General features: G+C 38.3%; 1 protein-coding gene and 1 non-coding gene across 3 annotated transcripts; one reads left to right on the top strand and one right to left on the bottom strand.

Moving 5' to 3' along the window:
• Nucleotides 1–15,844: 15,844 nt before the first annotated feature.
• Nucleotides 15,845–88,411, top strand: SLC9A4 (solute carrier family 9 member A4). 2 transcript variants are annotated; one of them, XM_066267893.1, is made up of 12 exons: nt 15,845–16,546; nt 21,334–21,797; nt 41,012–41,271; nt 42,879–43,096; nt 45,848–46,050; nt 46,987–47,073; nt 58,658–58,728; nt 60,086–60,247; nt 69,878–69,986; nt 74,846–74,977; nt 76,039–76,126; nt 83,497–88,411. In XM_066267893.1, exons 1-12 carry the CDS (start codon nt 16,261–16,263, stop codon nt 83,847–83,849), a joined length of 2,433 nt encoding a protein of 810 aa, XP_066123990.1. In that variant the 5' UTR covers nt 15,845–16,260; the 3' UTR covers nt 83,850–88,411. The 2 variants fall into 2 exon arrangements, with proteins under 2 accessions (XP_066123990.1, XP_066123991.1); XM_066267894.1 differs by having other exon boundaries at nt 16,361–16,458.
• On the bottom strand, nt 25,992–26,195 carry LOC136332565 (small nucleolar RNA U3). The gene has a single exon (XR_010730776.1). It is a non-coding gene; the product is annotated as a small nucleolar RNA U3 (small nucleolar RNA).
• Nucleotides 88,412–123,890: the final 35,479 nt, after the last annotated feature.

Here is a 123,890-nt window from a genome sequence, read left to right as displayed (position 1 = left end):
CCTGTGTGAAATGTTCTGGAATTATTTTTTTTACAGAGGTACCCACATCATAAAAACCACTATGGCTTTGGCACCAAGTAGCATCCTTGTTGGAAATTCTAGTGATAAAGTTAAAGATGAGTTAAAGGGTACAAATTATTCCTGCAGGAAGCTCCTTGTGGGAAAGCTTATTATAGGGTCTTAGTGGGAAAGAACTCACACTGTCATTATGACTTTTTGTTATGGGGATGGCCCAAATCCCTATATTTTCTACCATAAACTCTTCAGGCTTTAAGACTCACATACCTGTTTTGGTTAGTCTATCTAGGTCTATTTTATTCTAAAATAAATATTGCTGTAACTAATCTATCCAGTGGTACAGGAACTTATCCAGCTTAACAGAAACTCAAACTGAGCCTCCAGTGTGTATACACACACATGCAAAAGAACTAGCTTGGTCTAACATTTACAGAATACATTCTTTCCAGGTTAAGAGACACACTAAAGATGACAAATCAGCATTCAGGGTAAAGGTTTATTTACATTTTTACATGTATATCAATCAAAATAAAGTTAATGAAGTAAAATTTCTATATATAGAAAGATAATGATAATTAAACAATAAAACTCAGTAGATGCAATGAGAAAAGAGTCTCATATTCTCATAAGCCCTTCTAGATAGTGTGGTGCTACATTCTGGTTCCTGGTTTATACCTGTTGTTCAAGTATAATTTTTATATTCCCAGTGAATTTCTCACTCTGACAAAGTTTAGATGATGGTCACCTTATTTCTAATAAAATAGACCTAGAGTAGAGTACTCCTTACTGGCCCTGGATGATATCTTACAGAAAGTAGGTCTCATAGCTTTCCTGCTTTCTTCTGGGTTTTAATAACTCCATTCCTATCTGTATTATTTTCAGGACATGATTAATGTAAGGTAAAATAAGCCTACACCAACTCATCTACCCCATTCATTATAGCTATAAAACGTGGAAAAATGCAAGAAAATCAGTTTGAGCATTTTGGAAAGTAAATAAAAATAGCAAGATTGGAGAAGCCAAGAATTTAAAGTTCCATTGTTGTAATTTTCTCCAATATCCTCTGACTGAGACCTAGTACAGTCTGAAATCCAGAAGTGGGCATTAATGATAACAGAAAGAGTTCCAGTATAAGTCCTCTAATTCTGCCTTGAAGACTGGGGAACAGTTTCTTAATACTCCCATCCATATTTTCCTCTCTGTGTTCTTTCACTTTATAATGTCTATGCAATTTTGTGATGGTAGCAGTTGTACCAGCAAAAACAGCAGTAATAACGGTCCCCAAGAGCCTCCATCTGTGAGGAAGGAGAACGTCTATTGTGATAAAAAGAACTGTGGTCCCAAGAGAGTGTGGCAGATCTCTATTGATTTCTTCCTGTCCATCCTGTTTTGCCCAAAAGACTTTGGGCGAGGGGTTTGCAACATAATTTGATGACAAAATAACCTAGACATGTTTTCTTTGAATATATGTACCCTGATTTATTAATGTCATCCCATTACCATTAATAAAAATTTATTAAAAAAAAAAAAGAGAAAAACGCCAATTAACAAAATTTGATCAGAATTTTCTTAATACCAAAACTGAAATATAAGGAAAAAAACTACAAACCAACATTTTTTTAAACTGACAAAAGAACTATTTAAGAAAACATTAGCAAATTAAATCCAGTAATATATCAATATAATAATAAACCATAACCAAGTGGAGTTTATTCTAGGTATGCAAAACTTGCTAAATATTCAAAACAATTTTCCATGTAATCTTTTATATTAACAGTCTAAAAAAAATAACATTATCATATCATCTGAATCTAAAAGATCACTTGAAAAAAATCAACATTTATTCATCTTCCGTATTCAGCAAATCAGGAATAAAAGGACACTTACCATGACAAAGGGTTCTAAAAAACAGAAACCTCCAGCTATAATCATATTGATGGGAAAAGACTGTTTACTTTTCACATAAGACTGGGAACAAAGCAAGGATGTTTACTCTACAATACTATTCAAGCTTACACTAAAATTCTTCACCAGTGCATTAAGGCAAGAAAAATAAAGTACCTGCAATATGGATAAGAAAAAATAAAACAGTCCTTATTCCTGACACATGATTTTCTATGTAGAAAATTCAAAAAGGTTATAAAGCAATTCCTAACACTAGTAACTAACTGTAGCAAGATCTCAGGATATGAAATTAAAAGGCAAAAACAAATATATTTCTATCCCTAACAATAAACAATTGAAAACCATTTTCAATCTTAAAAAAAAGAAGTACTTAGGTATAAATCATCAGAACATGCAAATGTTCTATGTGCTAAAAACTACAAAATATTTATAAAAGAAATCAAAGAACAGGTCTTACCTGTGATGGTGTAGTGCCGTGGTAGTCAACCTGGTCCCTACCGCCCACTAGTGGGCATTCCAGCTCTTATGGTGGGTGGTAGCGGAGCAACCAAAGTAAAAATAAAAAGATTTAACTATAGTAAGTTGTTTTATAAAGATTTATTCTGCCAAACTTAGCAAAAATATGACATAAAGTACTTGGTAAGTAATTATTATTATATGCTTTAACTTGCTGTAACTCTGCTTTATAAATTGTATAAAGTAAAGTTACTTTCCTACTTTATAAATCACCATTACTATGGAACTGGTGAGCGGTTAGACTATTTTACTACTAACAGAGTTACAAAAGTGGGCGGTAGGTATAAAAAGGTTGACTACCCCTGGTGTAGTGGATAAAATGTCGACCTGGAAGGTCGCTGGTTTGGAGCCCTGGGCATGCCTGGTCAAGGCACATATGAGAGTTGATGCTTTCTGCTCCTCTCCCCCCTTCTTTCTCTCTCTGTCTCTCCTTCCTCTCTCTAAAATGAATTAAAAAAAAAATCAAAGAGCAATTACATTAATGGAGAAGCATAGCATGTTCATTGACACAAAAGTTTAACATTGTCTCAAATCAACAAGTCTTCAAAAATTGATTTAGAAGTTTAATGCAATTCCAGTCAGTATCTCAAATGTAGAAGCAGGATTTTTTTTTTTTTTTTGTAGAGATAGGCAAACTGATTCTAAAATTTATATGAAAAGACAAATGACTTATAAATACTATAGCAATTTGAAAAAAAATAACATTGGAGGAGTTTACTCAATTTTCTGAATTAATAAAAGGTTACAAGAATCAAAGCTGTGACATGGTCAAAATGATAGATCAATAGAATAGAGTCAAGAGTGAAAAAATATATCCACACAAATATAGCCTTTTGATTCTTGGTAAGTTTCAAAGATAGTCAATAAAGAAAAGAGAAAGTTTTAAACAAATGGTGTTGGATTAATTGGACATACATAGGCAAGAAAATGAACTTTAGGCCTCTACAAACATTAACTCAAAATGGACTATAGACCTAAATGTAAAGCCTAAAACTATAAAAACTTTAAGAAGAAAACATGACCTGATATTAGGCAAAGAGTTCTTAGATATGACATCAAAAGTATGATCTATAAGAAAAAGATTGATAAATGGGACTTAAACAAAATTAAAAACTTTGTTTTAAGAGATACTATTAAAAGATTAAGAAAATAAACTTTAAAATGTAGAAAATATTTGAAAATCACATATACAACAAAGGAGTTGTATCTAAAAATATAAAGACCTTTCTAAATTCAGTAATACAAAGCAAACTGTTCAATTAATAAAATAGCAAAACACTTGAATAGACAATTCAACAATTAGAATATACATCAATAAACACATGACAAATGTGGAAAATCATTATCTATAGAAAAATAAATTAAAGCTACAAAATAAGTGTCTAAAAACAAAAAAAAAAAGAAAGAAAACAAGAACAATAAAAAGAAATCTGACAATTTTAAATGCCAGTGATGATATGGAGCAACTGAAATCCTCATGCACTTCTGGTGGGAATAGAAAATGATACAGCTGCCTGACCAGATGGTGGCGCAGTGGATTGAGCATTGGACTGGGACGCAGAGGACCCAGGTCAGAAACCCCGAGGTCACCAGTTTGAGCTCGGGCTCATCCAGCTTGAACACAAGCTCACCAGCTTGAGCACAGGGTCGCTAGCTTGATCGTGGGATCATAGACCCGATCCCATGGTCGCTGGCTTGAGCCCAAAAGTCACTGGCTTGAGCAAGGGATCATTCTCTCTGCTGTAGCCCTCTGGTCAAGGTATGTGCTCATATGAGAAGGCAATCAATGAAGAACTAAGGTGCTGCAAGGAAGAATTGATGCTTCTTATCTCTCTACCTTCCTGCCTGTCTGTCCTTATTTGTCCCTCTCTCTGTCTCTATCATAAAAAAATAAAATAAAATAAATGGTACAGCCATCTGCAAAATAGCTTCATTTCTTATAGAGTGAAATATTCACTTACTATATATCCCAGAAATCTCATTCTTCAATACCTACCCCAGAGAAATGAAAACTTATGTACTCACACACACCTTGTATGTGCATGTTTATAGCACCTCTGTTTATAATCAATACCTTGAAATAACTCAGTTACCTTTAACTAGTATATAGAAGTTTGGATCAGAAACTACACAGTAATTGTAAAGAGAAAAAAATTATTTTATTTTTTAAATTTTATTTAGAAAATTAAATTTAAGGAGTGACATTGATCAATAAGAATACATAAGCTTCATGTAGAAATAATTTTTTGGCTATAAGAGAGTGACCATAAATATGTAAACAGGACTTCAAAGAGTATCTTCAGGCTAAAATAGAGTGGGATGAGAAACCTGGAAGGGTTCCATTCCCCAGTCTTGGTTTCAGATGTTGTTGGAGAAGGTGTGTTGCTGCCCACTGGATGGCAAATTTCTCCCTGTCTACACAGGACAGAACCAGCCTACAGCTGCTGGACAGCAGCAAACAAACCTCCAGAACAGAACAATCCATGGCTGGCAGACAGATCTGAAGGCTGGATTAGGGAATGGTTGTGGGTAGGGATCTGGAGCACATGGTGTCTACATTATGAGAGTTTTAGGAAACGAAGCTTTGGCGTGCAGGTGAGCTGCAGCTGATGTGGGGACACATGGCGGCGTGTGGAGTGCCACTGTAGGCAGAAAGTTTGCAGTGCAGTGTCCATGCGAAGAGTCTGGGAAGGTGATCACCTGGCTCAGACCAGGACTGCAAGGTCACTGAAAGACTGCTACCTCTGGTTGCCCAGCGTGGGCAGGGTACCAAAAGATGTCTCCACACATTTATGTTGTTACTGCTCGATGGTGCAGCAGGATCAAGAAAAAAATACAAAACGTAGGAGCTGGAACCAGAGAGAACAATGCCCCTTCAGTTCCCTCTGCTGATGAAGCTTAACATTACATTCACTGTAAAGAAAAAACGCTTCATAAATGCAGTCCATTATTTGGAGCAGTTACTGAATAGTGAGTTCTGGGCTAACTGGTCATAAAATGAATGTCACAAGCCAAATCAATCAATAAATAGCTATACATGCAAAAATTAAACACTTCTCAATATTTAAAAAAGAAAACACTACTGAGATACCAAGTTGGATAAATTAAAACATTATGCTGAGTAAAAAAAAAAACTCAAAGGGTTACATTTTCCCCACATATATGTCATTATTTAAAAAGGCAAAACTGGCAGAGGGAGATGTGTGGTTTCGTTGGGTAGGAGAAGGCAGACAGCGCCTGAGCTCTTGAATTTCACCTCTGTCCCTGCTTTTTTGTGTCCTATAATTTCTTTTTTTTTTTTCTAAAAGAAAACATCTTGACCCTGATTAAAATCCCTCTTACCTGAGTAGTTCTAATAATGATTTTGGCTTAGAATATTGTGCACAAATTAATTTTCTCACCATAAGACATGACCCAAAAGATTAAAGACATGAACATAAGATCTGAAACCATAAACTCTTAGAAGAAACCACAGGTGGTAAGCTCCTTGATATTAGTTTTAACAGTGATGTTTTGAACTGACACCAAAATAAAATAAAAATAAGTAAGTAGAACTAAATCACATTACAAGGTTTCCTCACAGCAAAGGAAACCATCAACAAAATAAAAATGCAACATATGAAATGAAAGAAAACAATTGTAAATTACATATCTGATAAGGAGTTAATATCCAAAAGAACTTGTGTAACTCAATACCAAATTAATAAAACAAAGCAATAAAAAAATAAACAGAGAACTTGAATAGACATTTCTCCAGAGAAGAAGACAGATGGCCAATAGGTACATGAAATGATGCTGCTCAACATCACTAATCATCAGGGGATTGCAAATCAAAACCATAATGAAATATCACCTCACACCTGTCAGAATGACTATTATAAAAAAAATCAATAAAAATTGTGTTGGTGATGTGGAGAAAAAGGAACCCATGTGTACTGTTGATGGGAATGTAAATTAGTGCAGTGACTATGGAAAGTAGTGTAAAGTTTCCACAAAACTTTAAAAATAAGATTACTATATAATCCAGAAATTCTATTTCTGGCTATATATCTGAAAGAAACAAAAACACCAACTTGAGAAGATGTATGCACCCATGTCCACTGCAACACTATTTATAGTAGTTCATACATGCAAACTACCTACGTCATGATATAAATAGAGATAATATAGATATAGATATAGAAGAGATAGAGATAAAGATAATGAAATATTATACAGTCATACGGAAGAAGAAAATCTTGCCATTAGTCACAATACAGATGGACCTTGAGAACATTATGCTAAGTGAAATAAGTCAAACCAAAAAATTTAAATACCATATGATCTTACTTGTATGTGGAACCTAAAAAAAAAGCCAAACAACAACAAAGGAAAAACACAGACTTATAGGCACAGAGGAACAGATTGATGGTTGCTAAAGATAGGAGGTGGAAAGTGGGAAAAATAGGTTAAAGTGTTCAAAAGGTATATTGACAGTTATAAAATAAATAAGTCCTAGGGATGTGATGTACAGCATAATGACTATAATTGATAATACTCTATTGTACACTTGAAAGTTTCTAAGAGAGCAAGTCTTAGAAATTCTCATCACAAGAAAAAAACATGTAATTGAGTATGGTGATGGATGTTAATTAGAATTATTGTAATCATTGAGGAATATACACAAATATTGAATCATGTTTTACACTTGAAAATATTGTTATACATCACATATATAAATAAAGCAAAAATAAATTTAAAGAATATTATCTCACCCAAATTGCTTTAATTATCAAAAGTCTACCTCAGTATAAGAGATTATCTTATATGTCTGAGATGAAAATTTGATAAATACCCCAGAAACTCTAGCTTACGAAATTTCTGGCTTCAGAAATTTCTGGAACCACAAGTATTGTGCTATCTTGGCTTTCCATATCCATTGTTCACCAATTGTCTCTTCTCTTTTGTTTTTCCCTTGAGAAATCTTCCCTCATCTCTCTCTCATGGAGAAGAAGAAGAAATCAACTTCTCTGAAGCAGGAGGAAGCATTGTCTCCTGGGCTGTGGAATTTCAGGCCAGCAGTTCTCAGGTAGCTGGGGACAACATGACATCCAGTTCTTGCTGAGAAGGTGAAAATTTATCTGGGCCCACCTTTTCTAAAGAATGGGAAAATACTAGAGTGGAGATTTGTAAATGACCTCTCTCCTTCCAAGGCACTCTAACAGATGGGTTAGCTACAAGAATGTCTCCCAACCACTGCTTCAACTGCCACCAGGCTGGTGAGCTATGAGTGGTTTCTTCAGTTCTGCGCTAGGCAAAGCATTAATCAATGCTTGATCAATATCAGTATTTTGATATAGAAAGGCCTTTGGAGAATTTTTCCAGTGCTTCTTCAAAAATCTTTGTTTGGTAAAAGCTGAGAGTCTTGACAGTTATATCACTATGGAGTAAAAACGTTGTCTTGTAACAAAACAACAGGTCTCAGAAGTCCAGAGCTACCTGAGAAAGCCTTTTAGATAAGGGATATTTATGAATAGACACATCAGTGTTAATGGGGTATCTAAGAAAACTGAGGCTCTGCCAGTTGAGGTGGCAAAGAGAACAAATTCTATTATGGGTACCAGTTAGCTTTATCACAGGAATTTGGGAACCAGGCAGTGGCAAAACTCTTTCTGAAGGTTTTTGCTATGGAATGAATAATGTGCCCTCAAAATTCATATGTTGAAGCTTTAACCACCAATGTGACTGTATTAAGAAACATGGTCTTTAGCAGGTGATTAAGGTTAAGTGAAGTTAGAAGGGTGGACCCTGATCTAATAGGATTAGTGACCTTATAAGAAGAAATACTGGAGATTTCATTCTCATGTATGCCTTCAAAGAAGAAAGATCATATGAAGACACAGCAGAAGGCAGCCATTTGGAAGTCAGATAGAGAGCTCTCACCATAAACTTAATTAGTCAGCACCTTGATTTTAGAATGTTCAGCCTCCAGAACTGTAGGAAAATACAGTGTGTCCGTAAAGTCATGGTGCACTTTTGACCAGTCACAGGAAAGCAACAAAAGATGATAGAAATGTGAAATCTGCACCAAAGAAAAGGAAAACCCTCCCAGTTTCTGTAGGATAATGTGGCAGCATGTGCACATGCACAAATGATGACATAACACCGTGTATACAGCGGAGCAGCCTATGGCCATGCCAGGCAAGATGTGGACGGTACAGAGGAAAGTTCAGTGTGTTCTGTGGCTTGCTAAATTCGAATCCGTGACCAAAGTGCAACGTGAATATCAGCATGTTTATAACAAAGCACCACCACATAGGAATAACTACTGGGTGGGATAAGCAGTTGAAGGAAACCGGCAGTTTGGTGGAGAAACCCCGTTCTGGTAGGCCATCAGTCAGTGACAAGTCTGTAGAGGCTATACGGGATAGCTACCTAAGGAGCCCTAAAAAGTCCGTGCATGAGCCCACATTGAACTGCACTGAATAGGTATGAAACTGGGAGAGTTTTCCTTTAATTTGGTGCAGATTTCACTTTCTATCGTCTTTTGTTGCTTTCCTGTGACCAGTCAAAAGTGCACCATGACTTTACGGACACACTGCATATTTCTGTTGTTGAAGTGACCTGGTATTTTGTTATGGTGACCCAAGTTGTTTAACACAGTTGACAGACTCATTTAGGTACTTGACATTGGAGAGGATATGAATCAGGCAGAAGCCATGAAAAGAGTGAAGATTTACATGGATTAAGTCACAGAAAATAGGAATTGGTTTATGGGCATGCATGAAGTGGGTTCCTTGAAAATAAATTATGAGAAAAAGATTACACTTGTGCTGTCTCCACACCCTCCATGTTCTTGAAGCCAAATTAATGGGACAGGTTGAAAATTTCCTCGGGCCCATGATATCTCCCCACTGCTCACTAGCCAATTACCTGTCACTTATATCTCACCAAACTGCTTAAATACTAGGAGCAATTCTCCTTTTCTAACAAAAGCAGCCTTTCCCAGGGCAACACAAATTATCCACTCACTGTTGTGAGAATCAGTGTTACTCAAGATCCAATGTCAAAGTCATTCTAAAGGAACAAGAACTTTGTTGATGAAAGAAAAACAAGGAGTAATTTCAGAGAGAGGAGATGGATAACAAGCCTACAAGACATTCCTAAAACAAGTTATGTTGGTGGATAGGGGACAAGAGTGTCAGTTCCTGGGAGGAAAAAGAGAGAATATAAAACTTTTCACTAGCGCATCACATTAATCTGGGCTCAATCAACCTTGTGACTCCATTTTCCTACTGTGGTGACTGGTGATAATGTGGGTAAATAGATTAAGATTATATATTTTATTTTAATCACATAATTATTTAACTTCAATAACCCAATTCATTAATTTAGGATGTGGTATCAACAAGAATTTGCTTAAGTATTATAGTGTTTACAAAAGGATTCTACCTATATGAAGTTTATAATCTCTTTGAAATAAAATGAACCAAACACTCCTCTAGTGTCTATTATGTACTAAGCATTTTCCTTTCTGTTGTGCCATTTAATCTTCTGTCTTTTAGATAGACATCATCCTCATCATTGTCATAATCATCATCTTGATAGATAAGGCAGCAGAGGAGTGGAGATGTTTAAGACATGCCCTGGATCACACAACTAGCAAGGTTTTCTCTTCTACAGAACCCCTGTTTCCTAATGGAAGCTATCACACTAGACTTGTAAGACCATGACATTAATCATGCTCTACTGTAAAGATGTGTCCCATTACAAAGCCACATTTATATCCACCACACCAACATGGTATCTATCTTATCCTCCTTGTATTAAGGAATGTACTAAAGTTTATTACACCTTTCAGTAGCTCCCTCTGTTTCTGAGAAGTAGAAGACTTTGGGGAGCAAGAACAGAGTTCAGCTTTTTTGTCCTGAAGAACAGGGTCAAAGCTCTTGACTTCACTCCAGCTTGGGATGCAGGCTTTCAATTTAGGGGTATGAAGTGCCAGAACTCAAGCCAAGGCCATCCAGCTTAATTGCTAGCTATGGGCTTGGAAAGCAAATCGTATTTCTGGACAGCACTGTCCAATTCTCTAACACAGCTTTTTTTCTTCTTCTTTCTAAAAATAGAATAGAAATTTGAGTCTCCACAAAGTAACAAGAGTTCAGGGACAAGCAACAGATACTTGGGTCCCTGAAGTGCTGTGCAAACAATTTCTGATAAAGTCAATTATTGCCACACACTGGGAAGGAAAAAAGAGATGCTGATTATTTTGTTTGAAACTATTCTGAGAGAGAGGTGACTTTCTAATTCACCATGTGCAGGCATGGAAGTCCTGACACCCTGGGCAATGGGAGAATCCCTGCTAGGTGTACTACTCACAGTCTAATAAGGGTGTGAACCAGATATAGTACACTGAAATTTTAATGGGCCCAGTGGAGAGAAGACATCATTCTTTCTCACCACTGGACTCTATGAGTTGGTGGGTTTCCAAGAACAGATGACAAGCACAAAGATTTTGGGAATCTGGAACCAAAAAGGGTCAGAGTAGACCAGGTTTCTACTGCTAATATAATTTTCTAGATATGTAATTAGACCAAAAGCTTCTGGTAATTCAGTAGGTTGTTACTTAGCTAAAATTCCAGAGTAATATCTTTCATTTTCTGCTTTGCAAGTGAAAGTTGGTTTTTATTCTTCCTTTCACATTGCAAATTTCTTTTTCTATGTACATCCATCAACAGGTAACTGTATAGCTTTTTGTGGTGCCCTGATGTCTCACCAATTGATATTTTCCAAGGAATTAATTAAGTTCACCAGTAGCTATAATTGGGATCTTATTTACAATGTAAGCACATCAGGAAGAATTTGTTTCAATTAGACTCTAATGATCTAACTAAAAGCTTCCTTCTTATCAATTGCCCTGACCCTACATAAATGTTGGTATCTCTATGGTTCTAGTCAGGAACCTGCACAATTCAAATTGTGTTCATAAAGCATCATATTCTCTTCCTGGGACAACATTTTTTTTCTTTATTTTATGTCAAGAACATATAACAGCAAATTCTTCATGTTTGTTGAATGAATGAAAAAAGGCCCTCCTCATCATCATTCTATCTTCTGCCTTTTTTTCTTAAAAAAATTCTCACTCAATACTTCTTGTGTGCCAGAAAACTTTTCTAAGCAATCTATGAATATAAAGATGTTTAATATTCAAAACACTTTGTTTATTATTTTCTGTACATTATAGGTAAAGAAACCAAGGCACAGAAAGATTAAGTACATTTCTCAATGTCACACAGCCAGTAGAGCTGGGTTTGAATACAGGTTTTCTGGCTCTAGAACCTCTGCTCTTTATCACCTTATGTTATTATCTCACTGAAAAGCTTTCTCAAGATACAGCTTTTCTGGCAGGACTTACTACTCTGTCTTCCTACATTTAGACCCTTCAAAGGAAATGGGTTTGCTATGGAACTTTTGAAGGAAGAAATCAGATTGTGAAACAACTGAGGCTAGTGGGGAAAACTTTTTATATCAACATCTACCAATCCAAGGCAGTCTATTTGTGTCAGACATTGTGCTGGACACTGCAGACTCGAAGGTGAGCATGACAGCCCTGCTTTTATGAGCTCACCACCTGACAGGTCAACATCAATCCATGGAGAAACTCTCTCCCAAGTTGGAAAAAGTGAGATGCCTCTCTCCTAAGTTTCAAAGAACCAGAAGGTCTTACTCAGATGAAGGACAATAATAGGGGGTAGAACTGGGCTGTTTCAGTATAAAAATAAAATTTAAAAAAAGCTGAATTTACAGTTATGAAGATTTGAAAAGAAAGAGTAAAGTTTCTCCCAGAAACTGTAAGTGGTTTTGAATAAGTGGAACTGTAGATATAGTAAAGGGTTAGAACCTGCAGACCACTTGGATCGTGTTGAAAAATGGATCAATCAGAGAGGCATTCTGGTGTACATAAACCAAAACTAGTTTATGTGCACCACTTGCCCTAACCCCAGAATTTACTTGGCTTCATCTGCATGGGCTTTGACCACTTAATCTGGCTGTCATAACCTTTATTGTTCCCACATCAGATTGGTCTTCTGGGCAGATGTCCTTGAGCCAGTTTATGAGCAAGTGTTGCTGAACACTAGCTTCTCACCCAGTAGATGGACAGTAGTCTTAAGGAGCTCGAATGCTCAGGACTTCTCCGTGTGTTCTGAGGTCAATTTTCACAGCCAGCTACACATTATTTCATACAAAGCCTGCATCACATGCTCTAGTTCTGGCCTCATAGGCTCTAGTCATAGTAGAGGGCTTCCAAATTAAAGCTTATTATTTTCCTCAGTTCTCTACCTCTGGCTTTAAAAACATTATTCCATGGTGAATTGTAGTGTCTTTACTGTCTTCTGCTCCCACATTATCAATGGCTTCTGCTGACTCAAGCCCTCCACTGTATTAGCATGACTGGACCCATAAAGGCTGTGGTTCTTCTTTCTGACTCCAGGTCAATATGAAGACCTGCAAGTGCAAGGTGTGAGACCCAGCTTCCCACAGGTGTCCTGTTAGTGTATCTAGTAGTGTAAGGGAGTTATCGCCCAGTGAGGCAGATTTGAGTCAATAAGAGACAGGTGGTAGGAAGCATGCTCCAGATAAATTCCTTCCTTTTTTTCTTATCTCTCATGAACTTTCTTTTTTGTTTATTTTTCTATTGATTTTAGTGAGAGAGTCAGAGAAAGAGAGAAAGAAAGACAGGTACATCAATCTGTTTCTGTATGTGCCCTGACCGGGGATAGAACCGGCACCCTCTGTGCTTTGGACTATGCTCTTAACCAACCGAGCTATCCAGCCAGGGCTCTCATAAACTTTCTAAAGCATAGTGCTTCTGTGTGGCTTTCTGGAAGATATCTCATGTGACCAAACAACCAGTTGTACTTTCTTGTGATGCTATTGCTGAGTCATAACAAATTAGCCCCCTGTCCTGCCTCACTTCTTAGTTTTTTTAAATAGTTTTTTTGAAATATAATACTCTTCAATTCACACATTTAAACACTACACAATTCACTCATTTAAAGTGTACAATTCAATGGTTTTTAGGATGCTCATAGAATCACACAACCATAACCATGAATTTAGAAGATTTCATCAAACCAAAGAAAACCTCGTGAGTGTAAATAGCCACTATCTACCCCTCCCACCACATTTCTCTCCCCTCAGGCCTGGCCACTACTTTAGTTTTTCCTACAGATCTGCTACTCTGGATATGTCTTATAATTAGAGTTTTATGATAGGTGCTCTTTTGCAACTAGCTTCTTTCACTGAGCACACATCCCCATTATTTGTTCAAGTTCATCCACATTGTGACATACCAGAACTTCCATTCATGGATGGCTATTTCACATTTTGTCTGTTCAACAGGTAATGGAGATTTCAGTTGCGTTCATTTTTCGGCTATTATGAATGATGGTACTAAAACGATTTATGTACAAGTTTCTGAGTAAATATATGTTTTCATTTCTCTTGGAGATATATGTATACATATGAATATATACATACACAAACACACACACATATGAATATATATACACACACACACACATGCATACACCCAGGAGTGGAATTGTTGAGTAATGTGTTATTCTTTGTTGAATATTTTTAGTAATAGCTGAACTATACTATTTTAGATTCACTAGCATTTTAAGTCCGACTACATTCTTGCCATTACTGATAAGATCGGTTATTACCTGTCTTTTTGTCTGTTTCGTTTGCTACTTTAGCATTCTAGAGAGTGTAAAGTGATATCTCATTGTGGTTTTGATTTGCATCTCCTTAATGTTGAGCTTTTTTTATGTGCTTTGTGACCATTTACATTTTTCTAGAGAAATGTCTTTTTAGATTTTTTGCCCATTTTTAATTGAGATGTTTATCTTTTGAATATTGAGTTGTAAGAGGTTTTTTCTTTTTAAGATTTTATTTATTGATTTTACAGAGAAAAAAAAAGAGGTAGGAATGAGAAGTATCAATTCATAGTTGCTTCACTTTAGTTACTAGGTGCCTTGATGGGCCAAGACCAAGATTTCAAACCAGCAACTTCTGCATTCCACATCAACGCTCTATCTACTGTGCCACCATAGGCCTACAAGAGGTCTTTATATAGGCAAGATATAAATCCTTTGTCAGAGATCTGATTTACAAATTTTTTCTTATTCTGTGGGGTTTTTTCTAACTTCCTTAATAGTATAGTTTGGAGCAAAAATGTTTTTTTTTTTAATAAAGTTCAGTTTATCTATTTTTCTTTTTACTGGATGTGGTTTTGGTGTATATGAGAGAAGGCTTTGCCTAATCCATTTGTGAGTTTTTAATTCTCCTGTCTAAGAAGTTGCATTTAGATGCTAGCCCTTTTTAACCTTTCCTGCCTCAATTTTTCAACGATCTTTGTTGAGTTTGTTGAGAGGGAATTATCTACATTTACTAATATCAACTAAGAAAAAAATTGCAAATCATCTTGCAGTTTGATATGAAGAGGTGTTGAGATAATAAAAATAAATAATAATTCTCATATTCTATTGAGCATTATTGTCATTGCAACAGAGTTCTTATTTCTCGTATAGACTAAGCAGTGTGAATAAAAGAATAAAAATGAACATTTATTAAGTACCAGATAGTTTACCTGCTTAACTACATTTATATTCCTAGTCACTAGATGAAGTAGTTATTATTATCTTCCCCTTTTTCATATGAAGACACTTTCAAAGGTAAGGAATTGGCCAAAGTCATCTGGCTAGATGCAGAACTAGCAGTAGTTCATAGACTCCATCTCAACATCCTTTCATAAATTGTTATACTGCTTTTTTCAAACAAATAGAACCTAATAACAAAATTCTTTAAAACTGAAAAATTTGGATGTACTATGAAGTTTTCCAAAACTGAGTTTTTACATGTATTCATAAAACTTGTTCTGCTCTTTTTTTTAAATACTGTGTAAAGTTTACAAAGCACTGTAAACTTCTTTCTTTGTTGGGATTATTGCTCATGGGGTCCAGTATTATACCTTTTCCTTTTTTTCCTCCTCCTTTCTTTTATAGAGACTATATGACACAATATGCCAGGACATTCCTGGTTCACACCTGTGGTTTGACATGTATTGATAGCTGCTCTTACCTCTCAGAAGTGTTCTGGTTTAGATGTTGGTTACATGATGATAAATAGTTTATCATTTGGCATGTTCGAACACTCCAAGGTGTCCTATCGTGGCTTCCCACTAGGTGTCAGCAGTGTAACCCCCAGAGAACATTCAGGGAAAGTCAAATCAGAAAAAATAATTAAGTGCGGTTCAAGAGCTACCTGCAAGTTTGGCCATTCAAAACAAGTGAGAGAATAGGGGGAGGAGAGAAAAAGCAAGTACTAGACAGGTAACTCCTCACTGGAATCTGGTAGAGATGGGAGGATTTCTTTCCTGGTTAGAAGAACTCTAATAATAGCTAAAATGAGCACCATCGTGTCCTTTTTAATTTTCACTCACAAGACCAAACAAGTGTGCAGTGATGTGAGGAGGCAGCTTTGAATGAAGAGATTTTTTTTTCTTTTATAAAGGCTTTTCAAATCACGATCAGAGGAAGGTCACATAGGTGGCTCCCTATGCTTTAGCAAATCTATTGAATGATGGCATTTGAGCCAGAAGCTGAATTGCCCGATCATGAATCTTGTAAAGGCTATTTGAAAACACCTGCATTCAGAACTCAATGACAAACTTGGACTCTTCTTGGAACAACCCACGGACTATACATATATTACTGTTGACGAGGTGGGTGCCACTGTTCTCCAGAAACCCTCGTCACTTCAGAGGTGTGTCACACAATGACACACAGGATAGAGGAAGCCCACAGCATTGGTTTTCAGATGTCTGTGCCTCTTTGTCCTTGGAATTGGTTACTGTTGTTAGTGGTCTTCAAGTGTTCTGAAGCAACTTCTGATTTGAACAAATCCACAAATTCCGTTGCCATGCATGAGCCTGATGTTCGGTTTGCTGCTGCCAGCTTGGAGCTAGATGAGAAGGTAACTGTTTTTGCATTGGATTATGACTACGTGCAAATTCCTTATGAGGTCACCCTCTGGATACTACTAGCATCCCTTGCAAAAATAGGTAAGTTCTGAAACACCAGGTAATGCACATTGTTTTCCACATGAGATATTGTTATGTGAAAATGCCTTGTAGATAAGGAACTAAGTGAATTGTAACTGTTACTGCTATTACATCAAAAAAAGGTTTGCCCTCTTGATTCAAGGGAAAGTCATACAGATTGTGTTTTTCAATTTTTTTAAATTTTTATTCATTTTAGAGGAGAAATAGAGAGAGGGGGGGAGAGAGAAGGGGGGAGGAGTAGAAAGCATCAACTCCCATATATGTCTTGACCAGTCAAACCCAGGGTTTTGAACTGGCAACCTCAGCATTCTGGGTTGATGCTTGATCCACTGTGCCACCACAGGTCAGGCAGTCATATAGCTTTTCTTACAGAGTCATTTAATGCTTCAGAATCATGCTTTTAAAATTAAAAGTATATCTTTGAGTTTTAGGGTGATTTGATTTCTTTTCATTTTAAAGTTACAACCATGTGACATTCTTTGGCATGCAAAAATCTCAAGGTCCTATGCTTGAAAAAGGACTATAAAGTAAAGCATGTAGACCTCAGCATGATGGCCACTGGACATTTCAGAATCACATAGTAATTCTTCCGTAAAATATCCTTCTTTCATTCTTGGCCACATAGCTAGGAGCTTCATCAATGGCCCCCATTGTTAATTCTTTAAAAGTGGCATGTGCTTCTTGCAAACTGGCAGAAAGCAAAGAACAAGACAATCACAGGCGATGCTTAAGCCCCTTAGTGATGGGAGATGAGGGCATATGAAATTATATCTGTCAGTATTGATGTACAACTGAGACAAATGAAGCCAGTGGGGTACCTATGCTTTGCAAAATAAAGTGAATTCAAATTAATGATTTAAATTCTAATCAAAGTTTTTTTTGTGTCAAAACCAGCATGATGGTTTATTCTCTAACCATTTAATTTCTATCTCCACCCCAATGTCTCCTTAAAACCAGTTTATTCAAAAGTTGAAAATTAATAAAATTATTATGCATAACATATCCTTTGCTTCATTTATGAAATTTGTTATTTGAATAGATAAATTTCTTGATTAAAATCTGTGGCCTTGACCAGATAGATCAAAGTTGCCGGTTCAATCTCTGGTCAGGGCACATACAGGAACAGGTAATTATTTCTGTCTTTCTCTTTTTCTTTCTCTGTTTTCCTCTCTCTCTAAAATCAATTAATAAAAAATTTTTTTAGCCTGACCAGGTAGTGGTACAGTGGATAGAACATTGGACTGGAATGCTGAGGACCCAGTTTCAAAACCCTGAGTCCTCTGACTTGAGTGCAGGGTCATGCAGCTTGAGCGTGGGGTCACCAACTTGAGCATGGGATCATAGACATGACCCCATGGTCGCTAACTTGAGTCTAAAGGTCACTGACTTGAAGCCCAAAGTCACTGGCTTGAGTCCAAGGTTGCCAGCTTGAGCAAGGGGTCACTGGCTCAGCTGGAGGCCCCTGTCAAAGCACATATGAGAAAGTAATCAATGAACAACTAAGATGCCATAATAAAAAATTAATGCTTCTCATCTCTCTCTTTTTCAGGTTGTCTGTCCCTCCCTCCCTCTTTTTCTCTCTTGTTAAAAAAAAAACAAATACAGATATTCTTTAGAGATATCCTATGTGCCCAGACACACTATGTCTAGAAGTTTAGAGTATTGTAGTGGTTTATATGTTCTTGACTTTCATGCTGATATAATTCAACATACTTTAGAAAAAGAAAATGACTTAAGTAGGTTATCAAATGGATTATGCATATTCAAGTACAATTTCATATTTGCTGGTCTTTAGAAATGCAGATTATTTTTACATTGTACATGAAAAAAGGTCATGTTTATTAAAGCTATATCAGGTGTCAAGTGCTGGGCTTGTAGTTTTATAGATGGTGGCTTATTCATTTGGGGCAAAAAAAAGACATCAAATTTTAAGATAAAAATCTATCTAGATTTTATTATAAAACAAATCAAAATATAATTAATAATCATTATTACTTATTTTTTTATTTAGTCATCCTATCAAGCCACAGTTATCGAGCATTCATGCAATATGTGGAAATGACAATAAATCCCGCCTCCAGGGGACTTAGTTTAAAAGGGAAGACAGGTGAATCTAGCACTGCCCGGTAGGCACACTGACAGAAGTATCACAACTCTCCCAGATCCTTTTCAAAACATTCAACTACGCATGTTGTAAAAGAATGTTATAGACCAAAAATAATATAGTCACCTCAGCCATTGTTGTCTATCTTTTCTTTCAGTTCCACTTCCTGTAATTTTATTCTAAAAAATGTGTTCTTGAATCATTGGGCAGAATGGAATGGAAGGGCTGTCTCTGAGGTATAGGTAGGACTTTTTTATTTGTGGCCCTTTAAGTTTCAGGCACTAGAACTAAAAAAAAATTTCAAAGTGACTAACTCTAGTGTCCATCATGAAAGAGGAGAGCTGTGAACTATGCAGTGCAGGCAGCATTGCCCTTGGCAGTGCCTCACTGACAGTCACTGGAGCCTCTTCCTGCTGTTGCGGTGTCGGTAGGACTTGGCTTAAGGCAGGTGGGTGCCTGTGGATCCTTTTTAGGAAACCTGATTCTGGGAAGGAAGACCGAAGTTGGGAGACATAGGGTCTGATAAAATTACACTATGGGTTCTTCCACCTCTTTTACATTTTAAAAAGTTCAATGTGGTTAAAACAGGCACTACACGATGAAGAAGAAGGGGCAGGAGGAGGGAAAAGAAGGAGAAAGGTCTTACTCAGAAATAAAGAGATCAGGTCTCTAGAAGGAGGCTTCATCCTGGTCTTGAAGCCAGTGGTCTAAGTGTAAGGTCTGAGATAATGTCTCTCAATACTAATAAAATGTTCTTGTATTAACCTGTCTGCTATAGTAAATGGAGAAGTTCAAAGCTGTGCTCTGGGAAAACCACATGCTCTTTGGATGGCTGAACCTAAAAAATTCCTTAGGAAACATTCAGTGGCTTCCCATGGTCTATGGGAGAAAACATATACTCCTTAACCTTGCATTACAGGCCTACATTACTTGGCTCAAAATCATCTCTTCTAACTCTTCTCCCAATACTCTTCTCAATTCAAATTTTTCTCCAGCTAGGGAAATCTCCTCAATGAATGTGAACATCTTGCTAGGCCATTCCTGTCTCCTTTTTTTTCCTCCTGTTCTCCTCACCTAAAATATCCTCCATTCTGTTGTCTAACTATGTATGTCCTAATTATTCTGCAACAACCTGTTCAACTTCTGCTTTTCATGTAAAATCTTCTCTGATGAACATTTAAGCTGTTCAGTCATTCTTTTATACACTTGTAAATTCTTTCAGCTAATAGAGCTGTTGTTACATTGTAGACTTCTTGCTAAATGCTTTCAGAGATACAAAGATATCTATCATTCTGCCTAAATTTGAGAAGTTTAGAGTTGAGTAGGGGAGATAAGTCATGCAGAAAAAATGAAAAATGGTAGAAAGAGATCATTGTTGTCAGACAACTACAGATAAAATGTTATAATAATTCAGAGAAAGGCATGTTATTACTTTTCAAAGAGACCAGGGAAAGCTTAACTTCAAAGATTTTACAAGACCAAAATAGTTTGAACAAAAGGACAATCCAGGCAGCCCCAATAGTATATAAAGATAAGAAAGGGGAGCCAGCAGGGTGAAAAGGCTGTAATGTAGGATCTGTAAAGGTAGAGTCAGGGCAGGGGGTATTGACTTGAGAAAGCCTGTGTTGCCTGTTGTGTTCTGATCATTTATCATTATTTGATGGTATATTCAATATGCATTTCATTGTATACTTATACATTTTATTGTTTTTTACTTCTTATTTGTTAATGTCTTGTTTTAAAATTTCATCAGTAATTGGAATTGTAGAAAACATGTTTGGTTCTCCACCTCACAGTACTTCCCAGTGAGATGGTTAAGAGGAATATTTAACAAATACCCTCAGTTTAAAATCCATGAGGTGCGTTGTGTACCTTGACATTTGTAGATGAGAAATGAGACCATCAGATACATATGGTGTAGAAAAGTCATCTGGCAGCAGGGTGTGGCGTGAACTAGGAGTTGAGGGTGAGGTAGACTATCAGGAGGACAATGCAGTAATTAGGAGAAGAAATGGGGAGGCTTTGAGTAAACGTGGTAGCTTAGAATTGGGGAGTAGGGGATGGACTTTAGGGGCAGCCAGTGAGAGACATTATTGATGCAATAGGGACCTGACTGCGTAAAGGAGCAAAGGTAATAGAGGGGTGCACAAGAATGCAGCTGCATCTCCCTCTTAAGTGACTGACTAGATGGAAATGTTGATCAAATAAGGAAAATAAAATAAAGGGCTTTTAATTATTGTGTATTTGGTGGAGAAGGAAGTGAGGTAAAGTAAGTTGAAACAGGTTGAGGTTTAGGTGATAGTAGTATATGTGCATGAGCTTGAAAGGTGGTTTTTGCATAAGTACAGACAGTCCCACCCTCTTCTCTTCTCCCAAGGACCTAAGGTTCTGTAAAATGGGGAAAGCAATAAGGAGGAAGGGAGTCGGGACTGCTGGCTGGTGACACTAATTCTGTAACCTGAACAGGGCTGACATGTTAAGTACGTGGTTTTGTGGAAAGCCCCTCAACACTTCTAGTTCTTGCTACATGTGGGGTGCTGAGACGCAGAGAGGACAATGAGCTTGACCAAGTTTCCATCTGCTTGACTTCAAGAGAACTCTTGAACACCCACCTACTGGTATCTTCGTGGCCAGAACCGTATTATTAGCAAACATCTAAACGTGGTTCTCTGCTCTTCCCTAGGTTTCCATCTTGACCACAGACTGCCAGGCCTCATGCCAGAAAGCTGCCTCCTCATCATTGTTGGGACTCTGGTGGGTGCCATTATTTTTGGCACTGACCACAAATCACCTCCAATCATGGACTCGAGCATCTACTTCTTGTATCTCCTTCCACCCATCGTCCTAGAAGGTGGTTACTTCATGCCCACCCGGCCCTTCTTTGAGAATATTGGCTCCATCCTGTGGTGGGCAGGCCTGGGGGCCCTGATCAATGCCTTTGGCATTGGTCTCTCCCTCTACTTCATTTGCCAGGTCAGGGCCTTTGGCCTCAGTGACATCAGTTTGCTTCAGAACCTGCTGTTTGGCAGCCTGATCTCGGCTGTGGACCCGGTGGCAGTGCTGGCTGTGTTTGAGGAGGCGCAAGTGAATGAACCACTGTACATGATGATCTTTGGAGAGGCCCTGCTCAATGATGGCATCAGTGTGGTGAGATGTCAATGACATGTCCCCAGGGGGCTGAGGGGGCTGTTGGGGCTGAGGACAGGAGTCTGTTTTCAGGGCTGATGGAGAAGGCTGGTGGGACTGAGCCACAGCAGGATGGAGACTGGTTTCAGTCAATGCGCTGTGGCTCAAGTTTAGGTGACTTTCCTTAAGATAATTGCTCACTAACACTGCTTGTCGATCAATACACAACTCGTTTTTTTTTAAAAGAGTGAAAAAGAGAGACAATAAATCATTCTGTAGTTAAATTTAGGTTTTCACTTCACAAACAGGAACTGTTGGTAAAGGCTTTTCGGGGCTTGCACACTGGACAAGCAGTAGCGGACGTGTTTATTTCCTCTTGTTCACAGGACCGCACCCTCCTTCCTTTGTATGCTTATATTTTTTAACATGAAGATGATGGTTAATAAAAGATAGGGTTAGTGGAGCGAGATTTGTGTTAACTTATGCATTAGTCTTGATTGCATGACTCATACGGAAAATGTAAAATAGAAATTTTTGCTTAGGAGTCTTTCTAAAGAGAAGCTAAGAAGGACTTGAAGGCTAAATCACAGAGCATTACAGCCCAGAAGATGTCTGCGGCTGGGGGTGTTAGAATATTCTGGACTTACCATAACATTGCTCAGTTTCATTAGATTACTACAAACTTTCACCAGTTTTTAGTCTGAGATTTTTTATATATACTTCAATATACTTTTCTTATTTTAAAATTTATATCACATAGCATAAGCAAAACTAGAATGCATTTTCAGTGTAAAGGACTGAAACCATACAAAATTATACAACAAAAGCCTCCATCGGCCCCTCTTCTCTCCCTTTCTGAAAGAGACCAGCTAATATATATCTAGATGTATATTATCATACATAAGTGAGTGAGATTATATTATAGGTATTGCCTAGAAGTAGCAGGTGTTGAATTTTTTAAGTCTTTTTTAACTGTTGCATAGTTTTTCATAGTTTAACTAATATATTATATTTAACCATTGCCCAATAAATATTCAGGCTGTTGCCAACTTTTAGTTTTTAAAAACAATGTCACAAATGAATTTTTCTGTTTCTGCAAGATCTAAGAAATAAAATTTCTGGAGTAAAAAGTGGATAAATTTAAAAATTTGAAAGATACTGATATTTGAATCAACACTTCTTCATCCAGTTGACAGGGAAGGGATCCGCACTCTGGGTTAGACAGGAACATTGTGATATTGGACAGATGAGATCAATGACAGTTTATCAGTCAAAACCCAGATGAGGTGGACACTACACACCATGCGGGGTCACCTGCAGGCACAGTCAGGACCAGAGTGAACAATGAGGGGTGTGAAAGTTAGGCTGTGCAGTGTTGAGGGGATGGGTGCCTCCTGTTTCCCATGAAATGGGAAAATTGGTTTGTTTGAATAAGTCCACAGCTGGCAGAAGACTGAAACTCACTACTAAGGGAAAAGCAGGAACTGTGCCTGGTTCCCTCCACAAAAGAATTATTGGCTAGGAGACCTTATCCATGGGGTTAGATTGGGGACGGGACTTGAAGCTAGCCCACTCAGGACCCTCCTCATTTTATCAAATGTCAAGGTAATGTTGTTGGACCTTATGTTTAGTTCTTACACCACAACTGCAAATATTTTTTAAATCTGTGGGCTTTCATTTCTACATACAGTATATTGAGTGCCTATTTCCTGGTATCGCATCAACAAGGGACATTGTTTTCTTCCTTCCTTCCTTCCTTCCTTCCTTCCTTCCTTCCTTCCTTCCTTCCTTCCTTCCTTCTTTTCTTTCTTTCTTTCTTTCTCTCTCTCTTTCTTTCTTTCTTTCTTTCTTTCTTTCTTTCTTTCTTTCTTTCTTTCTCTCTTTTTTGCAAGATAGAGAAAGAGACAGACAGACAAGGACAGACAGACAAGAAGGGAAAGAGATGAGAAGTATCAACTTGTTGTGGCACTTTAGTTATTTATTAATTGTTTTCTTATAAGTGCCTTGATTGGTGGTCTCCATTGGAGTCAGTGACCCTTTGCTCAAGGCAAAGGGCTCAAGCCAGCGACCATTGGGCTCAAGCCAGCGACCACGGCATATGTCTGTGATCCCATACTCGAGCTGGCGATCTTTCACTCAAGCTGATGAGCCTGTGCTCAAGCCAGCAACCTTGGGGTTTTAACCTGGTCCTCAGAATCTCAGGTAATGCTCTATCCACTGTACCACCTCCTGGTGTTTTCCAATCTAATGAGAAAAAAAGGATTACAGTACTTAAGTTTGTTTTAATTTGCATGATGATATGAAGCATTTCAATGATTATGGATCATTAATGTTTCTCATACTTTCAATTGGAAGTTTGGATCCTTTTGGAGTTGCCAGACTTAAAAACACTACAGGATACCCAGTTAAAAGTGAATTTTATATAAATTACAAGTAATTTTTATAAGTATGTCCCAATTATTGTAGGCAACTATTGAGTCTCATCAATTTTTCTTGGGGACAACCTGTTGTTTTATTTATAACTTATTTTTAGAAACTCATTAAATTATCCACATTTTAAGCTTCTAAATAATACATAAAAAATAAGTATTTTTTCCCATCTGTCACTTACATTTCTTTTAGATTATGGTATCTAGATAAGCTTAAAATTTTTAGAAAGTCAAATTTAACTAAAGCACATTTTTGACTACCTCTGGATTTCTTATTTTGCTTTTGGAGAATGTGTCTTGCCAGAAGACAGGCAGCCATTTTTTCCATTTATTCCCATTTTACAATTAATTATTTAATTCATTAAGCTCATAATATTTTATTGTGAGGACTTTATGTCAAAATATATAATGCAGAGAGAATAAAGCTCTTGAAAAGTAACACACGTGAAGATTCACCAAGTGAAGGAGACCCATACATGAAGTCAGAAGTCAATTTATTCATAATAAGAATCTTTAGTTGATGAACAAGATTCTAGAGTCATCAAGCCTGCACACACTACCCTCTGGATAAAGATCACAAAAAGCCAAGTTGTCAGAAAGTTGGCTTTAGAGTGCTGTAAGATCCAGATATTCAGTTTCTCAGTGTGGTCATCAAACCATGTGCCTCAGAAGGACCTTGGTGGGTTTTATGACTCCTCAGATGTTGAAACCCATCCCAGACCTACTGACCCAACTCTCTTGGATGGGAAATTCGTAATCTGTGTTTCTAATAAGCACTTCAGATGATTGCTGACATTTGAGAACTAGTGTTTTCTTTTCTTTCTTTTCTTCTTCTTCTTCTTCTTCTTCTTCTTCTTCTTCTTCTTCTTCTTCTTCTTCTTCTTCCTCTTCCTCTTCCTCTTCTTCTTCTTCTTCTTCTTCTTCTTCTTCTTCTTCTTCTTCTTCTTCTTCTTCTTCTTCCTCTTCTTCTTCTTCTTCTTCTTCTTCCTCTTCTCCTCCTCCTTCTTCTTTCTTTTATCTTTAGGTTGAGAAAACTCAATGTATGTTGATTTAAGATAAAGATATGTCCAGAATAATGATTGTACACCTCTTCTCAGACTGGGCTAGATGATTAGTCTCTGATGTCCTATTCCTGCTTTAGATATATATATATATATATATATATATATATATATATATATATATTTGTATTTTTCTGAAGCTGGAAATGGGGAGAGACAGTCAGACAGACTCCCGCATGTGCCCGACCCAGATCCACCCAGCATGCCCACCAGGGGGCGACGCTCTACTGACCAGGGGGCAATGCTCTGTTGCGACCAGAGCCACTCCAGCGCCTGGGGCAGAGGCCAAGGAGCCATCCCCAGCTCCCGGGTCATCTTTGCTCCAATGGAGCCTCGCTGCGGGAGGGGAAGAGAGAGACAGAGAGGAAGGAGAGGGGGAGGGGTGGAGAACCAGATGGGCGTTTCTCCTGTGTGCCCTGGCTGTGAATCGAACCTGGGACTTCTGCACGCCAGGCCGACGCTCTACCACTGAGCCAACCGGCCAGGGCCAAGATATTTTCATATTTTCAATCTTGTTACCATGGAGTCAGTGTACTTGGCTGGAAACTACCTCACCTTCTAAGGTGGCTTCTCTGAGCCATGATGTATTCATTTCATAGTTAATCTCTGAGACATACATAGTCTTATTTCTGTTATACCTGAGTTTGTCAAGGTGACTTGTTTACTGAAACCCCACTACTCACAATGCCACTACTGATACTGTTCATCTGTTATAACATCAGGCCACCTCTCAGCAGCCCATTCTGAGATAGTTTCTCAACTTTTCCTTCATCAATTAGAGAAGTCTAGAAATTATTTTCTAAATACCAACTCTTTAGTTTTCACAGAACACACTATTTCTTCATCAGGAAATCAAGGATATAAAAATTTTTGCTGAGAAGTAGTCGTTATTAACAAACTATAGAAATGATCCCTGAAAGTATAGTCTTGAGAAGTAGTCATTATTAATTACCAGTGAAAACATTTTACTCTGTTGCCTCTTCAGTGTTACCCTGAACTTGAGAATTTGACCTCACCCTGGACTTTGTCTAAGTTTTATGCATAGAGACAATCACAGCTTGGCTTCTGATTGGGTTTTTTTTTTCTAGCAGTATTTGTTTGACTTTCCCAAAGTTTAATTGCTTCCACTTGGACATATTTTTAAATGATAACTTCAAAATAAAATTATAATTATCAAGTGACCAAAGTATCTGCTGAGGTCACTGCTCTGACCTCCAGTGGGCGGAGCTGCTGTTGTGTTGGCTCCAGGGGGTTGCCCACACATCACTGTCCAGTCACTCTGTGGTCACCTATAGCACAGTGAGTATTAAGTGTGTACTGGGGCACTATTGCATTCCTATGTGAAACCAGAGAAGCCCCAGAGCCAGATTTAGAAAGCAGTTTAAAAGCAACTGGTATTTAATGCAGTCCAGTTGTATTTTGAGCTAAGGGCCTGAACTCACCCTTTCATTGAGGAAGGAACCTTCTCAAGGGCAGCAGTCACAAGCATGCTCTCTTAGCAGGAAGTTTGAGTCATTTAAAGAGTGACCTGTGATTTGTGGGTAACACGTGACAACTCTACATATCTTTACTGAAAGCTGCCTTCTCCCTAAAGAGAAGGAAGGAACCACTCTAAAACTATATAATATTAATAACTGATTCTCCAGATCTCTTGTCCCACTAATTTCTCCTTCTTGCTTAATTCTTATGACTCATCACCAGAAGAGACTCTTAATGGTAGGCAAAGGGAGCAGAGATAAAACCCAAACAGCTTTAAAATGATAAGTAGTATCTCCAGGTAAATTTCATGGCCGAAATCACAGCAGAAAGAAAGGTGCCACTACCACTTCCTTGCCCTGTTGTAGGGTCACATTTATATTTATTATTTTATTAAATTTTTAAATTTTATTACGATGAGTGAATTCATACCCACATTTTACAGATGGAAAAAATAAGTCAAAGTAAGCTAACGTAAACTGAATGAGGACATACTCCCCAGCCAATGACAGACTGAACATGGATACTTTAGTCTGGTTTGTTATAATCTTTTTCCTTTCATTCTTACCTTTTTGAATTTTCAATTCATGGTGCTGGGGGGGAGGATGGTAAAGAATCCACGTTTTGCTGATATGGAGACTTGGTTCATGCCTGGTTTGTAGTGAAACAAGTATTCTTTAAGTCAGAATTGACTGGCTTGGCTAAGTCCAACGTGTTGAGCTGGGAAAGCTCCTAATTGTCTCTGTGTCTCATTTCTGTAAAATCAAAATGATATTATTTAGCTCATAGAGTTACTGGAACATTCATATTAAGTCTTACTAGATACAGTGAGCACCTAGCATATAGTGAGAACTCTATGGAAGCTGGCTATTATCTTTATGTCATACAAGCTCATGGATATAACATGGTAGTTGACTTTCTTTTAATAGGCAGTTGCCATTATATGGAACTACATCACTTATTGTGGGCAGATTGTTCTTATGTTCTTTCTTGGCTTCTCTGGATTAATTTGCTAAATAAGCAGCAAAGTAATGCAAGCAAGGTTTCTATAACCTCTTATCTCTCCTCATGAGCCCTGTCCTCCCACTCATTTGAGAGGTCCAAAAGGCAAAGATGGTCCAGGAGTGAGATCTGAATTCAGCATCTTGGCTTCAGAGATTTTGCTCCTAACTGCTACTCCAGGCTGTCACTTCTCCCTCTCCCCCTTCCATCTTCTCATCCTCTAGTTTTTTCTCATTGCCTTTTGGCATCTTGTTGTTCTTGTAGTCCATTCTCTATGAGTAGAGTAAATACAAAAATTATAGAAGGGTACAAATTAAAAGTTTGGAGCACAAACCTTGGGCCAATAACATAGACAGGCATTTTTTAAGTACTTTTTTTTTACATTTCTAATGACCCAATGTGCTTGGGATTGTTGTCCTCCTTTTTTGAAGACACAGTGTGTAGTGGTTAAGAGAAGAGACCCTAGGACCCAGGCATCAAGGTTCACATCCCTATACTGGCCCCTCGTGGTCCTTGGAACTTCTCAGGTGAGTTACCACTCTCCATGTGCTTAAGTTTACTCACTATTGTTTTTATTATAAAGACACAGACTGTCAGAAAAAAATTATTTATTTATTGAATATAATTTATTCTGTCTAGCTCAATATCCAAGAGATACACTGAAAAGTGTTCCTCCCACCGCCTTTCCTAGCCAGCACTTGAGAGCAAATTTCACCTTTCATTTGATTTGCCCCTTTATGATGCATTCTTGTTGCTGGTATTAGATCCTAAATTTTTCAATCCCTTATGCTAGAATTTCTTTGCTCTATTCTCATCTTTCCATCTCTTTATCAACCTAACTTTGATACCTATTTGCTTGTTGAGCTTTGTGATTTGTCTTGGAACAGCTCTAGCCATCTCCATAAGGCTCAGTGTGTAGCACTGAGTGTTGCAGGAAGTACTAAGCAATCACTGTAGTGCAGCAATGGATGCTACATAAAGAATGAACAAGTAAATGATAGATAAAGTCATGGGAACTGGCAGAGGCCCTGCAGAGGCTATGCTTGCCATGGGGCTGGGCTGTAGCTCTGGTCATGTCCCATGACCACAGCCCTCCTTCCGCAACCCTCAAGAGTGACACTGTATTTGCATTTGGATTTGTCAGAGAAGTTGTGAGCAAACTGGGATGTTTTTCTTCCGATAAAGTGCCACAGTTGAACTCCAGAATTGCTGCCCTGAGTGCTAAGAGTAGAATTAAAGTAGGGGCAGCATGGAGGAACAAAAGAGTGCCATGTCCTTTTTGTAGCACTTTGTAGAGCACCTATCTACATTGATGCTGTCCTGAACACTGGAGGAGCGAAGATGAACCATGTATGTCTTGTGCATAGGTGAATACAGGATGGAGGAGGGACAGTCTTGGACTCCTTCTGGTTGTGAAGACAAGAAAGCAAGTTCAAACTAATCTAGGACAAAAGGGAATAGCTTGCCAAGAAATCTGCCTTTGACCTGAGAAAGATAAAATAACTTCATTCTGGGGTAAATTTTCCTTCAAAATTTTCTGCAGTTTATTTTTTTCTGCTTCAATGGGGTCCTACCATCAGTAACCTCCCATTCAAGAGGCAGTGACATGGAGGTCATATCCCTCATTTCAAGTTCTGGCTTCACTATTTGCAAGCTGTTTGGCTTTAGGGGAGTTACTTAATGCCTCCAGGCCTCAGTTCCCTTTCTGTGGAATGAAGATTTGGTTGTGTGAGGGTTAAGGTGAGTTTTGCATGCAAAACATTTATTTATTTATTTATTTATTTATTTATTTATTTTTAATTTTTTTTTACAGAGACAGAGAGAGAGTCAGAGAGAGGGATAGATAGGGACAGACAGGAATGAAGAGAGATGAGAAGCATCAGTCATCAGTTTTTTGTTGCAACACCTTAGTTGTTCATTGATTCCTTTCTCATATGTGCCTTGACCGCGGGCCTTCAGCAGACCGAGTGACCCCTTGCTCGAGCCAGTGACCTTGGGTCCAAGCTGGTGAGCTTTGCTCAAACCAGATGAGCCCGTGCTCAAGCTGGCTACCTCAGGGTCTGGAACCTGGGTCTTCCGCATCCCAGTCCAACGCTTTACTCACTGCGCCACCACCTGGTCAGGCTACATGCAAAACATTTAAAGCAGCACCTGGCACAGTGTGAGCACAGAGTTATGTGTATGGTATTATAAATCTAATCTACCTAAACTGAGTTCACCTACATGAGCCTTTCTGAGCCCCAGAGTTCTTTTACTTGATGCCATACCCTCTTGTCCATCCATCTGCCTGAACTTTGCAGTCTCAGCTATTCTAGAGAAGAGCTGAGTAAACACTTGAACAGACTCTTCAGGGGAGAGAAGTAAGCAATTTTTCTTGTCCTCTTTTTATCTTTTTTTTTTTTTCATTTTATTTAGGCTTCTAGGATAGGAGGTAAGAGGCTCGAGACACCTCTGTAAGTGAACAGTTTCTTCTGGCCAAAATTCAGGGAGCTCAGTGTATAAGGGAACCTGGATCTACATGCTTATATGATCTTCAGGAAGCAACTCTATCCTTGCGTGCCTCAGTTTCTCATGTGTAGAATGGGAAGAGTTAATCAAACCTCAGAGGGTGGTTTTGAGGAGGGTGTGAAATAAGACACATGGATACCTGGCACATGGTAAGTTAGCCTCCCAATATGCAAAAGGAAGTTGCACAGAAGAAGGCAATCTGGTTGATGTTTATGTGCAAACAAATGGCAATAAAGCCTACAACTCAGACAGACAGGACCATGCAGCTTTGCTTGGTGAGAATCAGGTTTTTGAGGAGTGAACTTCAGTTCCAGCAAGGACCCAGCAAATGCACCTGAGCTGTGAAGCATCTCTCCTGGGCTGCTTCTGCCTCACTGTGAGGGGAGGGCAGGTATCTGGTGCCCACCCAGCCCAAACCCAGACATTTTCCTTCAGACATGCACTCAGCCAATACTTTTGGAGATTTGTCTGCTGAGCTTCTCTTAGGCCCACACTGCCATTGACAGTGAGATATGCTGCTGGCTGTACAGGTCTGTGGAGGGGAGAGGGAAGTGTTATGAGTGTGTGGGTATGAGTGTGTGTGTGTGTGTGTGTGTGAATCAGATACAACACACACAAATAGCTTGGAATGCTGCTGGACCAGGTTAGGGAGGTGGGAGGAGCTGGGAGAAGAGAGGCCAGAGGGCAGTCCAGTGTCGATAGATCTCTACAAATAAAGGTGTTAGAGGTGATGGAAGCTCACCAACCTGGAGAAAGCAGATCTGACTCCTAAACTTCTCCAGCTGGCTGATGCTGGCACCTGCTACACTGCCTGGGTCTACGTTTCAGACTATCTTTAACCAGCAGCCCCACAGAGATCTGTTTCTTGCATGCATGTTAATAATTCAGAGGCATGCTGAGGAGATGAGGGGCAGAAAATGACAGACACATCAACCATTCCTTCATTGGAATTCCTCAAATTTGATTTCCAAACACTTGTTTGGTTCATATTCTTCTGGTTGAAGAAACAGACTGATTGACATTTGAATTATACAACTCGTTTTACAACTCACCCACCCTGTGAGCCATTGATTGATTAGGTAGGAAATCATCCCAGTTCGCAAGTGTAGGAAGCGAGGACAGAACCTTGCTGGCTGTCCACTTGTCTCTTGTTCAGGAAGTAAGACAAGCAGCTGTGGAAACAGATTAAAAACACACACATACACACTTAACGAGAAAAGCAAACTCTCAAATCTTTAAGGAATAGTCAAAATGAGTACGATAAAGTAAGTCAGAGCTGCTCTCTCAAGGCTGTAAGCACACACTACACAGCACCTGTGTGACTGTGATGTGGCAGGCACTCAGAAGCAGACAAGGACTGTCCCTACACTTGAGCAGCCACACCTTAGAACCTCTGACTTATCTCTTTTCATTTGTAAATCCTTCTTACACTACAGCTATGGAAGAACCTATTCTCTTGTATTTTCTTATAACCCTTTCAAGTCCTAGAAATTTCTTAGGAGACTACATAATACATTAATAGAAATCATTGACCAGGGAGAAAAAGCTTGAATGGCAAACACAACCAAGTGTTTCCTAATTCAGTGGTTTCCAACAGCTCCCCCACTGCCAGCAGGGTGTGGTGGAGTGCCAGGCCTCACTATGGAATAATAGTGTCAGAATTATGTGTAAAACCCCATAAGCTGACTGTTTGGAACAAACCATTTAGTTTCGCTATAGGTTCCTCAATGATGATGTAAAATGAACAGTACTTGGCAGAACCTGTCATATAAGGCCACTCTGGAACATCACATCCAGGTCATGGGTCAGAGACAAAGCCAATAATTTTGGCTCTAGGCTGTGGTCATCCATATGATACTCCTTACCACCCAGGATCAGCTTTGGTCATTGGTAAATATTAAACTAATAGTATGGGAGGAAACTGAGAGATCATAAAATCCAATTCTTTTATATTAAAGTTCAGTCCAGTTTGATTGAGCCTGAGCCCAAATTATTCATTTATTCATTCATAAAAAATATTACTAAGCAACTACTTTTTATTGGAAACTGCTCTTTCTACTGTGCCAGAGTGACCATCTCAGAGGAAGAAAATCACCAAGCTAGTCTTCAGTGAACTTGAGTCTTCTGGTCACAACTGATGCATGCTTTTATAGTTAAAAGAAAGTGTGGAGGTTAAATGTTCTCTCCTGTTCGTAAGTATACTAACACCAGTATAGGCATTTGCTCTTGGTTGGTGTGTAGGGGGGAAAGGCTTGGCAGTTCCTTGTAGGGCATTATGGGTGAGGGAAACTATTATTAGGTTGGTTTTGAGTGTTGAATTTGAGACCTACAGGGCACTGAAGAGAATTTTTCAATTGTTTAGAAACAGGACTCTAGAGTCTGGGGAAAAGAGTGAATGCTGATGCGAATTTGACAGTCATTCACGAGTAGGCGGCAATTACATCTATGAGATAGGACAATCCACAACCCTGACATTGTTCAAACTGAAAAGAAGTTTTCAACTTTTTAAATTGAAAGTGAGTTCTTTTCAGGAATGTCTTCGCTTTTCCCTAAGTCAGTAAGATTTAGTCACTGACACTTCTCTCATCTTCATTACATTTCCTGACATTCTGTTTAGTTCATCTTCTTGGCTTTGTTCTCTGAAGTTCCAATGGACAAACGAACCCTAGGAGAGCTGGTGAATGTTGTGTGTAATCAATCTTCTGTCCTTGGTTGCAGATATTTTATCATCCTCCTTTAAGAGTGAGGTAAAAGCTTCCCCCTTCCATCTCTTACGTGATTTTACAGTGCCTGCTGGGTAATTGCTGATTTCTTAGATGATTTTTTTTTAACAGTAGTAACAAGTAGTTGTCAAAGAACTGCTCTAAGATGAAATTTAATGTGCTAGTTCCTCTTCAGAAAATTAACTGGATTCATTATTTAATTTCAGGTGTAAGATGGATGAACACAGTTCTTTATGATATTGTCTGTATTTCACAGTGTCAGTCAGACAATAAAAGTCATTTTTACTGTATGCTGATGTGACTCTGAATTACCAATGCTTTTTTCATGTATGAAGAGTCAATAATTAGTTAGGATTTTTTTTTTAAGACCTGAGTTTATGGCACGCTCAAGTAATGAGGATTAATTGAAAGATACACAAGACCATCAGGAAGACATGTCTACGAGGACTGCCATACAAAGTTCTATGGACTGGGTAGCTTCAACAACTGAAATATATCTCACAGCTCTGGAGACTGGCTGGCAGTTCAAAATCAAGGTGCCAGCAGGGCTGGTTTCTGGTGAGGCCTCTTTTTCTGGCTTTCAGCCAGCTGCCTTCTTGCTGAGCACACTCCTAGAGTCTCTTTTTTTTCTTTATGAGAACACAATCTTATTAGATTAGGGTCCCACCATTAAGATTTAATTTTAACTTAATTATTTCTTTAAATACATATTTGGAAATAGTCCAAATTCAGTCACATTTGCAGTACTGGCAGCTAAGACAATAACATGAATTTTGGGAGCATGCAATTCACCTCATAAAAGACCCCTCAGGAGCTCAAGTGTCTTACAAAGGAGTCTCACAAAGGCTGTAACTAGAACCAAGCTGGTTTTGAGGATTTCAGAAGCAAGATTTCATAGATCTTTTTGACAGTCAGAATGCATCAGGTGATTCTGGGATAACAAACATTCCTCAAATCCAAAACAACAAAGGTGTATTTTTTTGTTGTTGTTTAAACCATTTGTTTGTTTGTTTTGCTGGCCAGTGGGCTCTCTATTCATCATGTTTACTCAGGATCCTGGGTTTATAGGACATGAGTCTCTACCCTGACATGTGGTGGGTGAAGTGGATAAAGTGTCAACCTGGAATGCTGATGTTGCCAGTTTAAACCCCAGGTTTGCCAGTCAAAAGCAACTTTGAATTGATGTTTTCTCTTCTTTCTCCTCCCCCCAACCCCACTTTTCTCTTTTCTCTCCTCTCTCTAAAATCAATAAATAAATCTTAAAAAAAGAAAAGAGGGGCCTGACCTGTGGTGGCGCAGTGGATAAAGCGTCAACCTGGAAATGCTGAGGTTGCCAGTTCAAAACCCTGGGCTTGCCTGGTCAAGGCACATATGGGAGTTGATGCTTCCTGCTCCTCCCCCCTTCTCTCACTCTCTCTCCCCTCTCTATAATGAATAATAATTAAAAAAAATCTTTAAAAGAAAAGAGGGCCTGACCTGTGGTGGCGCAGTGGATGAAGCATCGACCTGAAAATGCTGAGGTTGCCAGTTCGAAACCCTGGGCTTGCCTGGTCAAGGCACATATGGGAGTTGATGTTTCCAGCTCCTCCCCACCTTCTCTCTCTGTCTCTCTCTCCTCTCTCTCTCCCTCTCTGTCTCTCTCTCTCCCTTCTCTCTCCTCTCTAAAATGAATAAATAAAAAATTTAAAAAAAAAGAAAAGAAAACATGAGTCTACCTAAAAAGACTTATAGCAATATTTCAATAGCAAAAACTGGGGGGTGAGGGTAGTGGGAAACAAATGTCCCTCAATGGGTGAAGAGATACACCAAATGTGCTACAGCCATACAATGAAACACTACTCAGTGATTAAAAAGGCATGAACCACTAATATCTGTCATAATATGGCTAGTTTCCAAACCATTATACTCAGTTAAAGAAAGCAGACACAAAAGAGCTCAAAATTTATTATACAATTATATAAAATACAAATTAATCTATAGTGACAATAATAGATAAGTGATTTCTTAAAGTCAGGGTTATAGAAAAGGATAAAAGAATCTTTCTGGGTTCATAAAACCTAGATACTATTCTAGATCTTGTCTGTGGTAGTGATCTATAGGTGTATAGAATGGTCAGTATTTATTCATTTTAGATGTAGTTTATCATATGTAAATTATTCCTCAATAAAATTGATAAAGAAAAAAATCACATTTAAAGTTGGTGGGCTGGTGTCTTTAATTAGTCTTCTTGTTGAAAAGGCTTTGCAAACTTCTGCAATAGTATCTTTTAAAAAGTTTTTCATCATTATGATCTTGGGAAACATGATGAGTTGTTAAAGGTAGCACAAAAGGACCATTTCCTTAGACACCTTCCCTGAACTGTTGTTTGTTTACAACATTACTTCTGATACCAGATGTGTGGATGTTTTTCCCTCTATCTCCAATTCTCCAATTCTTCAGAGACCAACTTGATGTCCTCCAATCCAATTCAATTTTGACAGTAACTACCTGGAATTGTTGCTGGTGGAAATATGATTCTTCCACAGGGAAGGCATTCCAAAGAACTCATGTATGGGAGGCTGTGGCTTGGTAAGGTTTACTGGAGTTGAAATAGAAGGCTGACCCCGGGTTCCCAATGTCTCATCTCCATCCATTCTGCCATGGGAAAAGTCCAGCTTAATGTTCATCAGGTCCAATACCAAGACTACTGGCCAGATATCCTGTGCCATGATTCAGTTTATACCAAAGCTTAGTCCAGTCCAGCCTTCGTCTTTGTCCAGCTAGCACAGTCTGTGTTCCCAGCTGCACTCTGGTTGGCACTGTGCCCAGGCCATGCTTTGGAGCCTGCACCTGGGAGTCCCCAAGCTGTCATCCTCAAGCAGCTGCAGCCCACACAGCTCTTAGGACCACATGGCAATTGGAGAACACACAAACCAATGGGCAAGCACCTGTTACCATGCAACATAAAGACAGAGAGAGAGAAGAGAGCAAGCTTCTCTGTTAGGTTGATTATATTATCTCAGGCTAGGCACCTCTTTAAACTAACCAATCAACTTCCCAATCTTCCATGGGCTTGTTGTATTGGATATATCCCTTAATCAATTCATTTTGTAGATCTTTTCAAGTTCTGTGTCTCTTATCCAAGCCAATCTTTCAACTAGGCTAGACTGACAGGCCTGTATGACTGCTATCTTGGCTCCTCTGTGCTTGCCTCAAAATGGAAGCACCTCCCCTGTGCCTTCTTGACTTCTACTGGGCATGTACCCAGCAGAGGAATTTCTTCTGCTGTTTATTCCTCCATTCCTCCCTCAGTGGTGACCTGTAATGATCCTGCCTTCTTCAACAGATTAGGTCCCTGAGGGAGCGGGTGATGCCCTGGGGAGTGTGTGAACTTGTCACTTCTTAGTGAAGCAAGCAGGCTTTTTAATGTCTGAGTCCCTTTGCTTCCTTCCCTTATTATTTTCTAGCTACTTATGTTAACAGAATTAGCAGATGTCACAACTTAAGATCTCAGTTGCACAAGACTGCCTACACTTCAGACACCAATCATAAGTCTGGGCCACCCTTGTTTCTAACTCTGGCTATAAAATTGGAGGTTCCTACAGTACCCTGTTTCAGGTATGATAATTTGCTAGACTAGCTAACAGAACTCAGAAAAGCAGTTTATTTCCTATTACTGGTTTTTATAAAGGATTCAACTCAGAAATAGCTTGAGAAGCATCGAGTAAGGTATGGGGAGAAGGGGCACAGGACTTTCATGTCTCCTCCAGTTACACCACCCTCCCAACACCAGTCTAGAAGCTTTCTGAAACTCATCTTCTAGGGGTTTCAGCCAAAGTTTTATTACATAGGTATACTTGATTAAATTGTGGACCATTGGTTATGGAACTCAATCTTCAGCTCATCTCTTCTCCCTGGAGGTCAGGAGCAGGGGCAGGGTGGGGTGGGATTGAAAGTTACAACCTTCTAATTCCATGGTTGGTTCTCCTGGCAACCAGTTTAGTAAAGGCCAGCCCATCGCCTCGTAGCATAATCTCATGTAAGGATGAGAAGTACTCATTTTGAATAATAAAAGATGCTCCTATCATCTCATCACTTAAGAAATTACAAAAATGTTTAAGTTTTGGGAGGTTACTGGGAGAATGGTGTGAATGGAGAGGGCACAGAAACACTGTGACCCTTCCTCCCCAAACTTTGCCCTGTGCTTGTCAGGCTGTTTATGAGTTAAATCCTTGATAAAATAATGATGATGATGATGATAATAATAATAATAATAATAATAATAATAATGGGAAGGAAACTGCTTTTCTGTCTGTCAGGAATCAAAGACAAAAAATATATACAGGGTGGAGCAAATGTAGGTGCAACTATAAACCTACTTTTGCTCCACCCTATATATTTACACTCCAGTCACACACACACACACACACACACACACACACACACACATTATTATATCACAATATCACAACTCCACACTGAGTCAAGAGATTAAATCTAATCTGGTTTTCCATTAGTGCTGTGAAGTTGTTTCAGATTTAACTTTGGATGATTTATCCTCCAATGTGTGAAAAATATACGCACATTATTATGACCTAAGATGAGTCTAAAGAAAATCTTCTACAACTATAATGACAATATGTGTTGTGTTTATAAATGTAGTCTTAAGTATATGTACTACTTTCGCTTCTGAAACTGCTATGGCATGTTCTGGGCAGGGCACCTGGGCACCAGGGACAGGGCTGACCTGAATGGTTTTTCCAGGTCCTTGGAACAGACTGGGTAGTTACTTATAATCTGGAGAGCTATGCAAAATAATTTTTTGTTTGTGGCAACAACATGCAAATCTTTGAGTCTCAATCAATTCCTTAGTTTTTTCTGAGTTTAAGAACCAAGTAAACTCCCATGTCCCACCTGAGTGTATTTACACCTGCTTTCTCAGGGCCTTGTGGAAATATCTGGGTCCTTATCTCGGCTTCATTCACTATAATGTGAGCACACTTCCAAAAGTGCAACACTCAGAGCTTCTGAGACCCATGTGTGGGTTGCTCTGAGGTCAGGCAAAAGGTGAAATTGGTCTAAACAAGCTCACTGAGTTCAGATATGACCACTAAGTTTATTTTGTTTTCATTTTAAAAACCATAAGTCACAATTTTCTTGCACTCAGCCAAGATTCTTCTTAAAACAATGCTTCATTTTGCTGAAATAAAATACATCAATATTGGTCCTGGCCGGTTGGCTCAGTGGTAGAGCGTCGGCCTGGCATGCAGGAGTCCTGGGTTCGATTCCCGGCCAGGGCACACAGGAGAAGCGCCCATCTGCTTCTCCACCCCTCCCCCCTCTCCTTCCTCTCTGTCTCTCTCTTCCCCTCCCGCAGCCAAGGCTCCACTGGAGCAAAGTGGACCCAGGGGCTGAGGATGGCTCTGGCAGCAATAGAGCAACATCCCAGATGGGCAGAGCATCGCCCCCGATGAGCATGCCAGGTGGATCCCAGTGAGGCACATGTGGGAGTCTGAGTGCCTCCCTGCTTCAAACTTTGGAAAAATACAAAAAAAACCCAATAATTATACCCGTTTTTAAAAATATCAGTGATACATAAACAGAAAGATCATTGGCCCTATTCCCTTGAGTTTTACCTTCTGCTTCATCTGATTTTCTCATTTGTCTTAGTGTAGGAACAAAGGCATGTACTGTGATTTCCCAGAACACTTCAGGACCTGATACTCTCAACGATCTTCATTTTCTGCAGAGATCTCACCTCATTTCTTTTTTTTTAAAGAAATGATTTTTTTTTTTTTTTCATTTTTCTGAAGCTGGAAACAGGGAGAGACAGTCAGACAGACTCCCGCATGCACCCGACCGGGATCCACCCGGTACGCCCACCAGGGGCGACGCTCTGCCCACCAGGGGGCGATGCTCTGCCCATCCTGGGCATCGCCATATTGCGACCAGAGCCACTCTAGCGCCTGGGGCAGAGGCCAAGGAGCCATCCCCAGCGCCCGGGCCATCTTTGCTCCAATGGAGCCTCGACTGCGGGAGGGGAAGAGAGAGACAGAGAGGAAAGTGCGGCGGAGGGGTGGAGAAGCAAATGGGCGCTTCTCCTGTGTGCCCTGGCCGGGAATCGAACCCGGGTCCTCCGCACGCTAGGCCGACGCTCTACCGCTGAGCCAACCGGCCAGGGCTGAAATGATGTTTTGTTTTTTAACAGAGACAGAGTGAGAGAGAGAGGAATAGATAGGGACAGACAAACAGGAACAAAGAGAGATGAGAAGCATCAATCATCAGTTTTTCGTTGCAACACCTTAGTTGTTCATTGATTGCTTTCTCATATGTACCTTGACCGGGGGGCTACAGCAGACTAAGTGACCCCTTGCTCTAGCCAGAGAGCTTGAGTCCAAGCTGGTGAGCTTTGCTCAAACCAGATGAGCCCGCACTCAAGCTGGTGTGCTCTATCCACTGTGTTACCGCCTGGTCAGGCTCACCTCACTTCTTTTACGTGTCCCATTAACTGTCATTTGCAGAGAAGTTCAGTTTAAGTTCTGGGCTTGCCAAGTTACATGAATGAGTGATAAACAGATCATTGCAACTTTATAGCAATACGGAAATAAGTAGAGAAATAGTAGGAACACTGAGAGTGTGCATCACATGAATTAGAAGGGGTTTTGGGGGGGTGAGTGAGATAACATATTGAAAAGTGTAGCCAGTTGAGTCCCATCAGAAAAGAGAAACCACAGGTCAGGTAAACAGTTTTTCTTGCTTGATTGGATCTCACCAGCATATGTGAAGTCTAATGAAAAAACAAATGAACTAACAAACAAAATAGAAACAGACTCATAGATACAGAGAACAGATTGACAACTGTTAGAGAAGAGGGGTGGGGAGCTGAGGGGCTGGGTGAAAATGGTGAAGGAATTAAGCAAAAAAAAAAAAATCCCATTGACACAGACAATAGTGTGTTGATCCAGAAGGAAAAGTGTGTGGGAGGTAAAGAAGGTGAAGGGGATATATGGTAATGGAAAGAAGCTTGACTAGGGGTATCCACAGGCAATATTCATACTACAAAATTGCTCACCCACAATATTTAATATATTATAGAACTGAAATCTATATAATTTTATTAATCAATGTCACAATGAAAATTAAAGAAAATATTAACTATAATAATGGAATAGTTATAGGATGTAAGGGACTCTATATGGTAAACTAGGGCTGAGGGATGGCCTGCAAAGAACAAATGTAAAAGGAATTCAGAGCTCATTGGAAAGGGTATAGATGTGCCACTGGATAGAGAAGAAGCTGGCTGGTTTAGCCAGACTAGAGCCGTCATGGAGTTGCTGAGCAAGCAATAGTCCACCCCCGAGGGCAGACAGGAAGCAGACAGTAGAGCAGCAGGCATGCATTTGGATCCTGGTCTCAGGAGGGCGTAAGTAGGAGCTGTTTGCATGGTGGAAGCTTACAGAAGAAGGGCTGTGCCAGTGGACATGCTGCACATGGGTCATGCTGGAGCTTCCCACCCTGCCCCCATATATGATCAGGCTAAAGATGTCAAGTTGCAGAGGGACCACTTTTAAGGCCTGTGGTCCTGGCAGGATCCACTGAAAGTCTTCACTCCAACATGGCTGATTCCTCCCAGGCCACACCAACGTTGCCGGAAGCCTCTTGCTCCTGCAATGTCCCTCTGCTGATAGAACATAATATGATGCTTATGTTCAAGGAGAAATATTTATGGGAGTTTCACTGTTGAATATAGAGCCCATATTGAGGGGTGCATTTAGACCTGAGAGGAAATGAATTGATAATGCCATAAAGAGGCTTAGCAAGAGGTTGACATATAGTAGGTGCTCAGTGATTAAAAGTTATTAATATGATACTTATTCAGAAATACTGAATACTTTAAATTAGTTGGAATACATTTAAAAATTAAGCAGCTTTGTTCATACTGACATGTCGTTTATTGTTTGTGCATTATTTAACTAGACACAAAATTAAGCATCTGTGTGTAAAATATATCTCATTGCTAATTTATGTTTCTTATTTTTAATTTTCTTTTTGTCCAGGTCTTATACAACATATTAATTGCCTTCACAAAGATGCATGCATTTGAAAACATAGAGCTTGTCGACATTTTGGCTGGATGCGCCCGATTCCTTATTGTGGGGGTTGGGGGAATAATTTTCGGAGTTATTTTTGGATTCATCTCTGCGTTTATCACACGTTTTACTCAGAATATCTCTGCAATTGAACCGCTCATCGTTTTCATGTTCAGCTATTTGTCTTACTTAGCTGCGGAGACCCTCTGTCTCTCAGGCATCCTGGCGTAAGTACAAGCGAAAACTAACTCTTGTAGCAATAAAGGAGAGTTTAGTACCATCTCTGGTGGGCTGACAGCTGAAAAAGGCTTGACTGCTGCTGCTCATTCTCAAAGGTATTGCAGGACTGAGGTACAATAAACACTTGTAAAATCTGATTCAGGTTCTTCGCCAAATACTCTTCCCAGTATTTGTGTGTACTCTCCTCCTGTGATTTGCATAAGGAAAGCATAGAAACTATAAGGTCATTTTAGAATGATAAGAAAAGCTGCTGCAGAGAAAATCTGGGAGAAGTTCAAGGTTAAAATCTCATCTTAGTAAATTTTTTTTCTTTGAAAAATTCATTATTTGGATTCCTGGTCAGGTTACACAGGAGAAGCGACCTTCTGTTTCTCCCCCCAACCTTATCCCCTCTATCTCTCTCTCTCTCTTTTCCCCTCCTGCAGCCATGGCTCGAATGGCTAAAGCAAAGTTTTCCTGGGCACTGAGGATGGGACCATGGTCTAGCCTCAGGCACTAAAATAGCTTGGTTTCTGAGCAATGGAGCAGTGGCCCAGATGGGCAGAGCATCACTTGGAGGGGGCCTGCCAGGTGGATGCCGGTCAGGGCGCATGCAGGAGTTTGTCTCTGCCTCCCACCTCTCAATTAATTTAAAAAGAAAGAAAGAAAAAAAGAAAGAAAGAAAGAAAGAAAGAAAGAAAGAAAGAAAGAAAGAAAGAAAGAAAGAAAGAAAGTTTATTATCTTAAAGTTATGGAGAAGCCTGCCACAAAGGACTGTCTTCTGCTGTTTCCTTCAAACTACATCACAGCTCCAAGACTGCAGTGTAGAAGAAAACTAGATAAATAGGATAAACTAGAAATCGAGATTTCCTTTTCCTTAATAAAAATATTTTTTTTAATATTTATCCTTATGGAGATCTTGGAATGAAGGTTTTCAATTTGGCTCATCATATCTGGTCAAGTTGTTTTTCTCTGTGACATTGTTCTCATACCAGCTACTCGGCCAGAACTAGTTAATGTTATTGTACAGAGATAACTATTTTAATTAGATATAATAGTGTAAAACCTAGACATTGTTTCCCCATCTTAAAAGGGATCAAAACTACTAAGACAAAGTCAAGTTTTTTCTTCACCCACACCTTTCCTAATTGGATCTAAGCCAGAAATATTTTTAATGAAAAAATTTCTTATTAAATTATTGAAAGGAATATTGCTCAGGCAGAGAATTACTCTTCCTAGGTAATTGCAATGAATTTATTTTAGTTTTAAAGGTAGAGTGAAGTAGAGAGTAAGAGGAGGGCTGACAGTTTTTGATGAGGGTGGGCAAGATAGGAGCAGTTCAGCTTCTAGTTTGTGCATGAGTCACCTGCCGTTTTGTTGTGAGAAGACGTGGCAGCACCCTCTTTCCCCACCATACTCAGCTTGTGCAAACCCCTTGTGGGGGAAGTAGAGGAAGAAAGAAAATCTGTGGGAAAGCTGGAGCCAAAAAAAGGATGGAAAAGATGCCCTTTCTGAATAAAAACAGGATTTGTGTATCTGTGGCATCACCCATAGGGTGAGTTGGGGGTAAGGGCCAAAACTTGTGCTTCTCTCTGAGATTCAGCTCCTTTTGCAGAATCACGGCTTGTGCGGTGACAATGAAAAAGTATGTGGAAGAAAATGTGTCCCAGAGATCCTACACGACCATCAAGTATTTCATGAAGATGCTGAGCAGTGTCAGCGAGACCCTGATCTTCATCTTCATGGGCGTGTCCACCGTTGGGAAGAACCACGAGTGGAACTGGGCCTTCGTATGCTTCACTCTGGCTTTCTGTCTGATCTGGAGAGCCATCAGTAAGAGATGGCAGGGCCCTCAAAGGCCTCCTGCCTGTTTTTACATTTTTTTATTATTCTTTCTTGCAGTATAAACTCTTAAGCATGAGGTTACGTTAGGTGGCTTTACTGGTTAGGGGAGCAGGGGAAACTTGTAGTTATCAGGAATGTTCTGTTCACTCTCTCAAGTGCTTGCTTCAGCAGCACATATACTGTTTACTCTTTCAATCAGTTCAAAGTTGTTAGTAGCTGATAAGGTTCTGCTTCAGAGCAAGGAACATTATTTTTTTTTTAACTGAAGAGAAAATTTTCACATCTACACATTTAAATATAACAGTACATTTTCCCCTTGCTCTTCACTTCTGGTGCTGGTTTGCCCCCTTTTACACCTTAAATCAGATATAGATTATAAACTGCAGGCATTTATACTTACATTACAGGAAAATGAGATGTCACAGATTGTATTCTATGTAAGGCAAGTACTATTAAAAAACATTTTCCTAAATAATTTAGATGATTTCAATTGAGGGTTAAGTGTGATGTATAGAAATCAAGGATGAGGAAGTGAATCATTATTTTTAATAAGTGCCTAGTATTAATTAGTAAAGACAACTATATAACTTAACTGACATCACCCCTATAAAATGTGCTTAATTTAAAAAGTGAAATGTCTTGACAAATAACTGCTGATTTATCTTGTTTTATGGTTTGAGAGATAGAAAAAAACATGAGGTCCTAGCCAGTTGGCTCAGTGAACAGAATGTCAGACCAGCGTGCAGATATTCCAGGGTCAATTCCTAGTCAAGGCACACATGAGAAGCAACCATCTGCTTCTCTTCCCCTCCCTCTTCCCCTTCTCTTCCTTTTCCCCTCTTACAGCCAGTGGCTCAGTTGGTTCTAGCATTGACCTCAGGCACTGAGGATAGCTTGGTTGATTTGAGCATCGGCCCCAGATGGGAGTTGCTGGGTGGATCTCAGTCAGGATACATGTGGGAATCTGTCTATCTCCCCTCCTCTTACTTAAAAAAAAAAGAAAAAGACATTAAGTACTGAACAACAATATATGTGTTGCTGTTTGATTAGAAGCAATTATATTTTTAAATGATTTAATTTCTCAAAGAGAAATTAGCAGAAATGGCTGAGAACTTACTGAGCATATCAATTCTAAATTAATTTAGGATAGGTTTTATGATCCAAGAAAGAATAAGAATGAAGAAATATTAAAATATTCATAAAACTTACTTTGAATATATGTGTCTAATGGGTCCCCAGGAGAAAAATGAATTAAGGAAACTAATAAGAATTCATAATCTCATATCAAATCTTTGCATTATTTCTAACTAGCTATTTGGCCTTGGACAGATATTTAACTATTCAAAATGTTTCTCCTCAAAAACATAATGGTGGATATGAACAAATTTCTCAGATTTCTTTTTTTCTAAGACTGTAAGAATCTACAGGGGAGTAAAGCTAATATCAAGAGAAGTAACACTACAGAGCTTCAGCCTCTCCAACAGGAATAAAAATCACCTAGGAGAGGATTAATATTGTAGATCCTTCAACATTGTTGACCTGTGGTGACCATCCAGCCTAAGTGCTTCATCTTCTAGCTTAGGGAGCTGATGGAACAGTTACTAAGAACATGGCCACAGTGAGGGACAGAGCCAGGTGTCAGAATCCAGTTCTTTCACTCCCAGCCTATTCTCTTTAGCCTGACTTATTATAACTAATAATAGTTCACACTCATGAAGGCATATAATACATAAGGCCCTGCTTTATAATTATAATATAACTATAAATTATAATTATTTATGGTTATGAAGTTAATTTCAACCTCACATCTACCTTTTGATGGAAATATTATCATTATCTTAATTAAACAGATGAGAACATTGAATACATGACAAAATTAAGAGCCTTGCCCAAGGTCACATGATTAGTAAGTATGTAGCGAAGCCAGGATAAATAACACAAAATGAAAATATTTCAGGGTAACTGTCTCTTGTGCTGTCAATATGCCTGCAATCAAAGGTTGCTTGCTGTGAAGTCTGTGTGATTAGAAGTCACATCATGATGATGAGAGCTTTATTATTCTATTCTGCAGTGAAATATCACTTTTAGTCCAAGCTTTAGTAAAGGGACCTTTCTCACAAGGAACCACTGCACTGATGGTAGTAGGTCATGTGGGCCAGTTGGGGGTGTAAAATCAGAGTGGTAGAAAGTACCTCTGTGTTTTAACAAAAGCTCTCCTACTCTTCATCTTCCACTTACAACAGCAAGAAGCCCTCCTTGCCAACATCCTCTCTTGTTTGCAATGAATCTCAAGGAGAACCAGTCCAACCACAAAAGATCTGCTCACCCTGCAGAGACCATAGTCACAGAGACGGCTCCTTTCATGTTTAAAATTACACACCTTCTTTGGTTACTCAGGGAGAACATGAGATGAAAAGAGTGTTTTTATTCCCCAGGCAATACCTCTGATTTACTTTGTTTTAAAAGACAGAGTAAAAATTATAACTGTAGGTTAGAAAGTATATGACACTTCTCATATCAAAAAGTATCAAGATTTTATTAATCTAAATACACATACACTTACACACAACTCTAGAAAGCCACTGATCTAAAGCATTACTGTTTGGGATGGGCAGCCACGGGTATGATGAAATTAGGGTGCCTAGTTTTGAAGGCACATGCACATAACATGTGTTCACTCTCATTGTATCTCTACTTATTAATGACCTGCTACTCTAATACGCATTTCCCCCTTTCTAGGCGTATTTGCTCTCTTCTATGTCAGTAACCAGTTTCGGACTTTTCCCTTCTCCATCAAGGACCAGTACATAATTTTCTACAGTGGTGTTCGAGGAGCTGGAAGCTTTTCACTTGCATTTTTGCTTCCTCTATCTCTTTTTCCTAGGAAGAAAATGTTCATCACTGCTACTCTGGTAGTTATATATTTTACTGTATTTATTCAGGTTGGTAGATTTCTTTCATATTTGAAATAAGTTGATTCTTCCAGGATTATGTATTAACTTAACATAATGATTTTCAGACATGATTTTTTACCTTTTTATTCTGTTCATTATTTTTGAGAAATTGGATAATATATCTAAACTAAATTCCCAAATATTTCTAAATCATGCTTGTGATCATCCTTCAACTTCTAAAGTATGTTGACTTTTAGTCAGCAAAAAATATTAATCAAAATATTCCTGGGTAACAGGTAAATTATAGCTACTCCATTTTGTGTTGCTAAAAATTAGATTCCAAATAATACTAGATAACACAAAATTTTATTTTCGCTTGAGTTACCTTTCAACAAAGTAATAAGAGGTTATTTTAAGGCAGGGGTAGAGAACCTATGGCTCACGAGCCAGATGTAGCTCTTTTGATGGCTGCATCTGGCTCGCAGACAAATCTTTAATAAAAAAATAATAATGTTAAAAATATAAAACATTCTCATGTATTAAAATCCATTCATTTCCTGCCGCTCATGTTCATGGTTGCGGGTGGCTAGAGCCAATCACAGCTGTCCTCCGGGACAACACCAAATTTTTATTGGATAATGTGTAACATACACAGGTCGTTGTATGGTTCTTACGGAATTACATTTTAAAATATGTGGCATTCATGGCTCTCTCAGCCTATAAGTTTCTCGACCCCTGTTTTAAGGGATGAAACCAAACTTCTGCTTTAAAATATAGATATAATGCCTATTTTTTACTACAGAATTTAAAACAATTAAGTAAGAACTAAAGTAAACACTGAATCATTTATCCAGCAAAACCTACCTAGTACAAAAAGAAAATATAAAAATTGGAAGTTCGAATAGTTTTGTTAATTATTTGTTCACTATAATGACAATCTTCACTACAACAAAACTGTTTATTTTGGTGTTACCTATGATCTAGGGAATCACAATTGGCCCTCTGGTCAGGTACCTGGATGTTAAAAAGACCAGTAAAAAAGAATCCATCAATGAAGAGCTTCACATTCGTGTAAGTTATCTCTTTGTTATAATTTAGTAAGTTAGTAAAATGCTTCCCATTTGCCACCCATGGGACTAATCTAGGGCTTTGATTTCCTTAGACATAGCCTCTTTCCTCTTCAACTTCACCAGGAGTAACTATGCTAGTTTCCTGCTGTTGTAAGAAATTACTACAAACTCAGTGGTTAAAAAAAAACACAAAAAACATAAAGTTATTATCTTACATTTCCAGAAGTCAGAAGTTCAAAGTGGGTCTTGCAGAGCTAAAATTAGAATAAAATAGGGCTGCATTACTTTCTGGAAGTTTTAGAGAAGAATCTATTTCCCTGCCTCTTCCAGCTTCTAGAGGCTGCTGGCATTCCTTAGCTGCTGGACTCTTTCTATCTTCATGGTTAGCAATGGCCAGTCAGGTCTTTCTCATGTTGCATCACTCTAATACTGATTTTTCTGCCTTCCTCTTCCATATTAAAAACCTTTATGATTATATTGGGCCTATGTGGATAATTTAAGGTATTCTCTTTATTTTGAAGTCAGCAACCCTAAGTCCATCTGCTATCTTAATTCCTTTTTGCACATAAATTAACTCCAAGTTCACAGATTCTGTGGGTTAGAACAGTGGTCCCTAACCCCCAGGCCGTGGATCAGTACTGGTCCGTGGGCCATTTGGTACCGGTCTGCAGAGAAAGAATAAATAACTTACATTATTTCCATTTTATTTATATTTAAGTCTGAACAATGTTTTATTTTTAAAAAGTGACCAGATTCCCTCTGTTACAGCCATCTAAGACTCACTCTTGATGCTTGTCTCGTAAGTTCGACAATTATATTTAAAAATACCACAGTTTTTACATTGGTCGCATAATTTTATTTTGTGCATTTATCTGTCCCACTCTAAAGGCCGGTTCATGAAAATATTTTCTGACATTAAACCGGTCCGTGGCCCAAAAAAGGTTGGGGACCACTGGGTTAGGACACGGATATCTTTGGAGATCATTATTCTGCCCTCTGCCCCTCAATGACTTATGTCTATTCCACATGCAAAATACATTAACTCTATCCCAAAAGTTTCAATTCTTTATAGTATCAACTCAAAGACCAAAAATCTCATCTAAATCTTATTAGTTCAAAAGTCTCAAATATTATCACCTCAATCATCTAAATCAGGAATGGATAAGGCCCTGAGTATAATCTATCCTGAGGCAAAACTCCCTTCTAGTGCCAAACTTGTAACACTCAAGAAAAAGTTATCTGCTCCCAAAATAAGTTGGAAGGAAAGTCATAGGCTAGCTAGCAGCTATAGATATTCATTCTAAAAGGGAGGGGGAAATGAAAAGAATAAAAGGAGTCATCTAATCCAAGCAAATTTCAGTTCACCGGGGAAAACTGTTTTAAGGTATGAGAACCATCTTCTGCGATTCTTTGCTCCACCTTATTGGTTCTAAACTGCACCCCCTTTTCATGAAAGGTAGCATGTTTAAAGTGCTCTAATTTGATCAGCCTGTTTCTTGCCTGTAGAGTTTTTGGGAATCTAACAGTCTTCTATCATTTTGTCTTCTCTCTCTCTCCTTTGGTCCAAGTTGGAAGTGTTTTTTTTTTTAATAATTTTATTTTTAATGGGGCGACATCAATAAATCAGGATACATATATTCAAAGATAACAACTCCAGGTTATCTTGTCATTCACTTATGTTGCATACCCATCACCCAAAGTCAGATTGTCCTCTGTCACCTTCTATCTAGTTTTCTTTGTGCCCCTCCCCCTCCCCCTTTTACTCTCCCTCTCCCCCCTCCCCCCTCCCCCCCGTAACCACCACACTCTTATCAATGTCTCTTAGTTTCACTTTTATGTCCCACCTACTTATGGAATAATGCAGTTCCTGGTTTTTTCTGATTTACTTATTTAACTTTGTATCATGTTATCAAGATCCCACCATTTTGCTGTAAATGATCTGATGTCATCATTTCTTTTTTTTTTTTTTTTCTGAAGCTGGAAATGGGGAGAGACAGTCAGACAGACTCCCGCATGCGCCCGACCGGGATCCACCCGGTACGCCCACCAGGGGCGATGCTCTGCCCACCAGGGGGCGATGCTCTGCCCCTCCAGGGAGTCACTCTGCCGCGACCAGAGCCACTCTAGCTCCTGGGGCAGAGGCCAAGGAGCCATCCCCAGTGCCCGGGCCATCTTTGCTCCAATGGAGCCTTGGCTGCAGGAGGGAAGAGAGAGACAGAGAGGAAGAGGGGGGGTGGTGGAGAAGCAAATGGGCGCTTCTCCTATGTGCCCTGGCCGGGAATCGAACCTGGGTTCCCCGCACGCCAGGCCGACGCACCACCGTTGAGCCATCCGGTCAGGGCCTCATCATTTCTTATGGCTGAGTATTATTCTATAGTGCAGGGGTCCCCAAACTACGACCCGTGGGCCGCATGCGGGCCCCTGAGGCCATTTATCCGGCCCCCACCGCACTTCCAGAAGGAGCACCTCTTTCATTGGTGGTCAGTGAGAGGAGCATAGTTCCCATTGAAATACTGGTCAGTTTGTTGATTTAAATTTACCTGTTCTTTATTTTAAATATTGTATTTGTTCCTGTATTGTCTTTTTTTACTTTAAAATAAGATATGTGCAGTGTGCATAGGGATTTGTTCATAGTTTTATTTTATAGTGCGGCCCTCCAATGGTCTGAGGGACAGTGAAGTGGCCCCCTGTGTAAAAAGTTTGGGGACCCCTGCCATAGTGTATATGTGCCACATCTTCTTTATCCAGTCATCTATTGACAGGCTTTTGGGTTGTTTCCATGTCCTGGCCACTGTGAACAATGCTGCAATGAACATGGGGCTGCATATATCTTTACGTATCAATGTTTCTGAGTTTTTGGGGTATATACCCAGTAGAGGGATTGCTGGGTCATAAGGTAATTCTATTTTCAGTTTTTTGAGGAACCACCATACTTTCTTCCATAATGGTTGTACTACTTTACATTCCCACCAACAGTGCATGAGGGTTCCTTTTTCTCCACAGCCTCTCCAACATGTTATTACCTGTCTTGTTAATAATAGCTAATCTAACAGGTGTGAGGTAGTAACTCATTGCAGTTTTGATTTGACTTTCTCTAATAACTAATGAAGATGAGCATCTTTTCATATATCTGTTGACCATTTGTATTTCTTCCTGGGAGAAGTGTCTGTTCATGTCCTCTTCCCATTTTTTTATTGGATTGTTTGTTTGTTTGTTGTTGAGTTTTATGAGTTCTTTGTATATTTTGGATATTAGGCCCTTATCTGAGCTGTTGTTTGAAAATATCATTTCCCATTTAGTTGGCTTTCTGTTTATTTTGTTATCAGTTTCTCTTGCTGAGCAAAACTTCTTAGTCTGATGTAGTCCCATTCATTAATTTTTGCCTTCACTTCTCTTGCCATTGGAGTCAAATTCATAAAATGCTCTTTAAAACCCAGGTCCATGATTTGAGTACCAATGTCTTCTTCTATGCACTTAATTGTTTCAGGTCTTATGTTTAGATCTTTGATCCATTTTGAGTTAATTTTAGTACAGGGGGACAGACTGTAGTCCAGTTTCATTCTTTTGCATGTGGCTTTCCAGTTTTCCCAGCACCATTTATTGAAGAGGCTTTCTTTTCTCCATTGTGTGTTCTTGGCCCCTCTATCAAAAATTATTTGACTATATATATGTGGTTTATTTCTGGGTTTTTTATTCTGTTCCATTGGTCTGAGTGTCTAATTTTCTGCCAATACCATGCTGTTTTGATTGTCGTGGCCCTATAATATAGTTTGAAGTCAGGTATTGTAATGCCCCCTGCTTCATTCTTTTTCTTTAGGATTGCTTCGGCTATTCAGGGTTTTTTATAGTTCCATATGAATCTGATGATTTTTTGCTCCATTTCTTTAAAAAATTTCATTGGAATTTTGATGGGAATTACATTAAATTTGTATATTGCTTTGGGTAATATGGCCATCTTGATTATATTTATTCTTCCTAACCAAGAACAAGGTATATTCTTCCATATAGGCCTGAAGTGATATGAACTTCCCTCTTATCACTGCTTTTGCTGCATCCCATAGATTCTGATATGTCGTATTGTCATTTTCATTAGTCTGTATATATCTTTTGATCTCTGCACTTATTTCTTCATTGACCCATTCATTTTTTAAAAGTATGTTGTTTAGTTTCCACATTTTTGTGAGATTTTTTTCCTCTTTTTTGCAGTTGAATTCTAGTTTCAAGGCTTTATGATCAGAAAATATGCTTGGTACAACTTCGATTTTTCTGAATTTGCTAATGTTGTTTTTGTGACCCAACATATGGTCAATTCTTGAGAATGATCCATGTACACTGGAGAAAAATGTATACTCAGTCACTTTGGGATGAAATGTCCTGTAGATGTCTATCATATCCAGGTGCTCTAGTGTTTTGTTTAAGGCCACTATATCTTTGTTGATTCTCTGTTTGGATGACTGATCTAGAGCCGTCAGCGGTGTATTGAGGTCTCCAAGTATGATTGTATTTTTGTCAGTTTTCGTTTTAAGGTCAATAAGTAGCTGTCTTATATATTTTGGTGCTCCTTGGTTTGGTGCATATATATTAAGAATTTTTATGTCTTCTTGATTCAGTATCCCCTTAGCCATTATGAAATGGCCATTTTTGTCTCTGAGTACTTTTGCTGTCTTGTAGTCAGCATTATCAGATATGAGTATTGCTATGCCTGCTTTTTTTTTTGGATGTTATTTGCTTGGAGTATTGTTTTCCAGCCTTTCAATTTGAATTTGTTTTTATCCTTGTTACTTAGATGAGTTTTCTGTAGGCAGCATACAGTTGGATTTTCTTTTTTAATCCATTCTGCTACTCTGTGCCTTTTTATTGGTGAGTTTAATCCGTTTACATTTAGTGTAATTATTGACACTTGTGAGTTCCCTATTGCCATTTTGTATCTTGCTTTCTGTTAGTTTTGTGTCTTGTTTGATCCTTCTCTTTCGTTTTTCTACCTTTTGTTTTTATTTGGTTGTATCCCATATATCTTTCCTCTGTTGCTATCTTTTTTATCTCATGTGCTTCTGTGGTGGTTTTTTCAATGGTGGTTACCTTTAAGTAATGAAAAGGGTTCCTACCCTGTTCATTGTAGCGAACTATTTTGTGAGTACTTTTGCACTCCATCGTCCTTTGCTACTGTCAATCTCCATCCTCTCCCCCCCTTTCTTTTTGTTGTTGTCACAGTTTAAATTTGGTTTTATTGTGTTCTTCTTGGAGCTTTTACTTGTGGTGTTGTTGTTTCTTTTTTGTTGTTGTTTGTTTTTTTTTGTTCTTTGTATCTAATTGGAGAACCCCCTTTAGTAATTCCTGGATTGGGGGTTTTTTGATGATAAATTCTCTCATCTTTTCTGTATCTGTGAATGTTTTTATTTCTCCATATTTAAAGGAAAGCTTTGATGGGTATAGTATTCATGGCTGGAAGTTCCTCTCTTTCAGGACTTTAAATATTGGGGTCCACTCTCTTCTAGCTTGTAGAGTTTCTGCTGAGAAATCTGATGATAATCTCATGGGCCTTCCTTTATATGTTGTATTCTTCTTTTCCCTGGCTGCCTTGAGAATTTTTTCTTTGCTGTTGGTTTGTGCCAATTTCATTATGATATGCCTTGGAGTAGGTTTGTTGGGGTTAAGAAAACTCGAAGTTCTGTTTCCTTCTTGAATTTGAGGCTTTAGTTCTTTCCACAGGCTTGGGAAGTTCTCTTCTATTATTTGTTTGAGTATGTTCTCCATTCCATTTTCTCTCTCTTCTCCTTCTGATATACCTATTATTCTTATGTTATTCTTTTTGATGGAGTCAGATAATTCTTGTAGGGCTATCTCATTTTTTAAAATTTTTGAGTCTCTTTCTTCTTCTCTCTGTTGTGCCTCAAGTTGCTTGTCTTCTATTTCACTAACCCTCTCTTCTATCTGGCCTGTTCTATTAGCTAAGCTTGTTACCTTGTTTTTTAGCTCGTGAATTGAGTTTTTCATCTCTGTTTGATTTGTTTTTATAGTTTCAATTTCCTTGGACATATATTCTTTGTGTTCATTGAGTTGTTTTCTGAGCTCCCTAAATTGCCTTTCTGTGTTTTCTTGTATATCTCGGAGGATTTTTAGGATTTCTGTCTTAAATTCTCTGTCATTTAACTCCAAGATTTCCAATATATTAAATTTTTTCTCCATAGATTTTTCCTCATCTAGCTGTGTTACCTCTCTTTCTTTTGTATCCATGATATTCGATTTTCTCTTCCTTAATGGCATCTGAGGGTGGTTTTGTTGATAGTATTAATGAGATTTAATAAAGAATAAAAAGTTAAAAAAATAAAAAATCAAAAAGAGTTGTTTTTTTAAACAAAAATTAATAATGAAATAAAGAAAAATAAAATAAAAATTAAAAAAAAGGAAATTATTCCCCCCCCCCTCTTTTTTTTATCTCCTCTCCTCTCCCCTCTTTTTTGAGAAAATCTTGTGGTTAACTGTGAAGTATATTGTACTAAATAAAACAACAATGCCTGTAATGGAGGGCCTGAATTGGGGAGAAGTAATAAAGGGGCAAAAAAAGAGAAAAAATGGCGTATGGACCCACAAAAAGCAAATAAGAAAAAAAAATTGGGTCAAGAAAAAAATGATTTGCTTTTAGGTGTTGGTTGACTAAGAGTTATGATGAGAGGAATAAGAGGGAAACAGGAAAATGGGGGGACAAATTAAAAAATTACTATTGTATTTAGTGGAACAAGAACTAGATAAAATGGAGAGCCAGGGATGGGAGCACTGCTAGTGTGTTAAAAAAGTGAAGTAAAAACCCCCCAAAATGCCACAAACATAAGTTTGAGTCCCAGATAAGATATTGTTCGTTATTGAGGTTTGAGTGAGAGGAGACATAAAGGAGAAAGAAAGAAACTAATATAGAGGGAGAAAAGAAGAGAGAGAGAAAAAAAAGAGGGAACCACTAAAAGAAGAAAAAAGAAAAAAGAGGAGAGAGAGAGAGAGAGTTAAGGGTTTTGAAGTGCAACCCTCATAGAGAGAAAGGAAGAGGAAAGAAAAGATAATGGGAGATGTAACACTTATGGGTAGTGTAGTTCAAGGAGAGGAAAGAGTAAGACCAGCAGAGAGTTAAATGACCAAATTGGAGGAGGAATAAAAAATATCAAGAATGAAGATAAGAGAAACAAACAAACAAATATAATAAAATGGGATAGGCTATAAAGTCTGCAGATTAGGCTATAAAGTTCTTGATTTTGAGAGGTTATCTTCTTGCTTTTTTTTTTCTCTTCCTCTTCCTGGTCAGTGACTCTGTACCTCGGGTTCTTCCCCTTTGGCACTCTCAGGTAGAGGTTTGCAGTTGATAAGTCTCTATGGCGATGTTGTGTATTGTGCTTCAGTCTCGTTGGCAGTTGAGGCTCATTAGCATTTATAGGCTCTGCCAGTTAGAGAGTCCGTGTTCCTGGAGCCTTTCTCCTAGTCTTTCCTTCCTCAATTAGTAGCCTGATAATCCAGCTATGAGGTTGCTGCTGCCTCTGCCTGGATAGTAAAAGGCTCAAAGAGCTGACAACTCCCCATTCTATTCCCACTCAGCACAGGGCTCTGGGTAAGGCTCAGTCAGTCAGAGCTGTTAGCATAATCAGGCAAGGCTTCCGCCCACTCAAAGACCTCTGGCTCTGCCACTCTGTGGGATAACACGGGCACGCACCACCGAGGCACTTGGAGGAATCTCTCGCCCACTCTCTGCACACACAGATCAGGATATCAGGCCAGCAGTCTCACCTGAGTGAAACCTCCACCCACACATAAAAGTTCCAGCGTTGGAATTGGCTCTCACTCCGTCCCTGTGCGCGGCTTTCCCAGGGCGTGGGGTGGCCCGGAGATTCCGCTTTTGGCCCACACAGAGGCCTCTGACTCTGCCCCTCTGTGGGGTAACATGGGCGCCCACTTCTGAGATGCTGGGAGGAATCTCTCGCTCACTCTCCGTGCACGCCGACCAGTATATCAAGCCAGCCACTTCACCCTCTGAGTGAATCCCCCTCCCTCACAGAAAAGTTCCAGCGTTGGAATTAGTTCTCGCTCCCTTTCCATGTGTGGCTTTCCCAGGGTGCTAGGGCGGCCCGGAGATTCCGCTTTCGGCCCACACAAAGGCCTCTGACTCTGCCCCTCTGTGGGACAACATGGGCGCACACTCTCGGGGCGTTGGAAGGAATCTCTCGCCCACTATCTGCACGCGCCAACCCGGAGATTGGGGAAAATGGCTGCCCCGCTTGTCTTTCTTTGTCTGGGTTTTATTGCGAGTGTTAGCTTGTATTGCCCGGGTTGCCACAGGAACAGTTTTTCCTCGGCCTGGATCTCTGTGCCACAGCCTGGTTCGGCCGTTTGAGCTGCGGCCTGGATCTATTCACCCCCTTTGCCCACCTCAGTCTCTATATTCTCAGTTCCCAGTGAAAGCCGCCCTGTTTAGGTTAGTGAGGAAGGCGAAGCATTTCTTACTTCCTATTTCCTTCGGGGTTTGATTATATATTTAGCCAATTTTTCGCTCGACCATACCTTCGGGTGTATTGCAAAACATCTGGAGGCTCCAAGGATAGGTTTTTCTGTTTCTGGTTGAAGATCTTGTTGAGTTTTGGGGGAGATTTATCGGTATCGCTTCCTACCTCGCCATTACTCTGACGTCATCCTGGAAGTGTTTTTGAGAAGGAAAGTAGAACCAGTAAGAAATATATACTAAGAGTTTTGTTGCAAAGAATTTGTTTTGCGTACTATGGAGACTGTCTAGGCAAGTTCAATATCTATGGAATAGGTCATTAAGAAGGGTAGACTAGAACTCCTAGGTGTGAGCTATAGCTATTGTGCTCAAATAGAAACCTCAGCTCTACACTTCAAGGCATTTCAAATTATCAAATCAGGCTCACCCAAATTATCTAAAATAGTCTCCCTTACTTAAAGTAAGGGAGATTCTGGACTTTAATTATATGTACAATACACCATCATGGCAATATCCACATTGGTGTTAGTAATAACTGGGGATTACTCTAGATAATTTGATACCTCAGAAAATTTATCATGAGAAAATTTATAATGTTGAAATCTGTCCTATTTGGTTCTAAAATCATTGTTCCAGTAAAACATGGGATCCTCAGCTCTTTCTGAACTTTTAATTCTGCAGACAAGCCCTAGTGGCAGTGTTCAGTGAAAATATCCACCTCTGAAAAAGATGAGAATGACATTGAGCATGGTTTCTACCTGTTTATTTTATTTAAGTTCAATATAACATTGAAGAAATGTCACTATCTATGGCTCCAGCAAATAAATATGAGAACTCATGTATGGAAGATATAAGAAGACAAACATCAGTTAATAAAGAACATTCTGACTTTTTTCTTATATGGCACACCCAAAGCTGAAATGGATGTGTACAACTAATGATTGGGAACATTTGGCATAGTTATTGTACAGGAGGTTGAAGTTTTGGGTTTGGGTTTTTTTGGTGGTTTTTTCTGTTGTTCTTGTTGTTTTTTTGGATTTTCCTGAATTGAGAAGCGGGGAGCAGGGACAGACTCCTGCATGCACCCAACCAGGATCCACCTGGCAAGCCCACTAGGGGGCGATGGTATTCCCATCTGGGGCGTTGCTCCATTGAAACCAGAGCCATTCGACCCTGGCCGGTTGGCTCAGCGGTAGAGCGTCGGCCTGGTGTGCAGGGGACCCGGGTTCGATTCCTGGCCAGGGCACATAGGAGAGGCACCCATTTGCTTCTCCACCCCCACCCCCTCCTTCCTCTCTGTCTCTCTCTTCCCCTCCCACAGCCAAGGCTCCATTGGAGCAGAGATGGCCCGGGTGCTGAGGATGGCTCCTTGGCCTCTGCCCCAGGGGCTAGAGTGGCTCTGGTCACGGCAGAGCGATGCCCCGGAGGGGCAGAGCATCGCCCCCTGGTGGGCAGAGCATCGCCCCTGGTGAGCGTGCCGGGTGGATCCCGGTCGGGCGCATGCGGGAGTCTGTCTGACTGTCTCTCCCCGTTTCCAGCTTCAAAAAAAAAAAAAAAAAAAAAGAGAAACCAGAGCCATTCTAGTGCCTGAGGCAGAGGCCATGAGCACCCAGGCCAGCTTTGCTCTAATGGAACCCTGGCTGTGGGAGGGGAGGAGAGAGAGAGAGACAGAGACAGAGACAGAGACAGAGACAGAGAAAGGAGAGGAGAAGTGTAGAAGCAGATGGGCACTTCTCTTGTGTAACCTGGCTGGGAATCAAACCTAGGACTTTGACACACCAGGTCAACGCTCTACCACTGAGCCAACCCACCAGGGCCTGAAGTTTTGAGGGGATGATTGATTTAGATAATTTTCAGGTTTCTTTCATCTCTGAGTGTTCATAATTTTAAAGGTGGAGAAATTTCTGAAATCATTCAAAATCAGCTCTGAATTTTATGGCCAAAGTTACCTGAGAAAATAAAGTAATTAAATTCCAGAAAATCCAAAACAAAAATTTTCAGTTATTGAAAAATATTCAGTAGCCCTGGCTGGTGGAACAGAAGATAGAGTGTCATAATGGAGTGCCCAGGTCACTGATTCAATTCCAGAGTCACTGGCTCCAGCCTGGGGTTGTTAGTTTGATTTGAGGGCTCCAGTTCGAGTCCCTGTCAGAGCACATATAAGAAACAATCAATGGCACAACTAAGTGAAACGAGTTGATACTTTTCTCTCTCTCCTTCCCCACCCCCCCCATTTCACCTACTAAATATTTTTAAGAGTCTTTAACCAAATTAAAATTTTTTGTCTTTATTTTTATCCCCTTGGTTCATTATTTTGAGAAATTAGAGATTACACACCTAAGACAATAGAATTTGGATATTTCCTTCATTCTTATTCATTTTTACTTTTCTCAAAAAATTTATAATTATTGGTATAATGTTCTTCAGTTAAGTATTTCAAAATTAATTTAATATTTTAATCTAGTTTGAAAAAGAATTATAAGCTAGTATGAACTTTAATGATACAAGTTTAAAATATATGAAGACAAATTTATAAATTTTGAAGAGATTGTGTTTTTTTCCCTAATTTCTTATAAACAATTTGGATAAATCAAATTGGCTTGAATGATGAAGTATAAACACAGAGACAAAATATCAGATAAATATTAAGAATATAGATAAATTTTATTGTTATATTTTTTGTAATAGAATATTTATGGTATATTTTTTAGAAACTATACATTGGATACTGGCCATTTATTTTCTTTTGCAATGAAATTAACAGTAATAGGAATTGTCAGACTTTACATCCACATGATTTTAGTAGTGAGATAGTTTCTAGACCATTCTAGAAAAGTATTATTCAAAGGAAATGGCAGGTACCCTGTTTTTATTGCAAGTTATTTGCATTATTAAGGAACTAATTTCTGCAGTCTTTGTATCATGAAACAGTGTTGAATTACTATGAAAAGAATGACAAGTTTCAGTCACGTGAACAGAATGATAAAAAAGAGGATCTGCTCCAGGAAGTTAAGCCTTCCTTTGTTTTCTGAAGTGTGTCAGATTTCTTTGTGTGTCTTTTAGAGTTAACATTTCACCAGCAATCACTTCCTTGTGTTTTGTTTGGCAGCTGATGGATCACTTGAAGGCTGGAATTGAAGATGTGTGTGGACTATGGAGCCACTACCAAGTGAGAGACAAGTAAGAAGACTGAAGGTTGCACTCTCTAGGAAGTATATTTATGGCATAGGGAATCTTACAAGGTTTGAGCATAAAACTAGAAAGAATCTAGAAGACGGGGACCAGTAAGATAAAGGACGTAGGTGTCATGGCAAACAAGTCTTGCCAAACAAGAAGCAGGTGTAAAATAAGAATGACTCTCAAATTTTCAGGTAAAGAATCTAGGGAGATAACAATGTCATGGTTAAATTTACACACCACACAGAAATAATAGATTCTGTTAATGATGGGTTTTTTGTTTTGTTTTGTTTTGTTTATATATTTAGCCTCCTTTTGGAATTTTGTCTCAGATTCAAGAAGATTAGGGCTGGAGATAAAGGCTGTAAGTTGTTAGAGAATGTTTGATAACCAAAGCCATGGGCAAGAGTGAGGTCACTACAAGAAAGTGAAGAGGAGAAGCTGTTGAAGACAGGTCTCTGAGGAACCTCCATTTATATGGAGCAGGCAAGGAAGAGGAAGGGAAGAGAACCTCCGAGGAAGTCATCAGGGAGGCTGTAAGAGAAGCTGGTGTCCATCAGGAAGTGGAGGGCACGTAGGAAATTATACAGGGTGCATCAGGGGAAGCCACATGGCAATTATGGCAAGGGGAATGGCAACAAGTACAGCAGGCAGACAAGTACTTCTTGGTTGTGAAATGATTAGAAGTTTCTACTCCAAACAAAGGGCCAACCCCAAAGGCATTGATGCATACATATAGCTCCTCTAATGAGTTGGTGAGGGGTTCACAGCAACAGTCAGCAGCCTTCAGCATCGAGCCTATTCAGATTCTCTGTCAGTCAGACTGTCAAGATATATGTGGGTTCTCAACCTCCCCTATTAATTGGCAGGACTGAAAATGATCTGCATAATGGGAGAAAGTACTGTAACCACAAGGCCATTTAAACTTATTGGATTTTGGTCAGATAGGCCATTTACTCTAAGTCCAGCTGCCACTGTTACGAGATATTACAATACAAGATTGTCAAAGGTCTCAACCCCTCACTTCTCTTACAAGTGGAGCTGAGCCAGGCTGGGCCTCACCCGCTCCCCACATATGTACGCTTTTCATCCTGATTGCAGCTTGTCCCTTCCTTCTGTTTAGTTTGTATTTAGTTTGTTTTCTCTTTATTTAAAAGAATGTATTAATTATATAGATAGATAGATAGATAGATCGATCGATAGATAGATAGATAGATTTTTTTTTAATATGTTCAATGACTGAATTCCAAGCACTGTCCTGGTGTTTCTCAGACTAAAGTTAAGTAGCAATTTGTTTTAAGAAAAATGCATAACATGTACCGAGATTAAACATTTCCAAAATGTTGGTTTTTGTTTTAAGGTTTAAGAAGTTTGATCATAAGTATTTACGGAAAATCCTAATCCGAAAGAACCTGCCAAAATCAAGCATTGTTTCTTTATACAAGAAGCTGGAAATAAAACAAGCTCTTGAGATGGTCGAGACTGGGATTCTAAATTCTACATCCTTTTCCAATACCCATCAGTAAGTCATATCTGCTCTCTGATTTAGATTTTGTCATTGATTTTTTTTCAATTACAGGTTACTTTCAATATTAATTTGTATTAGTTTCAGGTGCACAGCATAGTAGTTAGACAATCATATACTTGACAAAGTGCTCCCCCCAATATATTAAGTACCCAAGTGGCACCATGCATAAGTATCAATACTATAATATTGTTAACTGTATTCCCTATGCTGTACTTTACATCCCTGTGACTATTCTGTAATTACCAACTTGTACTTTTTAATCCCTTCACCTTTTCACTCAGCCCCCCAACCATTTTTCCCTTTGGCTACCATTGATCTAGACTTCAATGTCAGAATTCCAAAGGGGACTCATTGTTTTACTTAAAGATAATATTGGGAGTGAAGAAGGACAAATATGAATAATGAATCATGAAAAAGGAGGATCTAAATCTTGGCATTTTGTAGCTAAACTATGATCAACCTATTTTACCTAATTTCTGAAAATTACTTTCTAGCAAAAATTGTCTACTATAATTGTATGCAGGAAGGACAAGTGAATTTATAGAATTACAGCATGTTTTACAAGACTTTTTCTTTTGCTGATCAGAAATCTCTAACCTTTAATCCCCATTCATTTGATTCTGTTAATCTTACCATTGCATTCCTCTGACAAGTCATTTATCTTCTTCTCTTGTATAAGGAGAAACCAGGTCAGCATTCTGAGATACTACCTTAAATTTTAGGATGAGTGGTGGTAGCAAGAGGTGTAATGGTTGGTGGGCTATTTTAAAAGAAAGCTGTTTGTCATTGTGTCTAAGGTAAAAAGATCAGTTTGAGATTGTGAAATTTGCCTTGCATCAGTATGAGACAAGCTTGGAATAGGATGAGATAAAATTCTGGCTTCCTGTGGAACAGAAGGCCTTAGGCAGTTGGTGTAAGGGCAGTTTGTAGGGAAGGGTAAGACCTGTATATAAATTCATCATTACAAGATGATTCCCTTTGAAGCATGGCACTTCTATTGGAGCATCAGCAAACCAATTATCCTAAAAGCTGGCTAGATAGTGTTTCAAAGCTGATTTAACTCTCTGACATTCAACAAGAGTTCCTTCAATATCACAAGAATTAATTCACAGCCTTGGCCAGGTAGCTCAGTTGGTTAGAGCATCATCCTGATACACCAAGTTGGCAGGTTGCAGTCCCAGTCAGGGCACACACAAAGAGCAACCAATGAGTGCATAAATAAGTGAAACAACAAATTGATCTCTTTCTCTTCTTCTCTCTCTAAAATCAATAAATAAAAGTTAAAAATAAAGAATTAACTCACCCTCCCAAAGATGTCCAGTTTTCTTCTAAGAAACAATTTATCAATTGAGAAAATTAATCATATTATGTATTTAGGATAAGGAACACCAGCCTCTCCATTCTGTTTTGTTCATCTAAAAAATACATTTAATCATGAGCTTTAATAATGTCCTATCTTTAAAAAACCAAGTTGAGAGAAGAGCTAAGAATAGATGGCAAAAAAATTGTCACTAATGCCTGTGTGTTACTTTTCACCCCTTACTTGCTAATGAATCAGAAGCACCTTTGCCTCTCTTCCATGGCCTGGGAACAATCTAGATTAGTGGTGTCCATAAATCAATGTGTCTCAAAGAAACAGAAAGCAACTGTCAGTCTTATTTTTTAGTGAGACTGTTTTTGTGGTTGGTTTATGTTGATGCTACCCATTACACAGTTTTAAGGAAACTTTGGGTAGTAAATTGGAAATGTGACAACAAATATTTATTGACAGTGCTGTGCTGAGCCATAGGAAAGCCCGAAATAGAAGGAAAAATCAGTAATATTGATCCTGTTTTTATTTAAAATGTTCATGTTTTATTCATCATGGAATTTTTTGCATTGACTTTTGTTTTCTAGAATATTGCATTCAAATCCTACTTCTCTTGATTCCTGAACTGTGATGTAGAGGTGGTGTGTAGGGAGGTGAGACTCATATATAACTTTGTTGGCATTCTTTCACCAGCGGCTAGTGCTTCATTCACCTTGCTTTAGGCCCAATCCTGTTCCTTGGGCACCTATTATGTGAAAGCAGACACAGTCCCCCTCCCTCTTCATGGAGCTGCGTCATGACATTAATACAAAAGGTTATATTAGTTTCTAAAAAAAAGTCACGAGCAAATAAAATGGTCTCATAAGCTATGAGAGGATAAGAGGTGAAACTCACCTGGTTCCCAGGCATTAGATCTGCTCCCTGAAGAATGAATGGAGTTAACTCAGTGGATGACAGGATTCTGCACAGGTTCAGGCAGGGACACAGGTTTGCTTACTAGTTATGTGATCAATTGGCTTGGGAATGTGGGAGTGTTTATCCGTAATGAGAATCAGTCTATCCTGTGTTAAAACACAATTTGAATCTCTGTATTACATTGCATTGGTCATAAACAGTTGTCCCACTTTTTGACTGCAAGACAATTTTTAAGGCAATTTTAAAGCTAGCTTTAAATTTTGGAGGGGGGGCCTTTTGTTGAGTCAATTATTTTTTCAGACAGTTGTAAGACATTGATTCAAGATTAGTAGGAGAGCCTTATAGGTTGAGAGACAAGTTCTTTCCATCTATAGCCCAAACTGGAGTTCAGAGAATTTTTAAACTTACATTTAATTGAAGTTTAGTAGTTAAACTGCATTTATTGATCTCTTCAGAAATAGGTAGGGCATCAAGTAAAAAGGAATTCCTCTCCTAAGATCAAAGCAACTAATTTCTTTTTTTTTAAATTTATCTCTTCCTAATTATTATTTTTTATTTTTATTTATTTATTTATTTTTTACAGAGACAGAGAGTGAGTCAGAGAGAGGGATAGACAGGGACAGACAGACAGGAACGGAGAGAGATGAGAAGCATCAATCATTAGTTTTTCATTGCGCATTGCAACACCTTAGTTGTCCATTGATTGCTTTCTCATATGTGCCTTGACCGCGGACCTTCAGCAGACTGAGTAACCCCTTGCTGGAGCCAGCGACCTTGGGTTCAAGCTGGTGGGCTTTTCCTCAAACCAGATGAGCCCGCACTCAAGCTGGCGACCTCAGGGTCTCGAACCCAGGTCCTTTGCATCCCAGTCCGACGCTCTATCCACTGCGCCACCGCCTGGTCAGGCAAAGCAACTAATTTCTTAATAAACAAACCTTCAATAATAAGAAAAAGAAGTGTGTATTCAGCTCAATTTTTATTCTTCTGTATGAAATGAAAACAGAAAAATGCACATATATATTTTTTTCTTTAGAAGCTTAAGCAATTGTTTAGCAAGGGATTTAGATTTGCAAACTCTGTGACCTTCAAGAGAACTTCCTACCAAAAGTTGTCCACAGCACAGTGCAGATGATGCTGATTCCATCGAATCTCATTACTTTACATGCATTATTTTACCTGAACCTCAATACAACCCTACAGAATATGTCGAGCATGTACTTGAATTATTATTTTAAGTATGAGGCATCTCACTTACCAGTAAGCTCATAGGAATATTAGAGAATAGAGGCTGAAATTGATTAAAATTATGGAAGTTTTTAAAAAGTATTTGGTTAATATTAAATAAATATTATAATACTTATAAATTTATAGGCATTGCAGACTATAACTATACAATTTCAAAATATTATATATAAAAACTCCCAAATAATTTTAACATTATTTATAAAAAGCATACACTTATTGTAGTTTAAGAATTTTTCATTTGATCACATATTGACAGGTGTAAGTTTACTTTTATGCATATACCAAAGAGTCTGGAATAAAGACTCCTGATGCCATTTTCTTTCCCTAATGGGAAAAGAAACAACATTGTGTTGTGGAGAGTCAGGCCTTCTTCTCTTATACTCTTTTTTTTAAGACTTTATTTATTGATTTTAGAGAGAGAAGGAGGAAGAGAGAGAGATTATAATTGCTTCACTTTAGCTGTTCATTGATGTCTTCTCATATGTGCCTTGACTGAGCAAACCCAGAGTTTTGAACTGCCAACCTCAGCATTCCAGGTCAATGCTCTATCCACTGTGCCACCACAGGTCAGGCTTTCTGATACTCTTCTTTTTTTTTATTTTAATTTTTTATTTTTTTACAGGGACAGAGAGAGTCAGATAGAGCGATAAATAGGGACAGACAGACAGGAACGGTGAGAGATGAGAAGCATCAATCATCAGTTTTTCGTTGTGACACCTTAGTTGTTTATTGATTGTTTTCTCGTATTGATTGATTTCTCATATTTGATAACACCTTAGTTGTTATTGATTGTTTTCTCTTGACCGCTGGCCTTCAGCAGACTGAGTAACTCCCCGCTCGAGCCAGTGACCTTGGGTCCATGCTTAGTGAGCTTTGCTCAAGCCAGATGAGCCCACGCTCAAGCTGGCTATCCTGGGGTCTCGAACCTGGGTCCTCCGCATCCCAGTCTGACGCTCTATCCACTGCACCACTGCCTGGTCAGGCACTGATACTCTTTACTCATTCTAAATGTTGCTCATTTGTTGACCTTCTTAAGTCATCCCAATAAATGTAATGAAAAAAAAAAAAAAAAGGAAGACACTAAGCAACCGCATTCATAGAAGAGCTGTTGGGCACCATTGTTTACTGTGGGCACATCCTTCAGTCATCCTAACATATATTTCCCATGAACTTCATGAATTAAAAGAGGTTGGATTCTTTTAAATGAGTGAAGACATATTTGATTTTAAGGAATTAATACTATGGCATCTACTGGATTTTATACTATAATGTTTGAAACTGAAACATTTTAACATTATTATGGCATCTAATTAAAATAAAAGTTTAGAAAAATGTGAACCTTTTGGGCCCTGGCCAGTTGGCTCAGTGGTAGAGCGTCGGCCTGGCGTGCATGAGTCCTGGGTTTGATTCCCGGCCAGGGCACACAGGAGAAGCACCCACCTGCTTCTCCACCCCCTCCCCATCTCCTTCCTCTCTGTCTCTCTCTTCCCCTCCCACAGCCAAGGCACCGTTGGAGCAAAGTTGCCCGAGCACTGAGGATGGCTCCATGGCCTCTGCCTCAGGCGCTAGAATGGCCCTGGTTGCAACAGAGCAACACCCCAGATGGGCAGAGCATTGCCCCCTGGTGGGCATGCTGGGTGGATCCTGGTCAGGAGTATGCGGGAGTCTGTCTGACTGCCTCCCCCTTTCCAACTTCAGGAAAATACAAAAAAAAAAAAATGTGAACCTTTTATTCAAATATATTTACATTCAGATTTCCCATTTGATTTTAATAAGCATTCAATTACCATAGGACTTTTATTACAGGTGACAAGAGATTTCTTTATGGATAATGAAGGAAGGTTCAAGTAATAAAGATCTTTCAGTTTATTGTTTTACTTTTTTGATCAAGAAATCATTAACATTCCATTTTTCTAAGGATGTATCTTTCCTGTGCTCATATGATTTCATTGATGATTCTGCTAATAGAAAACTCCAGATGTTACCTTGCCCAAATTAATAATTCATTTGTATAATTTTATAGCTGCAGCTTTTCTGTGTGTACCACTGAGAAGTGATGCATTGGAGATATCTATATTACATATCCAGCCAGCAACCTGAATGGACTTTTAATTAATTAAGTTTGATCCTTTCCAAGGTGATCAATTACAAACCATAGAGTGTACCAACTTAGGTCTACTACTGTCTGAAGTTTAACATTTCCTTTACCAATACTTTTTCCTATTTGGTTGGTTTGTTATGAATACAGAAAATGAAACTGTTTAATTAGCTGGGATTTTTTTCTGCTTAGCAGTAGATCACTTCTACTATAATAAAGGAATGTGTGCAGATTGTGGGACTGTGTGGGTGTCTAAGTCAGAATACATTTTATTTGTAGAACAGTTAAACAGTTAAGTTGAAATGCCCTTTTAATAATGTTCAGTTTACCAAGGGTGGTAACTGAATATCTAGTGTTGACACTTGTAGCTCTAAGATATGGAAAATTTGATATCAATGATTATGGAGAGAGGGGACTAGTCAGTGTATAGATAGCATTGCTAAATAAGTCCTGGCATACTGTGATACCTAGTATTCAAGTCCTTAAAAAATCTTTTACCAATTGTACATTCCTCACAAATTGTCTTTGCTCTTTATGGCAATATTGTTACCAATGCTTGGGAAAAATACTTTAAAAGTGGCTTGTATGGAAACAAGTAATGACTCATCTCAGTGATCATTACCCTAAGATCATTACCCTTGCAATACCTTTGCAAGCAGATATTAGCACAGCAGTGCCCTTTGGCATTCAGAAGGGCTACAGCTAGAGAAGAAAATAAAAGCAAAACTCTGTCAGGGTTTATATAGCAAGATTTGAATAGAAAGAATAGTATTAAAAGATGGATTTAATTTTTCTTCTCTTTTTTTAGTTCTTACATTTTACAGTGAACATATATTACTCATGCAATAATAACAGAAATTACCTCCACTAATTCAAATGCTTGAAATGAAATATATTTGTCAATACAAATTCTGCATGCAGCAATGTTATGACTTTGAAATCCTCTGAGGACAATTGTGCATAACTGCTAACCTGAGCATGACTTGGTTTTAGAACCCTTTCCAGGGGTTGAAGGGCTCATGGTAGAGGAAAATGTAGGGAGCTAGTAAGTGTGAAGGCAGTTAGCACTCAAATGTTTCTAGAATCTCAGAGTTCCCAGTATCTCAGAACTGGTCTGGCTTTTCCATGGTGAAAATGTTCTAATTCTCTTTGTAAAATGTGATAATAGTTTCTCACAATATTCTTTAACCAAAGATAAAATCTCTAAAGGAATAATCCCATTAGATGTATTCATAAAAGGATTCATAAAAATTTAACATTCTTAGCTTAATGCTACTTAAAATGTGGTATGTGGATAGTGCTGCTGTCCATGAGCTGTTTGTCACTTGTCCATGGTAAGTAAATACAGATCTAATCAAGCATCAGCCTTGACTGAATAATCTTATTTCTGTTAAATCTAATACACTGGGGAACAAAATTTTTGTTGCATCCACAAAAACACTTGTTCTTACCTAATTCGAGTGTGCTGATCTCAAATCTGACATTAGTTTTTCTCTGTAAACTTAGTTTTTTTGAAATTCAAGATTTTAGGTTTACATCTTATTGTAAAATTTTCAACATTTAGTTTAACATAATGAAGTAGAATGTCTTCTTGTGCATCATCTTTGTGAAAATATAATAATTTATATAATGCAGTAAATACACTAATACACTAAAAGATATGATTGCATCAGAATTTGTCTATAATTTCAAAATAGAACATATTAAAACACTTATTTTAATCATAAAATTTGCGCAAAACTTATTTAAATTCTATTCAGGCAAAAATTTGCGTTTGTAGCTCTTGCATTTGTGTACTTGTTGAGGACAATCTCGTTTGATGCTCCAGCAGTAGTCTGCTCATCACTAACAGCGCCAAGATTTTCAGGAAACTTATCAAGGTGACTGTTCAGGAAGTGAATCTTAACACTCATGTTACATCCAATGTCGCGGAAAGCCAACAGCATCCTTTGAACCAGAGGTTCATAGTTTTCTGCTTTTTTGTTGCCAAGGAAGTTCTTTGCAATTGCCACAAAAGACTGCCATGCTGCTTTCTCCTCCTTATTCATCTTCATGGCAAATTCTTCATCATGTATGAGGGTTCAAATTTGAGGTCCATCGAATACACCTGCTTTTATCTTCTTGAAAGACAAGGCAGGAAAGGCAGAAATAATATGTTGAAAGCATTCACTTTCTCTATTCAAAGCCTGAACAAACTGCTTCATTAAGCCAAGTTTGATGTGAAGTGGGGGGAAAATGATCCTATCTCGATTAACTACAGGTTCATTCACAATATTTTGCATCCCTACTTCCAGAGCTTCACGTTTCAGTCACTTCTTCTATGTCCAGTGTTTCTCCTGAGCTTGGCTGTCCCACAAACACAGAAAGCAAGGATACTTTGTGAAACTTCTCTGTTGTCCTAGCAGGAAATTTACCATTTTAAGATCCACACAAATGATCCAGTTATGCTCCTCATACTTCAGAATGTCAAAGACAATTTTTATGTCATTATGATCTTCTCACAGATGAGTTGAATAACCAATTGGAACCGCTGCATAAACATTACTGTTGTGTAGGAGACCACATTTCAGACTCCATTTAAAGCTGTGAAGAAATAGCCGCCATTCTGTTGGACTGTAAGTGGTAACACCTAGCTGGCTCAGAAGACTACTGATATTATGACAATAAACAAAGTGTTTGTCTTTGGAAAAAAAGTCCACAAAAATTTGTTCATGCTTCCTGAAACGGGATACTTTAGCTGACCAGTGAAGTACATTCTTTTCTTGAAACCTGGAGGCTAATAACTCAGCTGCTTTCTTTGATAGGCCCAAATCTCTTACTAAGTCATTCAATTCGTGTTGGCTAAACTGCTGAGGGGTTAATGACTGCTTGGCATCAGAAGAAGATCCTTCAGATTCTACAACTATTTCCTCATGCATCTTATCAAAATATACTTGATCACCATGTTCACTTTCTTCATCCTTAGAAGAAATAAAACCATTGAAAACTGGAACCAGGAGTGTCTCAGAGTGTGGGATAGGTTGTATTGCTGAAGGCATATTAGCATATGTGATCATATGCCATTTTTTCTTGCCAATGCCCTTTGTATGGATCAGACAGAAATAACAGTCACTGCTGTGTCCTTAGCTTCACGTCAAACCATGGGAATACCAAAAGGCATTCCTTTGTGTTTTCCTTTTGTCCAGTCACGAAGCATTTCCTCACAATTATGAAACATAATATGAGGATCCCAATTCTTGTCTTGATCGCCAAGGGGAACTTGAAAATAGGCAATATATGTACGTGTCACAAATGATGAAATATTGAGCCTTTGACGTTGAAGTGTGTAAGAGCCACATATATAACAGAAGGTGTCAGGACTCTTCTTACATTTACGCCTACTCAAAGAAGCCATGATTCAATCTTAAAAAAAAATAAGATGGTGTTTTTATCAGATAATAATTTTTACATTTAAAAACAACTACAATTATGTAAAAATGATGTTTGTAAAATATTAATTGCCTTGTGGTTATGTTCAATCCAAGAGTCATTGCCCTTGAACTCCAATTTAAAAATGAATGCATGCCATTAACTGTAACAAAAAGAAATTAAAATTGCATGAAAACTAGAGCATGCACATCAAAGAACAGATTTCAGATTTGGAATCAGTGATGCAGAAATATGTAGAAACAGTTCTAAAACCTCATGCAACAGAAAATGAAAAAAATTTGTTCCCCAGTGATATTAAAAAATTTATTTTTTTATTTTTTAATAATTAGCTTTTAATTGTATTTTATACATGTTTGTTCATAGCAGATATGGAGAGAAAAAAATCTACTAGTTTGTCACCACCTTAAACCCCCTTTTAAAAATGAGTTATATTTTTCACATGAAAGCTAAAGGCAAAGAAACTATATATTTTTTTCAAAATGTAAGTTAAGAAACATTAACTTACTAAAACAATAAGGAAAGATTATGTAAAAGCAAGGGTTCTGGAATTTAGAATGCCCACAAATACACTGACACTTCTGTGGCACTCTTGCCAACACGAAAAAAATTAATGCTTGCCTCCCTCCAGTGATGTTTCCAGGGCCCAGAGGATACATGGAATGAAAAGTCTTTCCCCTGAAGATGTTGAGTCCATGAAGGACATTCTGACACACAACATGTACCAAGTCCGACAAAGGGTGTGTATTAGCAATCTGACTTGTTCCTGTTGCCTGTTCTGGAAACTAATCCTTCAGGAATCAGTTCTTGGTCACATTATCTTCTCTAAGGCAGCCTTTTTGTTGAACAGTTTCTCCCTGCTTAGTTTGGAGAACAGAAAGTTAATTGTTACATTTCTGTTGCAAAATTGGCACCTGTGGTATAAAAAGAAATGCAAATCTACTTGCTGGCCCTAGGGGTCAGGCTGCCCTCAGTCCTGCAAATTGGTGCTTCCCAGAATCAGCAGATCTCCCTCTCCCTCCAGAGGACAAGTGGTGGAGCTCACCCGCTGCACCACAGAAAAAAGATGGCACCCAGTCAACAAGTTGTCTCTTTCTGATGGACTGCAATAGAACTCAGAAAATTAAGATGGTTTCGATTAGAATACTAAGACTACAATTCTGAAAGCCTTTATAAGAGGAAATATGTTAGGCATATTATTTTTCAATTTTGGAAAAAGTTATGGAGTCTATACTAGCACTTGGGAACTGTTCCAAAGTGCACAGTAAGAACATTTCCTGAGTCAGTGGGTGAGTCCTTCTGAAACTTTGATTTTGTCCAATGATTTTGTCCATTGTGTCCTCTAATGAGAATTTTTTTAAGTTTGAGTATTCAGTTGAACTTCCCAATTCTTGAGTATGATTATAAGTGAATTCTTTATTAAGACCTTCTTTTTTTGTGATTATGTCATAAAAAGTCATCTAGTCAAAGTTCTTCATTTTTAAGCAGAAAATTAGGGAAGTTGTTTATCTGAAATTTTTAAGGTCACAAAATTAATATAAGAATTCAGGTCTTCCAACTACCTACCCAATGCACTTTCTATGGCCCCATATGTATAAGATCCAATGAAAATGAATGTTTCTAGTTTCCTGTCTTGAAAGGTCAGTGATTAAGCAGAATGTGTCATGGAAAGTCTGTGCACCTGCTGAAGAAATATAGGTCAGCAGCAGTCATAGAACACTTAGAGTAAATGTAAGAGCTTTCAAATCATTCCAAGTGAAACTGTTTCTGTAAGTCTATGACATTCTGCCTTAGCTAAATAGTTAAGAACTTCCTGGTTTAGAGAATGTAGGCCTGCTTAGTGAGGACCAGAGCTCACAGGGGTATTCAGTCTTTTCCCCATGTTGATGAAGGTTGAATTTAGGGAAAGGTCCAGAAATGGAAATAGAGATCGTGAGTCTCCAATTCAGTTAAAATGAGGTTACTGTCCATTAAATTTTTGTGTCCTTTTCTGCGTATGTGTCCTTTCAAGCCTCTGAGATGTCTTTTGCCTCCACTTTTGTTACTTTGTGAAAGTGACTCCTCTCTCTCTGTCTCTCTCTCTGCTCTCTAAAATGAATAAATAAAAAAATTAAAAAAAAAAAAATTTTAAAAAAAGCCTGACCTGTGGTGGCGCAGTGGATAAAGCGTCAACCTGGAAATGCTGAGGTCGCCGGTTCGAAACCCTGCGCTTGCCTGGTCAAGGCACATATGGGAGTTGATGCTTCCAGCTCCTCCCCCCTGTCTCTCTCTCTCCTCTCTCTCTGTCTCTCTCTCTGCTCTCTAAAATGAATAAATAAAAAAATTTAAAAAAAAAAAAATTGAAAGTGAAACTCAGTAGTTCTTCCCCTTCCTTTCTTGCTTTTCTCACTCTATCTTCTACATAGGTCACGTGACTTCTCACCTCTACCACGGTCCTCTGTTATTCTCGGAGAATAAACAGCTCTAAAGATGATGCCCAAGACAGCGATTTGACTGCTGTATTTCTAGTAGGCAATCTATAATGTTGACAATTGTCACAAAAGATGATATCTGTAGGTCTCTAGCCTGGATGACAGGTCACTAGGCCTCTCTGGTAGTCAGGATGTCTTTCTCACAGTCCACATCTTGAAATAAGCCTTTTGAAGGCCATGTTGACAGTCAGGAGTTACTACTGGGCAAGGCTGGAAAGGGTATAGGGGGATTTTAGTATAGTATATCAGTGGTCCCCAACCCCCGGGCCGCAGACCGATACCGGTCCGTGGGCCATTTGGTACCGGTCCACAGAGAAAGAATAAATAACTTACATTATTTCTGTTTTATTTATATTTAAGTCTGAATGATGTTTTATTTTTTAAAAATGACCAGATTCCTTCTGTTACATCCATCTAAGACTCGCTCTTGATGCTTGTCTCGGTCACATGATACATTTATCTGTCCCACCCTAAAGGCCAGTCCATGAAAATATTTTCTGACATTAAACCAGTCCGTGGCCCAGAAAGATTGGGGACCACTGTGGTTGATCTGAAACTGAGCTCACTCTGCTAGATCTGTTCCACTGGGCTTGCAGCTACATTCCTCAGCACATTTAGTACAAGATCTTCACCTGTGGATCAGTTGAAGCTCTTTACTGGTGGAGGTTCTCATTGGGACAATCAGAGCAGAAGTGCTTTGGAATACAGTGGGGATGGAGATTGACAGACACCCTAAATTTACAAGGGAAGAAACCAGCCTTAGCCCAGACCCTAAGGATAAGTCAGAGCCTGATGGGCAGTCCTGGTGGTGGCTAAAACAATTAGACCACACTTAGAATTTTGATATAGTTTCAAAGGAGGAAAACAATTTGTTTAACTTCAGTTCCCTTTAGCAAAGATTTAATACACATCTTTATCCCATAAAGCTCAAGTTTTAGAGGGAAATACAGGTTTTAAACAGTCAACAATTCTTTAATTAAAAGGCAGAAAGGGAGGAAAGAGAGGGAAGAAACTTGAATATGCATTATATTCATAGGGCCTACTATGCTCCCTGAAGACAGGCAAATGGAACAAGCACTTGAGTAATGTGATATGAGGTGAAATAGAAAAATAATTCATTCAAATTTTTCTTAAAGTGCAACTTTACTTCAAATCAAGGTGTAGGGAATTTTTACTAGCAACGTATGTCTAAACACACAAACACATATATGTGTGTATGCAGATATATGTATACAGTATGTAATCACACACCTTGAGTCCAGTTTTGCATGAATTTAGCATTGATGAAAAATTATAAGAGTTTGTCTCAGTATTCTGCATGCTTATTTTGAAAATATTTTTATGATAATGTTATGTGTCATTTTTTAATATCTCAATGTATAAAATGTATTCACATTGAGTTCTATCATTAGAAATGGTGGATAAAATCCATATTTCAAACTGTCTTTAAAAATCAATTTTTTTGAACACATTCTTGTCAGATTGGCTAATCAGTCAAGAGGGGCTGGTAAAAACCTCCCTTCAGCAGAAGGAGAAAGCTGGCTTTGCTAATTCACCTTTGCTTCCTTTATTCCCAACATATATTTTCTTTATGGAAATATTTTTAGACAAGTTCTATTTTATGAGAGTTTGTTAACTATTATTTAGTTAATATATAACAAAGGCCACAAAATACTTAACTGGATTTATGTATACTAAGAACCCAAATAAATGACTGATTGAGTGCCCTTTGCCTATCCTCCATAATTCCCTGCCCAATTTAAACCCCAACATCTTATCACTTGCCTGAATAATTAACAGTAAATACTTATTTGTTTAACTTCCTCAGTAAACTGTAAGCCTTTTGAAGACTGTAATTCTAATTTATCTATTTTTATTTATTTATTTATTTTTAATTTTTATTTTATTTATTCATTTTAGAGAGGAGAGAGAGAGGGAGAGAGAGACAGAGACAGGGGGGAGGAGCTGGAAGCATCAACTCCCGTATGTGCCTTGACCAGGCAAGCCCAGGGTTTCGAACCGGCGACCTTAGCATTTCCAGGTCGACGCTTTATCCACTGCGCCACCACAGGTCAGGCTAATTTATCTATTTTTAAAAACCCCATGTCTACTACAGCATCTGGCACATAGAGCACTGGCTTTCTTGCTGTTGAACTGAATATTCGTATGAAAGCATCTGTTAACCAAGAATGATAGTGCCTGCAGTCCTGATTATATTATCCAAGAGACCTACTGACCCACAGGAAACAGGGTATTCACTAGTAAACCTAGACTGAAAAGAAAGGAGAGGTAAAGTTCCAGTTAAGCACTTTGTAACTATCTGAAGACTGGTGTTGGACACAGGTTTGCACTAGCCTTGGTAAAAAAAAACAAACAAAAAAAAAAAACAGGAAGAAGATTTTCATAAAGCTAAATTGATTTAATTTGAAGGAATATTTTTTATCCAAGATGATGTATTTGGTTGATTTTTAAAGTGTATCTTTAGTTGGCAAAATTAAAAAATAGCAACCTGCCCTGGCCAGATAACTCAATTGGTTAGAACATCATCCCAAAGTGCAGAGGTTGCTGGTTCAATCCCTGGTCAGGGCACATAGAAGAACAGATCTATGTTCCTCTCTCTCTCTCTCTCTCTCTCTCTCTTTCTCTCCCCTGCCTTCCTCTCTTGCTAAAATCATTAAGTAAAAAGATTTTAAAAATATAGCAATCTTATAGAAATTTCCAAAGTAGTTTTGACATTTTCTTGATTAACTAAATTCAGTAACCACTGGCCTAGTATAAAAAACACAACCTAGGAAGAGAAGCCAGTGTGAACACCGAGAAGCCAAAGCCTGTAGGTATTTGGGGAAGGGGCAGATCATTAGACAGATAGTACAGATAGAGAGCACTGCTTTGTGATCTGTGAGGCATCAGTTCCAACCACAGATCTGTCCCAATAAAGGTAACCTTGATCACAGACCATTCTTCTTGGGGCCACAACTTGCTCCCCTGTAATTAAGGAAAATGCTTAGATGACTTCCATGCTGCATTCTTGCTCCAGTAGTCTTAATTTGTGATAGTTTCATAGCCTCCTGAGGTTGACTGTTATAATGGAGATGACCTTTCATATTTGACATTTCATCTTTCTATAGACACTTTCCTACAATAAATACAACCTCAAACTCAAAACAGTTGAGGAGCAAGCTAAAGAGATCCTGATTCGTCGCCAGAACACTTTTCGGGAGAGCATGAGGAAAGGCCACAGCCTGCCATGGGGAAAACCGGTAAGGTGGGGACTGTGGAGAGTGCCTGCACAGGGCCTCCTCGGGTGACTACCACTGGTATTTAAACAAATAAAGTCACTGCCTTGTTGACAGAGGAATACAAAAGTAATGGTTTGCTAGACACCATACTTGGGTATCCTTCTTGAGCTCTAGGGTCTTAGGAACCCAAGGGATCTGTCTTCTAAGATGGGTCAGTATCTGCAACATACTTACTGGGCTGTGAGGCTAGACTGGATGCCATGGTGACTAGGTAATGAACATGCTAGGGGCCATCTGTAGACCAAGGCCTCTGGCTCCAAGAAGCTTACATCTCTCCCAGGGAGAATGTTGTTTTTGCCAAGGTATTTGGCTTTATTTCCATCCCACCCACTGAGCATCTGAGTCAGTCTATGTGAGGCCATATCAAACCAATCTTGCTGGGACTATTTGATAGAGGTTGGGTCTGTAGTAGATCCTCCTCTCTACCCTAATCTCAGCAAGGCTGTGGGAATAACTTTGAGAGGTTTATAATGGTCTATTACAGGGGTAGTCAACCTTTTTATACCTACCACCCACTTTTGTATCTCTGTTAATAGTAAAATTTTGTAACCACCCACCAGTTCCACAGTAATGGTGACATAAAATAGGGAAGTAACTTTACTTTATAAAATTTATAAAGCAGAGTTACAGCAAGTTAAAGCACATAATAATAATTACTTACCAAGTACTTTATGTTATGTTTTCACTAAGTTTGGCAGAATAAATCTTTATAAAACAACTTACTATAGTTAAATCTATCTTTTTATTTATACTTTGGTTGCTCCGCTATTGCCCACCATGAAAGCTGGAACGCCCATCAGTGGGCAGTAGGGATCAGGTTGACTACCACTGGTCTATTATCACAAAAAGGAAAGGAAATATATTCCTTTTTTTGTTTGTTTGTTTTTTAAACAAAAGTAACTGAAAACCAGTAATCCAAATAAGATGCCACAGTATAGGTCTGTATTCTTCACTTTGTTTGCCATGTAAAAGTCCAAATTTCAGTAGTTGACTCTGCTTTGATTTCTTTTTGTCTTCCACAGACTGCTACCAAAAATATCCGCTACCTCTCCTTTCCCTATAGCAATACTCAGCCAGCAAGGAGAGATAAGGAGGCTGCTGAGTTCAAAGGTAACTCGCCTGTCTGGCTGCTCTTCCTCTTTTCTGTAAAGTGCCAGATAGTATATATTTTGGGGCTTGGGGGCCAAAATGCAAAGTAAAAAATATAGGTACCTCTATGACCAAAGAGAGAAAGAAAGAACAACTATTTATTAATTTAATCAAAAAATTATTAATGGACACTGATATTTGAATTCTATCATTTCACTTATCATGAAATATCTTCTTTTAATTCTTTATTACAACTTAAAAGTGTAACAATCACCTGACCAGCTGGTGGCTCAGTGGATAGAACATCGGCCTGGGATGATGAGAACCCAGGTTCAAACCCCCAAGGTTGCTGGTTTGAGTTTAGGCTTATCCAGCTTGAGTTCAGATTCATCCACCTTGAGCACGAGGTCTCCAACTTGAGACCAAAGGTTACTGGCTTGAAGCCCAAGGTCGCTGGCATGAACTTGAGGTCACTGGCTTGAGCAAGGGGTCACTGGCTCATCTGGAGCCCCCCAAACCCCCATCAAAGCATATATGAGAAAGCAATTAATGAACAACTAAGATGTCACAACTATGACTTGAGGTTTCTCACCTCTCTTCCTTCCTGTCTGTCTGTCCCTGTCTGTCTTTCTCCCCAGCCTCACTAAAAATAAATAAATAAACAAACAAACAAATAAAATGTAACAATCATTCTTAGTTCATAGGCCATATAGAAAGAAGCAGCATACCAAATATAGTCCGAGGGTCATAATTTGTTGAGTCCTATCTTAGAGAAACAAAAAATGGGCACATTTTTGAAGTTTCAGAATTCATCCATGGTTTAAAAATTACTGGAATTCTTGCAAATTGTTTAAACTTTGCTAAAATAATTTCATCAAATTTACTGATTAAATATTTTCCTCTTAACATTTGTATGCATGTATGCTAGTAATTTAAATTTTCCTAAATTTTCAAAAGTTTAAGTTACATTGTAAATTCAAATAAACTAAAGACAGAATTTTAAAATTAAATCTTTGAAGAATGAATATAATTACTCTTTGAAATTAACCTTATTTATTTTCTTATTTAAAAACTTTCTTGATATAGAAACAAAATTAACCAGTATAGAAAAGCGTACAAAGGAATTTGAAAGTACTTGAAACCTCCAAACCCAGATATAATCACTATTGACTATTTTGGTATAAATCTTTCTATAATTACCTCTACACTATCCTGATTCCTACCCTAACCATATACATGATACAAAAAAAGAAAAAGAAATCACAAACACACCAGCATCAATGACAAAAAAAAATGTCATGTAGTCATTATTTTATAACTTTTACAAATTGTTTAATTTACTTAACCACATGTTGTGAACATATTTTCATGTTAATAGGTATGAAACTTTTGATCATTTTAAATGAATTAATAAGAATTAATTATACAAAAGCATCATAGCTTATTTAGCTAAATCCTTACTGACAAATATTTAAGGTATTTCCAATTTTTTTTGACAGAGACAGAGAGAGAGAGAGAGTCAGAGAGAGGGATAGATAAGGACAGACAGGAAGGGAGAGAGATGAGAAGAATCAATTTTTCATTGTGGCTCCTTAAGTTATATATTGATTGCTTTCTCATATGTGTCTTGACTGTGGGGCTACAGCAGACTGAGTAACCCTTTGCTCAAGCTAGCAACCTTGGGCTCAAGCTGGTGAGCTTTGTTCAAACCAGATGAACCCACACTCAAACTAGCAACCTTGGGGTCTTGAACCTGGGTACTCCGCATTCTAGTCCTATGCTTTGTCCACTGAGCCACCGCCCAGTCAGGTCAGGGTATTTCCAATTTCTAATGAATGTAATCAATGAAATATATAAATAAAATAAATGCCTTGAATCACTTTTCACTGATTTTTGCACAAATAAACAATTATTTCCTTAGTACATTTTCCTAAAAATAAAATTATTAGGTAAAAAAATGACATATTAAAATTTACCCTTACATCAACAGTCTATGAAAAAGGTAATTTCTGAACACTTTTACCATCACTGGGTTATTGTCAAACTTTTGAGTAATTATGATGTAATTAGATAAAATTTAATTTTTATATGAATCTTTTTATTTTTAGTATAGTTTAACATCTTTTCAGAATTTTAGAAATAACTGTATTTCCTTTGGGGAAGTTTCTGTTTTTGCTTTGTTCATTTTTTTCTTATTTGGTTGTTTGTTTTTTTAAGTTGGATTTAAAGAACATTATATAACAAGGATATCATCTATTATCTTGTATTTGTTGCTAATGACTTTTCCTGAAGTCTCACATTTATTTTTTAATTTTTAGACAGGCTTTCCATTCAGGTTTTGATTTATCAAGTATGCTTGATCTTCTACAGAATAATTAGAAACTGATTTACCCAAAAATTCCATCTAGAACTTTAATAGTTTGACTTTCTCATATAAACTTAAAGTCATCTGAGATTTATCTTTATGCAGATTAAGATAGACACTGTTTTCAAATGGTTGTGTTTCTGTCCTAAAGCCTTTTTTTTTTTTAAGGTGAAATGCCACCTTTGTTGTCCTGAAGTTATTTATCCTGAGAGCATTTCACTCTCATGTCTGTCTTCTTGGTCTAGTCATCTTTTCTTAGATCAGTCTTGTGACTAGTATTATTTTATGTTACGAAAGAGTTATTCCACAAACAAAAGCAAACAAATAAAAGAGCACCAGTTACGGGGTGTACAATGGAATGGTTTAAAAATCTTCCTGCTATGAATCATCTGGTGGTATTTATGTTGTTGTAGTAAATATAAAGCATGAAAGTCTTACAATCATTTCTTATGAGATGAACATCAATTTCACATGCTATAGTAGAGAAAATAATTTCCCTGAGCACTAACATACAAATCTTAAATAAAGCATTATACATAAAATATAGGAGAACAATAAAGGAATGCTACATCTTACAAAGTGGAATTTATTCCAGAGGTGAGGTTGTTTATCATTTAGAAATGTATTAACATTAATTATTCACCAGATTAGTAGGTCAAAAGACCTTATCTTTTCAATAGATATCCTAAAAGGTATCTTACTCATACTTTCAGTAAAAATCATAAAATCGCAGGAAAATATGTTTAGGACTGTATGACCAGTAGCCAGGGCCACCATCACAGCCGCCTGGCCCATGCAGGTTCGCACTGGATTTGGACAGTCGACAAAGAAACAATGAAGCCAAAAACTGGTGGACTATCATCTTTAATTCTAGCTTGCCGCCAGCGAGCAAGTAAAAACACACACTGAGCTCCAAAACCCACTCATATTCAGTGCTCACAAAGCTACTGACTTATCTGAGTTTCCTAGAATCAAAGGTTTCTAGCTCACCAGACTTATTTACCTCTGTTCCCTATCTCCTTCATTCTCCCTGCACAAACTCTGCACAAACTGGCTTCTCACTCAACACTCCACCATCTTGGCTGCTTCTCCTGGCCTCCTCCATGTGGCCTTTCTCTGCTCTCCTCTCTGCTCTCTCCTCTAATGATAATCTCAGGAACCAAGAGCTCAAGCTCCTGTTCTGCCCCCATTTTATAGTGTAGAAATCAAAACCTTTAATCCAATATACAAAATAGGAAAGTCTCTAATACAAAGTCACATATCTGAGTCATGAAGGGATTGCACCACCCCACATCAAAAAGAGTGGGAAAGGCTTAGGTAAAACCAAGCCCCAGGCTACAAGGATTCTGCCTGCCCACAGCCGGTCCCCAACACACTTTAATATCACCTGGGTGACGGGTCTCTACGTGGGCAGTGCCATCTTTAACAAAGTGAGCATAATATATTTTATCTGCCCAACAAGGACTTAGCTGAAGAAAACATAAAACTCTACCCCTCTATACTTTCATTTCCTCTCTATAAAGAGGAGAATATTGGTACTTTCCATATACAAAAGTGTTGTCCAGATATGAAGTCAATTGATACACAAAAATCTCTTAGAACAGTGCTTGGCACCAAGTAAATGTACAATAAATATTAGCCATTATTATTGTTATTACTATTGAGGAATATCAAAGAGGACTTGACATAGGTACATAAAGATGTTTTTAGAAAAGAAGACAACACACCAGAAATGTTGTACATGAATTAATCTAGAAATAAAATAAAGTCTTTGTACCAATTCTTTTTTTTCAAATGTGCTCAACTCATTCTAAATTTTATTAAGTGAGTGAAAAGAATGGACAACCTAGAAACCTGATAAGGAAAAGTAATAAAGTAGGACTTATCCTTAATAAATTTTAAAGAATTATAATAATAATCATTGTGAGACTGAGATGGTCCTCAGTGTGTATCTGGGTGTAGTTACTTAAATCCTTGAAGTCTTTCTGCACCAGATGAGATCAGGGAATGGGCAGAGGGGCCCTATGGGAGAACACAGAGGGAAATGTTCATCCAGCAGGTGATCCCTCGCTAACCAGGCTATGAATTGGAAAGCACTTTCCTTCTTCGCTCTCCCATTGCCCTACATCCCTTACTCTAGATGTCTGGTAGCTCCCTGCTGGTGTGGGAGTCTGCACACACTCTTGCAACATTCCTGTGCCCTTGAGGTTCACTTGATGTTACAAGTATGGAAGTCCTGCCTGCACACCTTTCCTGTGCCCGCCCGAGACTGCTAAAAACCCATATGGGTTGGGGACGACAAAAGAATTCTGTACCTGAATGGTGGTGACAGCTGTGCAACAGTGTGAATGCACTTAGTGCTCAGAACTATACAACCTAAAAATGGTTACAAGTCAAAAGCATGGTTCAAATGCTAAATTTTCTGTTATGTATATTTTACTGCAACTAAAGCAAATCACGAGGAGGAAATGAGGGGAAGGGTTGCACTGGGGGTCTGGATCTGTATCAGAAGTCCGCTTTCATCCTACGTATTAAGTTCTAGCCTTCACTCAGCCCCAGGGTGCATGTCCAGAAGTTAATGATCTGATCAGGTGGCAGATAGAAGAATAGATATTCAGATTTTGCTACAAAGGTCTTCACTGATCTCTGCCTGGAACTAAGTTGCCTTGGTGCTGACCTGGAGAACCACTGAACAAAGCACAGTCTCTACTCTTCCTTCTTCTGCTTTCCAGAGAACCACTTTCTCCCATTTTGGATAGATCTAATGATTTTATTGCAAGTTACCTGCCCAAGCCTCTTTCTGGTGCATGAAACCCACTTTTCAATAACCCACTCTAGTCAATGGCGACTAGAGCAAGAGAAAGGATAAGCCCTTGGGGCAGACGCATTCTTGCCATTGCTGTTTTAGGTAATGCCCAGGTAGTGTTCAAGGCACCAAAAGATCAAGAGGAACTTGGGTCCCAGGCCAGATTGTAGAGCACAGATTAAAGAGAAGTTGTGAAAAAGTGGACAAATAATATACAAATACTTTCTTAATTCAGAGCATTGGTTCCAGCCTTCTGTCCCTCTCAATTTACAGACTACTTTCTCAGGATAATTTGGTCATATTATGAAAATAAAATAAAAATTATTGAAAAGAGTATTTAAAGTTTTATGATGTTCTCTATTCTGCATACATTTTTTCAAGTATAAACCTGTGTGCATGTTAGCTCTAGCTCTGGGGATCTTTTCAATTTGCTTTGCTTTGCTTTCTTTAGGAGGGAATAGAAAGTGGGGAAAATAACTTTTTCATATTTAGATAAAAGGCCTGAAAAATACCTAAATTCTCAGGAGAATATTTAAAGGGAAAATAAATTTACAAGGATAAAACCTGAGGAAATGAGAATTTAAAAGATTGTAAAAATATTCCTTGGAGGATATGTACACAGTGAAGGAAAAGGCTATACCCTGGGCATGGCATAGGTATTTGAAAGACATCCAAGAGGATACATTACATAGATTCCCAATGTCTTTTCTCCTCTCGTGACATAGCTTTTCTGACCCACACATGACATGTATAGATGAGACAGTGATAGCCTGCTGGAGAGTGGATGAGCAGCTGGACAGGTCCTGCTCAAACTCCTTTCTTATCTTCGGTGTGATACTGAAAGTCACTGAACTTCCTGAAACCTTCACCTAAGAAACAAGCATCATAATTGTTCTCATCACAAAGGGTTATAATGAAGATTAATCGACATAATAGATGTAGAATTATTCACACAGGGACAAACACAAAGTAAGTTTCCAGTGCATGGACTTGCTCTTCATCATTGCCACTGAGTGCCAGCCACAATCTGCTCATCTTCTTACCTCTTTTGACATGAAAGCTCCTAGTTAGAGTTGCTTGGCCATACATGGCTCTCTACTGTGCCCACACGCATCTCTGTTTTTCTAAGATTGGCTAGTTCAAGGTTAAAAAAGGGAACAAACTCAGATTAAACCCTTCTGGTAACCACTGGTTGAAAAATAAAAAAAAAACTGGATAAAAACAGCCTTTTTCACATCACAGTATCATGTAACCTTCAGTTTAACATTGGTTTTGAAAACACAAAGTATCTTTGTGCCTTAAGGCTTATTGTTCTGATTTTATAAAAATCACTTCCTACTGACCTGGAGGAGACAAGTTTGATATTCATTTTCATATGTTTCTGTTTATTTATAACACTGCACATATAACTTCTACAGTAGATGTTGGAACAGCACAAGTTTGACCTGCACAGACCCACTCATACCTGGATTTTTAAAATAAATATGTACAGTGCCATAAATGTATTTTCTCTTCCTTATGACTTTCTTAATGAGATTGTCTTTTATTTAACTTACTTTATTATAAGTTCTAGAATTATATCTAATGTACAAATTATGTGTTAATTGACTATTAATGTTATTTTCAAGGTTTCCACTCAACAGTAAGGTTTAGTAAAGTTTCTTGGGGGAGTCAAAAGTTACACATGAATTTACGACATACAGGGTGTTGGTACTCCTAATTACCACGTTGTTCAAGGGTCAACTTCATTGCTCATCCCTTTAAAGAGGAAATCATGCCGATAAGAAAGCTGAGTGAACCAATGCATAGATGGGACATAAAAATGAGACTCAGAGACATGGACAAGAATGTGATGGTAACAGGGAGTGCGATGGAGGGGTGGGGAAAGGGCGAGGAAGGAGAGAGAGGGAGTGGGGGGAGGGTAGGGGCACAAAGAAAACCAGATAGAAGGTGACGGAGGACGATTTGACTTTGAGTGAGGGGTATGCAGCATAATCAAAGGTCAAAATAATCTGGAGATGTTTTCTCGGAACATATGTACCCTGATTTATCAATGTCACTGCATTAAAATTAATAAAAATAAGATAAAAAAAAAGAAAGCTGAGAGTTAGAGTTGGAGCCTCAAAAATGGCAGTTTCATTCTGAGATTTTACAATCTGGGTATTGTCTTCATTCTGATCTTAGGTCTTCTTCTCACCCTTTCTTTTCATAATTTCCTAGATAAGGACAGCAGCGATTCAGAACTCTCCTTGGTCATGTTCACTGCACACTCTCAAACAATCAGGCTTCAAGAAAGAAAGCTGACACAAGAAATAATCCCAATAAAGAATTTAAACAGAAGAGGGAAGCCATCCAACTTTGGCTATCAAAGAGGCACAAGCCAAGAACATGCTGGTGGAGGTAGAAGGGCGGTTTTAAGGCCCAAACCGCTATTTTATGCAGTAGATGAGGAATATGAATCTGGAGAAGAGAGCGCAGAAGAGATCTCAGCAGCTGGGTCCAGATGGTCAGCAGAGCACAGACACAGAAGGGAATACTACAGCTTCCACAGGCCTTTGCTCCAAAGGAAATAGTTTGTGCATAAGATTGTTTCTGTGCTTCTCAAGTGGCTAGCTCCTTATTGTAAAAGAAGATTTTTTAGAATTCTGAAGAAATTTATTAAGTTTACTTTTTTTGAAGTTATTAGACATACATCCTAAAAGGCAGGGATTTTTTTGGAGGATTGGGAGCACTAGCTTATAGGCAGTACCATATTCTTAGCCGGTGTACTTTGTAGATAATTCCCTGTGAGTGACAAACATTCATCACCCGGGAAATTTCTAAGAGTGTGTGATCTGTTTAATTTATTGAGATACAACATGATTGGTAATTCACTTTGACAGTGTGCATGTATAACTTAAAATCAAGGTAGACCTAAGAGAAGGCCTAGAAAATTCTGACCCAATTCCAGGAGGTTACAAATGAGGACATCTTGCCTAAGGTCAAGTGGTGAGTTGCTGGCTTTATAAGCTAATTGACTTTCCTCCCAAAAGAATGCATTTGGTTTTGAATTTGAATGCACTATTCAATAATTATATTTATGGGGAGAGGAAAAATTTGTCATAATGTTGTTATATTGAACCAGTAGCAACAATAGACAGATGTGTAAAGACTGAAACATTAATTTGAAAACTTAATTTCTGTTTTATCTTAATTTCTGGCTTATCTGTTTCATAATTGGAGCACTTATTTTAAAAACAAAAATTGGAAACAAAATAGCCATAAATGGACCTTAAATAGCAATGACATAAACAAGAGGTGTTCATTAGATGTACATTTGTAGGGTATGATATTTTGTCCTAAGGATTGAAACTATTTTCCAATTTAATTTTATATCTTTATTGTTTCATCTTTATTGACCTTGAAACTCACACTTCAACTCACCAATTTTACTAGATGACTTTATCTTTCCTTCCTCTTTCCTCTCTTTTCCTTCTCTTTCTTCTGGCTACATATAGAATAAAAATTTATTAAGTACTATTTATTGTGCCAAATGGCTAATCTATAGTAATCAATTAATCATAATGCACTTTATCATTGTTGTGCTTGACATCTCCAATCATCCACAACTAATTTAACTATACCCTTTTAAAGGTCATGATCCAATTCACCCAGCTTCTTAGACCTGCCTTGATTCCCTTAATGAGAAATGAACAAGTGATTCCCTTCTTCCTTGGGGCCCCCACAGCACTTTGGACATGTCATGGAACTTACCTGGGAATTACACTTACACGTGTGTGTGTTCACTTCCATGGTTTTGGTTTAAAGTATGGGAAGCATAATTTATTTATTTTAAATTTATCCATTTATCAGTTGTGTCTTTTTTATCTCCTGTTTTATCTTTTTTTCTGTTTACTTTGGCTATGTTGTTGTTACTATAGTGCCTTGTACATAGTAAATTTTCAATAAATGAAGTAACAATAACATTTTTCAGCTGAAAAATAGGTTAAAGAAGATGTCAGGCATTCTTATTTTCTAGGTGACAGAATGAAATCTTGAGAAACTACCTGATGACATTGAGTATCTCCTTTCTCTTGAAGGACGCAGGCTCATCCTGTAGTGTTGACCCATGGGTGTCAGTGACTGATGAAAGATATATGACTTTCCACGGATTTACAATTTGTGAATGGCATTCACTCAGGTTCCTGCTGCAGTGGTAGAAATGGCAGTCAAAAGAGCTACTTGTCTTTATTCTTCTGAATCTGAAATATAAGAATGCTTCTAAGTTTCCTAAATTTTTGGATTTTAATAAAACTGTATACTATCACATAATAGCAATCAACCCAAAGGTTTAGAAGAAGCACACATAAAACCAGGAGATCTCTGGGTTTTTCTTTTAAATAAACCTGCAGTCAAAGCCACAGAAAAAAAATCTATGTCCCTGGAGAAGGAGTCAGTGAGTCATTATCGTTAAACTAGAGTCATCAGAATTCCCTTTCCAAATCCATACACAGAGCTGACTCTTGAGAGGTGGAAAATACCTACATCCCTTCCTGGACTACCCACATAACACCAGAAATCCAAATTGAGAAGGTCCCTTCCTGGAGTCACTACCAAGGTCTAAAAATTAATAGGAGACATCTAACCTCTACTATTTTTCTCTGAGATGCTGGTTCCATTTTGGGACAGTTGTGATAGTATTTTGTGAGTAGAGAGAAATTTTCTCTTTTGACTGGTAGAAGTCATAATGGAGTTGTTCTTTCCAAGGCTCTTGTTTTTCCAGTCACTGTCTGGTTAGGGCTGCCCAAGTCTAGGAAGTAGCCCTGGAGCTCTTGCTTGAAAGATCAGGCAGGTTGAGGGCGCAAATGGTCTTGGTAGCTCTGGTGGACTTGGGGAGCTCATGGTGGAAACACCCTCTTTGTTTATTATCCAAGATTGTTTCAAAATGCATGTGATCTGATCTTCATTCCATTAGTGACTCTGAGGATTAGCTGAGAGTGTAAGTGCTTGAAGAATACTCAGGTATCAGTTTTGCATGATGAGTTTTTGAGCAGGCACCACATGGTTTAGCAGAAAAAGTTTCCTCCTGAGTGTTGAGGAAGATCATGTTTTTCTTCCTTACTCATCTCAGGGAGGGGAGGGAATTCTACAAGGGGTGTTCTCCTAGGCCTGGCGTCTGGTCCACTGAGCAGACTACCTTCTCTGCCAGTGGCTGGATTTTCCCTTTTATCTTCAACCTCAAAAAATTGAATACATAACTTATAAAGTTTTAATTTTTCTTCATAAGTTTATTTTGTTTTGCTTTTTTCTTTCTTTCTTTCTTTCTCAAACCTATTTACAGTGCTAGGCTGAATGGTTTTGGATTTCTATGAATTCTGAAGTTGAGTAATGCAGCCTTTTCTTGTATTTGTCTACACAGACAGGCTTTCCACCTTAAGGTTTTTGACATGTTTTCTGGTGTTTCAGATGAGTTAAATGTTCTTATTCATCTTTCCCAGCCTTGATGTGATGCCATGGGTACCTCTTTTGTCTTTAATCAATCTAATAAAAAAGAAACTCTGGCCATTGGTTGCAAAAAGGGAACTGCTATTACAGAAAAAAGCTGATATCCTGAACACTTTTTATATTTCCTTCATCTTTTTCTTGCTCATGAAGCCCATATACTTCTGTACTTCTCTTCTTGGAAAAGTTAAAGGGTCATGGGAAGAGGGCTGGGGTTACCACCTGAATTCCATGATAGAATTACCACTGCTATATAACAAGTGACTATTATGGCAGGTATGTGGCAGAGCTCAGGTCTTCAGCTCAAACTGTTGGTTTCAGTCCCAAGAAAGTCACCAGAAGACCTCCTTTCCTGTTTAGATACCTGCCACTTAGAGCATTTAGATTTTTAAATCAATATAGCTCGTTCAGAGCTCAGGTGCTGAAGTCAGACCACTTGTACTTGTAAGCCCCCTTGGGCTATTTAATTATCCTCCTTGAGATAAAATTTATTGTTAATATTCCAAGGTATTAATTTTATCTACATGCCTGACCTGTGGTGGTGCAGTGGGTAAAGAGTTGACCTGGAACACTGAGGTTGCTGGTTTGAAACCCTGGTCTTGCCTAGTCAAGGCACATATGGGAATAGATGCTTCCAACTACTCCTCTCTCTCTCTTTCTCTCCCTCTCTAAAAAGGAATAAATAAATAAAAATTTTAAACTTTCAATTTTATCTACATCATAAAATGAGAATAAAGATTCAATAATATCAGATATGTAAAATTCTTATATTAATGTGTGTTTTATGTTGAGAGCTGGATCACTAAAATTCATAATTATTTGGGCTAAAAATGTATTCATAAGATAAGACATACATTAATTGGATAACATAAAGAGGCATAAATTACAGAAATCCGAGTCTTTTCTGAGAGGCCATTTGATTGTCTTAATAGAGGATACTTGGGGGCACTGGTGAGAGGATGTAACAGAAATAGAGGGCATTGAAAAACATGATCACAACTCTACCTGGCCACATCTCTATATAGCACCCATCAATCAATAGACCTCAGAGATAAGGTCTAAGTATGGATTCATGTTTTTTCAATCACACTTTGTTTATTTCTGTGTTATTTCTTCAAAATTATTGCATTTTTATACTTGCGGACAGTTACCTTGGTATCCAATTCTAATCATAGTATATTTTCAAAGAGACAATGAATTTAGAAGCTCTGTCTCTGCATAGCATGATGTGCCTTAGTGAAGAAAGGGAACATTGCTTTTCATTGAGGAAAATTTTCCTTAGGATTTAATTTTTCAGTTTTGAATTTTTTCTATAAAGGACCTTCTTTTCAAACAAGAAATTCTTTTAACATATGAATATTAACTAGAGAGATAAGTGTTCAAGAATTTTCAGCATGGGAAAAGAAGAGTTTCTGGTTATATTTCACAACTTTCTCAAATTAAAAAAGTAACTTATAAATAAAGTTAATAAATATCTGTTGGTGTTATCAATAGATTTTGCAAGTATATTTCATTTTCAAATAAGACAGGTGGTTTATTGCAGATTTTTTCTGATTAAGCTCTGTCAAGTGTCTTATTTCTAACTCATCCTGAGAAAACCCAGGAGTACAGAGAGAATGTTTCCTTTTAGGACATGTCACTGTTAATTGTTAATTAAGCCATAAGCCAAAGGGAATAAAAGAGATGCCTGGATCACTACAAGTATTATCAAGTGATAATATTGTTTCATCTGTGCACAATATTTGATTAATAAATTATTTTTCTTTCTGAGACTCTAATTAATGAGCTTCCAAGTTAGGGGTGCTCAAGTAAGTATGAAAGGTCAGAAATAAAAATTTCCATTGCCTGGCCTTCTTCAAGTTAGGATTTGTTCAATAAAGTAACTGAAACAGTGTTGTACACTGAACCAAGATGATCACTATTGTGTTCCTAGGCAATTATACAGATCTCAAATCTAATCGAGTGGACCTGAAATCAAAGAATATACTCCATGGTCTAGAAATCAGTCCTGAAGAGAACAACAATAACAGCCAACATTTATAGTGTGCTTATCATATGCCAGGCATTATTCAAAATGCTTTATATACAAATGCAATCTCACTCCATTTTCAATGAAAAACGTTTAGAGAGATTAAGTAACAGGTCCAAGGTCACTCTACTTCTAAGGAAAACCTCAGAAATCAGGTTTTTCTGTTCATATTTACTGACCTAAACTTTCTCCATGAGAAGAACTGGGGATTTAGTAAGTGACTCAAATCCACACAGTTATCTTTCTCACTTGAAAAAGAACCAATGGAAAAAAAAACCAGAGAAGCTCCATAATATCAAAACAACAACAACAACAAAAAACCTTGGTTTTAGAATGGACAAATAATATAGTTTAAGATGATGTGATTTTGAACAATCTGTTTTTACAAAGTTAATGGATGACCTACAAATTAGATGATGATCAGGATTAACCATTTGTGTCATTAATATTATTTCTGAAGATAATGTTTTGTGCCTGATTTTATTTATTATATTTATCAGGATAACATTAGTAAAATTAGGTAGGTTTCAATTGTACCATTCTTTAATACAGCACATATATATTGCATTTGTCAATTATATGTTGTTTTCAAAGAACTTTTTTCTTGGTTTCCTAATGAGGTCTCCAAACAGAGATCTCAACAGTCTTGAGAAGTCTGGAACACCGCACTGGGCAATTACTTAGGATGAAAATGTAAACCAACAACCATTAAAAGGGTAGAGAGAATGATTTTGACTTTTGAAGTAGCCATATAATGAGAAAGTTAAATTATGGTTAAGTACTGTACCACTATTTGTACTAAGCCTGGCTTTTTACGAAGAACTTGACATGCATGTTTTTAAAATTTTAACTCTTGATCTTATGAATTATTATAGATGAAAAAATTGAGACTCAGAAAAGCTTTCACCAAGGGCACACAAATGACAATATATGCACATTTAGAGCTGTCTGAACTCAAAGTCACTAACTTACCCACGAAGCTAGGGTAACACCCTCATAGCTACAGCATGTGCTGAGTACCTGCCAATGAATATGCTTTATGCCACTGTCATTTGAATTCTTCAGAGCACTTCACTAAGTCAAGCACTAGTTTCAGTCTTGTGTAAGCACCTCTGCCACAGCCACAAGTCTCCTTTCTGTGTCACTTGATGTTGAAGTGCTAATTGAGGATAAACAGGCACTCTGGCCAAATCACTGATTCAGAAGTGCATCTCAGATTAAGTAAAAGGAAGTGAGGACATTCATTATAACTGATTTTTTTTTATTTTAATGTTTTTATTGCTATTGAATTTTATCTTTGAATGAATGGAAATACTATAGAAATAGTTAGAAACTTTTAAAATAAGGTGTCAGCTAGCACCACGAACCTGGAGCAGTTTAAAAGGAAGAAATGCCCACAGTGTTTTATTTATTTTATTTCCTTACAGGAATTTTTCTGGGTAACTGAGAGCAAGTGAAACTCTAGTGCTTGGTTTCACTGGTGTACTGTTTCACCCTGAAGGCTGCCCTTGTTCAGGGTTTGTGCTTACCTGGGCCTGGTTCAGGAGGTAGCCCTGTTATCTAACTATGCCATCTTTAACAGAGGTTGTGTGTATGTGGAGAAGAGAATGTCCCCAAAGTTATAAAATGAAGAAGCTTAAAAAAAAAAAAGCTAACCAGAAAGAGGAAAGAAAGATAAATACATTGTTCTCTTAAAAGGGATATTTGTAAAACAAGGGGACAATAGGACAGGTTCGCCCCCAGGAAATACCCACGGGAAAGGGAAAGTTGTTCATAGAGGAGCAGTACAAACCAGCAGTTTTAAGAGCAAGGAGTTCAGCAGACAATGGTTGCAGCATTCCACCCACACCCCTGGAGTTGGATTTCAAGTTCTAAATTTAGACAATGAGCTGGAATCTTTGCAGTTCTATTCCACAGCAAGTGGAGCATTAGGCAGCTCTCTGTTAAAAATAAAAATATCTGGGCAAACACTGAAAGAATGAAAATGAACATCTAAAAAGTAAAATGCATCCATGGCGAGCTCTTCAAAGCTGAATGAGAGAAAGTAAGCTATTTGGAGTGTACCTCACAATCAGGTTAGTGATTTTACAATGACTTGAGTAGGTATAATGAATTCCTTGCAGGAGAAAAGGTATGCTTGTGATTACATCACACCACTAGACCCTTCTTGGTATCTGGTTACTCAGGAAAATTTACACACAGTTACATTTGATAAATTATTTGCAAGGCTTTGTGTACCACCGATGTGTCCTTCTAGACAGTCAACTCTTTAAATACCAGACACAAAGAAAGCCTTGTGGGAATGTTGCAGTATTAATTATTCTAGTAAGTCCTAAGATCTAAACATCTCAGAGCAGTGGTCAGACCCTGGTTGAGCATGCTAGGGTCAATTCTCCCAGGGCTTATGAACTGTTTCCAGGTTCACAGTGAATGTTGTCACCTGGCAGTAGAATCCTTCCCGCTGGGCATTACCACCTGTCTGGAGATGACCCAACAGACTCCTCCTCCAATAGAGCAACAAAAAAGAATTCAGATTCAGAAGGTTTGGGTTGGAGTACTAGCTCCATCACTGAGTGCTCATGTGACACTGACCAAGCCCTTTGACCCTGCAAGTTAGTTCCATATCACTAAGTTGAGAGTAATGGCATTTACTCTCTGTACCTTCTGAAGAGGTTGTGATTCTGGAATTAGTTGAGCAAATTCTGAAGTAAAGAGTCCTGCTTCAGTCTTAAGCAAGCAGAAATTTTTTGTGGCTATGAAAGAACTTAAGGAGTAAATATAACACTAGGGGTAAGAACTTGTTTAACCTCTTCAAGCTGTTAGAGAAACAACTTTCTTTTTCTTTAAATTGAATTTATTGGGTTGATACTGGTTAACATAATTATACAGGTTCCAAGTGCCCAGTTCTACAACACATCTCTGTACACTATGTTGTCCACCCCGCCCCCAGGTCAAGTCTTCATCCATCACCATTTATCTTCCTTATAACCTCCTCTGCCTTCCACTCCCAACCCCATAATTACCACACCGTTGTCCATGTTTGTGAGTTTCTTTCTTTCTTTTTTTTTCTTGTCCTTTTTTTGCTCAATCCTTTCATCCCCTTCACCCAGCTAATGCAATGATTTTAAACTTGTTTTATTGCATGGCACACTATAAATTACTAAAATTCTGTGGCACACCAAGATATATATTTTTTGCCAATCTGACAAAAAATTGATATTTTAATTCATTCACACTGGGCTGCTATTGTTATGTTGGCTTTTGTCATTTTTTTTATTTGACAATCTAAGGGAAAAGAGGTCAGTGCCCCTGCCTATAGAGTCAGGTACTGCATGTTTTAAAAATTCTTGTAGCACAGTGGTGTTCTGGAACACACAGGTTTAAAACCACATGTGTTAGAATGTTTGTGATATTGTTAGTACAAAATAAAACTTTACTATAGTAAGGGTGTTACTATGGTTTTGTTGTTAGAATGTGGGTTCTGGAGTCAGACTGACCATACCCCATGAATGCATTTTTTTAAAGCAAAATTACAATTGTTTAAAATAAAATTAATGCTTGCTAAAGAATGTATTTAACTCATTAATTAATGAGAAAACCAACATAGTGTCTCAGAGGAGAATTGAAAATGCCATACTTTTATAGGCAGCCAGAAATATTAAAATGAAATTAAACCAATAGATTCAAGAAAGCATTTAACACAATGGGAAGTGAAATCGGTTATCTCCCTCTGCTGACAGAATCCATTTCTATGTTTATGAACAAGAATTCTTTGCAATACTGTCAGCTTTCTCAATTTACAGAATTGTAATTCAAACAAAATAATTCAAAGACAATGAAAGCTTAAAACAAAGTGTTAAGAGCAGATTAAGGCCCTGGCAGGCTGGCTCAGTTGTAGAACATTGGCCCAGTGTGTGAAAGTCCCAGGTTCAATTCCTGGTCAGGGCACACAGAAGAAGCAACCATCTGCTTTTCCACCCTTCCCCCATCTTCTCTCTCTCTCTCTCTCTTCTCTTCTCCCACAGCCATGGCCCCAAGTGCTGAGGACGGCTCCATGGCCTCGCCTCAGGCACTGAAATAACTCAGTTGACCAACAACTGAGCAGCAGCCCCAGATGGGCAGAGTATTGCCCTATAGGGAACTTGCTGGGTGAATCAGGTCGGGACACATCTGGGAGTCTGTCTCTGCCTCTCTGCTTCCCACCTCTCATTTAATAATAATAAAGAAAGAGTAGATTAAAATTATTATAGAAATGAGAGAAAGTTACATTGTTTAGATCCTAATGCTGTGAACCTAAATTTCCATTTGGGAAAAACTGGTGGGAAGTACTACAATGCAGAAAGCTCCTGTTTCTCCAGCAAAGGGGACCAACTAGCCTTATTCAGATTAGTCTGCTGCTCAAATTTGCATCTTATTCAAATCTGACTCTTTTGTCCTGGGCTTTACCAGTGGATTTGCTATTTAAAGAACCCACATACTCTACTGATTCAGCTGAGGAACTCTCATGAGATCAGCAGGGGCTACCATTTCATCATAAATGACTTTGTCTGCAAATGTCTTAGGATACAGTTCATTTTAGCTGTATGTTTAAAACCCTCTCTTATCCTATGAATTGTCTCTTTGTTTACTTTTAAGTTACTTCCAACTTTTTTATAATTGATATTGCACTACATATATGTGTAAGGCATTTTTCAGGCCGAGGAAGAAGGAAGGGGCGTAGCCACGAAGTGTGGATAAGAAAAAGCTTTATTAAGTACAGAGCGCTTCCCGAACGATGTCCCTTGATTTCAGGGACACAGGCCAGGGAAGTCGCATGGATAAAACTGCGTGGGAGATATTTAAAGGATCCTGTCTAGTGTGACCGAGCTAATATGGCATGGTAAAATCTCACTGGCTGATGGACAGTTGCTTTTTTCCAAAGGACTCCTAGGAAGTTTCTTTTGGTGACCATGGGTGTGGGTGGCTCCAGCCAAAGTTCCCAGGTCTGGGTTCCTCACGTAACCTTCCCCCATTGCTGAACACCTTATATTTCGACCTTTTGTGTTAGTTAGGGGGGGCCGCTTATTCATCTGGCTACTTCCTGATGGTTAGGGGCATTGTGGGGAGGGGGAGATCGGAAGGTGGTGGTTTTGAGGGTAGTCATGAGGAACACCTGTTCCAACTGCCAGTGGTCCTGCATGGGGGCAAGCTTGAGGCGAGAGACATGGTTAGAAATGAAGGTAGCATTGATTATGGGGTAGCCCTTGGTAGTAAGGAAGATGTCATCAGCTGGATCATGGCTTCAAGACTTTGTACAGTGCTCCAAGATAGGAGGGGTACAGGGTATGATGGCATAACTAAGAAGGAGTGCAAAAAGGGGATTCCGTCCAAACTGCATGTCAGAGGTGGTGTGTGAAGGGGAAAGGGGTCACATTCACTCCCAAAACCGAGACCTGTGAGGGAACTAGAAGTCCAGGGTGTGATGGCAAAAGAGAGAAGGCAGCTCTTGTGTCCACAAGAAATGAGATGAACTTACCCGCTATTTGCAGCATTACCCTGGAGTTTGGTGAGGATGATGGGGGGGTCTCCGAGTCCAGGCCATGTCAGTCATTCATGATGTCTAGGAGTTCGAGCAGTGGGCCCACCTGGCTAGATTGGATGTGCGTGACTCCAGCCAACGTTCCCGGGTCTGGTTCCTCACATGAACTTCCCCCATTTCTGACCACCTTACAATATGTACCACACTTTTTTTTTTATCCACTTGTCTATTGAGGGGCACTTGGGCTGCTTCCATTGCTTAATTATTGTAGATAATGCTGCAGTGAAAACAGGGGACATAGCTATTTTCAAATTAGTATTTTGGGTTTCTCCCATTTGGGTGGCCCATCCTCCATGAAGAGGAGCTGAGGATGAGCCAGTTGCCCACAAGGGGCAATCATTCTGCCAGTGATGGGGCTGCTTGCAGTCAGGGCAGGGCTCAGTGGGCAGCTGCAGGCAGGATCCAGCGAAGGGAGGAGAAGGGGCTCTTGGAGGGAAGAGACCCGAGCAAAAGAGGTCTGCAGAGGGACCAGAGAGGAGTCCCGAGAGAAGAGCGCCCCAGGGGTCAGGCAGGAGGGGGAGAGAGTTGAGAATCAGCAAAGAAGGAAAGATTAAGAGCGGAGGGTTTAGGTGAGGTTTTTTTGGCCTAAGAAAGCTGCACCGTGTAGCAGGTGGCACAGAGATTAGGATGGGAGCGCAAATAACTAAAACCTCTGAATGTAAGGGATCTTTAACCAGTTCCCAGTTCTTTTGGCGATAGTTAAATTGGTGAGGGTGTTAAAACTGATAGTCCCTTCAGGAGGCTACCTGGTTTGATTATCCAGTGGGTTCTGTGGCCTGGCCACAGTGGAGAAGAAGAACAGTTTCTTCTTCTTTAGGGAGGGAGAGATTTTGGATAAGGCAATTCCAGGAATGTTTTTGGATTAGGTTTAGATTCCTGTGCCTCTATGGCTGCCCTCAGTTCTCGGAGTGGTCAGAGTTGAGAATTGACATTCTGCAACTCAAGCTCTGCCACCGGATGGATAAGTAAAGTGGATGTTCTCGGGTCTCCATGGGCACACATGCACTCGGAACGGAAAAGACGTTTCTGATGCAGCTGGTCTGGGGGACACAGGCCAGGGAAGTCACATGGATAAAACTGTGTGGGAGATATTTAAAGAGTCCTGTCTGGTGTGGTTGAGCTAATATGACGTGATGAAATCTCACTGGCTGATGGACAGTCACTCTTTTCCAAAGGACTCCTGGGAAATTTCTTTGGGAGTACATGGATGTGGGCGACTCCAGCCAACGTTCCCGGGTCTGGTTCCTCCCATGAACTTCCCCCATTGCTGACCACCTTACAATATGTACCACACTTTTTTTATCCACTTGTCTATTGAGGGGCACTTGGGCTGCTTCCATTGCTTAATTATTGCAGATAATGCTGCAGTGAAAACAGGGGACATAGCTATTTTCAAATTAGTGTTTTGGGTTTCTTCAGATATAGTCCCAGAAAAGGAATTGCTGGGTCATAAGGCAGCTTAATTTTTTAAACTTTTTGAGGAAATTTCACACTGTTTTCCAGAGTGGCTGCCCTTGTTCTGCATTCCCACCAACAGTGTACAAGGGGTCCCTTTTCTCTACATCCTCACAAACATTTGTTTTTTGTTGATTTATTGATGACAGCTATTCTGACAGGTATGAAGTGGTATCATATTGTGGTTTTAATTTGCATTTCTCTGAAAATTAGTGATATTGAGCATCTTTTCATATGTCTATTGGCCATCGGTATGTCCTCTTTAGAAAAGTGTTTATTCAGGTTCTTTACCCATTTTTCAAGTGGACTCTTTGTTCTGTTTTCTTTTGTTTTTATATGGAGTTGTGAGTTCTTTATAAATTTTGGATATTAACCCCTTATTAGATGTATCATTGGCAAATATGTTTTCCCATTCAGTGGGTTGTCTTTTCATTGTGTTTATGGTTTTCTTTGCTGTGCAAAAACCATTTAGTATGATGTAGTCCCATTTGTTTATTTTTTTCTTCTGTTACCCTTGACTACTGAGATATAAAAGAAAAAGTATTACTAAGAGAAATGTCCGAGATTTTACTGCTTGTTTTTTTTTCTAGGAGTTTTATGGTTTTAAATCTTATATTTAAGCCTTTAATCCACTCTGACTTTATTCTGATGTATGGTGCAAGAATGTGGTCTAGTTTCATTTTTTTTTTTTTTGCATAAATCTATCTAATTTTCCTAATATCATTTATGGAATAGTATGTCTTCACCCCATTGTAACTTCTCTCTTCCTTTGTCAAATGTTATTTTACTATAAAGTAAGGGTTTATTTCCCAGCTCTCTATTCTATTTCATTGACTTATATTTCTGGGTTTTTTCTAGAAATTAAAATTAATGTCCTCATGTACAAAAATTAATTCAAAATGGATCAAAGACCTAAATATAAGATCTGAATCAATAAATTACATAGAAGAAAACATATTATTAAGCTTATGAACCTTGGCCAAAGAGAACATTTTATGAATTTTACCCCAAAGGCAAAGGAAGTAAAGGCAAAAATAAATGAATGGCAGACAATAGAAAAACTGCAAAGCCTGAGAGAATTGGGCCATTCTCATTTAATAGATTCTCGCAATGACAGATGAGCAAAAGGGTAGGGGAACACCTATTCTCATGGCAGCAAGCGAACAAACAGCAAAATGACCCCTCAAAGTCAGGGGCAGGCAATCCACAATCCACATCTGCAATCCGCCCTGACCACAAGCACTCATAGCCTTGCATGGCTATCTACATGTGGCACTGCTTACACACTAATCAAGCCAAGTGCTTGCAGCTGGTAAGCTAGTGAGCAAGCCTAGCACAGCTGTTTTCCCCACAAGTACCTAACACATTTAGCTTCACCTTTACATGCTCAGATAAGGGAGTCACATATATCAAATTTCTGCTCAATCAATGTTGATTAAATATAAAAATTTTGTTAAGTGTTCTGAGGAAATGTTTGGTTTGGTATAAGATAAGAAAATGAGCATGAGTTTCTCTGAAACTTAGATACCTCATACAAAGGAGAATAAAGAAACCAAAGTAATAATGATAAACATGACTCAGGAAGAGTGATAAGGAAATATTCAGAAAATGTAGCCAACCATCCCTGCTCAGGCTGGTAACAAGGAAAGTGCATAGGTTGAGTTGGGTGGGGAAGTGTTTGTTAAAGGAGTATGGAAAAAAAAACCAAGAAGGGTGTTTTTTATATTAATGTGATAGTTAGAGAACATGTGCCTCAGTAGTTTGCAAATAATACAATTACACACATGCAGGCTCACATGTATAAATGGACAGTAGATTTGACACAGTTTTATGAAAGCTCTCCAGATTTACCTTATAACGACTGGGGCTTATTTTATAGTGGTATGTCAAATTGAAAATGTAAGACAAATTGTTGAGATCAAATGTGGGGAAATAATTGCCAAGAAAAGAAGGTGTCAAATGTTTCTTTTGGAAGAGGCAGATATAGATTAGTGGTTTAGGTGTGGGCTCTGGAGCCTGAAAGCTTTTACATTTATAATGTTGGGCAAGTTATGCATTTCTCATCCCAAAGATGATGATGGACATGTGAGTTGTTGGGAAAATAAGAGATATATTTCTTGAAAAGCAGTGAAGATATTGCTTATCAATAGTAACTGCTCAACCATATTAATTGCTATGATTATTTCCAAACAAAATGTAAATTTTATTCAAATTTCCTTTGGACTTGCAATAATACTGATGACTAGTACATTGTCATTTTTTATTCTTCAGCCTAATCTGGAATACAATTGAATCCATTTGTCCAGGAGAATTGTATAACCACTTCCACTGAAAATGTGGTTCACTAAGGTAAGGAAGGAGTCTTCTGCTGAGCAAACTATGTAAACCAGGGTTTTTTTTGACTGCTTACCTTCCACCCATCTATGTAAGGGCACTGTTACTTGTCACTAAAACATATTTTTATATCCTCAAGTGTCCAGTGCTTGTAGTTTGGGCTGGGCTCCTATTACTCTGTAACTTTGACTGTGTAAGTCCAGTCTTGACCTACTTTTAATGTGGTAAATTATATCAGTTGGCTTTCCATTATTAAACCAACTTTGCATGCATCTAGTAAACACACCTTATTTTTTATATTATCTTCATAATTTTTTTTGCTAAGTATTTTATTTAGGTTTTGAATCTATATTCACCATAGATATAGGATATATAATTTTATCTTATCGATATGTAACAGGAAGCATAACAGTGAGATATATTTGTTATCACAAATGAATTCTGCTTCAAGATCACGTTGTGAGCTTCTCCATTCTCTCAGTAAAACCCACCCAAATCTTATCTGTGCTTCAAGATTCAGTTGAATTATTCAATCTCTTTTATGAATCTGGTTTCTAATTCTTTAATTCAAAATGAATTATTTAATTCTATGTAGAACAATTTTTTTGTTATGCTTTTTCTTATATTAATACTTCCTATATAGTATGTCCAGCAGGTTTCAGTATTTCCTCCACAAAGCTGGAATTCTCTTGAAGGAAAGACCTTTGTTTATAAACATTGCCATTTCTACCACCATGGCTGCAACAGAGCAGGTGCTCAGCACACATTCATTGAACTGATTCTGATGTGCTTGCTCTTTATTGCTATGGATTCCATGATACCCTTTGCTTTTCTCTATGTATTTGGATTTAAATAATAATAATACTGTACCCTGCACAAAGCCAAAATGACTTATTCTGATCTCAAAACATCCTATCACAGAATTGGAGTCAAAGATACAATAAATAGTCAAGCAGTAAAACAACTAACTGAAAAACAATTTAGTTTTTTATTTTTCTCTTGTGAAGAAGGCCATACATGAAGAACATTCAAAAACAAATGTCTTAAACACTTTAAAAATCAATTTCATATCTCTCTTAGTCTTAGGGACTACCACAGTGTGCTGGTACTCAAAGTCTTCTTTCATCCAAGGCTCCCAGAAGTTTCCGACCGCAGTCACTATGCAAGGCCAACATTCCTTCTGCATGTTTTCTGTTTCCTTCCATATCTAATCTTTTTCTCTGATACATTAATCCTTTTAGATTTCTGCCCTTACTCTTTACGCAGTCTGAACACTATGCTCTAGGAAATCAATTGGATGAGGTTGGCACAGCTGAGAGAGGCCTGAATGCCATTTATCAAGGGCAAAATTTGCCCCAGCAGGTAGGTGTAAGCAAAGAAACTATTAAACTCTTGTTTTATTTTCATGTTTTGTCCCTCTCACACTAAAAATTATCAGCCACCTATTATACTATTTGCCAAACTTTTGATTTTCTCACATACAGAAGGTCCTCAGTTTACAACAGCCTCAACATATAATGTTTAGAGTTTACGATGCTCATTCCCATAAAAACTTAAAAAAATTGAGACACAAGTGTTTTGGCTTATGCCATTAGCATCGTACTTATGGACTACATGAGCAAACTAGTTTGCTTGTGCGCAGTAGAAGAATACGCAGAACAGTGTACACTACAGTATATTTATGTCCATTTCCTTTTTCTGTGGCTCAGTTGTATTTTTATGTTCTAGATTATGATTTTACAGCTGTGTTAGGATAGGTAAGTAACTTAGGTTAGGGTGTGTTTAGACTTACACCAAAATTCAGGTTACATCACTGTTGTAGAAACGAAACTGTGTCATAACCCATGGGCCCTCTGTATATAATTCTCATAATAATTCTTAGAACTGAGCTAGATAATTGTCTCTAGTAACCTTATGGATTTAAAAAAAACAATGAACACAAGATTGAAATGGAAATACAGTAGAATTATGATTCCTTTTTTTAATACAACATTGACCTCTTTCTTTTTGTATTATCAAATGTCACATAAATAAAGCAAGACTTTATTTTGCAATTCTTATTTTTCTGGTGTCATCCACATATGATAGGCCTCCCTTTGGGGTTATACATCTTTCTCTGAGAGGTAAGTTTTATTTCCACTTAACAAATAAAAAAAATCAGATCAATTATCACATGCCCAAGGTAACACAGTTGTTAAGTGGCAGAACAAGGTTTTAAACTCAGGTAATTTAGTTATTTGAGACTAAGCTAAACTGTGTTACTTTATTTTTTTTATTTTTTTATTACTGTTTTGTTTTTAATTTTTATTAATTTTAATTTATTGTGTTAACATGAATTCAAGTGTCCCACTCAGTATAATACCCTCACCCCCTAACAATGTGCCTTCCATTACAACCTCTCTACTCCTACCCCTTACTTCCCTCCACCCTTTCCTCTGGGATTTGCTGTCCTGTTATCTGTATCTCTGTGTTATGTATATATAATTTCACTAATCCCTTCACTTTCTCTGATCCTATCCCTTCATCCCCCTTCCTTCTGACAGCTGTCCCCCTGGTTGCTCTGACTCGACCTCTGCCTCTATTCCATTCCTCAGTTCACTTTGTTCATTAGATTCCACATATATGTGAGATCATATGATATTTGTCTTTCTCTGCATGGTTTATTTCACTTAGCATAATAATCTCCAGGTCCATTCCTGTCATCACAAAAGGTAAGATTTCCATTTTTTTTTCATGACCATGTGATCATGGGTATATGTACAACAGTTTTTTAATCCACTCTACCACTGATGGACACTTGAGTTGTTTATAGATTTGGCTATTGTCAACAATGCTGCAATAAACATGGAAATGCATATCTCCTTTTGAATCAGTGACTTGGTAATCTTAGGATATATTCCTAAAAGGGCGATATCTGGGTCAAAAAGCAGTTTCATTTTTAACTTTTTGAGGAATCTCAATACTGTTTTTCACAGTGGCTACATCAGTCTGCTTTCCCACCAGCAGTACAGGAGGGTTCCCTTTTCTCCACACCCTCACCAACATTTATGGTGTGCTATTTTGTTAATGAGCACCATTCTGACAGGTGTCAGGTGATATCTCATTGTGGTTTTAATTTGCATTTCTCTGATGATTAGTGACATTGAATATTTTTTCATCTGCCTATTGTTCATCTGTATGTCCTCTTTGGAGAAGTGTCTACTCAGTTACTTAACCCATTTTTTAATTGGACTATTTACCTTCCTGGTGTTGAGTTTCAGAAGTTCTTTATAAATTTTGGTTATTAGATGTATTGGCAAATATGTTTTCCATTGTGTAGGTTGTCTTTTTATTTTGTTAATGGTGATGTGTTTTGCTGTGCAAAAGTTTTTCAGTTTGATATAGTTCAATTTGTTTATTTTGTCCTTTATTTCACTTGCCCGTGGAGATAAATCAGCAAAAATATTGCTACGAGAGATATCAAAAATTTTACTGCCTATGTTTATACTTTCCAAACTTACATTTAAGTCTTTTATTCATTTTGAGTTTATTTTGGTGAATAGTGTAAGTTAGTGGTCTTTTTTTATTTTTTTCCATGTACCTATCCAATTTTTCCAACACCACTTATTAAAGAGACGGTCTTTATTCCACTGTATGATCTTACCTCCCTTTTTAAATATCAATTGACCATAAAGGCATGGGTTTATTTCTGGGTTCTCTGTTCTTTTCCATTGATCTGTATGCCTGTTCTTAAGCCAGTTTTGAGTACAATGGCCTTGTAGTATAACTTGATATCAGAAAGTGTAATACCTCTCACTTTATTCTTCATTTTCAAGATTACTGAGGCTATTTGTGTATTTTTTTGTTTCTATATAAATTTTTGGAATATTTGTTCTATATCTTTGAAGTATGCCATTGGTATTTTAATAGGAATTGCATTGAATTTATAAATTGCTTTGGGTAATATAGACATTTTAATGATGTTTATTCTTCCTATCCATGAACATAGTATATGCTTCCACTATTTTGTATCTTCCTTGATTTTTTTTATCAGTGTCTTATAATTTTCTGAATACAAGTCTTTTACTTCCTTGATTAAATTTACTCCTGGGTACTTTATTTTTGTTGTTGTTGCTCTTGCAATTGTGAATGGGATTGTTTTCTTAATTTCTCTTTCAGACAGTTTATTGTTGGTGTATAAAAATTCCACTGATTTCTGAATATTAATTTTATATCCCACAACCTTGCTGAATTTATCAGGTCTAGTAGTTTTTTGACTGAGACTTTAGAGTTTTCTATGTATAGTATGATGTCATCAGCAAATAATATTTGTATTTCTTTTTTAATTTGGATGTCTTTTATTTCTTCTTCTTTTTTGTGACAGAGACAAAGAGAGACACAGAGAGGGATGGATAAGGACAGACAGACAGGAAGGGAGAGAGGTGAGAAACATCAATTTTTTATTGCAGCACCTTAGTTGTTCATTGATGGCTTTCTTATAATTGCCTTGATTGGGGGGACACAGCCGACTGAGTCACCCTATGCTCAGGCCAGAGACCTTTGGCTCAATCTGGTGAGCCTTGCTCAAGTTGGTGACCTCAAAGGTTCAAACCTGGGCCCTCCACATCCCAGTCTGACAATCTATCCACTGTGTCACTACTTGGTCAGGCAATTATTTCTTCTTGTCTGATTGTGATGGCTAGGACTTCCAGAACTATGTTGAATAAAAGTGATGAAAGGGGGCATGCCTGCCTTGTTCCTGATCTTAAGGGAATTGTTTTTAATTTTTGTCTACTGAGTATGATGTTGGCTGTCAGTTTCTCATAGATGGCCTTTATTATGTTGAAGTATGTCCCCCATATTCCCACTTTGCTGAGAGTATTGATCACAAATGGGTGCTGGCATTTATCAAATGCTTTCTCTGCATCTATTGATGTAATCATGAGATTTTTATCCTTCCTTTTGTTTATTTGACAAATCACATTGATTGATTTGCAAATACTGTACCCGCTTTGCCTCCCCATAATAAATCCCACTTGATCATGATGTATGACATTTTTAATGTATTCCTAGATCTGGTTTGCTAATATTTTGTTGAGAATTTTAGCATCTAAGTTTTTCAGGGATATTGATCTATGGTTTTATTTCTTTGTAATTTCTTTACCAAGTTTTGGAATAAGAAAAATGCTTGCCTCATAAAAGGAGCTTGGAGGAAGAAAATGGCTATGAAGTAGGTGGACGTTACACCTCTCACACCCCAGAATAAAAGTGATTACAACTTAAATTAGGAACAATCATCCTGAAAAACCACTTTGGCCTAAACTAAGAGGAATCTATAACCAAGAAACACTGAAGGAACCACACTGAGCTGATAGAAAAGGCGGAGATGTGGAAAGGGCTGCTCCACTCCCAGGAGTGAAAGGTGGCTCAGAGGATCTCTCACAGTGGGGTGAGTTTACCAGAGGACTGTGGGTGCTCAGCCACAGGACTGGAAACCCATTCTGGAGTACCAAAGCTTAGAAAAGGCATAGGGACAGTATTTAGTTGAAAGAAAAGCTGGGTTACTATTTGCGAGAGGGAGACAGAACTCTCATACCTAGGCTTTTTCTTAAAGGGACCATGCAGAAAACCTCATTCACAGCCACTTACCTGGGGCTCCAGGAGCGAGGACCACTGAAAAAACTGGAGTTGTGAGAGGAGAGTATAGCCTTGAGGGCACAGGAGAGACTGTGGGAGATAACCACTTTAACCCCTGCACTGACTCACTCCCAAAATCTAAAGTGGCCATTTTTCCCAGAAGAAGTGGCACCAGCAAAGGGAAGTAATTACCCTGCCCACCAGAGGTTTCCTACTCCAGTCAGTGCAAAGAGTCACTTAGAAGCAAGGGGCACATCAGGGACATAGGTTTTGAGTGCTGATGTCTGGACTACAAGGCCCCCCTTCAACCTGCTGAGTACTTCCTGAAGACCAGGGGGGCCCAGCTGTGGCAGCAGCCATGGCACTTGGCCCATGCAGTAGACAGGGGAGGAGCCCAGAGAGATAGCCAGAGTTTTAGTGGTAGGGAGCTAAGCCTGGAGAGGACTCCCACATGCCTGCAGGGGCAGAACCCTGAAGGGTAAGGCATGCTCTGTGCTAACTTGGGAAAGACTCCAGCAAGGTGAGGCATCTTGCATACTCAAGGAGGCAGAGCCAGGTGGCCAGTGTGGCAATGGTGAGTAGTGAAGCCCGGAAAGGCTTCCTGCATGCATGTGGGAGGTGGAGTCCAGAGAGGCAGCCCACACACTCATGAAGGGCTGACTCCAGTAGCGGTGCAAAAGAGAGGGGTAGAGCCCTAAGAGGTGTCCCTCATGCCTGCAGGGGCAGAGCCCAGAGACGCAGCTTGTGCACCCACAAGGGGGAGGGGGCCTAGGGAGGCAAGGAGGCCCTCACAACAGTGGAAAAGCCTGGACTGCAGCCTGTGAGCCTGCTCTGGTGCTGGTGCCAGAGGAGGCAGAGACAGAGGGGGACTGGTGGAAATACCTCACTTCAGGAATAGATAGGCCACACACACTGGCCAAGAGTAGATAAAAGCCAGCCCAGGAGTGCAGCTGATAGTTACAAGGGTATCAGGGCCCAGCAGAGGCAGACACAAATTCTAGATTGCAGGTCACTCCAAGAAGGTTGCTAAATGCCAGTCAAAAGCAGTCTGCACCCCTAATGGTCTGCACCAGGTTCTGAACAGGGAGGTCCAAGGTGGTACATCCAGTAGCCAGATACAGAGAGCATTATTAGCTTGAGACCTAACAACCATAGTTAGAGTGCTATCTTAAAAACAAGGCTCTTCACAGCTAACCCAGTTAAGGCATAGAAAACACTGTCACAAACAGCAAAAAAATTAGTAGCAGCAGACAAATAGCCAACAGTGGATTACAAATAGCTGAAGGCATCCCAAGAATATTTAGAAATAACACAACTGAAAGCTGGAGGCAGACAACACCAACCCTACCTTCAGCTAGCTACACAAACAACAAATCCAAAGGAGCAGTTTATACAGAGACAAAATGGGAAGACAGAGAAGTGCAATTCAAATGAATCAACAAGAGAAAGCTCCAGAAAAAGAACTGAGTAAAATAAAAATAACTAAGATATCAGATGCAGAGTTTAGAATAATAAGTGTTAGGATGCTCAATGATCTTAGAGCAACAATAGAGGGACAAACTGAGAACCTAAACAAAGAGATAGCTGGTATCCAAAAGGACATTGAAATCATAAAAAAGAATCAGACAGAAATGACAAATACAATATCAGAAATGAAGACTACACTTGAAGGAAATAAAGCAGACTGGATGAAGCAGAGGATAAAATCAACAATTTAGAGGACAACATAAGCAAAAGCACAGAAGCAGAACAGCAAAAAAAAAAAAAAAAGAGGATCAAACAATCTGAGGAAACTCAATATGAAGAGAAATAACATTCGCACAATAGAGGTTTCTGAAAGAGAATAGAAAGAACAAGAGATAGAAGACCTGATTGAAGAAATTATACCTAAAAACTTTCCTAAACTGATGTAGAAGTCACACAGTTCAAGAAGCACAGAATCATATTAAATTAATATCCAAAGAGAACTACACCATGACAAATTATAATTAAAATACCAAAGCTAAGAGATAAACAAAGAATACTAAAAGCTGCAAGAGAAAAGCAATCATGTACAAAAGAAACCCCATAAGGGTGACATCTGATTTCTCAGAAACACTTGAGGGGAATGGCAAGAAATATTCAAAGTAATTCAGAACAAGAACCTACAACCAAGACCTCTTTATCTAGCAAGGCTATCATTTAAAATAGAAAAAGAAATAAAAAGCTTCACAGAAAAAAACTAAATATACATTACAATCAAACCAATGCTGCAAGAAATGTTAAGGGGTCTATTGTAACTCAAACAAAAGAGGGAAAAAAATCTAGTAAAAGAGGAATGTAGATTTAAAGAATAAAATGGCAATAAACAGCTATATATTAATAACCTTAAATGTAAATGGATTAAGCTCCAATCAAAAGACATAGAGTAATAAGAAATGATGACATCAGATCATTTAAAACAGGGGTCCCCAAACTACGGCCCGTGGGCCACATGTGGCCCCCTGAGGCCATTTATCCGGCCCCTGCCGCACTTCTGGAAGGGGCAACTCCTTCATTGGTGGTCAGTGAGAGGAGCATAGTTCCCATTTAAATACTGGTCAGTTTGTTGATTTAAATTTACTTGTTCTTTATTTTAAATATTGTATTTGTTCCCATTTTGTTTTTGTTTTTTTTACTTTAAAATAAGATATGTGCAGTGTGCATAGGGATTTGTTCATAGTTTTTTTATAGTCCGGCCCTCCAATGGTCTGAGGGACAGTGAACTGGCCCCCTGTGTAAAAAGTTTGGGGACCCCTGATTTAAAACAACATGGATGGACCTTGATAACATTATACTGAACAAAATAAGTAAATTAGAAAAAACTAAGAACTATATGATTCCATACGTAGGTGGGACATAAAAATGAGACTCAGAGACATGGACAAGAGTGTGGGGGTTACAGGGTGGGGGTAAGGAGAGGGAGGGGGTTGGGGGAGAAGAGGGGAAAAAAGAAAACCAGTTAGAAGGTGACAGAAGATAATTTGACTTTGGGTAATGGGAATGCAGGATAATCAAATGTCAAAATAACCTGGAGATGTTCTCTCTGAACATATGTACCCTGACTTATCAATGTCACCCCATTATAATTAAAAAAAGAAAAGGCATAGGGTACCCTGACCAGGTGGTGGCATAGTGGATAGAGCATCAAACTGGGATGCAAAAGACCCAGGTTCGAGACCCCGAGGTCGCCAGCTTGAGCTGACCAGGCTCATCTGGTTTGAGCAAAGCTCACCAGCTTGGACCCAAGGTCGCTGGCTCAAGCAAGGGGTTACTTGAGGTCGCTGGCTCAAGCAAGGGGTTACTTGGTCTGCTGAAGGCCCCCGGACAAGGCACAAATAAGAAAGCAATCAATGAATAACTAAGGTGTTGCAAAAAAAACCTAATAATTAATGCTTCTCATCTCTCTCAGTTCCCATCTGTCTGTCCCTATCTATCCCTCTCTTTGACTCTATGTCTTTGTTAAAAAAAAAAAGACATAGGGTAGCTGCATGAATAAGAAAACAGGACCCATATATTTGGTGTCTACAAGAGACCCACTTCAAAACAGAAGATACACATAGACCAAAAATAAAGGGATGGAAAAAAACACTTCATGCAAATGGAAATGAAAAAAAAAAGCTGGGATAGCAAAACTTATATCTGAGACAATAGCCTTTAAAACAAAGGCTACAGTAAGTGATAAAGAAGGGCACTACATAATGATTAAAGGAGCAATCTAAAAGAAGATATAATCATTATAAATATCTATGCACCTAATATAGGAGCACCTAAATATATAAAGCAGACCTTGATGGATATAAAGGGCGAGATCAACAGCAATATTATAATAGTAGGGGATTACAATACCCCACTGAATTGGATAGATCCTCAAACTAAACTTAACAAAGAAACAGCAGACTTAAAGGACACACTAGATCAATTGGATTCAGAACATTTCACCCTAAAGCAACAGAATATATATTCTTTTCAAGTGCTCATGGTACATTCTCTAGAATAAACCACATGTTAGGGCACAAAATAAGTCTCAACAAATTTAAGAAGATTGAAATCACATCAAGCATCTTCTCGAAACACAATGGCATAGAACTAGAAATCAACTACAATAGAAAAACTGAAAAACACTCAAACACTTGGAAACTAAAAAGTATGTTAAATAACAAATGAGCTAACAATGAGATCAAGGAAGAAAGCAAAAATTTCCTTGAAACAAATGAAAATGCACATACAACAACTCAAAATTTACGGAACCCAGCAAAGGCAGTCCTGAGAGGGAAGTTCATAGCATTACAGGCATACTTTAAGAAGCAAGAAAAAGCCCAAATAAACAACTTAACCCTAATCTAAAAGAACTAGAAAAAGAACAGCAAGTAGAACCCAGAAAAGTAGAAGGAAGGAAATAATAAAGATCAGAGCAGAAATAAATGATATAGAGGCTATGAAAAAAATACAAAGGATCAGTGAAACCAAGAGCTGGCTCTTTAAAAAGGTAAACAAGATTGATAAACCTTTAATGAGACTTACCAAGAAAAAAAGACAGAAGACTCAAATAAATAAAGTCAGAAATGAGAGTGGAGAAGTAACAACTGACACAGCAGAAACACAAAGGATTGTAAGAAAATACTGTGAAGAACTGTATGCCAAAAAATTAGACAACCTATATGAAATGGCCAAATTCATTGAAACATATAATCTTTCAAAAATCAATCTGGAAGAATCAGAAAACCTAAACAGACCAATTACAACAAATGAGATTGAAACAGTTATCAAAAATCTCCCAACAAACAAAGACCCTAGGCCAGATAGCTTCACAACGGAATTCTACCAAATATTCAAAGAAGAACTAACTCCTATCCTTCTCAAGCTATTTCAAAACATTCAAGAGGAGAGAAGACTTCCAAACTTCTTTTACAAGGCAAGCATAATTCTGATTCCAAAATCAGGTAAAGACAATACAAAGAAGGAAAACTATAGGCCAGTGTCCCTGATAAATTTAGATGCTAAAGTTCTCAACAAAATATTAGCAAACAAGATCCAGCAATATATGAAAAAAACATTCCATCATGATCAAGTGGGATTTATTCTGGGGAGGCAAGGCTGGTAAAAAAATTCGCAACTCAATCAATGAGGTTCATCACATAAACAAAAGGTAAGAAAAAAAATCACATGATTATATCAATAGATGCAGAAAAAGCACATAATAAAATCCAGCACCCATTCAAGATCAAAACTCTCAGCAAAGTGGGACTACAGGGAACATACCTCAACATGATAAAGGCCATCTATGAGAAACCAACAGCCAACATCATACTCAGTGGACAAAAATTAAAAGCAATCCCCTTAAGATCAGGAACAAGGCAGGGGTGCCCCCTTTCACCATTCTTATTCAACAGAGTTCTGGAAGTCCTAGCCACAGCAATCAGACAAGAAGAAGAAATAAAAGAAATCCAAATTGGAAAAGAAGGAATAAAACTATCATTATTTGCTGATTACATGAAACTGTACATAGAAAACCCTAAAGTCTCAGTCAAAAAACTACTGGACCTGATAAATGAATTCAGCAAGGCAGCAGGATATAAAATGAATAGTCAGAAATCAGTGGCTTTTTTATACACCAACAATAAAATATCTTAAAGATAAATTAGAAAAATAATCCCTTTCACTATTGCAACAGAAAAATTGAAGTACCTAAAAGTAAATTTAACCAAAGAGGTTAAAGACTAGTACTTGGGAAATTATAAAACATTGATAAAAGAAATCAAGCAAAATACAAACAAGTGGAAGCATATACCATGCTCATGGATAAGAAGAATAAACATCATTAAAATGTCCATATTACCCAAAGCAATCTATAAATTCAATGCAATTTCTATTAAAATACCAATGGCATACTTCAAAGATATAGAACAAATATTCCAAAAATTTATATGGAACCAAAAAAGAACAGGAGTAGCTTCAGCAATCTTGAAAAAGAAGAATAAAGGGGGTGGTATTACACTTCCTGATATCAAATTACACTACAAGGCCATTGTACTCAAAACAGCCTGGTACTGGCATAAGAACAGGCATACAGATTAATGGAAAAGAACAGAGAATCCAGAAATATACTCACACCTTTATGGACAATTGGTATTTGACAAGAGAGTTAAGAGTATACAATGGAGTAAAGAGAGTCTCTTTAACAAATAGTGTTGGGGAAATTGGACAGCTACTGCAAAAAAAAAAATGAAACTAGAGTACCAACTTACACCATTTACAAAAATAAACTCAAATGGATAAAAGACTTAAATATAAGTAGTGAAACCATAATCATCTTAGAAGAAAACATAGGCAGTATGCTCACCGACATCTATCGCAGCAGTATATTTGCTGATTTATCTCCACCAGCAAGGGAAGTAAAGCACAGGATGAACAAATGGGACTGTATCAAACTAAAAAGTTTTGCACAGCTAAAGACAATATAAACAAAATAAAAAGAAAAACCACACCAAATATGGGAGAACATATTTGACAATACTTCTGATAAGGGGTTAATAACCCATATTTATAAAGAACTTGTGAAACTCAACACTGGAAAGATAAACAATCCAATCAAAAATGGGTAGAATATATGAATAAATACTACTCCAAAGAAGACATACAGATGGTCAATAGGCAGATGAAAAAATAGTCAACATCACTAATCATTAGAAAAATGCAAATTAAAACCACATGGAGATGTCACCTCACACCAGCCAGAATGGCGTTCATTAACAAAACAACACATAATAAATGCTGGTGAGGATGTGGAGAAAAGGGAACTCTCCTGCACTGCTGGTGGGAATGCAGACTGGTGCAGCCACTGTGGAAAACAGTATAGAAATTCCTCAAAAACTTAAAGATGGAACTGCCATTTGACCCAGCCATCTCACTTTTAGGAATATATCCCAAGAACACCATATCACTGATTCAAAATAAGAATTGCACGCCCATGTTTAGGGCAGCATTGTTTATGATAGCCAAAATCTGGAAATAGCCCAAGTGTCCTTCATTGGATGATTGGATAAAAAACAGTGGTACATATACACAATGAAATACTATAGGGCCATAAAAAAGAAGGGAATCTTACCTTTTGCGACAACATGGATGGATCTGAAAACTATTATGTTAAGTGAAATAAGCCAAGCAGAGAAAGAAAAATATCATATGACCTCACTCATTTGAGGAATCCAATGAACAACGTGAACTGAAGAACAGAATAGAGGCAGAGGTGGGATCAAAGGTACCAGAGGGAAAGCAGACAGAGGGAAAGGGGATGAGAGGATGGGATCAGAGAAGGGAAAGAGATTTGTAAAATTATATATTCACAACACAGGTTTATAGAGAGCAGAAAAGCAAATCCAGAGGGAAGGAGGGAGGGCTTTGCGGGGAGGGTGGCAAAGGGGATGTTGAGGGGCACACGGGGGGATGTATTTGGTGGGACACTTGAATTTATGTAAACACAATAAATTTAAATCAATAAAAAATAGTAGCTTAGAAGTCTTCCCTCCTCTTAAGTTTTTTAACATAGGTTAAGAACAATAGATGTTAGGTCTTTTTTGAATACTTGGTAAAATTTGCCTGTGAAGCTATCTTGTCCAAGACTTTTGTTTGCTGGGGGTATTTTGATAAATGTTTTTATTTCATTTGTTGTAATAAGTCTGTTTAGGTTTTCTGATTCTTCAGACTGAGTGTTGGAAGACTGTATGTTTCTTGGAATTTATCCATTTCACCTAGGTTATCCAGTTTTTTGGCATATAGATCTTCATAGTATTTTTTTTTTTTACAATTCTTTGTATTTCTGCAGTGTCAATTGTTACTTGTCCACTTTCATTTCTAATTTTATTTATTTGAGTCCTATCTCTTTTTTTCCTTGATGATCTGGTTAAAGGTTTGTCAATCTCATCTACCTTTTCAAGGAAACTGCTTTTGCTTTCATTGATCTTTTATATATATAAAATTTTATCCTCTATGTCATTTATTTCTCCTCTGATCTTTATTATTTCCTTTCTTCTACTTCTTCTGGGCTTTATTTGTTGTTCTTTTTCTAGCTTTTTAAGATGCAGGGATAAGTTGTTTATTTGAGCTTTTTCTTGCTTCTTAAGGTATGCCTGCCTCTCAGGACTGCTTTTGTTGTGTTTCATAAATTTTGAGATGTTTTATGTTCATTTTTATTTGTTTTGAAAACATCTTTTATTTCTTCCTTGATCTTGTTGTTACCCCATTTGTTATTTAATAACATGCTATTTATCCTCCAAGTGTTTGAATGTTTTTCAGTTTTCGTATTGTAGTTGATTTCTAGTTTCATGCCTTTGTGTTCAGAGAGGATGCTTGATATGATTTTAATCTTCTTCAAAATTTTGAGACTTGTTTTGTGTCAAAATATGTGGTCTATCCTAGAGAATGTACCATGAGCACTTGAAAAGAATGTATATTCAGCTACTTTGGGGTAAAAAGTTCTGAAGATATCAATCAAATCCAATTGATCTAGTGTGTCATTTAAGGCCATTGTTTCTTTGTAAATTTTTTATCTGGAGGATCTATTCGTTGATGTTAATGTGGTATTAAAATCCCCTATGATTATAGTATTGCTGTCAATCTTGCCCTTTATGTACATCAAAATCTGCTTTATATAATATATTTAGTTGCTCCTATGTTAGGTGTTTAAGTATTTAAAATTGTTATATCCTCCTGTTGGATTATTCCCTTTATCATTATGTAGTGACCTTCTTTATCCATTACTATAGCCTTTGTTTTAAAGGCTATTTTGTCAGATATACATACAACTAGTGTTCGATTTACGACCACGACTGGTTCCAACAGACCAGTCATAACATGATTTGGTCAAAGTTGAGTAAGCTATATGTACAGTACTGTGAAATGATGTTATAAAAATCTTTAAATCATATTTTATCATAATTTTCTTTCATTATTGTTATATATCATATTTTTTGTGTTCATTTTATGCCATTTGTATTATCTCTACACCATTTTGTTTCTTAGTTTTACATTCGTCAGGTTTAAGTGAAACACTGCATTACCAGTACAACTGGTTTAATATTTGCAAAGACAATTTCCTCTTGGTAAATAAATTGGGAGGAGTTTGATGAAAAATATTCAAGACACAAAACACAAATTGCTGACTCAGTAGTCTGGGATAACAGTTGAAGTGGTGCACACAGAAATGGTAGTGCTGCCGGAAGCTGGCCCACACTGTTGTATGCCCATCTGGGCAACGCTTGCGCTGCCAGATGCGGAGCAGTCATGGCTAGCAATTGTGGTCGTAAAATCAAATGGTCATAAGTTGCATAGGTTGTAAGTCAATCAATATTTGTATTACTTCCCCAGCTTTATTTTCATTTCCATTTGCATGAAATACATTTTCCATCCCTTCACATTCAATCTATGTGTATCTTTTGTTCTCAGGAAGGTCTCTTGTAGACAGCATATGTACAGGTCCTGTTTCTTTATCCATGCAGTTACCCTATGCCTTTTGATTGGAGCATTAAATACATTTATATTTAAGTTTATTATTAATATGTACTTATTTATTGCTATTTTGGGTTTTGGGGGGTTTTTGTTTGTTTTCCTTACAGAGACAGAGAAAGAATCAGAGAGAGGGATAGACAGGAACAGACAGACAGGAACAGAGAGATGAGAAGCATCAATCATTAGTTTTTTGTTGCGCATTGCGACACTTTAGTTGCTCATTGATTGCTTTCTCTTATGTGCCTTGACCATGGGGCTACAGCAGACCGAACAACCCCTTGCTCGAGCCAGCGACCTTGGGTCCAAACTGGTGAGCTTTTGCTCAAACCAGATGAGCCCACACTCAAGCTGGCAACCTTGGGGTCTCCATCCTGGGTCCTCCACATCCAAGTCTGACGCTCTCTCCACTACACCACCACCTGGCCAGGCACTATTTTGTTCTTTAAATCTACAATTCTTTTTTTCTTGATTTCTTCTTACCTTTACTCTTTTTACAGCAGGCCCTACAACATTTGTTGTAGTACTGGTTTGGTTGTAATGAATTCCTGGAATTTTTTGTTGTTGTTGTTTTCTGGGAAGCTTTTTATTTCTCTTTCAATTTTAAATGATAGCCTTGATGGATAAAGAAGTTTTGGTTGCAAGTTCTTGTTTTACATCACTTTAAATATTTCTTGCCAATCCCTTCTGGCCTCAAGTGTTTCTGTTGAGAAGGCAAATTTCATCGTTATGGGGGCTCCTCTGTAGGTAATTAACTGCTTTTCTCTTGCATCTTTTAGTATTCATTCTTTGTCTCTTATATTTGGCATTTTAATTATAATGTGTTTTGTGGTAGGCCTCCTTGGATTCCTCTTTAATGGAACTCTCTGCTCTTCTTGAACTTGTGTGACCTTTTCCTTCATCTATTTAGGAAAATTTTCAGCTATGATTTCTTCAAACAAGTTCTCTATCCATTGTTCATTCTCTTTCCCTTCATAAACCCCTATGATGCTGTTGTTGCTTCTCTTCATATTGTCACAGAGGTCTTTTAGAGTTTCCTCAGTCCTTTTGAGCTTCTTTTCTTTTTAATGTTCTGTTTCTGTGCTTTTGTTTATCTTGTCCTCTAAACTGTTGATTTGATCTTCTGCTTCATCCAGCCTGCTGTTGATTCCATCTAGTGCAGTCATTATTTCACTTTTTTTTTAGTCTTTTTTTTATTATTAAATTTAATGCAGTGACATTGATAAATCAGGGTACATATGTTGAGAGAAAATATCTCTAGATTATTTTGACATTTGATTGTGCTGTATACCCCTCCCCCAAAGTTAAATTGTCTTCTGTCACCTTCTATCTGGTTTTCTTTGTCTCCCTCCCCTCCCCTAACCCCTCTCTCCTTCTTCACCCCATCCCCCCTCCCCCAATCCCCCGCCCCTGTTGCCATCACATTCTTGTTCATGTCTCTGCGTCTCATTTTTATGTCCCTTCTATGTATGGATTCATCTTAGTTTTTTTTCTGATTTACTTATTTCACTCCGTATAATGTGTCAAGGTCCATCCATGTTATTGTAAATGATCCGATGTCATCATTTCTTATGGCTGAGTAGTATTCCATAGCATATATGTACCAAAGCTTTTTAATCCACTCGTCCTCTGACGGACACTTGGGCTGTTTCCAGATCTTCGCTATTGTGAACAATGCTGCCACAAACATGCGGGTGCATTTCTCCTTTTTGAGCCGTTCTATGGTGTCCTTGGGGTATATTCCTAAAAGTGGGATAGCTGGGTCAAAAGGCAGTTCGATTTTCAGTTTTTTGAGGAATCTCCATACTGTTTTCCACAGTGGCTGCACCAGTCTGCATTCCCACCAGCAGTGCAGGAGGGTTCCCTTTTCTCCACATCCTCGGCAGCACTTATTCTGTGTTGTTTTGTTGATAAGCGCCATTCTGACTGGTGTGAGGTGATATCTCATTGTGGTTTTAATTTGCACTTCTCTAATGATTAGTGATGTTGAGCATTTTTTCATATGCCTATTGGCCATCTGTATGTCTTCTTTGGAGAAGTGTCTATTCATCTCTTTTGCCCATTTTTGGATTGGGTTGTTTGTCTTCCTGGTGTTGAGTTTTACAAGTTCTTTATAAATTTTGGTTATTAACCCCTTATCAGACGTATTGTCAAATATGTTCTCCCATTGTGTAGTTTGTCTTTTTATTCTGTTCTTGTCTTTAGCTGTGCAAAAGCTTTTTAGTTTGATATAGTCCCATTTGTTTATCCTGTCTTTTATTTCACTTCCCCGTGGAGATAAATCAGCAAATATATTGCTTCGAGAGATGTCCGAGAGCTTACTGCCTATGTTTTCTTCTAAGATGCTTGTGGTTTCATGGCCTACATTTAAGTCTTTTATCCATTTTAACTTTATTTTTGTGAGTGGTGTAAGCTGGTGATCTAGTTTCATTTTTTTGCAGGTAGCTGTCCAATTTTCCCAACACCATTTGTTAAAGAGGCTGTCTTTACTCCATTGTATTTCCTTGCTTCCTTTGTCAAATATCAGTTGTCCATAGAACTGTGGGTTTATTTCTGGGTTCTCTGTTCTGTTCCATTGATCTATATGCCTGTTCTTATGCTAGTACCAGGCTATTTTGAGTACAACGGCCTTGTAGTATAACTTGATATCAGGAAGTGTGATACCTCCCACTTTATTCTTCTTTTTTAAGATTGCTGAGGGTATTCGTGTCCTCTTTTGGTTCCATATAAATTTTTGGAATATGTGTTCTATATCTTTGAAGTATGTCATTGGTATTTTAATTGGTATTGCATTGAATTTATAGATTGCTTTGGGTAATATAGACATTTTAATGATGTTTATTCTTCCTAACCATGAGCACGGTATATGCTTCCACTTGTTTGTATCTTCCTTGATTTCTTTTATCAATGTTTTGTAATTTTCCAAGTACAAGTCTTTAGTCTCCTTGCTTAAGTTTACTCCTAGGTACTTTATTTTTTTGGTTGTAATAGTGAAGGGGATTGTTTCCTTAATTTCTCTTTCTGACTGTTCATTGTTGGTGTATAAAAATGCTCTGATTTCTGAGTATTGATTTTATATCCTGCCACTTTGCTGAACTTATTTATCAGGTCCAGTAGTTTTTTGACTGAGACTTTAGGGTTTTCTATATACAATATCATGTCATCTGCAAATAATGATAGTTTTACTTCTTCTTTTCCAACTTGAATGCCTTTTATTTCTTCTTCTTGTCTGATTGCTGTGGCTAGGACTTCCAGGACTATGTTAAATAAGAGTGGTGAAAGGGGGCACCCCTTCCTTGTTCCTGATCTTAAGGGTATTGCTTTTAATTTTTGCCCATTGAGTATGATGTTGGCTGTGGGTTTCTCATAGATGGCTTTTATCATGTTGAGGTATGTTCCCTGTATTCCCACTTTGCTGAGAGTTTTGATCATGAATGGGTGCTGGATTTTATCAAATGCTTTTTCTGTATCTATTAAAATTATCATATGGTTTTTCTCCTTCTTTTTGTTTATGTGATGAATCACATTGATTGATTTGTGTATATTGTACCAGCCTTGCCTCCCCAGAATAAATCCCACTTGATCATGGTGTATGATTTTCTCCATATATTGTTGGATCCGGTTTGCTAATATTTTGTTGAGGATTTTAGCATCTATATTCATCAGAGATATTGGCCTATAATTTTCTTTCTTTGCGTTGTCTTTGCCTGGTTTTGGAATCAGAATTATGCTCGCCTCATAAAAGGAGCTTGGAAGACTTTCTTCCTCTTGAATTTTTTGAAATAGTTTGAGAAGGATAGGAGTTAGTTCTTCTTTGAATATTTGGTAGAATTCCGTTGTGAAGCCATCGGGCCCCGGACTTTTCTTTGTTGGGAGTTTTTTGATAACTGTTTTGATCTCATTTGGTGTAATTGGTCTGTTTAGGTTTTCTGATTCTTCCAGATTGATTTTTGGAAGATTGTATGTTTCAAGGAATTTGTCCATTTCATCTAGGTTGTCTAGTTTTTTGGCATACAGTTCTTCATAGTATTTTCTTACAATATTTTGTATTTCTGTTGTGTCAGTTGTTATTTCTCCTCTCTCATTTCTAATTTTATTTATTTGAGTTCTCTCTCTCTTTTTCTTGGTGAGTCTACTTAAAGGTTTATCAATCTTGTTTACCTTTTCCAAGAACCAGCTCCTAGTTTCATTGATCCTCTGTATTGTTTCTTTAGCCTCTATGTCATTTATTTCTGCTCTGATCTTTATTATTTCCTTCCTTCTACTACAGTTGGCCTTTACTTGCTGTTCTTTTTCTAATTCTTTTAGATGCAGAGTTAAGTTGTTTATTTGAGCTTTTTCTAGCTTCTGAAAGTGTGCCTGTAGTGATATGAACTTCCCTCTCAGCACTGCTTTTGCTGTGTCCCATAAATTTTGAGTTGTTGTATGCTCATTGTCATTTGTTTCTAGGAATTTCTTTATTTCTTCTTTAATCTCATTCTTAATCCATTCATTACTTAACATCCTGCTATTTAGTTTCCATGTGTTTGAGAATTTTTGAGCTTTTCTGCTGTGATTCATTTCTAGTTTCATGCCGTTGGGATCGGAGAAAGTGCTTGATATGATTTCAGTCTTCTTAAATTTGTTGAGAGCACTTTTGTGCCCTAACATGTGGTCTATCCTAGAGAATGTACCATGAGCACTTGAAAAGAATGTATATTCTGCTGCTTTAGGGTGAAAGGTTCTGAAGATATCTATTAAATGGAGTTGATCTAGTGTTTCCAATAAGTCTGCTGTTTCTTTGTTAATTTTCTTTCTTGAGGATCTATCTAGTGATGTTAGTGGGGTATTGAAATCCCCTACTATTATAGTATTGCTGTTGATCTCGCCCTTTAAATCCATCAAAGTCTGTTTTATATATTTGGGTGCTCCTATATTAGGTGCATAGATATTTATAATAGTTATATCTTCCTGTTCGATTACTCCCTTTATCATTATGTAGTGGCCGTCTTTATCTCTTACTATATCCTTTGTTTTAAAGTCCAATTTGTCTGATATAAGTATTGCTACCCCAGCTTTTTTTTTCATTTCCGTTTGCATGAAATGTTTTTTTCCATCCTTTGACCTTCAATATATGTGTGTCTTTTGTTCTAAGGTGTGTCTCTTGTAGACAACATATGTATGGGCCCTGTTTTCTTATCCACGCAGCTACCCTATGTCTTTTGATTGGATCATTTAATCCATTTACATTTAAGGTTATTATTGATATGTAGTTGTTTATTGCCATTTTCTTCTTTTAAGGTGTATTCCTTTTTTTGCTATATTCTTTTCCCACTTTGATCTGTTTACAACAGGCCCCTTAACATTTCCTGCAGCATTGGTTTGGTTGTAATGAATTCCTTGAGTTGTTTTTTGTCTGGGAAGCTTTTTATTTCTCCTTCGATTTTAAACGATAGCCTTGCTGGATAAAGTAGTCTTGGTTGTAGGTTCTTGTTCTGCATTACTTTGAATATTTCTTGCCATTCCCTTCTGGCCTCAAGTGTTTCTGTTGAGAAGTCGGATGTCATCCTTATGGGGGCTCCTTTGTAGGTGATAACTTTTTTTTCTCTTGCAGCTTTTAATATTTTCTCTTTATCGCTTAGCTTTGGTATTTTAATTATGATGTGTCTTGGAGTAGGTTTCTTTGGGTTTCTCTTTAATGGAGTCCTCTGTGCTTCTTGGACTTGTGAGAGTTTCTCTTGCATTAATTTAGGGAAATTTTCAGCTATGATATGATTGAACAACATCTCTATTCCTTGTTCCTTTTCTTCTTCTTCAGGAACCCCTATGATGCGGATGTTATTTCTCTTCATGTTGTCACAGAGCTCTCTAAGAGTTTCCTCTGACTTTTTGAGTCTCTTTTCTCTTTTCTTCTCTGCTTTCATGCCTTCATTCCAGTTGTCCTCTAAGTCGCTGATTCGATCCTCTGCTCTATCTATCCTGTTTTTAATTCCTTCCATTGTGGTCTTTATTTCTGATATTGTATTTGTCATCTCCAACTGGTTCTTTTTTATACTTGCTATTTCTTTATTTAGGTTTTCAAACTGCCCCTCCATTGTTGTTCTAAGATCCCTAAGCATCCTTACAATCATTATTTTGAACTCCACATCTGGAAGTTTGATTATTTCCATATCACTCAGCTCATCTCTCAAAGGTGTCTCTTGTGGTTTCATTTGGGTTGCACTCCTTTGTCTTCTCATCATGGTGTTTTAGTCTGCCTCCAGTTTTCAGTTGTGTTATTTCTAGGTCTTCTTGGGTTGGTATTAGCTATTATTTGTAATCCACTTTTGGATTTGGGCAGCTTTGAAGTCTTGATTTGTTTGTTTTCTTAACAGGTGATAGTCTTGTTAACTGATCTCAGCAGGGGGCTTCCTTGAAACTGTAACCAGGAATGCTGTGGGTGTAACCTGAGACGCTGAAGGTCTCTTCCACCAACTAATCTCACTGGGGGCAGGGTTTTTTCTCAGCTTCAGTAGGGGGAGGTGTATCTCAGATCTCCATGGAGACCTGAGTTACTGCCCCTCCTCCCCACTTCTTGTTTTCAGCTGTGTCTTGTTGCGCTGATTGGAGCTGGATAGATGTCCGGAGATCTCTGATCCGGAAGCACTTCAGCTCTGTTTTGTGAAAGGTTCAGTCCCTCCCCCAGCTATGGCCGCCTCCAGCACAAATGAGTCAGCTTTTTTATTTCATTTCTTGCATACCTTAGCCCCTCACAGTCTGTCCCTCTCCCTGTCCTTTCCACTTGGGAGATAAGCTGGTCTTTTCAACCCGCCTTGCTCCCTGGTCGCCAGGTAAGTGGCTGTGAGCAGTAGTTTTTGCTCTTTTTCCTCTGTGAAATCCTCTCCGGGCTCTCAGCCTCACCCCCCCTTCCATTCCTGTAAGCAGAGGAGATTCAGGCACTCCTTACCAGGATTATTGTGTCTTCCTCTTTGCTCCTTGGTTTTTGAGAGCTGTTCTTGCAGTTCAGTGTTGGTTTTTCATGCTGATTTTTCCTAAATTGATTTGTATTCCAGTTTGGTGTTGAGAGCTGGGCGTCTGTGCGTCCGCCTACTCCGCTGCCATCTTTTGTCCGCTGCCATCTTTTGTCCGCAGTCTTTATTTCTGACCTAGTATTTTTTATTTCTGACTGGTTCTTTTTTATGATTTCAATATTCTTTTTGATGCTTGCTATCGCTTTATTTAAGTGCTCATTATGTTCATTCATTGTTGCTCTAAGATCCTTGAGCATCCTAAAAATCATTATTTTAATTCTGCATCTGGTTGTTTGGTTATTTCCATTTCAGTTCATTCTTGTTCTGGGGATTTCTCTTGTTGATTCATTTTCGCAGCTTTTCTTCATCTGCCCATTTTTTCTGTGGATTAGGTTATCCTGTCTGACTTTGAAATTTTTGTGGGTCTTTATAAGGAAGACAGGCTTGGTGGTACTGACCTCCTGGCCACTTGTTTTTCTTGTTCTAGGAATGCTTCTTGAAGGTACTATTTTTCCTTATGTTCTATGTGAGTATTGAATGCAGTTGGTCCTTTTTAGGGTACAGTATTTCCTTCAGGCTTGCTGGCTGTAAGGGTCAACCTTGATCATGTGTATTACACACTGTGCAATGTCTGTCGTATTTGGCTTATTATTCTCCACAGTATCTGGTGCCTGCTAGAGTCCTCCTCTGGGTGTGCTGCTTATTTAGCTAGCTGAGTCTAGTGTTGTTGCTGTCTGCCACCCACTACCAGTTGTTTTGGTTTTTGATCTTCTCATGTTAGCATCAACTGTTGTTTGTAACCTGCTGTGGGCTACCTTTCTGCAGCTACTGCTTTTTTCACTGTTTGTGTGCGCATTTTCTGTGCCTGGGTAGTGTGGGAGGGGCCAACCTTTGTTTACACATCAGCTGCCTCCTGTTTAGAGATGACAGCAGCTCTGTAAAAACCCCAAGCATGGTCAGATTTGCCTCTACTTTTCAGCTGCTCAATCTCCTCTTGCAGCTCTCTGGTCTTCCCTCAGAATCTTCTGTAGAAAGACTGTAGTATGGACCCAAACTGATCTCACCCAACCAATCTCTCTACAAGTTGCACACTGGTGGGTTAGGGAATACAAAGCTGAGTTTGGGAATACAAAGTTAGTGGGACCCGCTACTTCAGGAGTCTCTTGTTCAGGAGCTCAGTACCAGGAATGCAGCCCCTACTCCAGAGCTTGATTCCTCAGCCACTGCTGGATACTCAAATTTTATTTCTCCCCAACAAGATGAGTAGCAGGTTCAGATCTAGTGTGGCCACAGTCCCCTTTGAAGAAGTTCTTTCAGCTGGTGAGACCCTGGTCTCAGGGATCAAGACTGAGTCCTCTCCTAGGGCTGACTGTACCCACTCCTGAAGGTAGCTAAGCCCCTTGAACAGATTTATCAATAAACTCCCAGGGACCCACATGTTAATTGTCCATGCTCCAAGCCTCTCTCCTTTCCCCTTGTGGAATCTAGCCCAGCAGGGCAGGATATCTTGAACCCAGGCCATATGACTGTGATGCTCCACCCTCTCCAGTGCACATAAGCCATTGTGCTGGTGCTGATCACAGAAAGTGAAACTCACCTCAGCTGGACCAGATGTGAGGAGACCTTCCTTAAGATACCCCACTAGCAAGTATTGTTAGGTCTTGAACCAATGCTTCCCACAGCTGACCACTGGATGTGCCAGCCTGGGGCCTCCCTGGCAGGAACCCAGTGCAGACCAGTGGGAGACACTGCCAATGATTGGCCCTCAACAACCTTCTTGGAACTATAAGCAATCCAGAGTTTGTGGCTGCCTTTGCTGGGCTCAGGTGCACTTGGAAATACCAAGCTGCACACCTAGGTTGGCTTTTACTCACTCTGGGCCTCAGGTATAGTGCTTTTAAAAGCCTAAGGTTCCCTGAGTCCCACTTCCTGCAGCCTCTGCTGGCTGTTTGTTGGGCTTGGCCACTGAAAAAAACCTCTGGTACAGTTTAGAAAGGGTGGTAGTTGTGACTCCACCCCTCAGCTCCAGGTGTCAGTCTGCTCAGACATTTTTTCAAATAACTCAGTAGTGTGTGGCCCCAAAAGTCTGGTGGCTGTGGTTTCTGAGACCCAGAAGTGTGGTCTGCCCGTATTCTGGACAGTTTTTACTGAATCTCTTTTGAGGAAGAATTATCAGTCTTAAATTTAGGAGCACATGGGTGAAAGCTCCAGCCTCAACACCAGAAATCTGAGTCACTGATGCACCTTCTGCTTCCTGGCTTCTTAGTATGACCCATTCTCCATGAATGGGGTAGCAGAGACTCCCAAGGGTAGAGCAGTTGCTTTTTCCCAGTCTGATGTCACTCAGAGGTTTCTGCTCCACCCCCAAAAAATGGCAACTGCAGTTTTGGAGAATGACTCAGCTCAGAGGTTCTGACCAAGTCTCTCCCTGGGCCTCCAACTTTACATTCTCCTCATGCAACTCTATTTCTCTTAGTTCTCCCTCTGCTGGAGCCCCAGGTAAGTGGCTGTGAACAAGATTTTCTGCACGGTTCCTTTAAGATGAAGGTTGCATCTCCAAGAGCTCTGTCTCTTTGTTGCAGACAGAAACTCAGCTCTTTTCACCTCAAAATGCTGTGTGGGCGCCAATTTTAGGCTCTGGGGCTCTAGGCTTGTGCTCATGGCCTGGGGCTGAGGACCCACACCCCTCAGGGGGACCCTTTTCACAGTGAGAGTCCCTCCGAACCCTCAGTCACCACTCGCTCCTGGAAGAGGGGCAGCCCTTTCTACCTTTTTTTTACCAGTCTTGGTGTGGTTTCTGTGATCCTTGGCTACAGACTCCTCTTTGTTTAATCCGAAGTTGGTTTTTCAAGATGATTGTTTTTAAATTAAGTTATAATCCAATTTGGTCATGGCAGGTGGCAGTTGAAATGTCCACCTACACTGTCACAATCTTGGAATTCTATTTTTTATTTCTTTGCTAGAATTTTGCTTGGTTAGTTTGTTGGTTGGTTGGTTGATTTGGTTTATTGGTTGATTGGTGTTGTTCTCTTCCATTTTGTACTGCAAGTATCTGGATCTCATCTTACCATGGGGTTATACCTTATCTTTAGATATCTCCCAAATGATACTTTTCTGATTACAAGATTAGTAGATTTTTGTCCCTGAAAGACACTTCCCATTATCTACCTGGATTTTCAGAACACACTGAATCTTTCCTTATGAAACAAAACAATGGATTCTTTTGGGGGGGGGACTTTGGGGGGGTTATAGCTTTATTTTAACATGGTCCCCTACATTCATTTCTGTCAATAGAAAAGATTGTATGGGAAAAATATGAGGGCTGAAATGACCTCTTAAGGTAGCTTGGAAAACATGTTCAGCTCCTACTAAAAGAGCTCTCCAGTTAATTGTTCACCTGTTCCAAAGGATTAGCCTCACATAGCTCTCTTAAGCAGCTTCTTGACACCGTATTCAACTTGATCTCAATGTTAGCAGAATGACTAAATATTGTGAACAAATAGTCATACAGAGTCATGAGAGGAGAGTCAATATTCAGCAGATATGATTTAATATCAATAAAGAAAGAAAGTATTTAAAAATGAATAAAAAATTCCACCAGGTCCAAAGA

This window comes from Saccopteryx bilineata, chromosome 3 (assembly GCF_036850765.1).
Source record: "Saccopteryx bilineata isolate mSacBil1 chromosome 3, mSacBil1_pri_phased_curated, whole genome shotgun sequence".
NCBI lineage: Eukaryota > Metazoa > Chordata > Mammalia > Chiroptera > Emballonuridae > Saccopteryx > Saccopteryx bilineata.
The sequence above is the reverse complement of the archived record's forward strand: the minus strand, read 5'-3'. Positions and strand labels throughout refer to the sequence as shown.

What these genes read in the sequence shown, in the direction of transcription:
- SLC9A4 (XM_066267893.1), top strand. Translation starts at nt 16,261, where the DNA reads ATGACACACAGGATAGAGGAAGCCCACAGCATTGGTTTTCAGATGTCT. An exon ending in ATTTTACTGTATTTATTCAG is followed by an intron (nt 46,051 to 46,986) that starts GTTGGTAGATTT and finishes CCTATGATCTAG; the next exon opens with GGAATCACAATTGGCCCTCT. An exon ending in TCCTTTTCCAATACCCATCA is followed by an intron (nt 60,248 to 69,877) that starts GTAAGTCATATC and finishes GCCTCCCTCCAG; the next exon opens with TGATGTTTCCAGGGCCCAGA.